Here is a 144,179-nt window from a genome sequence, read left to right as displayed (position 1 = left end):
TAAAAAATATTGAGACCCTCAGGTCCAGGTCCAGATTCAATGCATCAGACTTGCACAGAATTTCCTTTGTTTGTTGTTTTTTGTTTTGTTTTTCTGTTTTGTATGACAAAGGTACTTTTGGTCACCATTCCTGGGTGATTCAGAGATGCAACCAGGGTTGAGAATCACTGATGGAAAAGCTGATAGCCTAGACATGAACACAGTCAAGGTCCCTGTGTGCTACATAACGGGCCCCAACCTGCCTCATCTGCCCGAGGCCCTCAGTTTGGGCCAGTCAGGCAGCTCTACTGGGTGAAGACCTCTTTTCTTTCTCTCTTTGTCTACCGGATACCTCTTCTAACTTGTTCCAAGCTTGAGGGAGGTGGAACTGGGTACAAAGAACCCAGTTCTGTGGCACCATTATAGTAAGAGAGCTTTTGGAAAGTCAGCAGAGCACTGGAAGGAGAGGGAGTGGTTTGTTGTTTTTTTCTTGACATTTAAAATAAAACCCAGAGGAGGGATAGGGCAAAGACAAAGAGAGGGAAGAAGCAGAAGTGAAACAGCAGATAGTCATGAACGAAAATGAAAGAATCCAGGAGATTCTTTCATTACCACCCCCACCCTTCACACCCACCACCCCTCACACCTGTTCTTTGAGACTCTGAGAGGGTGGGGCTTTTGACTCTAACAATTAAAATCGCAAGTGGCCTTCCTTGGAAATCTGTCCTAAAATTCTGAATAGCTATAGCTCTAGCAGCTGCTTTGGGACAGTTATTTCAGTGTCCCAGAGGGAAGATATTTTGGGGTTTAGTCCTTGCCAGAAATAAGAAGCTAAGGGAAAAGGAGAAACATTACAGAATTTCCAAAAATATTTTGATAGCAATGCAAAACTTAGTAGGAGGCTTCAAGAAAAGTTAGAGTACACTCTTATTTCAAGAACGCCTACTGGCTTTGCATGTTGGTTAGTAGATTAGTTAGGTTACCCTGTGCTGTCGTCTGTAGAAGGACAAGCTCACAGATACATGTGTGGGAGTGCATGTGTGTACATGTGTTGTGCGTATGCCTGTGTACACTTATTTATACATTTTTACTCTTATGATTTGTGTATATGAAATATAAAAGTTCTGTTTTTTAAAATAATATAGAGCTTCTCCTATTTGAAAAAAATAAAAGAGATGATATCAGGTTCTAAGTCTGGCAGTGAAACAAGGAAGTCTTCAGTTAGTGATGTAAACTTGGACTACACATCTCAAGAAACCAAATGTGATCCTACCCACCTGTGGTTGTCAGGGCAGTACTGGCCCTCTGCCGTACACAGGGACCTCTGGCGGGCCTGCTGAGAAGTCATGTGCTCCCGATAGAACTTGACGTCTTCCTCCTCCAACCCTCTTCCCTTGACCAACTCTGGCTTCTCCTGCATTGCCTAAGCAAAGTCTCTTCTTTCTAGTGCATCCCAGTCTCACTGGTTAAAGGACTCAGCTCCTCCCCAGTGGCCCAGGAATAAGGCTATTTTGTGGGTTCTTATTTTTAATGGGTTTAAGCAATTAGTTGTTGTTTTGTAATATTTTATTATAATGTGCTTATTTTCTCTACAAGTACCCAAGGGCTGTGTTGCACAGGGTGCAATTTTAAAAATAAAATAATGCTAATTATGCCCTGGAGGTCAGCAGATGTGGGCTTAAGAATTATTGCATTATAAGGGCATCCCTCAGTTATGTGCATACTCATAAGTACCTGCACATCAGTCAGCTTGTCTGGGCGGAGCTGTAGAATCAGTCTGGGATCAGAAGTATTCAAATGGCAAAGCTTTGCTTATCTCAGCAAAGAAGTTCTTCATGCAGTTTGGGACCAAGTTACAGACGTTTCTAGGATGTAAAATGAAAGTAGAGGATGTGACAACACAAGATTTTCCCAGTAGTCAAGAGTGTGAGCCCTTTGGAAGGCTAGGCAGCTACAGCAATTGAGTAAATAATATCTTATCTGCTCCATAAAATGTATATTAAAAAAAAAATCACTCCAGTGGCTCTTTTTTAAAAAATGTATTTCTAAAATTATTTATTTCTGGCTGTGCTGGGTCTTCGTTGCTGCCAGGGTTTTTCTCTGGTTGTGGTGAGTAGGGGCTGCTCTCTAGTTGCAGTGTGCTGGCTTCTCATTGCAGTGGCTTCTCTTGTCTTGGAGCACAGGCTCGAGGGTGCACGAGCGTCAGTAGTTGCGGCATATGGGCTCAGTAGTTGCGAATCCCAGGCTCTAGAGCACAGGCTCAGTAGTTGTGGCACGTGGGCTTAGTTGCTCTGCGGCATGTGGGATCTTTCCGGACCAGGGATGGAAGCCATGTCTCCTGCAGCGGCAGGAGGATTCTTTACCACTGAGCCACCAGGGAAGCCTCCAGTGGCTCTTTTTTTTTTTTTAAAGAAAAAAAATTTTTTTTCCTTGACAAGGGAAAGAAATTGTATTTTTTATTTAAAAAAGAAAGGAAAGTTATTTTTATTCATATGATTATACCTGTAGGAATTTGTTTCTTTGTATTTGAAAATAATGTTGATAATATGCAACCATCACCCCCCGCCCCCCGCAAGCAGTTTCAAGTTCATATTGTTGCTAAAGTTAAGATTGAGTTTAATCAGGAAAGTTTTCAAGTTGAATGTTCATTGATAGTAAAATCTTATAGTTCTTTACAGTTTATAAAGCATATTCACATGCTTGCTTACTTAATTTTCACAATGTAGAGAGGAAGGAAGATGTTGTTTTCTGTTGTTGTTTAGTCACTAAATTATGTCCCACTTTTTGCGACCCCTGGACTATCACCCACCAGGCTCCTCTGTCCATGGGATTTTCCAGGCAAGCATACTGGAGTGGGTTGCCATTTCCTTCTCCAGGGGATCTTCCCGACACTGGGATTGAACCTGTGTCTCCCGCACTGGCAAGTGGATTCTTCACCACTGAGCCACCAGGTCGGTTTTCCTCTCTCTAGTTTATGAGCAGAGAGGCCAAGGCTTAGGAAAGCTAAGGATTTTTGTCCCAACTCATAAAACTGGCACATGCAGAATGTAAGACTTCTTATCCCAACCCCATGTTCTTCCTTAACCGCTAACTGATGAGTTTGGTAATGATTGCTAAAAGCTAATGAATTATGTATATGTGTCTTGCATCATATGGTTTCTTATTAAAGTTTTAAATTCTGTGAGAGTTCTTTAAAAGAAAGTCTCGGTGAGTTAGGGAGCTCGAGCTTCCTATGGCTTCAGCTCATTCTTTCCCGTATTTGTCAGATTTGCTGGCTCAAGCAACTATTTCTCCTTACCCTAATATTGAATGAGATCTAGAAAAATTCTCTCTCCTCTTAGCGGAGTCCAGCCCAGCTGTGACAACATTGGACCCTTTCAAAATTGGCTCATCCAAGCAAACTGATAAAGCAGTTGTGAAAACACATACATGGATTAGTTTCTACAACACAGATTTTAAAATTCTAACTTAACAATAGTCTGGCTGATAGATTCATTAGCTTTCAGGACAGATTCCCAGCTCCAGTTCCTAGGCCTTGTTTTCATCCTGTTTGGGGTGGTGTTTGATTCCAAGGATTGTGTTATTTATCATATGATAGAAAAGCACTAGGCAGGGAGGAAGGAGCCAGGGGATAAGACCAGGTCCCCATGGGTGATGCTGGCAAGTCACTTTGCCTTTCTCCGTCTCAGCTTCCTCATCTGAGAAGTACATGGGTTCTAATATCCATACCTGCCGTATTTTCCCCAGCTTTTGTCCTGGAAGTCTCTCTCAGTAGTCACAGATTTCCAATGGCCAGGCTGAGGTGGTGAGGAAAATGTCGTATTTAAACATGCATACAAGAGAAGGTCGACTTGTACCTGGGACCCAGAAATGTAGAGACCCTGCTTTTCTTAGGGAGCTGAATACAAACTCATCTGGGGCCCAGAGATGCAAATAATGGAGACAAGCAAGATGAGGACCCCTGAGAGTCAGACCTAGAGAAGATTGAAACCTAGCACAAGAATTGAGATGATGCCCGGATGGCACTCTTTGCTGCTGGAGCATGAACTTCACCAGGGCAGCAGGGATTTTTTTCTGTTTAGTGATGAATCTCGCACCTAGGCAATCAATACATAATGTTGAATGACGAGTGAATACTTCAAAGTTGTGATAAGTTAAATAAACAATGTGAGAATATCTAATTCACCTAACGGCATTCACCCCCAAAATGCCCCCTGTGCCCTAAGGCTGGTCTCTGGATAATTATGACTCACTAGCTAAGCTGCCTCGGAGAAGGCAATGGCAAGCCACTCCAGTACTCTTGCCTGGAAAATCCCATGGACGGAGGAGCCTGGTAGGCAGCAGTCTGTGGGGTCGCTGAGGGTCGGACACGACTGGGCGGCTTCACTTTCACTTTTCACTTTCACACATTGGAGAAGGAAATGGCAACCCACTCCAGTGTTCTTGCCTGGAGAATCCCAGGGACGGGGGAGCCTGGTGGGCTTCCGTCTGTGGGGTCACACAGAGTCGGACACGACTGAAGTGACTTAGCAGCAGCAGCAGCAGCTAAGCTGCTGTCCACATAGACACTAAGTGGCTTGGCCTTTTCTCCTTCTACTTGCACTTTCTTTGGTGTGACCCTTGTCTGTACAATGGTTGGTCTGACATTTTTGGCTCTGCCCATCATCAATGAATAAACTTCCCCAGAGTAATCATACTGTACCATTCAATCATTAAACTGAAATGGTCAACAAGACCACACAACCCTCCAGACTTGACTGTGGAGAACTAAGGGTGTGGTAACATGTGGGTGGATATGTTTGTAAGTAAATATTAAACTGAGGTGGAAGAGGAGAAAAAGGAGAGAGCTGCTTTGTCTTTGCCCGTGCCTTGCTCTGATAATCAGGGATGGGCTCAGAGAAGTTGAGAAATTCTCTGCTTGGCTCCACTCTGCAAACAGTCTTAACTTTGTAAAACGATCTCACTAACATCATTGCACATATAATAGCATATAAAAAAGTCAGGGTTTTTTGAACACAAGAAAAGCCTGACATGAATAGGGAATAATCCAAATAGGGTAACAGGGCTAGGAAAAACCTGGCAGCTCTTGAAAAACCTGCCTGGAGCCAGGGCCAAAATGCTCAACTGCGGTCCAGCCACGCTTTCTCTGAGGCCAGGCTTTTTCTGGTTCACACTCCTCTTCCTTATGCAGGTTCAGGCTGTTCTCTTTGGTTTATCTCCTCTTTAGAATTCAGTTCCACAACTTGATGATTTAGCTCTTCTTCTTAGTTTCTGTTAATAGTTGCTTTTTTTCTTTTCTGTCAACCTCTGTTCCCTCTGAGTCTGTGTCTTCTGATGAAAGATTTCCTCTTGGGTGTGCTGGCCAGGGCACTGAACTCATTGATTAGCCCCATGCAGTCTTCCTAAGAGGCATGTGGGTTTATCTAGTTTGAGTTACACATGATCCTTACCCTTTAGGCGATTTACTACCAAGTAAACAGATAAAGCAGGTAAATATTGGATCAGGTGTAAACAAGCAAATCAATTAGCTATGACAATACATTGAATGCTTGAATACATTCAAAATGCATAATTTACAAGAAAATAGGGTTTGTTGCTTTTAGTAGAGAGAGAAAAAAAGTCTGGCATGTAGGACAGACTTGTGATCTGTTCATTCCCTCCTCCGGTAATAACTAAGTAAATACGCTATGCTGGACACAGTTACAGAAAGAAGATGGGTATGACACGATTCCTACTCTGGAAGCTTGGAGCTTGTAGAGGAGACGTGATGTGCACACATGCCCGTCTAAAATACAAGGGGGAAAGCGTTCCGTGTTTCGAGAGGTACACTAACTAGGCTTAGGCAAGGAAGCAATACTTTTTGGCTAAAGAGGAGGTGGAAACATTTGAGGTAGGCTGGAAGCACAGGTGGGATTTCATATTTTCAAGGTTTCACCAGGTCACTTATGCCTCAAGGTGAAAATAAGTCATCGCAACTGGCAACTGAAAAAACAGTATTTTTCTGGCTTTGGTCCACATCTATTATCAGTTCAGTTCAGTCGCTCAGTCGTGACCGACTCTTTGCGACCCCATGAATCACAGCATGCCAGGCCTCCCTGTCCATCACCAACTCCCTGAGTTCACTCAAACTCATGTCCATCGAGTCGGCGATGCCATCCAGCGATCTCATTCTCTGTCGTCCCCTTCTCCTCCCGCCCCCAATCCTTCCCAGCATCAGAGTCTTTTCCAGTGAGTCAGCTGGTCGCATGAGGTGGCCAAAGTATTGGAGTTTCAGCTTTAGCATCAGCCAAATGAACACCCAGGATCGATCTATATTATAGTGGCTTTCTAAACCTTACCCAATCTTCTTGCCCCGATATTTTTTTGGGGCCTTGCCAGTTCTGATCTATTTGAGAATCATATCCTCTTTTCAGCATCTGAGGAAGTTATGGTATCTATTTCCAGAGAAATAAACATATATACCCAGTTAGTTGCACACAGTTTCCAAGAGTTCGTGGACCCTTGCAGCCTTCTTGGACTCCCAGGAATCTGTGGTCTCCAGTGTAAGGATTCCTGATGTAGAGAGTCCCTGAAGTGTGGAAGCCATCAGAGTTCGAAGCTACAGAGCAGGGTCTGACTGTCAGCACGCTGGGAGCAGCTCTCATGTACAGAAGCCATAGTGTGCAGTCTTGGGGGCCAATCTTGACACCAAAGCAGTGCTCCTCGCTAATGTACACCAATGTGTTTACACACACATGCGTGCACACACACAATCAGAGTGGGGAATGCATTTGTGCAGGGTGCACATATTTTTTTAACACTTCCCTGGTGACTCTGATACCCCTGATGTGTCCCTCCACAGCCACTGCCTTAGGGTGTTATTATGTATGAGCCTCCTGTGTCCCCGGTGCTGAGACTCCTGCCTGGAAAAACCATCAGACATGCCCAGACGAATCTGAACCCTGGCTGTGAGCCCAGCTTAGGCTCGAGCTGGGACATCCCTCCACTCACCTTGCATGCTGAGTTAATATTGAAGCTGGACGGCAAAGTAAGGTCACCAACACGGAAACTCTAGAAAGCAGGCAGTTTGCAAGTGTTAAAATAATTCCCTATCACAACTTCCTTGAGCAGGAGCTGGGCTGGAGCCTTTTAGAATCAGGGATGTGACCTAGGGTGTCGAGTTGTTCTGATCTGCAGCTCTGGGATTAGACTGGGCTTCTGGGAGTCATGAGTAGGTTGGGGTGAAAACCGCCTCCCTTTTCCTATTTTGAAGCCATTGAACGTCGGTGTGGTATCTCCCTCAGGACCAAGTCTAGATTACCGGATGTGCAGAGTAAGCATGTGGTTCTTACTCTGGGAGGAGGCAATGCCCTCTCCCAGTTGCTACTCCCACTTTAATCAGAGCTGTATGGGCTCTTACCCCATCAGATCCCCTTCTCAACTGGAAATGGCAAATCAGGGAGAACTGTACCCTGGGGGAATAGTGGTACTCCTTTATATTCTAAAGGGCAATCTGTATTTCTGAAGATAAACACCTTGTTCGTATACTGCAATGCTGCTGCTGCTAAGTTACTTCAGTCGTGTCCAACTCTTTGTGACCCCATGGACTGCAGCCCGCCAGACTCCTTTGTCCATGTGATTCTCCAAGCAAGAATACTGGAGTGGGCTGCCATTTCCTTCTCCATCATATACTCCAGTACTTCCCAAGAATTTCTAAAAGTTACTCATAAACACCCACTCTAACTGGGTATCAGTAGGGAAATGTTCTGGGAAATGTGTGAGGAGGAGGCCTTGACCAGCTTCCTTGATTCACAACACAAAAGCGACAACATCTACTGTCTGTGAACCAAGAATTCTTGCCTTATGTTTTTCTTTTCTTTAAAAAAAATGTATTTATTTTAGTTGGAGGATCGTTACTTAACAATATTGTGATGGTTTTTGCTGTACATCAGTATGAATTGGCCATAGGTATACATGTGTCCCCTCCTTCCTGTACCCCACTCCCATCTTCCTCCCCTGTTTTTCTTTTCTATTATATTTTCATGGCTTAAATTTATGTAAAACTTGCTGTGTTAAATGTCTACATTTTTTTTTAAAAAGGGGAGGAGCAGAAGAAGTCTTTTAAATCTTTCTGGTTCTTTCTAATAACTTTCAGTCCTGACATCTGCCTTGAAATTGTCATGACTTTGGCAAGGGGAAGGGGAAACAGGAAGAGAACTCCTGGCCTCCCTGCACCTGACTTCAGAGCCCAAGCTCTCCTCTCTCTGTAGGAGCCAGGAGCCCCAGGGAAGGGCTTGAGGCAGGGGTGCTCACAAACAGTGGGCTGGGAAGCCCTACTCCACACAGCCTGAAAGCTACTGAAACAGATCAATTTGAGGCTTGGGAGCTGAATTGTCTTAAGAGGCAGGCTTTTTCTTTTTTGTTTTTTCTGAGCCTTATTACTATCCTTGGAATGTATTTCCTTGAAAGGTGGTGGCAGCCTGAATTTGGCAGTTTTCAGGGCAGTGTGCTTTTGAATTTGCTTTCATTTCTTTCTTTTTTTTTCTCTCCTAAAACTTGGGGTTCTGAGGACTCAGGGCATTGCCTTATTAGGAAGGAGAACATGTCAACCTGTGCTGAAACTGCTGTGTGACAGGATGCCTAGACTCACCTGGGGTGCCCTTAGTAGGGACAAGCAGGATTCAGGACTGAGCTCAATATAAAAACAAACCAAAACCATCTATCAAAGGCAGGAAACAAATGAGAACATTTCACACCTCTGAATATAAAAATTAAAGGACAAATTAAAAACTGGGAAAAGTATGTTTGAAACACATATAAGAGAAGTTTAAGGTCATTTGAAAGTACCCCTTCAGGAATTCAGTGGTGGTCCAGTGGTTAGGACTCCCTGGTTTCACTGTAGGGAACACAGGTTCTGTTCCTGGTCAGGGAACCAAGATTCTGCAAGCTGTGCATCAAGGTGTTTCCCCCTCCTCTGAAAAATGCACTTTCAAATCAAGAAGAAAATGGTGAATATCTTGATCAAAGGTATAATAGCATAATAATGCACAGTATAAGAAATACAAATGGTACTAACTATATAAAAATGCTCACCCTACCTAGTAATCAAAGAAATACAACTTAAACAAAAAGGCCATATTTTTGATTATCAGATTGGCAAGGATTAAAAATAAAAACTGGGTTGGTGAAGCAACTGGGTTGGTTGTGGAGAAATGGGTACTTTTATGAGTAGCTAGTGAGTATATAAATTGGAGGGCAATGTGGCAGTGTGTATCAGAAACTCAAAATTGTGTATACTCTTTAGTACAGTAGATCCACTTAAAGGCATTTAACTTTAGGGAATTCCCTGATAGTCCAGTGATTAGGATTCTGTACTTCCAAGGACATGAGTTCTATCCCTGGTCAGGGAACTAAAATTCCACAGGCCACATGGTACAGCCAAAAATGAAAAAGGAATTAATCTTTGGGAAATTATCAGAGATCTGTGTAACTATTTAGCTACAAGGATGTTAAATAATATACCCATACTATGAAATACGCATGTATTAAAAATGATGTCATAGGTATTTAATTGTATAAAAGGATATTCATAATATATCAAATTTTAAGTTAACTAAAATTAGCACATAACTGTAATCCAGTTTTACAAAAGAAAATCTGATGAATAGAAAGAAAGACTAAAAGAATATAAAAGAAGGTTAACAGTTATAACCAGTTGTTTTTCTAAGATCGTGGAATTGTAATTGATTTTTCTTTCTTGTCATCATCTCTGTTTTATAAATTTTCTACAGAGAATATATTTTCTTTCCATAAATAGAATAATTAACCTTCATGGCATTATTTATTTAGTCAAATGGTGATATATTTTTACCCCCTGAGGATGGTGCCAGTGGAAGAAGTCTTATGGCTTCAAAGGTAACTTGAGCAATGAGCTCTGTCATTTTCAAATTTTAAATAAGAATTTTTGGAATTTGAAGCAATTTGATTTTTCTCTTTGTGAAATTGTAATGTGAGAACTCTCTCTAGAACTAAAACAAGTGATTTAATCCCTTTTTAAAAATTAAAATGATGTTCTGAGGAAATTAAAGTCCACAGTGACTAATGCAACCATGAACATGAGCACTGACATTTGCAGAGTTTAAAAATAAAGTAGGGCCCCAAAGCCCATTACACCAGCCTACACAGGAGAAAAACATCAGACAGACCCAAATGGAGGGCAGCCTTCTGTGGAATACAGTTACTCCTGAAAAGAGTCAAGATTGTGAGCAGCAAAGGAAGACTGAGAAACTGTCATGGGCAGAGGACGTGAAGACAGGACGCCACACGCTCTGTGGCACCTGGAGTTGTATCCTGGAGCAGAAGAACGTGAGTGGACATACAGGTGAAATCCAAATACAGTCTGCAGTTTAGCTGGAAATGACTCACCAGTGTTGGCTTCTTAGTTTTGACGGATATACCATGGTCATATAAGATGTTAACCTTGTAGGGCAACTAACCACCCTGGTTTATCTTGGAGAGGGACTTTCCATGTAGGAGATATACACTGCTTGTCTTTTTATTATCTTGCTGTTTATGTTTTCAGAGATATTTGTTTGCAGGGTATTCTGTGTGGTTATTTATTTGGCCTTTTTGTGCATTCACTTTTAGAGTACATTAAATAAGCTTTAAAAAGTTTGTACTTCTTTCCATTCCATTGCTTTATCCCTGGATTTTACGTACTTTCAAAATATTCATTTCTAAGCCTTTGTTCACATACTCTCATCTCCTGCTCAAAAAACTTTCCATGATTGCTTAAACCCCTCTATGCATGGGTCCCTATGCTGTTCTTATAGAATCTAACACTCTCATTCTACTAGATTTTTTTTTTTTCTACTAGATTTTTTAAAGTGAAGATTCTTACTTTTTTCCCTCTCATTTAAAAATCAAGGTAGGGACCTCCCTGGTGGTCCAGTGATTAAAGACTCTGTGTTCCCAGTGCAGGGGCCTGGGTTCCATCCCTGGTCAGGGAATTAGGTCTTGCACTTGGCAATGAAGATCCGTGTGCCACAATTAAGACCCAGTGCAGCAAAACACACACACACAGAATCAGATTTTTATTTTTTTTTATTGATTGTTTTGAAGTCCATTTTTTAATATTTTTATTACAAGAAATTCCAATAATTCAGAATCGGTATTTTTTTTTTTAATCAAATTATAACTGGCTTGGTGGTAAAAGAATCCACCTGCCAATGTGGGAGACCTGGGTTCAGTCTCTGAGTCGGGAAGATCCCCCGGAGAAGGAAATGGCAGCCCACTCCAGTATACTTGCCTGGAAAATTCCATGAACCGAGAAGCCTAGAAGCCTGCAGTTCACGGGGCTGCAAAGAGTCAGACACCTGACTGACCGAGCACACAGGGAGACATCCTTCTAAAGCACAAGTCTATGAATTTTTGACTAGTAGGTTTTTTACAATTGTAATTCAGATATTATCTTCTTGATTCTTCACAGATGTTTGAATTCATCAGTAAAGATAAAGGTGACTTGAAATACTGATAGACTATGTCTATACCAGTTATAATAAATAAAATCTCCATTAGAGTTTTGTTCATTTCTTAAATACCCCTTTCCTCTTGAGTACAAAGTTTAGAATGATTAAATTTCATGGAGGACAAGACATAAGTAAATTCTGTAGGTCAAATGATTGAAAGTATCAGAAAGTTATGATTTAACTTAAAAAGTCAGCATGAATTCACATCTTATCTGCCACAGTTATGTGAAATAATCTCTGGGTCTAATGACAAATATCAGCTCAGGGAAGCCATGAACCAATTATTTGGGATCATGCAAAGAATACTATACAAACAACTAATCTAGAAGTTAAAGTAAGGTATGGGGATGAACTACTTAAGTAGATTACACATTGACTTTGATATCAAAGTGTGGAATAGTTTGGAATGGATGGATTACAAAGCTCTAGGGATCAATATTAAGACCAATTTTACTCATTTTATTTGTCAGTGACTTAGAAGGAACATGCGGTAAGCTTGTTATACAAAACCAGAGGGAGGGACAGTCGATACAAAACAGGAATGAAACGACTTGAGCAGACTAGGAACATAAGCAGATAAGTGGCTTATTCAGTTCAGGGTGGAGGAAATATGAAGTAGAAAGATTATCTCACAGTAATATGAAATCATAATGTTCAAGTAGAGTAAAAGAGTGAAAACTCATTAGGTGAGTAAATAAACATGCTATAAATAAAATAATTCAAATGCTATGAGTAAGAAAGGAATATTGACTATTGAATTTAAATATTAATATTTTAAGTAAAAACATTGTTTCTTTAGTATAGTAGACTAAGAAAATAACTCACTGAAATATGTATAATTAGAGGAAAAATAATGATGCTTTGGGAATTCCCTGGCAGTCAAGTGGTTAGGACTCTGAGCTCTCACTGCCAAGGGCCTGGGTTCAATCCCTGGCCCAGGAACTAAGGTTCCACAAGATGTGAGGTGGGGCCAAAAAAAAATATAATAATAATACTTGCTGTCAAGGATGATAGATCACTTGCATTATGGGTAGTGCATCAATACCAGAAATATATTAAATTAGGTTGTAGAGCCACTTAATTTATTATGCTTTATAACTTATATATACATTGAACATATTTTATATATATCAAGTGGTATATAATAAAAATATTTAAAGATTTTCTTACAAATTTTTGATGATTTGTTCAGCTGATCAATACTAGTTTTGTGACCTCTTTACAATCAGCAAGTCGTATTATTAGCAGTTTCTCCATCAAAATAAGATGTCTGAAACTTTCACCTTAACAGAATCCAAATTTGTGGTGTATTGAAATCAATGAGCCATTCAATAGATGTTTGTGGATTATCTTCTCTTTGCACAACAAATATAATTGTTTCTTGTACTTAAATATGTCTCTTTTGATAAAGTGTAAAAATCTAACCTTTTCTAAGAGATTGGATACATGTACATGGATGGCTGAGTTGCTCTGCTGTTCATCTGAAACTATCACATTGTTAATCAGCTTACTCCAATACAAAATAAAAAGTTAAAAAAAATCTAACATTTTCTCTCTTGTTCTTTTTTGGTTACACCTTTATTTATTTGTTTGTTTTTGTCTGTGCTGGGTCTTCCTTGCTGCGTGAGCTTTTCTCTAGCTGCACAACTCTCTGGTTGAGATGTGTGGGCTTGTCATTGCAGTGGCCTTTCCTGTTGCAGAGCACAGTGAAGTCACTCAGTCATGTCCAACTCTTTTGCGACCCCCATGGACCATAGCCTACCATGCTCCTTCGTCCATGGGATTTTCCAGGCAAGAGTACTGGAGTGGGTTGCCATTCCCTTCTCCAGAGTACCTTCTGCACCCAGGGATTGGATCCATATTTCCTGCATTGCAGACAGACGCTTTACCATCTGAGCAGGCTCTAGAGCATATTGATTGGCTCAGTAGTTGTGGGTTCCTGGGCTCTAGAGCACAGGCTCAATAGTTGTGGAGCACTGGCTTAGTCGCTCTAAGGCATGTGGAATCTTCCCCCACCAGGGATAAAACTCATCTCCTGCATTAGCAGGCAGATTCTTTACCATTGGGTCACCAGGGAAGCCCTAGCATTTTAATATCTGAAATTTAAATAAGTTAATGTCATACCTTAAAAAAACAAAAGTTCCAGTGGGACAAATGAAGAGCTGTTTTCTTTTCAAACCATACTCCTATCCTTCCTTGAGAATCATTGCTTACAAGTCACAGAAAGGTGAGATATCATGCCTGGGCACAAAATGTGTAGGATTTAAACAGTGATGACAACATGTTTGTGAATTAAGCATGATATTAAGGGCACACAGACAGTTAAAAGTGAGGGAATTACTAATTGCTGGAAGCAGTGGCTTTATAGAAACAAGGTTAAGGCTTGAACTGAGGGTTAAAGGCTTTTTAGAATTTTCAAGAACACAGGGGAGAGGAGGGCATGACAAGCCTGGTGATAAAGGTTCAGGCTTCCCTGGTGGTTCAGATGGTAAAGAATCTGCCTGCAACGCAGGAGACCCGGGTTTGATTCCTGCATCAGAAAGATCCCCTGGAGAATGGAATAGCTAACCACTCCAGTATTCTTGCCTGGAGAATTCCATGGACAGAGAAGCCTGGTGGGCTACAGTCCATGGGGTCACACAGAGTTGGACATGACAGAGTGACTAACATAGGAAAGGAAGCAGGTTAGTATTCTCCATATTCTCTCTCTTGGTGTCTTCTGTCTCAGACTTGGCTTGAAGTGCTACAATGCAACAAATATCCCATGCAAACTACTCCATACAATATTTTTGGGCTTCCCAGGTGGTGCTAGTGGTAAGGAACCTACCTGCCAATGCAGAAGACATACGAAATGTGGGTTCAGTCCCTGCATTGGGAAGATCTCCTAGAGGAGGGCATGGCAATCACTCCAGTTTCTGGCCTGGAGAATCCCAAGGACAGAGAAGCCTGGTGGGCTACAGTTCACGGGGTCACACAGACTTGGACACGACTGAGCAACTTAACACACAGCACAGAGTGATTACATATAGGGCAGTGAAGGGTTTTGAGAGAGACCCTTGTATATGTTAGATAATGGGAATCAGTAACATTTTTGAGGCAATGGAAGGTTAATTTGGGGGCAGGAGCAGGAAAATCTGGAATACTATCTAGAGCTGCAGAAGTCCAGCTCTGATTTCTTTCAGAAGGAGCCAACTAACCCTCAATGATTTCTGAATTTGGACGATACTCCCCTATCAATGCATGTGGCCAACTTTAGACTTTGTTATTTCTCTTCTATTTTATCTGTATGTGTGTATGTTTATCTTTCTTCTCATAAATGGATTATCTGCGGCTTGGAGGTAGGGCTATACACTATCTTATGGAATTTGTTGTTGTTCAGTTGGTATGTCGTGTCTGACTCTTTGCGACCCCATGGACTGCAGCACGCCAGGCCTCCCTCGTCATCTCCGGGAGTTCGACCAAGTTCGTGTCCATTGAATCAGTTGGATTGATGCTATCCAATCATCTCATCCTCTGCCACCCTCTTCTCCTTTTGCCTTCAATCTTTCCCAGCATCAGGGTCTTTTCCAATGAGTTGGCTCCTTGCATCAGGTGGCCAAAGTATTGGAGCTTCAGCTTCAGCATCAGTCCTTCCAGTAAACAGTCAGGATTGATTTCCCATAGGATTGATTGGTTTGATCTCCTTGCAGTCCAAGGGACTCTCAAGAGTCTTCTCCAGCACCACAGTTCGAAAGCATCAATTCTTCGGCACTCAGCCTTCTTTATGGAATAGAGCTCAATAAATTGTGTGGTTTCAGTGGGTAGCTGAAGGAGATTCTGCACGAAAACTTGTTAGCACCTTGGAACTGGCTACCAGTGAGAAAGAAAAGAGAGAAATGTGTCCAAGGCAATTTCATGTATGGGCATCTGAGAAAAGGATGAGGAAATTGCTGTCAGAGACAGGAATGCCACAGGGAGAAGGGATCTGGTTCTACAGAAAGTTATGGGTTTAGCTCTGAACGTTCTGAGTTTGAGGTTAAAGGGAGACATTCCAGAGGAACTGACAGTGCTTGATGTAATGGAACTGGAACTCAGGGGACAGGAGACGATTCAGAGATTTGGGATTGAATTTAGAGATGACTGTAGTTGCAGGAATGGTGGTGCTTCCTGGGGATGAGTTTGTAAAGCAAAGCTCAGGGAATCCAGACTCAAGTCTGGAGTAACGTTCATCACTTAGGGGCTGGAAGGAGGAAAAGAAACCCTAAATGTACACTGACCAGTATGGTAGTTAGCAGTCACATGTGGCCATCTAGATTATGTGTGCTCCTGCTCAGTTGTGTCTGACTCTTTGGAGCCTCATGGACTGCAGACCTCCAGATGCCTCTGTCCAGGGAATTTTCCAGGGAAGAATGCTGGAATGGATTGCCGTTTCCTACTCCAGGGGATCTTCCCAATCCAGGGATCGAACCCTCACCTCTTTCGTCTCTTGCATTGGCAGGTGGGTGCTTTACCACTAATGCCACCTGGGAAGCCCATAAATTTTAATTAAAAGCAATAAAAAAACTAATTTCTTGCATCACAATAGCCACATTTCAAGTGCTTGCTAGTCACCTGTGATTAGTGGTTACTGTAATGGATGGTGTCAACAAAATACTATCTTAAAGATTCCAATGACTTCCTTATTGCCAAATCCATGGATTGCCCCTACCTTGATTCTCATTCTTCTTCAGCATTTGACACTGTTAACATTTCCTCCTTAAATTTTCTCCTCCCTTGAAAAGTCACCTGCCCTCTGACTTTCTCTCAAATGAGTATTTCTCTATATCTTTGTAATGCTGTCCAATAAAACAGTCTATGATGCTCAGCCCCATCCAGGAGCCCCACTTAAAGTCCGCTCATTAGAACAAAAGATACTCCTATCATCCAGGAAATTCCAAGGGATTTAGGAGCTCTGTGTCAAGATCCAGGGTAAAAGACCAAATATTTGAACAAAAGATGCTCCTAGTGCTCTTGTCACTCAGAAAATCACAACATGTTAGGAGCTCTGTGCCATGAAGGAGAGGTGGATGGGGGGACAGAGAGCAATATATCTGTTTTCTGTTATTTTATAGGCTCCCAAATCCCTGACCTGAATTTTCTTCTCTTTTTAGCTATGGGTTCAAGCCTATAATAGGCTGTTGGATATCTCATGGATATTCTGCTAGCACCTCCAACTCAACACAACTAAAATCAAACTCGTGATTGTTCATCCCATACTCATTCACTTTTTTATGTTCTTCATTCCAGCTCATCTTTCCAGTTACTAAAGCTGGAAAACGTAGTCATATGTGAATCATTCTCTCCCTCTCCTCTACCCCTTCAGTCAATCAGCTGCCTGGCCGTGCTGATTTACTACCTCTGCCATACACTTGTGTATTATTTTTTTGTTTAAAATAATGATTATGAAATATTTAGGCAAACAGGGTAGTACTAAACAACACTATCATAAAATAGTATACTCAGCTTAGCTTAAGCAAAACTTGCAAATGAAAACAAAGCCCTTGGCAAAGCCATTCAGATCCCATCCTCCTCTCCATGCCAAGGGGATCACCATTTAAAATTTAGTATTCATCATCCCCATGCAAGATTTATAGTTCTTCTCCACATGTATCCGCATATGGCATAGAATATAAGTTGTGTTTTTAAACTTTGGGTAATTGTGGTATTCTGTTTATCATAACTTTTTTCACTTATTATTATATTTGAGATTTATTTTTGATGAATCTTTTTATTAAATTTGTTATTTAATGAATATACCATAATTTATTAACTACTATGAATTATAATGTATATATATGCATATATATATACACACACATTTGTATATATAATAAATAAATGTGTGTGTGTAGTTGCTTTCATTTTCTTACTTTACCTCTAGAGTTGAAATGGAGAAATGACATGGTGCAGCATTTCAGCCATTTTTGGTTAATTGGAAAAATTCTATTCCTTGTGGCAGGTATTACAAAATTAAAACTTTTCAATATTTTCTAAATATTTTCTAAAATTCTATCCAACTTGCTCTCTGCCATTTCATTCTTTATTTTTTCCCCTTTCTTTTATCTCCTCTCACTAGGCCTTAGGCATGTTTGCCTATTTTGAGAATAGTTGGTAGACAAGTCTGGTTTATAGGATTAAAGGATAGAAAAAGGGAATTCCTTGGCAGTCTAGTGGTTAGGACTCAGTGCTTTCACTGTCATGGTCCAGAAGATTCCACAAGCCATAAGCTGTGGGCAAAAAAAAAAAAAAAAAAATCCATTATAGGATAGAGATTTAATTATGAAATAAATATATTACACTTCATGTTGAAAGTGACTGTTCATCATTGAGGGACAAATCACCTTAATGGCATCAGGTTTATTTAGTTTTAAGTAAGGCATCTGGTCCCATCACCTCATGAGAAATAGATGGGAAAACAGTGGAAACAGTGTCAGACTTTATTTTTTTGGGTTCCAAAATCACTGCGGATGCTGATTGCAGCCATGAAATTAAAAGATGCTTACTCCTTGGAAGGAAAGTTATGACCAACCTAGATAGTGTATTAAAAAGCAGAGACATTACTTTGCCAAGAAATGTCCGTCTAGTCAAGGCTATGGTTTTCCCAGTGGTCATGTATGGATGTGAGAGTTGGACTGTGAAGAAAGCTGATCGCTAAGAATCGATACTTTTGAACTGTGGTGCTGGAGAAGACTCTTGAGAGTCCCTTGGACTGCAAGGAGATCCAACCAGTCCATTCTAAAGGAGATCAATCCTGGGTATTCATTGGAAGGACTGATGCTAAAGCTGAAACTGCAATACTCTGGCCACCTCATGCGACGAGTTGACTCACTGGAAAGGACTCTGATGCTGGGAAGGATTGGGGGAGGGAAGAGACGGGGACGACAGAGAATGAGATGGCTGGATGGCATCACCGACTTGATGGACATGAGTTTGAGTGAATTCCGGGAGTTGGTGATGGATAGGGAGGCCTGGCGTGCTGTGATTCATGGGGTCGTAAAGAGTCGGACACGACTGAGCGACTGAACTGCAGGTATTATTAAAGTATATTTTTAAGTAAACTACCCCATAAGTTTCCTAAGTACAACCAAGAGAATTTCTAGCATTTTATATTACTCTCAGAAAGATAACTGACAAGATACTTCCCTGTACTTTATATTCTTCTAACACAGATTATTAAAAATGTTGAAATACATAATCCATCTTTTCTTAGAAAACTGCAACAACTTAGAAATATGTCAGTGGACTAAGCTTCCTGGACTGACATGAAGATGACTTTAGAAGTGTTGCAAATAATTTAGAAAATTTAGAATACCCAGGGATGTCAATAGCCTGGATAAAGAGAATGGGATTTCATGAATTATAAAAATATCTGTCCTTTTGCACCATGGTGATATCATTGGTATAGAGCTTGAATGAAAATGAGGGTCTAACTCAGTTGGAACAGGTAATCTTGAAAGAGGTGAGCTATCATTAAGGTCAAAGAAATTTTATCATATAGTATTTATTGGATAATTGTAATTTTTTTATTCATCATTCATTTTTCCACAAGATAATAGTCTTGACAGTTTTTTGGTTTAGTATTAATTAAACATCCACAGCGTGTTCAGTATTGGTTAGAGCATTCAAAATATATGACCCCTACTGTGGAAAATTCTGAAAGAGATGAGAATACCAGACCACCTGACCTGCCTCTTGAGAAATCTGTATGCAGGTCAGGAAGCAACAGTTAGAACTGGACATGGAACAGTCCTTTTCCATGGAGTACACCAAGGTTGTATATTGTCACCCTGCTTATTTAACTTCTATGCAGAGTACATCATGAGGAAAGCTGGGCTGGAAGCAGCACAGGCTGGAATCAAGATTGCTGGGAGAAATATCAATAACCTCAGATATGCAGATGACACCACCCTAATGGCAGAAAGTGAAGAGGAACTAAAAAGCCTCTTGATGAAAGTGAAAGAGGAGAGTGAAAAGTTTGGCTTGAAGCTCAACATTCAGAAAACAAAGATCATGGCATCCAGTCCCATCACTTCAACGCAAATAGATGGGGAAACAGTGGAAACAGTGTCAGACTTTATTTATTTTTGGGCTCCAAAATCACTGCAGATGCTGACTGCAGCCATGAAATTAAAAGACGCTTACTCCTTGGAAGGAAAGTTATGACCAACCTAGATAGTATATTAAAAAGCAGAGACATTACTTTGCCAACAAAGGTCCGTCTAGTCAATGCTCAAAATTCTCCAAGCCAGGCTTCAGCACTATGTAAACCGTGAACTCCCAGATGTTCAAGCAGGTTTTAGAAAAGGCAGAGGCACCAGAGAGCAAATTGCCAACATCCGCTGGATCATGGAGAAAGCAAGAGAGTTTCAGAAAAACATCTATTTCTGCTTCATTGACTATGCCAAAGCCTTTGACTGTGTCGATCACAATAAACTGTGGAACATTCTGAAAGAGATGGGAATCCCAGACCACCTGACCTGCCTCTTGAGAAACCTGTATGCAGGTCAGGAAGCAACAGTTAGAACTGGACATGGAACAACAGACTGGTTCCAAATAGGAAAAGGTGTACGTCAAGGTTGTATATTGTCACCTTGCTTATTTAACTTATATGCAGAGTACATCATGAGGAACGCTGGGCTGGAAGAAGCACAAGCTGGAATCAAGATTGCTGGGAGAAATATCAATAACCTCAGATATGCAGATGACACTACCCTTATGGCAGAAAGTGAAGAGGAACTCAAAAACCTCTTGATGAAAGTGAAAGAGGAGAGTGAAAAGTTTGGCTTGAAGCTCAACATTCAGAAAACAAAGATCATGGCAACTGGTCCCATCACTTCATGGGAAATAGATGGAAAAACAGTGGAAACAGTGTCAGACTTTATTTTTTGGGGCTCCAAAATCACTGCAGATGCTGATTGCAGCCATAAAATTAAAAGACGCTTGCTCCTTGGAAGGAAAGTTATGACTAACCTTGATAGTATATTAAAAAGCAGAGACATTACTTTGCCAACCAAGGTCCGTCTAGTCAAGGCAATGGTTTTTCCCGTGGTCATGTATGGATGTGAGAGTTGGACTGTGAAGAAGGCTGATCGCCGAAGAATCGATGCTTTTGAACTGTGGTGTTGGAGAAGACTCTTGAGAGTCCCTTATACTGCAAGGAGATCCAACCAGTCCATTCTAAGGGAGATCAATCCTGGGTGTTCATTGGAAGGACTGATGCTAAAGCTGAAACTCCAATACTTTGGCCACCTCATGCGACGAGTTGACTCACTGGAAAAGACTCTGATGCTGGGAAAGGTTGGGGGCAGGAGGAGAAGGGGACGACAGAGAATGAGATGGCTGGATGGCATCACCAACTCTGTGGACATGAGTTTGAGTGAACTCCGGGAGTTGGTGATGGATAGGGAGGCCTGGCGTGCTGTGATTCATGGGGTCGCGGAGAGTCGGACACGACTGAGTGACTGAACTGAACTGAGTCAAGGCTATGGTTTTTCCTGTGGTCATGGATGGATGTGAGAGTTGGACTGTGAAGAAAGCTGATTGCCGAAGAATTGATGCTTTTGAACTGTGGTGTTGAAGAAGACTCTTGAGAGTCCCCTGGACTGCAAGGAGATCCAACCAGTCCATTCTAAAGAAGATCAATCCTGGGTATTCATTGGAAGGACTGATGCTAAAGCTGAAACTGCAATACTTTGGCCACCTCATGCGACGAGTTGACTCACTGGAAAAGACTCTGATGCTAGGAAGGATTGGGGGTGGGAGAAGGGGACGACAGAGAATGAGATGGCTGGATGGCATCACCAATTCAATGGACATGAGTTGAGTGAACTCCTGGAGTTGGTGATGGACAGGGAGGCCTGGCGTGCTGTGATTCATGGGGTTGCAAAGAGTCAGACACAACTGGGCGACTGAACTGAACTGAACTGAACACAAGTATTTCACAATCTAAGATTTGCTTTAAAAACGATCTCCATTATGAATATGTATTGTTTTTATCTACTTTATTGATTTTTTCTCATCTCTTTATTTTTTACATAATGGATAACTCTCTTAAGCTGATCATTTAAGACTTCATATGCTGATTTGTGAGACTGAAATGTGGACTTAAAGCCTGACTCTGCTATTTATTTGAAAATGACAGAATAAGTCTCAAAACCTTGTTAGCCTCAGTTTCCTCATCTATAAAATGATGAACCCTTGATACTTATGATACTCATGATTCTTACGGTTGTGATGGTTAAAGATGCAAAGAGTTGGCACATAGCAAAAGCTCAAAAGTGTTAGTTCCAAGGGATATGGCTTTTGAGGCATAGTTTTGAGCAAGCAGGGAAGATGTGAAATATGAAAGAGGTTAAGTACACCTAGTCAATCTCAACTAGAATATTCCTGATATATGTTAACAATTACCTAAGGCGAACAAGTTGAAGATTCTTGAAATCCAGTGTGCACAGGTTAAAGAGATTCAGAGGTAGGTGGATCAGGATCATAGGAACAAAGGTTATATTAAGTAGACATTGATTTAGGTGCAACTATACAAAACTGCCACCTTTTTAGACAACAATGGTTGAATACTGGTAATTTTATATTGTTCACTTAATAGATGTTCAGAAGGGAAGAAAGGTAGTAGGGACTGTGAAGGATAGGGGAGTCCTTTAGGTGTGGTGCAGACAACCAGGGCTGTCGCTGTTTTTAATACAGAATGGCTAGGCTTGCAGATGTGAATCAAGTATTATTTAGTGGCTTCTCTTCGGAAAAAAAAAAGGGTACTGAAAATGGGTGAAAGGGTTCATGCCAGTGGGTCTATAGAAGTCTTTGAGGCCCTCTGACATTCACCACAGTTTCCACAAGATTTAACTTATAAAAACACACGTAAGATTTAAAAGTTAATGAGGAAATTGAGAAAAAGGGAAAATAAAGTGATATTCAGATCTCCTGCTGTGATGTAAACAGTAGCCAGCAAGGGGTTCCTCAAATCATCTTTGGAAAGAAGACAGTATAAATAATACCTAGCACAGTGATCCCTTCCTGATAAACAAGTGCAATTTCTTTTTTTTTATTTTTTTTAAGTAATTTATTTTTTATTGGAGGCAAATTATTTTACTATATTGGTTGGTTTTGCCATACATTGACATGAATTTGCCCCGGGTTTACATAAGTTCCCCCTCCTGAACCCCCCTCCCACCTCCCTCCTCCCTTTATCCTCCCTCTGGGTCATCCCCGCATGCCAGCCCCGAGCATCCTATAACATGCATCGACCCTGAACTAGTGATTCGTTTCACATATGACAACATACGTGTTTCAATGCCATTCTCCCAAATCATCCCACCCTCACCCTCTCCCACAGAGCCCCAAAGACTGTTCTATACATCTGTGTCTCTTTTGCTGTCTCGTATACAGGGTTATCATTTGCATCCTATGTAACATAACAGTGGGTGCCATCGAGAGGCTATCTTCCACAGAGAAAATACCTTTTAATTAACACAAACTGCATTTCAAGATTTGGCTACAGTACTGAAATAGCTAAGAGAACATGTTCTTTTCAGAGACTCCCTTCATTTCCAGCTTTCCTAAGATATAACATGACAGTGACTCTTTTCAGTGTGGTCTGAGCAGGTCCTCTGAATCTGATTACGCAGTAGTGATGCTTCTGGTAGTTCTGTCTCTTTAAAGCATTGCAGTTATAAACATAGAATAGTTAGCTCTGGTAGGTTATTACTGTTTTTTCAAATAGATTACATGAAGTGTTTCTGCATCTTGTCAGAATGATCTATGGACCAAAAATGTTTGAAAATTATTTTTTCATTTCCATTTGTCAAATGGTATCACTGAGGAAACGAACTGAGTTTCTGTGGCCAAGTACTTTGCTTCCTACGGGTGGCTAGACTAAGGCTTTGTGAAAGGGGCATAAAAGTCGTATGCTTAGACTCATAAACCACATCCCCATTCCTAGAAAAGCACCTGAAAATGTCTGAAATATCTCTACTAGGCAAAGAACTATTCTCTATCCAATACATCCATGTAAGTAGAAAAAGTGACAACGCTGTGACTTTTATACAATTTGCTTTAAAAAGTGATTCTTCTACTTATATACGAGACCCAAAATTGTTAGATCAACTTCATTCGTGGATTCAGAACTTTTTTTGTTTTTGCTCGTTTGTGGTTTTTAAGTCATTTCCTTGGGAATTCTATCTTTTGCACAATTAAGTGCTCATTAATCATACAATGTTTCTGATTCAGTGAGCAGAAGATGGAAATAGAAGAAATGAGATGCAAACTCTTTCATATAAGGATTCTTAAATTCTTATCAGTGCACACAAAACCTTGTTGAAGTCTTTGGACTTCAAAGTCTTTGGACTCCAGCCCCCAGTACAACGTTATTTACCAAACAATCACAACTGGAACACTAATTTTTGGACCCAGAGTTCTAATAAAAAGTGTATTGTGGGCAGCATATCCACCTCTTTGACTTTAACCTCTTTCTTGGCAATTAGACCCAGTGTGTAATAGGCAGAGATGTCTCTTGGCAAAACATGCACAGATAAAATTGAGGATTTCTCCTACCCAGGATGACATCAAGATATCACGGATGGCAAAGAGCAAAGGTGTATTAACCTAGTCAGTAAGTGAAACGAGATTTTAAATGAATGGTCCAAGAAAAAAAAACACGTCATTGAGATTCACTATTTTAAAAATGTTGGCAATTATTTCTGGGCTTTTTCAGATATTTCACTTGCTACCAAGACGATTAAATAATGTTTGTGCAACAAAATGATTATGTGACTGCATTTTAAGGATTCTGCCCTTTTGAATATATACACTATATGCTAAGTGAAATATACTTGTCTGTTTCAGTGCCACTGGCCAGAATGAAAGCTCTATCTGTGAGGTGAATTAAGATTCCTGTTTAAAATGCCTGCTTCCAGGGTACGTAAAAGTGGAAGAGTCTGGAAACCAGGGGCAAAGGGCGATGAGAACGAGGTGGCTCATACTGAATCTAAGAGCTGAACGTGTGTGAGAGAAAATCCTCCTCCAGCCTCGGAGGGGGTGTCTCCCCCAATACCAGCTCCCTCCCCCCGGGCTCGCGGGGCGGGCCCGGTTTGCTCAGTAGCAGCAGCGGCCGCAGCAGCAGCCCCGGGGCTGAGCGGCAGCGGCCTCCCGGCAGCGAAGGGAAGCGGCGGCTCGGAGAGCGAGAGGCCCTGGGGAGATCCGGCTACTGCCAGGATGGAGGAAGCGCCGAGTGGAGCCCGAGGCTTCGGGGACGGGATCTCCTCCCCAGCTCAGCTCCCCCACGGCTTGCCGGGGCGTGCTCCGAGCGCCGACAAGGTGGAAGAGGCCTGCGTTTCGCCCTGGCAGCGGCAGCCGACGAACGAGGCGGGCACAGCGGGGTAACAGGCTAGCTTTGGCCGCTCTCGGGAACCTACGCCGCCGCGGCCGCTCATTGTCTCTCCCCTTCCACCCGGGGGGCAAACAGGAAGCGTGCCGCCAGGCCGAGTGACGGACGGGCGTCTGGGCCAATGAGAGCTGGCGACGAAGAGCGTGATGGCAAATGAGCGCGGAGAAGAGGGGCGGAACTTCCGGGCGGGCTGTCACCCTCTTCCCCCCTTTTGGGCTGGAGGCTCCACCTTTTGTGTTTCCCGCACAGTCAATCAAAATAGGAAAAAAAAATCCCCGGACCGCTCCGGCCGTGTCCGCCGCCGCTTCCCGCATCCTCTCCCGCCGCCGCCGCCTTCGCTCCTCACCATGTGTAAGGCGGCGGGGAGCCCCGCCTGAGGTGCCCTAAACACACTATGACCGGTACGTAAAACCGAGAGAGCAACCCCTGCTGCTGCTGCTGCCGCTGCCGCCGCCTCCAACAGCCAGCCGGGGGCTGCCGCCGCCGGCCCCCGGCCCCCTCTGTGCGACCGAGTGTCTGTGAGAGGCAGAAAGCCGCAATCCCCTCCGCCGCCCTCCCCTCCCCGCCAGCTACCGTCCACCCTTCAAGCCCCCAGCAACGCAGTGTCCGCGCCGGGCCCGGGGCGGGCGGCCCGGTCCGCCGGGAGCGCATCCCCCTGTGTGCGGGCGCGGGCGGCGGGCGGGCGGCCGTGTGAGTGACTGACGGTGCGAGAGGAGCGAGCGCGAGTGAGAGCGAGCGGCGCGAAGGGAAAGGGGAGGAGAGGAGAGGAGAGGGGGCAGGGGCAGCGCGGGGAGGAGGAGGAGGAGGGAAAGAGGAGGAGGAGGAGGGTTGCAGGCAGCGGCGGGCGGGGGCAGCAGCAGGAGGGGAGGAGGGAGCCGCCGCCGCCGCCGCCGCCGCCGGGGGGCGGGTGGGGGAGGGGGAGGGGACTCGGCCCGGGCTTCGGGAGTAATTTCGCCTCGGCCCGCGGGCCCCCTCCCTCTCCTCCACCCGCCTTCCTCCCCACCCCCACCCCCCCGCGCTGTGCCTGCAGCTCCCGAAAAGCCCGTGAAACAAGAGGAAATGGCTGCCTTGGACGTGGACAGCGGCGGCGGCGGCGGCCACGGCGAGTATCTGCAGCAGCAGCAGCAGCAGCACGGAAACGGCGCGGTGGCGGCGGCGGCGGCCCAGGTGAGGAGCGGCGTAGCCCCGGCCCGGCTCCCCCCTCGCGCCGCTTTCTCCTCCCCTCGCCTCTCCCCTCCCTCCGCGCCTCTCTCCTCCCCTCCCCCCGCCCCGGGAGCTGCCCGCCCGAGGCGCCAACGCTCCGACCCCGCCCGCGCGCCCCCGCCCGCCGCCTTTTTGTGTGAGAGTGAGTGTGTGTCTGTGTGTGCGCGCGCGCGCGCTTGTGAGCGGGTGTGCGCCCTCCCGGGGGTGGGTTCCGGGCGGAAGGTGCAGGCCCGGCGCGCGGGCCGCCGCCCGCCTTCCCGCGGACGGTGGGGCCGGGGTGCGTGCGAGCGGGAGGGCGCGAGCCGGAGCCGAGCCGGAGGAGGAGGAGGAGAGCGCAGGCTGGCGCTCGCGCGGGCGCTGCCTGCGAGGCCGGAGTCGCACTTCCTGTGCGAGCGGCGGCCCGGCCCTAACCGCCACCCCCTCCCCCTGTCTCCCTCTCTGAACCCGCCCATCGGGGGTAGGACGCTCAGCCGTCACCGCTCGCTCTGCTGGCCGCTACCTGCAGCAAGATAGGGCCGCCATCGCCGGGCGACGACGAGGAGGAGGCGGCCGCCGCAGCCGGGGCCCCCGCCGCCGCCGCCGCCGCCGCAGGAGCGGTAAGTCTCGCGCGTGCGGCCCGCCCCCGCCGAGGCCCGGGGCCCGCCATCCGGGGCCCGCGGCGCGCCCGCCCGCCCTCCAGGCCTCCCCGGCGCCCGCGCCTGCCGCGAGACGCGCGGCCGGGGCACCCTTTCCTGCTCTTTGGCGTGCTTGGTTTGGATCAGAAGCCAGCCCAGGTTTTCTCTAAATTGTCACTGCAGCACCTCCATCCACATTCACTACAAAATGAAGTCTGAGAGGGTGGGGGTAGAGGCCTCCAAAATGGATGTTTGAGCAATTCATATCAGTGCTGAAAACTCCTTCGCCGAACGCTACAAAAATTTCAAGCACAGCCTATCGGCCATAGATAGTATCAACTAGAGAGCCAGTGTCTTTAGCTTCTAGTGTTTTTTGGACTCGGAGCTTTTTCTGCTGGGAGTTACTCGATCTTACTGACTTAAATGTTAATTTTTTTTTCCTTAAAGGAATGAAGGTTTGCTCTTTAAGCTACTCTTTTGTATACAGGAATGAACACCTTTTGAGTGCTTAATGGCCATTCCAAATGATCGAATTTTAGTTTTTGCAGGCTACTTAAATTTGCAGTAATTGCTCTTAAATGGAGTTTAAGTGATCGTTGGAATCGGTGAAGTTATTTAGATAATATTTTGGCTTTTGAAGTTGAATAAGAAGAAACAGAAGTACGTATAAGGAATTATATTTACATGAATGCTAATGAATACCACGCTTACGGTTGAATTTGGTTGGCAAAGCTATATTTTCATTTATTGTGGTTGCTAGTCTGATGGAATGTGGTGGGATTCTTTTTGGGTTTTTAGTTTGTCTGGGGCAGGGGGAGGAGCTGGTCAGAGTTGGAGGAGGGCTTAATACAAATGAGCTAGAAACAGTTTTTTAAGATTATTGTGAAGTTTACATTCATGTTGTTGCATTAGTTTAACATGTAGATGTGTTCACTTATTAAAATAATTGAAACCGCTTACATTATTGTGTGTGTTTTTTTTTAATGTGGATTATAGGAATTGGTCTGTGTTGTAATATTTTGAATTGTCACTTTAGACGAAAAAGTTTGTTGTAGTCTGCAGGAAATTCTTAGTATTCCAAGACATTAAACGTGAAGCCGTTGTTCAGATGAATAATTATTGTTAAATATTGTATTTGTAATTTTAATGCTTGAAATTATACTGTAGAGGGATGTGAATAGATATACTGACCTAAAAGTATGATTTTAGGTATTGTTCTTTTGTAACCAGGTTGAAATGTAAAGGCATAAAATTGTGTATATGAGATGCATTGTTATTTTAAACAAATTTATGAGTTGGTAAACCTCTTTTATGAACTATGTCCCTTTAGGCCCACAGTGCCAAAAAAAAAGTTAAAAACACTGCATGAGTAAAATTGCAAGGCAGATTGTTTCTACTTACCTAAGTATTTCAAATAAGAACAAAAAACTTTTTGTAACTGCAGCTTAACCAAATTTAGATACCAGCTCAGTGATTGGGGGAGGAGAGAAGTGAAGGAGGAAGTTAAGAGGAGAATATATGTGTATATATATGTATGTAAGTATAACGGGAGGAATAGGATACTGTCTCCAGCCTTAGCCTATTGTGGCCATAGACTTGTAGGGAAGTTGTTTCCCTGCCTCTTCAGCTCCTCCTCTGAACTACCAAATCTCTACTGACATCACATTTCCCGCCAGATGAACATGAACCACAATCAGTCTAAGCACTTTTTCTTTGTATGTTTGGTATCTGTGCATAGAATTTTTCACTGAGTAAAAATTAGTATGACTGTCTTGAGTGTGTTTGCCTTAGCAAATGGGAAAATTATTTTCCTAGTTCAAAAATGAATTTTAGATATGGACATCTCAGTAGATAAGAAAAAATATTTTGTAAGTGATTTCATAGGAGTTTTCCCCACTTTAAAAATGTGCTTGGATATTGTGACTTTTCTCAAATTACTAGGAATTATGAGAGGTTTACAGAGAGCTTTTGTAGGTGTGCTCTCTAAAAACTTTATTTTGGGTTTGTTTAGTATTTATAGAAAAGTTGCAAAGATAGAACTGAAAGTTACCTTTTATCCTTCACCCAGTTTCCTCTAATATTGATATAACTAACCAGGGTTCATTTGTCAAAACTAGAAAATTAACATTGCTAGTGTTATTAACTATAGACTTTTTTCTGATATCACTTCATTTTCTGTTTTAGGATCCAGTTCAGGATACCACATTGCATATAATATTATTGTATTTAAGGTCAAGTGGCAATACACAACTTTCTACTTAAAACTTTTTTAAATGCAACTTTATACTAATTTGATATTTTAGGATTGAAGGGGCATTGAAAAACCAATAGCTGAACTACAGACTTGCTTTACATATTTTCAGTTTAGAATTTGTTATGATTTGTGTTCATCCTGGATCCTGGCCAAGAATTTTTGGCACCCTCAGTATAGTGCTGAATAGGACTAGTCACAAAGCGGTCTCACCTGTTAAGGTCCCACAGCATAGACTCTCAAAATTGATTTGATGGCAAGATTTTTATGTTTTTTTATTTAAAGTTGTATAGTTTTAGTAGTAAATCAAGAAATAGAAAAGGAAGAACTTTATTAGTTTTAGTAGTAAATCAAGAAATAGAAAAGGAAGAACTTTATGAGGTATTAACTCATCCAGTTTACATTTGTGTGAACCTGTGAATTACTCATTTGCACTTTAGTATTAATAAGCTGTGTAAGTAAGCGTTATGAAAGACATTGCCTAAATTTTAGTTTAACTTGTAATGTTTCATTTATTACATAAATGTTTGTGAACTACAAAGTGAATAATAACTTATTATATAAAAAAGGTTATTTTGACTGTTACTTCAGATAAGGCTTACACTATCATTGTAAGGAGTTCATTGGGTAGTCAATTTTATATTTGTAGTCTATGTTCTTTACTGTTCTCTTTGAAGATTTTAAGAAACTTCAGTACTTGCCCTAGAATGGTTCTTGTTTGTTTCCCACCTTAGCTTCACACTTGTTTCCAGTTACTCTTTTCTTCCCTGTTTCTGGCTTTTGTAAAGCCATTTGTGGGAACTGAGGAGTTATTAATCCTTTCCAGATGAGATGTAGTAAGTTAGTATGAGTTTTTCCTTTTTTCCTTTACACAGGTATTACCTGAACAGATAACTTCTTGGATTTCCCCCTCTCCACCGTGTGTCGTCCCCCCCGCCCCGCCTTATGCCTGGTGGTGGAGAATGCCCTTGAAATGAATTTTGTAATAATGGCCTGGGGCTGCTGTTGGTTGTGGTCTTGTTTTTAACCGTGTGATTATGTGTTTGTATACAGAGGGAGACTTGGACTACCTTCAGTTACAACGTTTTAAATAATGCCAGTGTCCATGTTAATTGGTGTTTTGTCAGTAAGAATGTTAGAATTACTGAGAGAAACACGATTTTTCTCTTAGTATGTAAGCTTAATGTTGAGGGTAATCTTGACCCCAAACCAAATACTAATTCTTGCCTGGGTTATGTGTTTTTTATGTTTCTCTGTTTATACTGTTTCTAGTAGTCTAACATCAAACATTCTTACAACTTGTTAATTTTTTTTTTGGTCTCAGCTGCTCTAGTTTATTTATTTTGCTGGTATGCTACTGATGAAATTTCTGTTAAAAATGAATCATCTTTGTAGTCTTTGTGGTTTTGAAACATTTGAGGCATAGTCTTTGTGGAGTTGATTTAAAACTGGTATACAATTTTTCATTGAAGACACTAATATCTCAAGATCAGTTTTATTGATCCATTTTTCCCTATCATTTTCTTTGCAATTATTTTAAAGTAAAATATTTTTATTTACTTAAAAAATATTTATTGATCTTTCTGCTAGGCACAGTTAGACGTTCTTCAAATCTGTCCCATAATCGTAGTCATCGTAAGGATACTTTGGGATTATATAGTGCTTTACAGTTTACAAAGCTTAACACTTTCTTTAGGCTTTTATGACCCTGCAAGGTAATATTTTTCCCATAAGGAAATTGAGTCCTGATCTAAATCACCTGTAATTCTAGGTGATTATAGAATAGCTAGGGCTGGAACCCAGTTTTGAATTTTTTTCTTTCCTTGTGCAATATACTCCTTTCCTCTAAGCATTTGATGTCTTAGCTTAAATCATGAACATCCAGTATTTTTCTGTTGCAGTGTTCATAAATATTTTTTATATATGTTTTACCTTAGATTTACTCAAAAGTTCAAATACATCATTTTAGCCTAGGTTTGGGGACTTTCCTTTAATTATTGGCCTGCGTTGTTGGAAAAAGTACTATAGTTTCCTTAGTTTCTGGAGAAGGGGGTGATTGCGTAGTATGTCATCTGAATAGTTGTATTTAATTTCAAGGAATTTCTTGAACTAGAAAGCTGTTCACTGATGGTTTAATACCTGTTCTTATAAAGATTTTGTTAAAAGAAATACTCAGATGGCATCAATTTTAAGGATGAAAAGGGACAACATGCCAGTACAGTTGTTCCTCTTCTTTGTGGGTTCTGAATCCTTGGAGGTCTGCTTGTTGTATCTCACTTTATGTAAGGGAATTGAGCATGGGGGATTTTGGTATCCTCAGAGTCCTGGAACCAATCCCCTGTGGATACCTAGGGTTAGCAGTATTGTAAAATTAACTTGTATGTGAGGTATCTTCTTTGATGTAAGCTGAAAAATGATATATATAATGTTGGTCAGAAAAAATTCAAGTTCGATTCCCCAAAGAATAACCTTAAGAAAATAAGAGTTGGATTTGAAATACTATACTTTAGATTTCAGTGTGAATGTCTTTAGTTTAAAATGCTAAGAGACTGAAATGAAATGTAAATTGTTACTCTAATCCTGGGAAAGATGACTTAAGCTTGTAGTTTCTATACCAGGTTGAATTTGAAGAATGATACATGACTTTATGTCCACTGCTTCATTTTAACTATGTGACTTTAATGTCTACTGTTTCATTTCAACAGTTTAAGTTTGATAAGTTTAAATGTTTGTGTTTAAAAGATAGATCATTATTCTAGTTCAAGCCTGGACATTTGTACTTGGTCCCACAGTTTCTGTGACTTTTTTGTCTTCAGCCTTTCAGTCTCCTTCACTAGGTCTTAGTTTGCCTTTATAAAACACAGATCTGATTGCACCACTCACTCTCCTCAAAACCTTTTATAGCTTTCATTCACTATCTGCAGGATAAAGTCCAAACTCCTTAGTATGATCTATGGAGCCATTTACTACAGGACCTGATAAAAACGTCTAGTCCTGTTCCCCATTATTTTGTTCTATGAATAGGAGTCTTTTCTGGATTCTCTCTTCAACTCCAAACTATACATTTTTTTTTGAAGTTTCTTTTTGTCTGTGAGTTAATTATTTCTATATCTTAATTCCTATATCTCTGCTTCCTAACTGCCTGCAGTGAAATCTTAAATTTTATTCACGATTACCTAAAAAATCTCTTCTGTGAAGTCTTGTCTTTTTTCATTTTTCTATTTCCCCAAAGTGTTTTGATCCTGTGCATAGTGTACACCACTATTCACATAGTAGTATCATGTATGTATATGTCTGGTTGGAAAGATAGTGAATCACTTGAAGATAAAGATTGTTATCTCATGGGCTTATTTATGGTTATTTCGTCTTGGCAGATATGGTCAAATATTTTGAATTGAGTCATTAAACTGTGGTTCCTCCATTGAAATATGCATTTCAGCTGTGTGTGCACATGAAAATTAGGTAGTGAGTCTCTATAAAAAATCGAAAGTTTTTCTGGTTCTATAATATTTGTATTAAATTTTGTGGAGTGGTTTATTTTGAGAGACTACTATTTGTCTTCACTATTGTCTTTAATGGTCACAGACCGCCCCCCCCCTCCCCGCCAACTGCTTTGAGAAGATGATGAAAATTGAGATACTCTCTCTCCACTCCCAGCCCCGTCCTTCCAATTGAACTATCTATCTCAAAAAGTTGATATGCTGTTTTAGAGGATTCAGAGATGCTTTGAATCCCAGGCATGGATCCCAGGCATGGATTGTACATTGAGAATTCTGGTTTAGATATGTTCATGTTCTCATCGTCTAGTGATGTGTGGAGTTACAGGAAATCACATACAGATCTAGAAGGAAATGGGGTAGGGGTGGCATTATTTTGATGGTGATTAATTCATATAGGTCTCATTCCCTGTGTGTTTACCCTTGGTCTTAGAGATAGTATGGTATAGAATTTAAAGGCATGGATTCTGGAGTTAGACTGACTTAGTTTTAAATCCTGTTTTGGACATTTGATAGCTGTCTGATTTTGTCTCTCAATTTTGTCATCTGTGATATGGGGATAATCATACTACCTCATAGAATAGTTGTAAGCAATAGATAAATCTTACAAATCCCTATCATGGTACTTGGCATATAAAAGAATGGCTCAAATGTTAGATGTTACTGTTGTTATTCCCTTAAAAAATTTACCCTTTGACATTGATATGTTGGGTTTTATTACTTTGTACTTTCCTACTTTGATATTTTTCTAGTCTTGTCTAATTCATAATGGAGATGATACCTGAAATTCTAGCAGATAACAGAACTGCAAAATATAATGGCTAGTATCCTACGGCAAACTTAAAGAGAAATAGTAGGTAAAGTAGCAATCCTCTAGCTTTTAGATTCTAGAAAAACCTTTTAGATGGACTGACTTTGCAGTGTGGTCACAGGGCAATAACCTTTCCTCATTAAAAATTTTTAAGGTCTCATGTTTTTTTAGTAGTTGATGCAAAAGTAAAGAATTTGATGCCTCAGTAAAGGAATCACCCACATCCTGTATTTACTCTGGAGTACCTTACTACATGCCATGAAAGAATAGCTTTAATTGTTTGGTTTAAAGTTGATAGTAATAATACACAAATCTTATTTCTGATTCTAGGAACTGATGACACTGCTCTAATAATGTTTCTTTTTAGTACACAAATATGATGCACCTGATTTAGTGATACGTTTTTAGTGGGTTTTATACTTCTTGAACTCTCTTCCGTGTTTGAGGTATATTTGGTTTGAGCCATTCATAATCTTTTCTACCTATTTCTACTTCTATTTTTAACTGTATAGCATCAGAGAGATCGTAGATGAGGGATTGGAAAAGTCAATTTGTAGTCATAAAATAAAGAGTATTCTAATTGAACATTTTTCCTGCTCAAATAGCCTGGGTTATCTTAGCAATAACTAGCAAAATTGAAAATGATAATTATCATAGTTTATATAATACTTCTGTATTTGAGCTCTGTTGTGTTACTAAGAGAACTTTTCAGGTGATAAGATTTTTTATCAGTTTTTAAAGTCTTTTGAGAATTGGATTAAATATACCACAAATACATATCACATAACATTTTCTGTTTTCTTCATTCAGACAGGTGATTTGGCTTCTGCACAGTTAGGAGGAGCACCAAACCGATGGGAGGTTTTGTCAGCCACACCTACAACTATAAAAGATGAAGCTGGCAATCTAGTACAGATTCCAAGTGCTGCTACTTCCAGTGGGCAGTATGTCCTTCCCCTTCAGAATTTGCAGAATCAGCAAATATTTTCAGTTGCACCAGGATCAGATTCATCAAATGGTACAGTGTCCAATGTTCAATATCAAGTAATACCACAGATTCAGCCATCAGATGGTCAGCAGGTTCAGATTGGTTTCACAGGCTCTTCAGATAATGGGGGTATAAATCAAGAAAGTGGTCAAATTCAGATCATTCCTGGCTCTAATCAAACCTTGCTTGCCTCTGGAACACCTCCTGCTAATATCCAGAATCTCATACCACAGACTGGTCAAGTCCAGGTTCAGGGAGTTGCAATTGGTGGTTCATCTTTTCCTGGCCAAACCCAAGTAGTTGCTAATGTGCCTCTTGGTCTTCCAGGAAATATTACCTTTGTACCAATCAATAGTGTCGATCTAGATTCTTTGGGACTCTCGGGCAGTTCTCAGACAATGACTGCAGGCATTAATGCTGATGGACATTTGATAAACACAGGACAAGCTATGGATAGTTCAGACAATTCAGAAAGGACTGGTGAGCGGGTTTCTCCTGATATTAATGAGACTAATACTGATACAGATTTATTTGTGCCAACATCCTCTTCATCACAGTTGCCTGTTACTATAGATAGTACAGGTATATTACAACAAAATACAAATAGCTTGACTACTACTAGTGGGCAAGTCCATTCTTCAGATCTTCAGGGAAATTATATCCAGTCGCCTGTTTCTGAAGAGACACAGGCTCAGAATATTCAGGTTTCTACAGCACAGCCTGTTGTACAACATCTGCAACTTCAAGAGTCTCAGCAGCCAACCAGTCAAGCCCAGATTGTGCAAGGTATTACACCACAGACAATCCATGGTGTGCAAGCCAGTGGTCAAAATATAACACAACAGGCTTTGCAAAATCTTCAGTTGCAGCTGAATCCTGGAACCTTTTTAATTCAGGCACAGACAGTGACCCCTTCTGGACAGATAACTTGGCAAACATTTCAAGTGCAAGGGGTTCAGAACTTGCAGAATTTGCAAATACAGAATACTGCTGCCCAACAAATAACTTTGACGCCTGTTCAGACACTCACGCTTGGTCAAGTTGCAGCAGGTGGAGCCTTGTCTTCAACTCCAGTTAGTCTGAGCACTGGTCAGTTGCCAAATCTACAGACAGTTACAGTAAACTCTATAGATTCTACTGGTATACAGCTACACCCAGGAGAGAATGCTGACAGTCCTGCAGGTGAGTCTTCTAAGTCATGTCATGCCATAGATAAGTTCACCGATATGTTAATATGTAGGGAAATTTTTTCCTCTAAGTGTTTATCAGAATCTGGCTATCTTTAAAGATGATACATTTCCCTGTGTCTGTATAAAAAATCAACATCAAAATGTGTTCTGAATTGTTCTTCATTGAAAGATGATAGTTTTTGTAAGTCAAGGATTTATTTCTCTGTTACACCAGTTACATTTGTTGTTTCTTATCACTCCTTTTTATGTATTTTCTTAACATCTGATTGGTACTCTCAAGCATCACAGAATTTTTATTTGGCAGGTAAGGTGTCTTGGCTGTCTTTGGTATGATGTAAATTATATGTTTTATGCATTTTTATTTGGTTGGGCAATCAGACTGGCATAGTGAAAATGTACTGGGAGTAGGTAGTGTTCACGCTGTCTCACTCCAGCTAGCTGTGTGGTTGTGGCTAGGTTACTTTTGCTCTTACAAACTCAGTTTTCTCATCATGTAAAATGTGCTTGTTGGACTATGTAACTATGTCTAGGGTACCTTGTATACCTAAAATTCTTCAGTTCTGTGATAATTTATTCTTACAAGTGTGAAGTAGGTCCTAAACATAGGTGTGCTAGATACGTTATCATTGATAGTAGGGGTAGAAATTTCACAAGTGTCCTCTGTTTTGTAAGAATGAAATAATACAGTTTGAAAAGAGATAGTATAATCATTACTTTAGTAATGTTATTTACTTAGTATTTTATTGAATGTTTTGTTATACTCTAGATTCTTTCACTCTTATTTTGTTGTTTTGACCCTTTCAAATTCAAGCTGGAAACTTTAATTTACTGAATTAATGGTATTACCCTCTTTCTTTAGAGAAATTTGTAATATGTACACAGAAAATTGGGTTTCCCAGGTGACTCAGTGGTAAAGAATCCACCTGCCAATGCAGGAAACCCGGGTTTGATCCCTGGGTTGGGAAGATCCCCTGGAGGAGGAAATGGCAACCCACTCCAGTATTCTTACCTGGAGAATCCCATGGACAGAGGATCCTGACAGGCATAGGGTTGCAAAGAGTTGGATACAGCTGAGCAACTGAGCACACACATGCACACAGAAAATTGGCATTGTCCTGAAGTCTCCATGTGTTCTTAGGAAGCCTTTAATTGCATTTAAGCCTTCTGAAGCTGTGGTTTAAAGCTGCATTCTAAAGTGTGGTCTGTGGACCACTGAGGATTCCTGAGACCCTCTCAGAGGTCCTTGATGTCAAACTACTTTTCATAATAATAGTAAAATTATTTGCCTTTTTTGTTGTGTTGACATTTTCACTGATAGTTGCTAAAACTGTTGTATCTTAGCACAAATCAAAGCTATGATGATAAACTGTACTAGTAGCAGTATTCTTTATGACCATCCACTTGGAGTTAACGAAAAATGCTGGTTTCACTGAACAATAACGTTGATGAACACATCAAAAGAGTTATTTTCACTAAATCTTGACCCTTGAATGTTGCATGTCCTTTTTAAAATAATAGCTTTATTGAAATATAATTCACATATTATAAAAGTCACTGTTTAAAGTATGCAATTTAGTGGTTTCTAATACAGGGACAGACTTGTCCAACCATCACCAGTGTATAATTTTAGAGCATTTTCACCACCACCCCCAAACCCCATACCCATTAATAGTCACTCCATATTCCCCCATTCCCTTATCCCCCAGCAACCACTAATCTACTTTCTGTCTCTTTGGATTTGCCTATTATATCTTAGCAGTAGAGTCATACAATACATGGCTTTCTGTTTCTGACTTTTTGCATATTTTCAGGCTTCATCTGTGTTGTAGTCTTTACCAATACTTTGTTCCTTTTTGTGGTTGAATAATATTCCGTTGTAGGATATACCACATTTTGTTCACTTATCCATTGATTGACAGCATTTCCATTTTTTAGCTATCGAGAGAATGCTGCTATGAACATTTGTGTACAGTTTTTTGATGTGGACGTATGTTTGTTTCTTTTGGGTATATACTTAGGAGTGGAATTGCTAGATTGTATGTTTAACATTTTGAAGAACTGCCAAAATATTTTTCCAAAGTGACTGTATCATTTTACATTCTCACCAACAAAAGGGTTCCAGTTTTTCTACATCCCCACCAACACATCATTGTCCTTTTTGATTTTAGACAATGGGTGTGAAGTGGTATCTCATCGTGTTTCTGGTTTGTAGTTCCTGCTGCATGTTTTTGTAATATTCTTTGTGATAAAAGGGGAGCTGTACCTTAATAAAGCGCATACCAAAATAAGATGATTATATTTTAAAAACATAAATATATATTGTTTTCACCTGAGCAGTCATGTGAGTTGCAAGCTGAACTAGATGCTATTTTCAGAAAACACAATACTTGAAAGACTGTCAAACTGATTATTGAGTGACTCATGTATTTAAGTGACAGATATTTTCTAAAAAAATAAGTGAGCCTGTCCTTCAAAGGAAAAAAACCTATTTGCATCCAATGATAAAATTTGGACTTTCCAGTGAAAATAAGAATTTAGGAAAACTTGAATCTACTACTATGAACTTGATAATGTATTAATAATTACATTCTTTTCTGATGAGATGGACAGTGTTATATTAATAAATAGGATTGTTTGAATATTCTATTATAATGGAATATGCCAACATTTGCAAGATCTTTATGATAGTTCAGTGAACCAGTGGTTTTCAGTTGACCAACTTATGTTACAAATCATGCATGGGTGAAAGATAGACTAACAATAAGCATATGGAAAGCTTATCAATATGTTTTCAGATTCTATACTGCAACTGACATTTAAGAAACTGTCACTAGTCAGATTTGGTATAGCATCAAAGAAGAATATGCACATTTGGCTGAAAGACTATCAGATTACTTCTTCCTTTTCCAGCCATGTATCTTTGTGAGACTAGATATTCTTTATGTGCTTCAGCCCAAACCACGTGCTGCTGCAGACTGCAGAAGAAAATATGAAACTCCAGTTGTCTTCTTTTAGCCTAGATATTAAGGAGATTTGCAAAAATATAAAACATGGCCTTTCATTAACTTCTATATATATTTTGGGAAAATAGTTGTTTTTTACATAATAGTAATTTGTGTTAACATGTAATGGATTTATTGTTTTCAAATGAATTGAAACGTTAAAATTTTCTCTTTTAATTTCTGCCACAGTAAATATCAAAAAATGTATCATATATGAACAAAAGCTTTTTAGGGACCTCAGTAATATTTAAGAGTTTAAAAGGAGTCCTGAGACCAAAAAGTTTGAAAATACTGGTAGAATGACAGACTCCTGAAGACATAGATAGTTTTTAAAACCAGTTTTTAAAGCTTCCACAAAGTTAAAATTATGGAGATCTGTACATGTTAGAAAAACACCTCTGGATAATTTATCTGTGATTTTTGTGAATTTATATTGGTCATGAAATTAGATTGATATAAAGCAGTAAGTGCTGAGTAGTTTATTTCCAAAATAGTGTCAAAATAGTAGCACTGTTTGAATTAAGTGCAAAATTTTTAAGATGATAATTTAGTTTATTGAATGTTGGGCAAGAAAGAGTAAAATAAGCACTCCAGGAGGCCATTAAATTAGACTTTTCTCCCAATTTTAAAGGAATGAGAAAACAAAGAGAATGATAATGAAAATACTGCATAATACATTGTAGCATATTTAAAAATAAAAACCAAAAAATTGGAATTTGGGGATAATCTAGTAATAAAACTATTCCTTGGTATACTGTCTTTAATTGACAGAAAACTTGTAAGACGTGTTTTCTTATATGAATAATCGGTTAAAAAAAAAACTGTTAAAACATAGTATGGCCAGATGAACTGCTTAAATCTTTGATAGCATTGGTTTGCATTTTATTTTTGTTTAGTATGGAAACCATGAAACACATTTCCCAAATAAAGGGAACCACGCAGTTTCTTTTTTTAAAAAACCAGGGTTCTGGAATTTAATCATCTTTTTTTTTTTAAAATCTCCCCTTTAACAGAAATGACCTCCATTCTGACCTGTTTTAAGATGTGAATCTGATTCAGGGCCCCTCCTCATGAGGGGTATGTTTAGTGCTCTTTACCCCTTAGAAACCAAACCCATTTTCCTTGCAACATAGAACTCCCTGGGCCTGAAGCTGCAACCCCAGTGCCTCATTTTATTTTTGTTCCTGGCCCACTGAGAAACGCATGCTGTGTTTGAAATTTAATTTTTACTCTGTCTACCATTTGCTGTGTATATGAAACTGAATGAGAAGAGACAAAGTATAAATTTACTTTTGGAAATTACCTTTCCAACATCTTTCCTAGTCAGAAAATGTCTCCCAAATTAAGCCAAGGCTTAATCCAGTTTCTCAGATTTGAGTCCTGTCAGATTTTAACTTACCCTTTAAGACTGAGTATTATGTACATTTTAAAATATTGTCATAACTACACTGCTAGTAGTTTTTTTATCTTTAATTTTTTTATAATAGTTAATTTATTTTTGGTAGAGTGAACATGTCCATTAAGTATTTATGTCAGGAATTATATCCTATTTAATAATTTTTTGTTGTTTAGTTGCTCAGTTGTGTCTGACTCTTTGCGACCTCATGGACTGCAGCACACCAGACTTCCCTGTCCTTTACCATCTCCCAGAATTTGCTCAAACTCATGTCCATTGAGTTGGTGATACCATCCAACCATTTTGTCCTCTGCTGCCCCCTTCTCCTCTTACTCTTGATCTTTCCCAGCATTAGGGTCTTTTCTAATGAGTTGGCTCTTCACGTCTGGTGGCCAAAGTATTGGTGCTTCAGCATTAGTCCTTCCAGTGAATCCTCAGAGTTGATTTCCTTTAGAATTAACTGGTTTGGTCTCCTTGCTGTTCATGGAACTCTCAAGAGTCTTCACCAGCACCACAGTTCAAAGGCATCGATTTTTGGGTGCTCAGCCTTCATTATGGTCCACGACTCATATCTGTACATGACTACTAAGAAAACCATGAATTGACTATCTGGACATTTTTGGGGAAAGTGGTATTTCTGCTTGCTAATATGTCGTCTAGGTTTGTCATAGCTTTTATTCCAAGGATCAAGTGTCATTGAATTTCATGGCTGCAGTCACCATCTACAGTGATTTAGGAACCCAAGAAAATCTGTCACTGTTTCTCCTTTTTCCCGTCAGTTTGCCATGAAGTGATGGACTGGATGCCATGATCTTAGTTTTTTGAATGTTGAGTTTCAAGCCAGTTTTTTCACTCTCCTCTTTCACCCTCATCAAGAGACTCTTCAGTTCCTCTTCACTTTCTGCCTTTAGAGTGATATTTGCATATCTAAGGTGGTTCATATTTTCCCTAGCAATCTTGATTCTAGCTTTTGATTCATCCAGCTGGACATTTCACATGATGTATTTTGCATATAAGTTAAATAAACAGGGTGTCAGTATATAGCCTTGATGTACTCTTTTGCAAATTTTGAACCAGTCCATTGTTGTATGTCTGGTTCTAACTTCTTGGCCTGCATACAAATTTCTCAGGAGACAGGTAAGGTGGTCTGATACTCCTCTCTCTCAGAATTTTTCACGGTTTGTTGTGATCCACACCCTCAAAGGCTTTGGCAAAGTCAGTGAAGCAGATGTAGATGTTTTCTGGAATTCTCTTGCTTTCTCTATGGTCCAATGAATGTTGTCAATTTGATCTCTGCTTCCTCTTCCTTTTCTAAACCCACTTGTGCATCTGGAAGTTTTTGATTCACATACTGCTGAAGCCTAACTTGAAGGATTTTGAGCATAACTTTACTAGCATATGAAATGAGTGCAATTGTATGGTAGTTTGATCATTCTTTGACGTTGACCTTCTTTGGAATTGGAATGAAAACTGACCTTTTCCAGTCCTGTGCCTGCTACTGAGTTTTCCAAATTGGCTGACATATTGCGTGCAGCACTTTCACAGCATCATCTTTTAGGATTTTAAATAGCTCAGCTGGAATTCCATCACCTCCACCAGCTCTGTTTGTAGTAATGCTTCCTAAGGCACTTGCCACTCCAGGATGTCTGACTCTAGGTGAGTGACCACACCGTCGTAGTTATATCGGTCATTTCTTGTACAATTTTTCTGTGTATTTTTGCCACCTCTTTTTAATCTCTTCTTTTAGGTCCTTGCTGTTTCTGGCCTTTATCATGCCCATCCTTGTGTGAAATTTTCCCTTCATATCCCCAATTTTCTTGAGATCTCTAGTCTTTCCCATTCTGTTGTTTTCCTCTATTTCTTTGCATTGATCACTGAGGAAGGCTTTCTTCTTGCTATTCTCTGGAATTCTGTATTCAGTTGAGTATATTTTCCCCTTTCTCCTTTGTGTTTCACTTCTTTTCTTTTGTGAGGCCACCTCAGAAAATCATTTTGCTTTCTTTCATTTCTTTTTCTTTGGAATGGTTTTGATCACCGTGTCCTGTACACTGTTACCATCCTCCATCCATAGTTCTTCAGGCACTCTTATCTACCAGATCTAATTCCTTGAATCTATTCATCACCTCCACTGTATAATCATAAGGGATTTAGTTTAGGTCATACCTGAATGGCCTAGTGATTTTCCCAACTTTCTTCAGTTTAAGCCTGAATTTTGCAATAGAGCTCATGATATGAACCACAGCTCTTGGTCTTGTTTTTACTAACTGTATAGAGCGTCTCCATCTTTGGCTGCAGAGAATGGAATCAGTCTGATTTCGGTATTGACCATCTGGTGATGTCCTTGTGTAGAGTTTTTTCTTGTGTTGTTACAGGAGGGATATTTGCCATAACCAGTGTGTTCTCTTGACAAAACTGTTAGCCTTTGCCCTGCTTCATTTTGTACTCCAAGGACAGACTTGCCTGTTATTCCAGGTATCTCTTGACTTCTACTTTTGCATTACAGTCACTTATGATGAAAAGGACATCTTTTTTCAGTGTTAGTTTTAGAAGGTCTTCTAGGTCATTACAGAAATGTTCAGTTTCAGCTTTCTTCGTCATTAGTGGTTGGGGCATAGACTTGGATTACTGTGATGTTGACTTGGAGAGGAAATAAGATCATTCTGTTGTTTTTGAGATTGCACCCAGCTATGGATTTTGGACTCTCTTCACTTTGAGGGCTACTCTGTTTCTTCTATGGAATTCTTGCCCACAGTAATTGATAAAACGGTCATCTGAATTAAATTCACCTGTTGCCATCCATTTCAGTTCACTGATGCCTAAAATTTTGCTGTTCACTCTTGCCATTTCCTACTTGACCATGTCCAGTTTGCTTTGATTCATGGATGTCATATTGCAGGTTCCTATGCAATATTGTTCTTTACAGCTTTAGACTTTACTTTCACCACTAGACACACATCCACAACTAAGTGTCATTTCCATTTTGGCTCAGCGTCTTCATTCCTTCTGGAGCCGTTTCTCCACTCTTGCCCAGTAGCATATTGGATACCTGCCAACCTGGGGGGCTCATCTTCTGGTGTCATATATCATTTTGCCGCCTTTTCATACTATTTAGTACAGTTAAAAAGACCCCACATGAGAAAAAGCTGAGAGTCAAATTCATTGCTTAAAACCAGTGGCTGGAGTAGGCTTCCTTTTTGTAGCGGTGAGCTAAAAACAAAGTTGCAGGTTGTTATTCTAAAAGTCACAGTGACTTAGTTGTGTCCGACCCTGTGGACTGTAGCCTGCCAGGCTTCTCCGTCCATGGGATTTTCCAGGCAAGAATACTGGAGTTGGTTGCCATGCCCTCCTCCAGGGATCTTCCCACCTCAGGGGTTGAACCTGCATCCCTCATGTCTCCTGGATTGTGGGTGGGTTCTTTACCCATTGAGTCATCAGGGAAGGTCTGTTAGTCTAAGTTCAGTTCAGTTCAGTCACTCAGTTGTGACCGACTCTTTGCGATCCCATGAATCACAGCACGCCAGGCCTCCCTGTCCATCACCAACTCCCGGAGTTCACTCAGACTTAATGTCCATCGAGTCGGTGATGCCATCCAGCCATCTCATTCTCTGTCGTCCCCGTCTCCTCCTGCCCCTAATCCTTCCCAGCATCAGAGTCTTTTCCAGTGAGTCAACTCGTCGCATGAGGTGGCCAAAGTATTGCAGTTTCAGCTTTAGCATCAGTCCTTCCAATGAACACCCAGGATCGATCTCCTTTAGAATGGACTGGTTGGATCTCCTTGCAGTCCAAGGGACTCTCAAGAGTCTTCTCCAGCACCACAGTTCGAAAGCATCAATTCTTCGGCGATCAGCTTTCTTCACAGTCCAACTCTCACATCCATACATGACCACTGGAAAAACCATAGCCTTGACTAGACGGACCTTTGTTGGCAAAGTAATGTCTCTGCTTTTTAATATACTATCTAGGTTGGTCATGACTTTCCTTCCAAGCACAGTTGCACCCATCTCACACGCTAGTAAAGTCATGCTCTAAATTCTCCAAGCCAGGCTTTAGCAATATGTGAACCGTGAACTTCCAGATGTTCAAGCAGGTTTTAGAAAAGGCAGAGGAACCAGAGATCAAATTGCCAACATCTGCTGGATCATGGAGAAAGCAAGAGAGTTCCAGAAAAACATCTATTTCTGCTTCATTGACTATGCCAAAGCCTTTGACTGTGTGGATCACAATAAACTGTGGAAAATTCTGAAGGAGATGGGAATACCAGACCACCTGACCTGCCTCTTGAGAAACCTGTATGCAGGTCAGGAAGCTACAGTTAGAATTGGACATGGAACAACAGACTGGTTCCAAATAGGGAAAGGAGTCCGTCAAGGTTGTATATTGTCACCCTGCTTATTTAACTTACATGCAGTTAGTCTAAGGTTCAGTGTAAATGAGGCTGTACAAATCAGAGATGAGCAGAGGACATGGGAAATAGGACCCTAGCACAGTCTGTGGTCAGTTTCTGAACCAATCTGAGCCATTCAGCTATTCACTGGGTGTCTAGCTTTATGATATCCAGTACTATCTCTGAAGCCAATAAAAGAACTAAGTCTGCACTAGAGCTGGAAGGACTTGATGGAGACACTTGGAAGAATGGAGTTGTAATGCATAGAGAAAAATTTTACTCAATATATAAGTCTGAAACCAAAATTCCAAAGTAAGTGATGAAGGCAGAATCTATGACAGCCTGTAAAATCAACAATTAAGAGATGAATTCATGTACAACTGAAGAAAGATAATTTAAAAATCTGAAAAGCTGTCAGTGAGAAAAGGAAGCTGTAGCATCTTAGGAAAAAAGTTGTGAAACAGAGAAAGTAGATATGTAAAGGAAAAAGCCAGTAATCCTAGAAAGGAGAAACATATTTCATTGATTCTAAGACACATGATGTTTACCATGTTAACATTTCTGAGATCTTGAGTTTATCTTACAGACCATGACACGTCAGTGTTTTAATTTATAGTACTTTTTATTTTTTACTGGTAGTAGAATGTGTTCTTTGTTGTTCAGTTGCTCAGGTGTGTCTGACTCTTTGCAACCCCGTGGACTGCAGCACACTGGGCTTCCCTTTCCTTCACCATCTCCCAGAGCTTCCTCAAATTCATGTCCATTGAGTAGGTGATGCCATACAACCATCTTGTCCTTTGTCATCCCCTTCTCCTGCCTTCAATCTTTCCCAGTATCAGGGTCTTTTCTAATGAATCGACTCTTCACATTAGGTGGCCAAAGTATTGGAGCTTCAGCATCAGTCCTTCCAGTGAATCTTCAGGTTTGATTTCCTTTAGGATTGACTGGTTTGATTTCTTTTCAGTCCAAGGGACTCTCAAAGAGTCTTCTCCAACAACAGTTCAAAGCATCAATTCTTCGGCACTCAGCCTTCTTTTTATGGTCCAGCTCTCACTTCCATACATGATTATTGGAAAAACTGTAGCTTTGACTAGATGGACCTTTGTTTGCAAAGTAACGTCTCTGCTATTTAATAAGCTGTCTATGTTGGTCGTAAGTTTTCTTCAAAGGAGCAAGCGTCTTTTAATTTCATGGCTATAGTCACTATCTGCAGTGATTTTGGAGCCCAAAAAATAAAGTCTGTCACTGTTTCCCCTATCTATTTGCCATGAAGTGATGGGACTGCATGCCATGATCTTAATTTTCTGAATGTTGAGTTTTAAGCCAGCTTTTTCACTCTCCTCTTTCACTTTCATCAAGAGGCTCTTTAGTTTTTCGCTTTCTGTCATAAGGGTGGTGTCATCTGCATATCTGAGGTTATTGATATTTCTCCTGGAAATCTTGATTCCAGCTTGTGCTCCATCCGGAACACCATTTTTCATGATGTACTCTGCACATAAATAAGCAGGGTGACAATATACAGCCTTGATGTACTCCTTTCCCAATTTGGAACCAGTCTGTTGTTCCATGTCCAGTTCTAATTGTTGCTTCCTGACCTGCATACAGGTTTCTCAAAAGGCAGGTCAGGTGGTCTGTTATTCCCATCTCCTTCAGAATTTTCCACAGTTTATTGTGATCCACACAGTCAAAGGCTTTTGTAAAATCAATGAAGCAGAAATAGATGTTTTTCTGGAACTCTCTTGCTCTTTCGATAATCCAGTGGATGTTGGCAATTTGCTCTCTGGTTCCTCTGCCTTTTCTAAAACCAGCTTGAACGGTTCACGTATTGCTGAAGCCTGGCTTGGAGAATTTAGAGCATGACTTTACTAGCGTGTGAGATGAGTGCAATTATGTGGTAGTTTGAGCAGTCTTTGGCATTGCCTTTCTTTGGGATTGGAATGAAAGCTGACCTTTTCCAGTCCTGTGGCCACTGCTGAGTCTTCCAAATTTGCTGGCATATTGAGTGCAGCACTTTCACAGTGTGATCTTTCAGGATTTGAAGTAGCTCAACTGGAATTCCATCACCTTCACTAGCTTTGTTCGTAATGATGCTTCCTAAGGCCCACTTGACTTCACATTCCAAGATGTCTGGCTCTAGGTGAGTGATCACACCATCGTGATTATCTTGAAGATCTTTTTTGTACAGTTCTTCTGTGTATTCTTGCCACCTCTTAATATCTTCTGCTTCTGTTCTGTTACTTATTAACATTAACACTTATTGGCATTGTCTAAATGAAATAGAAAAATTTGGGGAGACAAACAGGAGAACCTTGAGGCTGGACATAGGAAAAAATGAGTGAATAGTAGTGTACTAAGACATTTACCCAGAATATAGCTTAGAGATAATGAATAGGTAGTTAAGAGAATTGAAAGATCGAGAGTCATCAGCATAAGAGTTTCAGAAAAATAGAACAGAGTGAATGACAAGAGAAGCCATATTTGATAAGACAGTAGTGAGAATCTTCTTGTGTTGAAGATAGTTTACAGATGAAAAATTTTCAAATATTAAAGAAGGGAAAAATAAGTCCACCCATGTCTTGAAATTATGGGGAGAGATAATCTTAAATTTTAACAGAAGTCAGATTGCTATCAAAGAAGTTACAGACGTACAGTCTTCTCAGCCACACACACACGAGAAGATTGTGTAGTAATACGGTATGAGAAAAAGGAACTGGCAGCCAAGTATTCTACATGCAGTTAGAATCCTGCTTGAAAGTTAGAATATAATAATGTTTAAAATCATCAAGGACTGAGAATTTATTATTCAAAGACCCTCATAAAACTTAACTACTGAAGGATTAAGTAGAAAAATGGATCCAGAGAAAATGAGGACATAATAGTGATTAAAGTGGGTAAAAAATTAATAATGACTGTAAAATACTAGTAACATTAAAAATTACAAAAAACTTCAAAGATACATAAAAGCAGAGAAATGTATTATGAATCTTAATTTAACTACCTCCCAGCTTCAACAGTTATCAACATTCTGCCATTCTTTCCTCTGTTCCCACTATGTAAACTTTTACTCTTGCTCCAGTATTTTAAAGTAAACTCCAGGCAGTGTATAACTTTACCCAAAAGTACTAATAAAATGATTCGCAGTGTGTGGTCTCGGAATCCCGAAGACCCTTTTCATAGATATCTGTGAGGTCAAAGTTATTTTCTTAATAATAGCAAGATACTATTTGCTTATTTCACTTTCATATCACAAGTGATACACAGTGGAGTATTTCAAAGGCTGTACGATATGTGATAACACAGCAGATTCAGCACAGAAGCAGATATAAAGATCTAGCTGTTTGCTTTTTTTAATTGAAGTATAGTTGATTTACAATGTTAGTTTCAGGTGTACAGCAAAGCAGTTCAGTTACGTATATATATCAGTGCATACACACACATGAATATATCTTTTTTCAGATTCTTTTCCATTATAGGTTATTACAGGATATTAAATATAGTTTTCTGTGCTATGTAGTAGGTCCTTGTTTATTTTGTATATAGTAGTGTGTACCTATTAATCCCAAACACCTAATTTATCCCTTCCCTCTCATTTCCCATTAAGTAGTAACCATAAATTTGTTTTCTATGTGAGTCTATTTCTGTTTTGTAAATACATTAATTTGTATCAGTGATATCATATATTTGTCTTTCTCTGACTTATTTTACTTAGTATTATCTAGCTGTTTTCTAAAAGCTAGATATTAAAGATATTTGCAGAAAGGCAAACTAGCCTAATTTTAAAAATTATTTATTTATTTTTGGCTGTTCTGGGTCTTCATTGCTGCCCGGGTGGTGAGTGAGGGCTACTCTTCGTTGCAGTGCGTGTGGGCTTCTCATTGCGGTGGCTTGTCTTGTTGCAGAGCACGGGTTCTAGGGTGTACAGGCTTCAGTGGTTGTGGCTCCCAGGCTCTACAGCAGAGGCTCAGAAGTTGTAGCACACACATTTAGTTGCTCTGGGCATTTAGGATCTTCCTGTACCGGGGATCGAACCTGTGTCTCTTGCATTGGCAGGCGGATTCTTTTCCACTGAGCCACCAGGGAAACCCTATTCTGATTTTTTAAAAATATATTTCTCATGAGAAGATGTTACTTACGCTAATACCAATGAGTTTGTTAACTTTAAAATTAATAAACTTTTAAAATGTTCCCAGTTCTGGTTTCTAATATGGTAAATATTGATATATAAACAAAAACCTTTTGAAATCTTCAAATTTAAAAAAAATGAATCTTTCCCATTTTTATAAAGATATAATTTACATACAGTAAAATTCACTGTGAAATTTTGGTGCACAGTTATGCAGTTTCATAGTGCATAGTTGCGCAGTTTCAGTAACTGTACACGGTTGTATAAAACCTCCATAATTAAGGAATAGTATCATTTTGTCTCTCCTCCCCGTTCCAATATGCCACTTCATAGTAAGTCATTCTCTTTCACCCTCTGGCAAATAGGTGTAACTTACATAAATAAAAACTCCTTAAAGTTTTCAGTAATTTTTAAGACTTAAAGTTTGGAAACTGCTGTGCTAATAAATAAGAATTTTAAGAAACATAACCATAGTACCATTATATCAGTTCAGTTCAGTCGCTCAGTCGTGTCCGACTCTCTGCAACCCCATGAATCACAGCACGCCAGGCCTCTCTGTCCATCACCAACTCCCGGAATTCACCCAAACTCATGTCCACAGAGTCGGTGATGCCATCCAGCCATCTCATTCTCTGTCGTCCCCTTCTCCTCCCACCCCCAACCTTTCCCAGCATCAGAGTCTTTTCCAGTGAGTCAACTCGTCGCATGAGGTGGCCAAAGTATTGCAGTTTCAGCTTCAGCATCAGTCCCTCCAATGAACACCCAGGATCGATCTCCTCTAGAATGGACTGGTTGGATCTCCTTGCAGTACATTTTATATACAGTACCCTAAATTGATAGTAACCCTTTAAATATTTGAGTAAATAAATAATATTTTGGCAGTATCCTTGCAATGTTTAGTTTTCCCCAAATGATTAAAAATATCTTTCTAGAATTGATCAAATTAGGATTCAGATAAGGACTATGTCTTTGGTTTATGTGCCTCCAAGTCTCAGCTTTTCCTCATGGTCATTTGGATTCATTATTTCATTAAGATTTGCAAAACAGTGATTTTTCTTAATTTTCTCAGTACATTTGTGTTAAGCTGTGATTCTTTTTTCTGAACACAGTCTTCTCTTGTTTGTTGTTTGCTACTGCTACTGCTAAGTCACTTCAGTCGTGTCCGACTCTGTGTGACCCCATAGACGGAAGCCCACCAGGCTCCCCCGTCCCTGGGATTCTCCAGGCAAGAACACTGGAGTGGGTTGCCATTTCCTTCTCCAATGTGTGAAAGTGAAAAGTGAAAGTGAAGTCGCTCAGTCGTGTCCGACCTGTAGCGACCCCACGGACTGCAGCCCACCAGGCTCCTCCATCCATGGGATTTTTTAGGCAAGAGTACTGGAGTGGCTTGCCATTCCCCAAAGCACAGTTTGTACAAGAAAGGCAGGATAAGCTGTTAAATCCATTCCTTTTGTCTGTCTCTTTTCAGAATGAGTTGGTGTCTGCCATCGGAGGTTCTCTTTATTTATTTTAGTATATCATTATGAACTCATTTTTTTAATCAGTTGTATTTTAATACATTTATTCTTGGTAATTAATGCTTATTTATATTGTTACGAAATGGAATGCTAATCCTAAAAATAGGGGTGTGGGACTGTTAGGGGTTGGTTTCTGGTTAAAGATTCTTGTCATTTTTAGAAGGATCATCTTTATAGAGAATAATTTTAGTCTTTTTACATCTATTTATAATTTGGATTTAAGTATCAAGAGAACAGAAATGCAATTATATATGTATATTTCTAAATTAAGACTTTAAGAGTAGTTTTAGATTTATAGCAACACTGAAGAGAAGGTACAGAGATTTTCCATATACCTTCTGTTCCTACACATGCATAGCCTCCTCCATCATTGACATCTTTCACCGTAGCGGTATGTTTGTTAAAACTGATGATCCTACATTGATTCATCATAATCACATAAAGGCGACAGTTTACATAGTGGTTCACTCTTGTTGTTGTACAGACTTGGAGTTGTTGGACAAATGTATAATAATATCCATGATTATGATATTGTTAGAGTATTTTTTACTGCCTTGAAAATCCTCTGCTCTGTCTGTTCCAAGATGCAATTTTTAACTTCTGTACTGGGGCAGGAGTTAGTAAATTATCAATCCAACCGAAAATAGAAAAGGAGAAGTGTAGCAAAGACAGAAAGTAATAGCAGATACAGAAATTCAGGACGGTTCTGAAAGGAAAACAGGAAAAAAAATTAATCCTACAGCTCGTAAAGTTGGTAAATTACCTGGTAGTATTCTGCCATATGATCTTCGAATCTTTTCTCTGTGTATATCGTGTACTTTAAACGTCTTTATAAAATTGGGGTCATGTGCACAACAACTTTATACTTTTTTTTTTTTCAAATAATACATTGTATACATGTCCCCATATCATTAGTTTTCTACATGATTAGTTGATTTCATTACAAAGTATTTTTGTGCAAATGTTTCATGATTTAAGGGATCCTCTTATTAGGTGTTTAGGTTATTTTTCATTTTTTTCCTGTTACATAGAAATAATTTGCTCACACTTTTGATTATCTCCTTATGCAGAAGTATTAAAAGCTTTTATATATACTGCAGAAATGCTTTTTCACCAGCATTGTATGCAAGTATAGGGTTTTTTTTTTTTTTTATGTACTGGGATATTATTTTATCAAATGGCAGAGGTGGAGTTTTGGGGTGGTATAAATAGAATCTAATACATTCATTTATTTTTGGGAATTCTGATCAGTTTTGAATGTTTATTGGCTATTTGTGTTTGGTCAGTTCCCTTTCTTTCATGGTTTTTTGCTTCTCTTCCCCCACTACTGATTTGTAAGGCACTTTTAAAAAGACATCTTTATCTTTTAAAGACTTTAGTCTTGTCACATACCAGAGATATTTTCTCCCATTTTTGCTCCATTGTTTGGTCAGTGATGAGTTTTAGTACATGTAAGTTTTTCTTTTCTTTTTTTAAAAATTTACTTTTTAAATGTAAGTTCTTAACTACACCTTTTTTTTTTAGTAAAATAATTGAGAAACTCTGATCATAATTTTTGAGTTTAGTTTGTATTGTTTACAAGTCATCTGATGCAATTCAGCAATTTGTGCAAAAAACTGGAAATTTCAAATTATAATTCCTATGCCAAGAAAAATATCTAGACTATACTATGTGACTTTTAAAGTAAGTCATTTTAATGTAAGTTTTTGGTCACCCTTATCATTTTCTTAGTATTCTATGAAAAATTAGTGTTTACAGATCAATGAGTAATCCCTTGACAGTAATACTTAAAAAAAGTCTCATACCTATTTAACATTGGTAAGCATAATAGCAGTATCATTATTATATGGTATATATAACAGTATTATGTATCTGTATGATATAAACCACGACATCTTAGATCAGCTAGTTTAACTCATTAGATGCATCTTCAACAAATGGCTGCTTATTTAAATACTTTTTACTTTCTGAAATAGTATATTTAGTTTATGATTAACCAAATTTACCACATCATACAATGATAATGTAATAGAGTTCTTAATGGACACAACAGAATGGAAATCACTAATTAATGTATGATTTTCATTGTATAGTTTCTTTGATGCATTGTTCTGTAGTTCAGTATTATTTTTAATTAAGAGAATAACTTTATTAAAGCTAGTCTTTAAACTCCTTGGTCATTTTAGTGGTTTTGGGGGATAAAATTTATATCTAACTTTATTTTATATGAGAGTACATAATGTGTAACACTTAATAAATTCATAAATTCTCCTTTGATGAGAATGAGATGGCTGGATGGCATCACCGACTCTGTGGACATGAGTTTGAGTGAACTCTGGGAGTTGGTGATGGACAGGGAGGCCTGGCCTGCTGTGATTCATGGGGTCGCGGAGAGTCGGACACTACTGAGCGACTGAACTGAACTGAACCATCATCTTGCCAGCAACTTGAGAAGTCAGTACTTTGTAACAGTATGAGAGACAAAGTCCCTACTCTCATAAATTTTGTGTTTTAGTGGACAAAGACAAATAAGCATGCATAGTAATTTTACATAATTCGTGTTTGAAGAAAATAAAGGTAGGGTTATAGAATATGGAAACACCATGTTGAATGGTTGTTATTTTAGCTAGGATGATTAGGAAGTATCTCCATATGTATAGGTGAAATAGAAGTTCAGTTTTTGTTTTTTTTTTTAAATAGAAGTCCAGGTTTGAACGTTGAAAAACCTGTCTTAATGACATCTGGAAGAAAAGCAACGAGTAAATATGCTGGAGTTTAGTGAATGAGAGGAGTCAAAAGATGAGATTGGAAGTAGGCAGGGGCAAGATAGTAAAGACCATGGTAAGGACCTTAGATTCTTTTTTAAAATATGAAAACATTGGATGGTTTTATATTTTGAAACGATCACTGGCAGATCCTGTGGCCAGTGGGGATGGTGATTTGAGGTTGGAATGGTTGCAGTAAGGACAAGACTAGTGCAGTAATATAGGCAAAAGGAGATAAAAGATTTGGCTAGGCTAGTAATAAAAGTCTGGAGAAGGGTGGGGTGAAGGGAGAATTAAGAGTTCTGTTGTGGCTTTGTTAAATATGAAATACCTATTAGATTTCCAAGTGATTGGTTCAAGTAAGCATTTGTTTATCAGAATCTGGAGCTCAGATTGGACTGGAGATAAGTTTGGGGAATCATTAATGTAGATAGAAGTGACTGGATGAAAAAATTTGGATCATAGATTTTTAACATTTGGCTGCATAGTAGACTCTCAGTGGTAATTAAAAATGCAATCAACTTGTGTTCACCCTCCTCCCAATTCTAATTTAATTACTCTGTGTTAGGTTTAGGAAAGATGTATTAAAAGCCCCCAAGAGATTTTGAAGTGGGACTAGGGAAAGAATACAGGTAAAGAAGAGATTGGAAAATGGTGTCATTTTGATCCTCAGATTATTTTCTTGATTTTTTAAATGCAGTGTCTAGCACAGAATGATATGCCATGAGTGAGAATCAGCAGAAACATCACACAACAGAAATGAGACTTCCTGGACCTTCAGATAACAAACATAGACTAAAACAGTTGTGTTTACTATGGTCTAGAAGGTAAAAGCCAAGCTTAAAAAATTTTAGCACAGAGCTGGAGATTATAATGAAAATGACATGGCAGATTTGTAAAAGAACCAAACATAAATTTAGGAACTGAAACTTGAAATAATCAAAGTTGAGGGAAGTCCTTGGCTGAATCTGAGGACATTTTCAACATTTAGAGGATTAGAAGTAGAGGAGGAGCCAGTGAAGCAAACAGAAGGCACTTCTAGCAGAGTGCAGTATCCTGGAAACCAAGTGAATGAACCACTTAAAGGAGCAGTTCTTAACTCTCCAGATATTGTGGAGATAAGATAAAAGATAAGATAAAAGAATAATTGGAGTCTGGTGGTTGGTAACAGGTGGTTTCAGTGGAGTGTTGGGAAGAAAGGCCTGGATAGAGTGATTTAATTAAAAGGAAGTGAAGGGAAGAGGGAGTAGCAACAGTAATTACAAGCAAATATTTTAAAGGTTCTTTTTTCCTGTTAAGATAAATGTTGAAATAGGACACAGTAGTTGGAGGTAGGCTTGAGGTCAGGGTGGGTTTTCCTGGGAATGTCTCAGTAAAGAGTAAGAAATTGATGATGCAGGAAGAAGGTATAATAGAGGAAAGTTATTTAAGAAGGCAAGCAAGATGGAATACAGGACACAGGTGTAGAGATTGGCCCCATGTAAGATTGGGAATAATCATATGGGACAATTGTTTGGAAGATAAGATAATTCTTGTTGGATTGCCTCTAATTTCCTTTTGTAATAAGATTAGCTGGATGAGGACAGGCGTTAGAAATTTAAGAAGGAGAAAGGAAATGGTCATCTGAGAGAACTGGGAAGCAAGGGGTTCCTGGGTGCTCTCTTGAGTATTAGTACCATTGTTTCCTTTCTCCTGTTAGCTTTAGCTGCTTGCATGCAGGTGCAGGGTTAACTCTTATCTGTTTCCTGGTAGAAAGTTCCAAGTCCTTTTGGTTTTATCTCTGCCATGTTTTACAAAAGGCAGAGGAACCAGAGATCAAATTGCCAACATCATTATCGAAAAAGCAAGAGAGTTCCAGAAAAGCATCTATTTCTGCTTTATTGACTATGCCAAAGCCTTTGACTGTGGAAAATTCTGAAAGAGATGGGAATACCAGACCACCTGACCTGTCTCTTGAGAAACCTATATGCAGGTCAGGAAGCAACAGTTAGAACTGGACATGGAACAACAGACTGGTTCCAAATAGGAAAAGGAGTACGTCAAGGCTGTATATTGTCACCCTGCTTATTTAACCTCTATGCAGAGTACATCATGAGAAACGCTGGGCTGGAGGAAGCACAAGCTGGAATCAAGATTGCTGGGAGAAATATCAATAACCTCAGATATGCAGATGACACCACTCTTATGGCAGAAAGTGAAGAAGAACTAAAGAGCCTCTTGATGCAAGTGAAAGAGGAGAGTGAAAAGGTTGGCTTGAAGCTCAACATTCAGAAAACTAAGATCATGGCATCCGGTCCCATCACTTCATGGGAAATAATTGGGGAAAGAGTGGAAACTGTGTCAAACTTTATTTTTCTGGGCTCCAAAATCACTGCAGATGGTGATTACAGCCATGAAATTAAAAGACGCTTACTCCTTGGAAGGAAAGTTATGACCAACCTAGATAGCATATTAAAAAGCAGAGATATTACTTTGCCAACCAAGGTCCGTCTAGTCAAGGCTGTGGTTTTACCTGTGGTCATGTATGGATGTGAGAGTTGGACTGTGAAGAAAGCTGATCGCCGAAGAATTGATGCTTTTGAACTGTGGTGTTGGAGAAGACTCTTGAGAGTCCCTTGTACTGCAAGGAGATCCAACCAGTCCATTCTAAAGGATATCAGTCCTGGGTGTTCATTGGAAGGACTGATGCTAAAGCTGAAACTCCAATACTTTGGCCACCTCATGCGAAGAGTTGACTCACTGGAAAAGACTCTGATGCTGGGAAAGGTTGGGGGCGGGAGAAGAAGGGGACGACAGAGAATGAGATGGCTGGATGACATCACGGACTCGATACACGTGAGTTTGGGTGAACTCTGGGAGTTGGTGATGGACAGGGAGGCCTGGTGTGCTGCGATTCATGGGGTCGCAAAGAGTCGGACGCAACTGAACTGAACTGCCATGTTTTTGTGATTTTTTTTTTTTTTTTCTTCCTGTCCATTTTCATTTTGCTAGTCTGGCTTTACTGTTCTCCTGGGCTGTTAAAATATAGTTAATTTGTTTTTCATTCCTCAAATCTTTCCTCTCTCTAGTACATTCAAAATTCTTTTTGGAAAATTTATTTCTTGGATAATAAGTAATACCAAGGCAATGGCAAGCCACTCCAGTACTATTGCCTAGAAAATCCCATGGATGGAGGAGCCTGGTAGGCTGCAGTCCGTGGGGTCGCTAAGGGTAGGACACGACTGAGCGACTTCACTTTCACTTTTCACTTTCACACATTGGAGAAGGAAATGGCAGCCCACTCCAGTGTTCTTGCCTGGAGAATCCCAGGGACGGGGGAGCCGGTGGGCCTCCGTCTATGGGGTCACACATAGACTCCGTCTATGGGGTCACACGACTGAAGTGACTTAGCAGCAGCAGCGGCAGCAGCACAAGACATACATTCAGAAAATATATTAAAGGATGATTTGAAGATCTTTCCCTCCTTAACCCTCCGGTTCTTCTCCCTAGAGATAGCCATTGTTACCAGGTTTGTTTGTTTGTTTAACTGTATGAAATATCTCTGGTGGAAGGATACATTTACAAACACTATCGTACCTATGGACTTCCCTGGTGGCTCAGACGGTAAAGCGTCTGCCTGCAATGTAGGAGACCTGGGTTTGATCCCTGGGTTGGGAAGATCCCCTGGAGAAGGAAATGGCAACCCACTCCAGTACTCTTGCCTGGAAAATCCCATGGATGGAGTAGCCTGATAGGCTACAGTCCATGGGGTCGCAAAGAGTTGGACATGACTGAGTGACTTCACTTTCCTTTGACTTCACTTTAACCATACCTATATATGCTCTGCCATTCCCTAAAGTTGTACTCATTTTTCTGCATTAAAAATTTTTATGTTGCCTCGCTTAATTTTACAAGAATAGCGCTATCTCATTCTTGGCAATTGCAGTAACAGTATTCTGTTGAATAGGTATCTTGTCATTTAATAATATCCTTACTGATGTGTATTCATTTTCTATCTTACTTCCAATTATACTGCAGTGATTATCCTTATACACATATTTTTCCCCATTAGGGAAAGTATGTGTATCTGCAGAATAGATACATATCTGGTGATTATATGCATTTTTAATTTTGGAAAATACTGGAAATCATTTCAGCACATCCTTTACATCAGTTATCTTCCCTAAACATAGGTCATGTTGTTGCCTTCTCTAAAATCTTCACTGACTCTTCTTTTGCCTTTGTTTATTTTTTATTTCATCTGTATTTAGGTACAATTGACATGTAAATTGTATTCCATTGCCTTTAAAATGAGGCGTTTTGAGCCTGTGAGTGAGTGAAAGTTGCTCAGTTGTGTTTGACTCTGCAACACCATGGACTGTATACAGTCCATGGAATTCTCCAGGCCAGAAATATTGGAGTGGGTAGCGTTTCCCTTCTCCAGGGGTCAAACCCGGGTTGAACCTCGGTCTCTGGCATTGTAGGTGGATTCTTTACCAGCTGAGCCACCAGGGAAGCCCAAGAATACTGGAGTGGGTAGCCTGTTCCTTCTCCAGGGGATCTTCCTGACCCAGGAATCGAACCAGGGTCCCCTGCATTGCAGGTCGATTCTTTACCCACTGAGCTATCAGGGAAGCCCTTATCGAGTCTACCACCATGTATGGACTTCCTGCTCTGCCCAGTGGTGGGCATACAAGGATGAATAAGGTACTTCTTATACCACAGTTGTTCAGACTCTAGCCTGGGCATTCTCAAGTCTCCGCAGTGTTGATGTTTTAGGCCTGATGGCTCTTCATTGTGGGGCTATCCTCTCCATCGTGGTGTCCGTTGTCCTCTCCATTTGCCAGTATCTCTCTCTCCACACCAGTTGCACCCCTGACCCTTTGTTTGTGACAATAAAAAGGACTTCAGACATTGCCGGGTATCTTCCAAAGGACAGAATTTCCTCTTTTCTTTGAGAACCATCGGGTTAGGCAGTCAGGTAGAGGATTCTAATGTAATGTGGTAAATGGTATACTAACGTTGAACCACATTTAGGAATAGAGAATAGAGGAGTAACCTTTGAGTTGATATCTTCTGAGGCTTAGCTCAAATACTACCTCATCCCATAGCCTTTCCTGACTCCTTTAAATTACTACTTTTTTAACAGCATGTATTTCTTTTGTTGTGTTTTATAGTTAATGTTTGTCTTCTTTTGGACTTCAGCAATTATTTCTTATTCATCTTTCAATCTCTGTGCTTTTTTTGGAGAAAAAATGAAATACGAGTAATCGGTTCAGAATAAACATAGGTTTGTGTGGTAACATGATGTGAATTTTACCTGTTTCTGAAATAATTAACTTTGTTCAGTTGTGTGAAATATTTGGTACTTGTTTATTGTATACTACTTCCAGTTGTGTAATTGTGTTAAATGTGTAGCTTTTTAAAGACTCGTGACATAGAGAATTATGTTTCAGAAATGAATCTATAAATCTATGGGGGAAAAAAGAAGCAAAAGGAATTTTGATTTAGTCTTGTCTGCATATGAGGAAATTTAGAAGAATTAAGGTTCAGAGGAGTCTAATATCAAAGAGGGTTTTGACAGGGAAGATTTTATGGGAAAGGGAGAACTTCAGTAGATGAACATAGATTTGTATAGGTAGAAAAATGAGGGGAAAATGTGTTTTACAAGGCAAAAAGTCATGTAAGTGAGAACAGAGGCAGCTTATCCAGAAGACAATTTAATAACCCAGCATTCCCCCCCCGCCCCCCTCCTGAAATGACTTGTAAAGATATTAATGGGGACTTCCCTTGACTGAACGGTAAAGAATCTGCCTGCCAATGCAGGAGATGTGGGTTCAATCCCTGGGTCGGAAAGATCCCCTGGAGAAGAAAACGGCAACCCACTCCTGTATTCTTGCCTGGAAAATAGCACGGACAGAGTAGCCTGGCAGGGGTTCAGTCCATGGGGTCACAAAAGAGTCAGATATGAACTTGGTGACTAAACAACAAAAGATACCAAATGGGTATTATTAAATAGGTTATGGAAATTCTCATTAGCATATTGGAAGATAAACCTGTCTAAGGAAAGGAAGCAGCATCCTTTTTCGATTATATACATCTGGAGTTGAGTATTTCCTTGGGTGGATCGTGAGAAACACTTTGGGCAACGCTGTAACAGCGTAGATAGAAGGCTTCGATGGTGTTGGGGACTGGAAACTGATAGGGCTCATTCGGGTAAGAGTAGAAGCTCTGAGTACTGTTGGTGAGGATTTTAATGTTTTTAACTTAAGCCCTTGAAGGTTTTAAAACAAATAACATGAATAAATGCAACCCTTGGAAAATATACTTCAGGAATAGATTGGAATGGGAAGAAACTGGCTCTGAAGATGATAGGAATAGTAGGAAGCTATTTCAGTTATATGAGAATAAAGTAATGAGGTAAAAAATGCTAGACATTTCAAAAGACGAATCTACAGGACTTAGTGATAAGCTAGTGGGAATAAAAGCTGAGTCCTTTATTTTAAAAATATCATGTCATTGGTAGAGTTGGGAAGGTAAACTGATCTGGGGGAGGAAAAGGACACCAATTTTAATGGATTGAATTTGTGGTGCTAGGTTGAGAAAACTGTTGGTAGTAGAGAGAGGACTGAGCTCAGGACAGAGGACTGGAATTCTGTAGAACAGAGCTGAAGACATGAAGTCATGAGTAGGTGGACAAATGAGAAAGATTTATGGGAGACTTTTGTGGATGGGGACTACAAATTAATAAATACCCTGTTAGCATCAATAAAAAGTGCAGAAAAATGTGTATAATTTGTCCCATTCTAAGATACTCTTTTAGGGTAATAGTTATAGTGCAGAAGGAGAGTTCTTTGAGGAGCATGAAAACAGATACTTCTGTCTTCTGATGGCTGGCATCAGAAAGTTTAATTTGGAATCAGTGTAGTTTTGGGTTGGTTTGGTTGGTTGCGTCTTGGCCTTGTCTTATTATTGTCTCTCAGAAAGTCATCTACATTGATTATCAGTTTGAGATATTATCACTTGTGCTTTATTCAAATGCTTATTTTATCCTGAAACACAATAAGAACACCCAACTTCAAAGATTTTGTAGGGAGCTATTAATGGTTATATGAAACCAATCCACATATATACCAGCACACATTTATTCCCTGTCCAAAATTTCCTGTGTTATTTACACTAGTCCCTCCTTGTGATGTTCTATTGCTTACCATTTTTATCTCATTGGTATACCCTTTAATTCCTAAAACTTCATGTAATCCAGCCAGTATATTGGGTCCTCTAATAGGCTAAAATTCTTTCTTTGGATGCTTAAGTGAAGGTAAAATAGAGTGTAAGCATTTATTTTTAGAAGAAAGGAGTTTTAACCTTAGACCTGTGAAAGTAAAGCTATAAGCTTTGAAATAGTACCTTTGTTTTGGATGAATAAATAGGCAATTGATTGTTCTGTTATAGTGTTAAATAACAGAAGGTTAACTTCTAAAGGTGATAAGAAAATCTTTTTGAAAAAAGTAGTAAAGTTAGTCTTGATTAACGTTATATTTCTCTCTTTTATCCACTTTAGAGGAATAAATGTGGCGTTTTCTCTTTCATTTTTCTTCAGCCTTGTTTCAGTGGCAAATAATTGATAAGAGAAGTTAAAGAGGATTTGAAGTACTTTTTTACCAAAATGAAGTAAAAGAAATAGTATTTGAGCTCTAGTCATATCTTTTTGATTGATTTAACCGAATCTCCAGAAACTCTATTGAGAAAGTTATGTTCAATGGCAAAGAAACTGCAATTGTCCTAGAGTTCTATTTTAACTAGCTAGCTAGTAGTAGTAGTTTACTACTTTATATTTGCTTTTTGAAGTAGGTGTCTATTGGGAAAAAAGGAAAATTTAAAAGATATAATTCTTTGATGATATAATTTGAAAGTATTCAATTGTGATTAAAAATTGGATATGATAGTCATTAGAACAACTATATCTACCTAATATTTCTGGTTTTCTTTCTGGGCACAAGCAAGTTGGGTGCAACTATGTAGCTTGCTTTGGTCAATGAAATACGCCATACTGACTATTCTACCAGTCTTGATCCGTAATTGAGGAAATCTTGCAGTATACTCTTGGCTAAATTATGGTGGACATGAATAAAAAATAAGCCTCTGTTTTAAGCCACTGAGATTGCAGGGGCTGCTTGCTACTGCAGTTTTATTTTGCCCTGCATGGTCTAATATGGTAGCCACCAGCTCCATGATACTGGTAAGCACTTGAAATGTGGCTAGACTGGTTTGAGATGTGGTTAAATGTAAAAATACAACTGGATTTTAAAGATTTGGTATGAAAAGGATGTAAAATATCTCAATAATTTCTATGTTGTTTGCAGGTTACAATGTAATTATTTTGTGTATATTGTGTTAAATGAAATACATAAAAATTAATTTCTGTTTCATTTTGCCTTTTAAATGTGGCTACTGAAAACTTTAAAATTGTATATGTGACTTGAAATCTATTTCTATTGAACAAAATTCATGTACCCTATCTTGACTTAAAAGCAAAGTTGATTTAAGCAGTAGGGTGCTCTGACAAAGCCCCTCAAATGTGGCCTTGGTTGAGGATCAGGGCAGCAAGGACACTGGTACTAGAGACTGGGAAGACGCAGCGTAGGGAAGCATTTGGTAAAACTTGCCTGCAGTAACTTGGAAGGCTGGTAATGAACCCAATGCATTTATAGCTTTAGGAGATGAGGTTGGAAAACAAACTGTATTTTTGCGGCTGTTAGCTCCATCTGAAAAGATATAAGAAAGAAATGAGCTGTAACATACGATTAGCTATTTTGTAAGTAGGAAAGAAGAGCAATAAAGAGACTCCAGAAATTTGGGGAGTTGATGCTTTTGAACTGTGGTGTTAAGACTCTTGAGAGTCCCTTGTACCGCAAGGAGATCTAACCAGTCCATTCTAAGGGAGATCGATCCTGGGTGTTCATTGGAGGGACTGATGCTGAAGGTGAAACTGCAGTACTTTGGCCACCTCATGCGAAAAGTTGACTCACTGGAAAAGAACTCTGATGCTGGGAAAGGTTGGGGGAGGGAGGAGAAGGGGACGACCGAGAATGAGATGGCTGGATGGCATCACCGACTCTGTGGACATGAGTTTGAGTGAGCCCCGGAAGTTGGTGATGGACAGGGAGGCCTGGCGTGCTGTGATTCATGGGGTCGCGGAGAGTCGGACACGACTGAGCGACTGAACTGAACTGAGGTTAGGAAAAGCACTTGTTTCTCACTGTCAGAGATGAAACTGAGACATCTTTTGAGCAGATAATTAAAACTTTTATGGCAATCAAGGTTATGACCATTACTTACTGTTAAAAAGTCTGAATGGATTAAGGTGTTTCAGAGTAGAGGTCTATCTGCTTAAGGGAGTGATGCCTTTCAGTTAGGTTAGGGAAAAGAGACTTTTTCAAAAAGTATGTTTTTTCCCTACTAAAGCCAAGGAGTTCCAAGGTACCCACAATTAAGTAGAAATAGACCCCATACAATCTTATGGGACACGAAAGCAAAGAAATGTAGAATATCTAAAAGACATGTCTAGAGAAAAAGTTGTGGTTCTAGACATCAACACTTGAAAATGACTAGAATCAAACAGGTGAGGGAACCTCTAAGTTTTTTTGGAGAGTTGTACAGCCCAAGAAACAAGAGTGGAAAGTATGAAAGAAAGTGTAATTGCACAAGCTGATTGCCATCCACTAATCTTCTGCCAGCAGGCTGAGAGTTAGCTAAAGATGCACACTCCCTTTGTCCACTTCACTTGTGGAGGAGGATAGCAGGCAAGGAAAAAAATCTCCTGGAAGGTAGAGCTGAAAGACTCGGAGAACACTGGACAGAGAAACTCCTCCCAGTGATCAGAAAATCCTCTGCCCCAGAGCAGAGAACACTTACACTACCTGTTCAGCAGGGTTTATGAATTGCTCTGAACTATTGACTATTTTATCTCCTCTTCCTCCTCTTTTGGGCAAGAATATATATATATATTTTATGGTTATGCTTGCCTTTCTCTGTCATTGTGTATTGTGTCTGTCTGTGAAAGCAGGTAGATAACTTGTTTTAGAAAATAGGGGAAAAAAAAGCTAAAAAAAAAAAAAGAAAATAGGGAGCTTTGAGTTTGATACTGTTAACTACATGGGCTTTAACTAAAGGGACAAATGTATCCAAATGTGGGAGGAAAAGTAAATTGAATATTTGACCAGCATGGGGACTTGGGAGTCATGATTCTTCGGTACATATATCACTTCTAAGCACATGATAGGATTGCTGTTGCATGTCATTTTTAAAATCAGCATAGCCGTCTGACTTACTGTGGCCGTAAAATGTGAATGGAAGTTTTAAGAGCAGGATGATTTACCACATTGCCTTCTACCTTCTTGGCAAGACGGTCTTGGAAGCATGTGTCAAGTAGAGTCCTGAGGGACTGTGATAAGCAGCTTTTTCCCCTGCCAGCCAGAGTTGGACATGTAAAATTAATGGGAAACAAACTTCTGTTGTGTCAAGCCACTGAGATTTTTGGATTGTTAACTGTAGCACCACCTCACTAATTCTTATTGATGTGTTATGTTATAATTTTAGTCATAGTAGGTGCTCAGTAAATGGTGAATACAGTAAACTTTGAGGGCAGAAGAAAATGTCCAGATTCTAAAACTGCCAAGGTACAGCTTTTTGACTTGTATTTCTTATAAAGCCAAGCCCACCCATGGACTCTCTTATATGTAACATGGCAAAGAGATTCTATTGTGTATTGTAGAAGACACAGGAAAAATTTAAGAGAACAGTGAAACTTGTAACATTTTAACTAGAAATAATTGTTAAATAGTTGTTAAAACTAGAAATAATTGTTGAATTAATTCAATAATTGAATTGTTGAATATGGTTTACTGGGTCTACAGTCCCCAACCTTTTTGGCACCAGGGACCAGTTTCATGGAAGACAATTTTTCCATGGACTTGGAGTGAGGTGGTGGTTTCAAGATTACTCAAACGCATTACGTTTATTGTGCATTTTATTTCTATTATTATTACATTGTGATAATTTGATAATGCTAGCAATGGGGAGTGGCTATAAATGCAAATGAAGCTTTGCTCCTGCTATGCGGCCCAGTTGCTAGCAGGCCACAGACTAGTTGCTGGTTCATGACCCAAGGGCTGGGGACCCCCGATTTAAAGCATTGTTTCCTGTTTCTGGTGGTAGCAACTAAAATTAAGATTGTTGAATCTGTAGGAAGTATAGTGAATAAACCTTAGAAAGAAAGTAATATGCATTTTAAACACAGGATTGAGGAAATCAATTGAGGGAATCTTCCTTCTGTTTAAAGGCAATATGTTTTTAAAATGAGGTGGTAGGGAAAAAACCCCAAACGACTGTTTTTTCTAACGCTAATGTCAGTGGCAGCAATGTCAGTTTTAGTTCAGTGCTAGAGTAGAACCTTTCCTCATGAAGCCTTAGGTAAAACTCCAATGTTTTATGGGGTTGCTCTGATTTATATAAGGGCCTGAGGCTTATACATGGTCATCTTTCTGCTGACATTTACAGTATCCTTTCAGTTCAGTTCAGTTGCTCAGTCGTGTCCGACTCTTTGCGAACCCATGAATCACAGCACACCAGGCCTCCCTGTCCATCATCAACTCCCGGAGTTCACTCAGACTCATGTCCATCGAGTCAGTGATGCCATCCAGCCATCTCATTCTCTGTCGTCCCCGTCTCCTCCCGCCCCCAATCCCTCCCAGCATCAGTCTTTTCCAGTGAGTCAACTCTTCTCATGAGGTGGCCAAAGTATTGCAGTTTCAGCTTTAGCATCAGTCCTTCCAATGAACACCCAGGATTGATCTCCTTTAGAATGGACTGGTTGGATCTCCATGCAGTCCAAGGAACTCTCAAGAGTCTTCTCCAGCACCACAGTTCGAAAGCATCAATTCTTCCGCGATCAGCTTTCTTCACAGTCCAACTCTCACATCCATCCATACATGACCACGGGGAAAACCATAGCCTTGACTAGACGGACCTTTGTTGGCAAAGTAATGTCTCTGCTTTTTAATATGCTATCTAGGTTGGTCATAACTTTTCTTCCTTAAGGAACTATAATTGGAAAATCCCTATTTCTGGAGCATGTATCACTGCTGTGGGCATCTTCATTTTGGGGGGTTTGGGTTTCTTAGGAAAAGCCTTAAGTTCTTTCTTTAGGCATAATATATTTTATATACAGTTTTAACAGTTCTGACAAATTTCCCATTTTAAAACTGGCTTGGAAGATACACATTAGAATGGGCAGTGAATGTGTGGTCTGGGAGATAGAGGATTGGAAGAGTTGGGAAGAAGGCAAAAAACCAAAACAAAACCCACAAGTAGAAGAAATAATAATAGTAAAAACATAATTCTGTATGTCTTTAATACAATGTTAATACCATAAATTATTTTTAATAATGAATTTGAGTCATTAACTTCCTGCTAAAGAAAGTAGGTAAATGTATAATTAAGTCTGGAGAGATTTCCATTCAAAATATGGTAACCTGTAGTTTATTTGGTAAATTACCATCCTAAACAACTCATGCCCTGCAGATTTTGAATTTTAGAAGTTTTCTGTGTTTTTTTAGTGATACGTAATTAAAACATTGAAGTAGATCACACTCTTCCAATGTTTACTTTAAGGACTTTTTGAGAATTAAAACTTATGAGAGACCCCCCTCCCCCCGCAGACCCCCCCTCCGGTTGTTTAAATTTGAGAAAATGAGCATGTAGTAATGTGTTATATGCCATTGCCTTTGTTATTTCAACAAATTATGATACAAATATATCATATCTATCTTGTCAGTTATATTTTAAAAGAATATTTTTTGCAATATTGCAAACAGTTGCAAACAATTTTTTTTTTTTGGTGAGGTGGCCATGTTGCATGTCTTGCAGGATCTCAGTTCCCTAGTCAGGGAGTGAACCCAGCACCACTCCCACTCCTGCATTGAGAGGGCCAAGTCCTAACCACTGGACCACCAAGGAATTCCTGAGTGCAAACCAATTTGGAAGAGAATTTACTTGCTGTGTGAAATTAGAATGGATTAATGGTAGAATTAATGTAGTGCTATCTTTTACACCCTTGGTGAGTAACATAAAAAGTATATTTGTGATCATGGGAGAAGATATATTTAATATCTACTGGAAGGGTGATATGAAAACTGAAGTCTTAAAGAGTGTGAGAGGTGAGGTAACAAAAAATCATATGTAACTTACTGCTGTCTTTGTATATTTTCCTTGTTAGTCTTATTAAAGAAGACTTAAAAAAAAAACAACAGCCCAGTGTATTTAGTCCTGAATTGCTTAGACTAAGAAGGTGTTTTGCTTATTCCAGTGACTGTTAGGTGATTGGGAGGTAAACTGCTATAGGGATCCAGTTTATATTATCATGGTTTGTTTTGAATGAAGAACAAAAATTATATCTTACAGTTTAAGTACTAATATTACTCATAACGTGACTTCTGATCATCATCTTGTCTCTAAAAATTGAATCTACTTTTAGGATGAATGTTTGGTACTATTAGGATTTGAATAGTGACAGTTGTGAGACCTCTTGTAACAAATTACTTACCGTTTTTTAGACGGCAATCAGGGCTTTATTGGGAACTCTCTTTTGGGTATTATTTTAACCTAAGGGAGTGGTGGAGGAAAACATCTTTTTCTTTTTTAAGAAACTTGGGAATAGCTTTAGTCTTTTTCAGTCTGAAATTAAAGAGGAAAACTAGTCTCTTCAGCTTAATGGAGGAAGGGATGAGCCTTAGCAAAGAATACTGCCTGCAATAACATTAATGTGTATCCTTCACACACATAGTTAATTTGAACTCTTTATCTGTGACATTGAAGATTTTATCTGTAAGATTCCTAAAATAGGTCATCTGTGGGAGTGGGAAGCAACAAGGGAAATTTCCCCAGATTTTAAAAATTGTCAGTAAAAACCACATAACGTTAAATGTATTATTTTCACTGTTTTAGGTGTATAGTTCAGTAGTGTTAAGTATATTCACACTAGTGTACAACAGGCTGTAGAACTTTTCACCTTGTGAAACTGAAACAGTACCCACTCGCCGTCTTTCTCTCGCCTTTGCTGTTTAGTCGCTCAGTCGTATCTGACTCTTGCGACCACATGGACTGTAACCTGCCATGGGCTGTAATTCTAGCCTTGGCAACCCCCGTTCTGTATTCTGTTTCTGAGATGTTGTATATTTCTGATACTTCATATTAGTAAACTCACACAGCATTTAATCCTTTGGTGACTGGCTTGTTTCACTTACTGTAATGTTCTCAAGATTCATCCATGTTGTAGCACATGACAAGATTTCCTTTTTCAAGGCTGCACAATATTTCTTTGTATGTATATACAGCATTTTCTTTATCAGTAGATTTTTTTTAAGTTACTAATTTAATTTGAACAAGCTAAATTAAAACTACATATTCATATGTAAAGAGGCTAGATTGCTATTCCTGGACATTAGCCCTGGAGGGAACTGGTTTTTAGCAATACTTGTAGTATGTTTTTCTTAAGTTTATTTTTGGCTGTGCTGCATCCTCATTGCTGTGTGCAGGTTTTCTCTAGTTGTGGCGAGTGGGGTTTCCTCTAGTGGTGCACAGCCTTTTCATTTCAGTGACTTTTCTTGTATATCACCGGCTTCAGTAGTTGTGCAAGGGTTTAGTTGCCCCTCCATGAGTGGAATCTTCCTGGACCAGGGATCGAACTCGTGTCCCCTGCATTAGCGGGTGGATTCTTAAACACAACCACTAGGGAAGTCCCTGCAATGTGGTTTTGCATAATTCTTTGTCTTTTATCCCGGCTCCACCAATTTTCAGGTGTGTGACTTAAGGGAAACTAGTTAACATCTTTGTGTTCTCATAGATAGGAGGGAAAATGTACTGCTAAAACCTTAGGGTAGTTGGGAGTATGAAGTAAGTTAATGTATATTAAGTACTTGTAATAGTGTTCAACAAATAGTAAACCTTACATTTTATCACCTGGTAGAGTAGAACGCTGTTTCTTTAACAGTAACATATATTTAGTACTGCAGATTAAATAAAGTAAATATTTCACTGTTTACAGTGTATTAATTGCAGGTCATAGGTTTTCTTCTCATATATTTGTGGTATGTCTATAACATGAAGTCTTCTATAACGCGTATTAGAAAATCAGTCATTTCCAGTTATATATATGTGTGTGTATCTTACAAAAGCTTTTGTTTAGATTTACTAAGAAGAATAATTTTATTAATGTATATTCTTTAGTTGGGTAGAAAAGCTTTGAAAATAATTTGGGAAAAGACTATAAAATATAGAAGAGGGTTGGATTTGAAAAAGATTAATAGAGATGAAATCAAAGATTAAATTTGAGGGGAAGGGAGCAGTCAGAGTAATGATCCAAAGCTAAGAATATAGAGTTTATGGGAAAGAGACTGTTTCCTGTCAAAGCAGAGATTTCATACAAATAAGCGAGAGGGTTTATATTTGGTAAAGAAAATTTGGTTTTAAAACTTTCCACTAAAGTGTTAATTCTTTTGATCAGATTAGAGAAGTTATATTTTCTGGAATCCATGTCTATAGTTTAGAACTATCCCCTTGAAAGAAAAACTAGAAAAAGACATGGTAGCCCTGAAATGTTCATAGGAATTTAAATAATTATGAATGTGAAAATGTAATTAATATATGAGATATTATAGGATTATCCTGTAATTCTGTTTAGGTGATTTTTATAGCAGGTGAAACTGATTAAAGAGAAAACATAAATAAATTTTTAGAATCAAATGAAGTAATTTCATCAGTACTTTAAAAATTGAAGGCAGAGAACATGAAAGCCTTTGATAAGAACAACAAAGTCCTAATGATATCCTATTGATAAAGGAGAATGTCTCATTTTATCAACAGTACTGTAATTCATATTTATCTAGTGTTATTTAAATTAAATATGCATGTTTCAGACTTGATAAACCAGCAAAGAACTTATTGTAAATATTCTGTTAGCTCTATTGACAAATAATTAGCAAATAGTCTTCAGAAGAAGCATTTAGTATTTCTTCTGGTAATATTTTTAATAGAAATCTAGACATGCCCTGAGTTATTAATGTTTAACTAATATTGACTATACAGTCTCTATTTTTTCTTTATTTAAAAGTGTACTAATGACATGTTAAAATATATCTTTCTATAATTTTGTGTTTGTCCATTGACTATACAAGAAAATTGGTCTGTCTTTGTAACCATACTGTGTGTGTTTGTGTGTGTGTATATTTTTTTTGTTTTTCATCATTTGATGTCCCTGTTTCTTTTTCTTTTCCTTCAGCTCTTACTGAGGTGTGCAAGAAATAAGAAAAAAAATTTTGTCAATTTTTTTTAAATTTCTGGCTGTAGTTGGTCTTCATTGCTGCTCGTGGACTTTCTCTAGTTCTATGTAGAGAATGGGGGCTGCTCTATTTTCAGTGTTGTTCTTCGCTGTAGCTCTTCTTGCAGAGCATGGGCCCTAGAGTGTGTGGGCTTCAGTAGTTGCGGCTTGTGGGCTCCAGAGCGCAGGCTCAGTAGTTGGTGGCACAAGGGGTTACTTGTCTCTTGTGTGGGATCTTCCTAGACTAGAGATGGAACCAGTGTCCCTTGCATTGCAAGATGGATTCGTAACCACTGGACTACTGCGGAGACCCTGGAAATTTTTTTTTTCATTTATGTATTTCTTGTCCAAATTTGTTTTATTTGGGTAGACTTTGAAAACAGCTATATCTACGGGACAGAGCTATAGTTGAAACTATAAACTGACAGTAATCTGTCATATATCAGGCCGGATGAAGAGAAATTTAAGCATTTTGAGGTAGAAAATACTAATAGGCACAATAAAAAACCAGTGCTGTTAAGTTTATAAAATTCTTAAATGTATACACAAATGTCCTTGAGAACTTACGATTATGTTGTTCTTGAAAAGATTTCTTCACATGGCTTTTGGACTCCAGTTTCCTCCTGTCTCACTGTTCTTTTTGTTTTTAATCTCCTCTGTTCACTTTAGTGCCCCAGGGTTTCTTAACTGTATACACTCCATTCCAGATGACTCTAAGTTATCAGTTATTTATGTTGATGATGCCCAAATTTTTATCTGTGGACCATAGTTGTGTTTGAATTCCAGATCTGTTAGCTGTCCAATCAACATGATCATTTGAATATTTCATAGGTACCTCAAAACTTTCATATCCAAAAATGGACCCCTGAGTGGTACCTCTTTCCCACAGTTTCTCTACCTCTGCTGCTGCTGTTTAGTTGCTTCAGTCGTGTCTGACTCTTTGGGACCCTGTGGACTGTAGCCTGCCAGACTCCTCTGTTCATGGGGATCCTTTAGACAAGAATACTGGAGTGAGTGGGTTTCCATGCCCTCCTCCAGGGGATCTTCCCAACCCAGGGATCAAACCCACATCTTGTGTGTCTCCTGCATTTTCAGGCAGGTTCTTTACCACTAGTGCCACCTGGGAAGCCCTTTTTCTACCTCTACTCTTTTATTTCAGGTAATGACAACTCCATTTTGCTAGTCGCACAGGGCTAAAACCTTGGAGTTGTATTTAACTCCTTGTTCTCACACTTCACATAAAATTATTATCAAATCTGTTCACAAATATCTTTGATTCTACCTACAAAGTATTTCCTGACTCTGACTATTCCTTACTACTTCCTCATTAACTATTTTTAGGCCAGTATATCACCACTCTTACCCTCAGTGGCTTTACTCACTGAATAAAATGTAAGCTTTTAGTGACCTACAAGGTAACATACAATGTATAACATCATATATAATCGTATCCCACATTTATCTCAGCTGTCTTATCACTTACTACTCTTCCTTCATATTCATTTCATTTCTAGCCACACATGCCTCCTTGTATTTTTCTGAACACAGCAAGCATACATCCACCTTGTTCTTCTTTTACCTGGAATTCTTGCCCCCACCTTCTTGCTCTTTGTCTTCCTTCAGGGTCAGATGTTACTGTATTAGCAAAGCCTTTTCTGGCCACTCTATTTGAAACAAGTACTTCATTCCTTTGGCTTTCTGTCTGTCCTTACATCACTTCATGGGAAATAGATAGGGAAACAGTGGAAACAGTGTCAGACTTCTTTGGGGCTCCAAAATCACTGCAGATGGTGATTGCAGCCATGAAATTAAAAGTTGGAAGGAAAGTTATGACCAACCTAGATAGCATATTAGAAAGCAGAGACATTACTTTGCCAACAAAGGTCCGTCTGGTCAAGGCTATGGTTTTTCCCGTGGTCATGTATACATGTGAGAGTAGGACTGTGAAGAAAGCTGATCTCCGAAGAATTGATGCTTTTGAACTGTTGTGTTGGAGAAGACTCTTGAGAGTCCCTTGGACTGCAAGGAGATCCAACCAGTCCATCCTTAAGAGATCAGTCCTGGGTGTTCATTGGAAGGACTTATGCTAAAGCTGAAACTCCAATACTTTGGCCACCTCATGAGAAGAGATGACTCACTGGAAAAGACTCTGATGCTGGGAGGGATTGGGGACGGGAGGAGAAGGGGACGACAGAGAATGAGATGGCTGGATGGCATCACCGACTCTGTGGACATGAGTTTGAGTGAACTCCGGGAGTTGGTGATGGACAGGGAGGCCTGGCGTGCTGTGATTCATGGGGTTGCAAAGAGTTGGACACGACTGAGCAACTGAACTGACTCTACTTTTTTACCATAACAATTCACCACCACACAGAGTACTATGTATAGTTGATCCTTGAACTGCTCAAATCCATTTAAACACAGTTTTTTTCAGTAGTAAATACAGCAATACTACACGATCTGCAGTTTGTTGAATCCTCAGATGTGTATAGAGGGACAGTAAGTTATACCCCTGCATTGTTCAAGAGTCAGCCATATTAACTTGTTTATTTGTCCTCTTGTCTCTCACTAAAAAGTAAACTTGATGGAGGTATGAGCTTAACTCTTGTTAACTTTAATCCTTGAAACCTAGAACAGTGACTGGCATATTGTAATCACTCACGTATTTGTAGAGTGAATAACATATTCTAAACTTCAAATTAAGGACTTAATTTTTGGAGCACAGTCATCTTAAGGTTTTTTCGTTTATAAATTCCAGTGGTGGGAGAAGGGGTCATTGGTTATATAGGAACTAGAGTTGAAACCACAACAAAGACTCTTTAAGACTCACTAAGTAACCTCCTGTAGGTTACTTTAAATTTTTGTATTTAGAATCTTTCAAAGAATATTATACATTCAGAAAAATGTATAAACCATATGTGTGTAACTTGATGAATTTTTATAAAACGAATACATAGGAGAAATTACCACTTGGATCAGGAAATAAGATATTGCCAGCAATTCAGCAGTCTCCCTACACCCAGTCAGTGTTCGTTGTAAAGGCAGGCAGTCACTGTTGCTTTGAGCTTTGTGAGCTTTATTTAAATGGCGTATCTGTCTATAGATACAGGCACTATATGTAAAAGAGTGTGTGTGTTTGTCTTCTTCTATTTAAAATTACATGTTGGTGATGTTCCTGTTGCATATAAGTTCATTTTCATTGTTTTAACATATTCACTGTATGAATGAATATATCATGATTTTTTCCCCCCTATTCCAACACTGACATGTATGAGTAACTTCCAGTTAAGGGTGAGTTTCTGTACTTTTAGTGTCATGTGTATATACATTTCTGTTGGAGTGAAATTACATGGGTTATAGGGTGTACGTAGGTTCAGCTTTAAGAGATATGGTCAAAAGATTTCCAAAGTCGTCTTATGGATTTACACACCCACCTGCAGTGTGGGAGTTTCTGTTGCTGTACTACTTTGCTTACAGTTGGCCTGGTCTGTTTTCAAAAGTTTTAGCCATCTTGATGGATGGGTGTTTCACTGTGATTTAAATTTTTCTGGTGTCTAATAATATTGAATACTTTTTCATACTTCTGTGGCCCATTTTGATGGGTATTACTTTCCCTTCTCCTGAGCTGTATAAACAGTAGATTCTAAGAGTAACTGGATGCCATGTGGGACTCTAATAACAGCATGGTAAAAAATATTTTCCTATTATCTATACTAAGATACTGAGAAAGATACAGACTTGACTGCCTAGTACTAAAGATTTAGTTTGAAGGTTTGTCTGTCTTAAATTGATAATGCAGGTTGGCAAAGGGGTTATTTAGAATTAGGTGAATTTATGATTAACATTCTAAAATATCCCAGTGTGTGTATGATCAAGTAAAATGAAAAAATCAAGTATAGCACCTGTTGGGCAGTTTAATTTATTGTCTTTAGTGAGCACTAAGTGGTCCTGTCCATATGAACTGACTTTTCTTTTTTTCACTAAGTGATGCTAGAAAATTAAGTATCCATTTGGGATAAAATGAAAATTTTAAAATCTTATCTGTACGTGTTATTTATAGATAGAAGGAGCATAGTGAAGCCAGGGACAGTCTTTCCAGGTAGATTATTAGCTATACTGGAAATTCCTCCTTAAGGAAGGGTTTGTTTATTTAGTCAGTTGTATTTTCTGAGCACTTTTGAGTGAAGCTTTATCTAAAGGGATGTGTGAACCAGTAAATAGAGTTAATTCTAACTTAAGCATGTATAAAGAAGATGGCATTTGAACTAATGTTGAAGGATAAGTAAAGTTTAGTGTTCGTTGCTCAGTCGTGTTATTTTATAGGTCCCATTAAGAGAATCAGCAATAGGAGTACACCCTTCTAATATCCGTACCCTCAGCCAGGTTGTATTTCATTCTTGCCCTATCTCACTGGTTGCTTTCTTTGTTCTGTGTGTTTTCTTGAAATCTTTCTTCTGTCTCGCTAGACTCCTTTATCTATATTTAACATTCTGTCCTCCTTTTTCCTTGCTATCCTGTCACAAATAATGTAAAATGAGTAGCGTTAAAACCATCTGAGAGAGAAAAGCAAATCCTGTATTAACACACATATGAACTCTAGAAAGATGGTACTGATGGACCTCTTTGCAGGGCAGCAGTGGAGGCACAGACGTGGAGAACAGGCTTGTGGAGACAGTAGGGGAGGAGGGGGTGGGATGAATGAGAGAGAAGCGTGGGGACATCCACACTACCATATGGGTGGGACAGAGGGAGCATGTGTGCCTTTAGCTGACTCATGTTGGTGTATGGCAGAGAGTATTATAAAGCAGTTATCACCCAATTAAAAATATTAAAAATTCCTCAGTTTATGGACTTAAAATGTATCCACCATGGGATATGTGCTATTTGTATGCTGAGACTTTTAATTAACTTGTAAAAAAGCTAATACTATGAAGTGTTTGTGCAAGTATTTAAATGTTTGTCATAATGATGCAGGTGGACATCTGATTATAGAGTGATCGATACTCATTTATGTTGTATGTTCGGGTGAATTTTATATGTATTTAATTCTTCACCTTTTCACTGGGGAAATAGAAACCAGTTTCCCCTTAACTTCCAACCATCAAATTCTCTCTGCTTCTGAGGTCTAACACAGTTCGTGGCACAAATTAGCTAATTATTTATTGAATGAAAGAATGTGCTTATATCTTTTCTTCTTTCATGTAATAGAAAAAGAGGTGGCTGTACTCCCTCAGTTAAACCTGTAAGTGCTATGGATCATCATCCCCTCCTGACTTCTTAGAGACCTCATTTCTGTGTTTTCAGTCTCTCCCTCTGTAATGGAACTTTCTCATAAGCATTTACACATGTTTAAGTCTTTCCTGTCTTCACAAACTGAACAAAACACTCCCTCCCCAGACTCTCTTCTTTGGTCCCCTTCAGCCTATACTGTCATGTTTCTGTCTTCCTCTCAAGCCAGATGTTTTGGAAAACTTACCTATACTTGTTACTAGATACTTTTTCGCTTCTTGCCCATGTTCTTAGTTTCTATCTTGATGTCTTGATTTTTCTACAGTATCTGATGTTGACCACTTTCTCTCTTTCCTTTCTTTTAATGTAGCACATTTTCCTGGGTACTTCTTTCTTTCACAGGTTCCTCCTCTTCTGTCTGTTTAAATACCTGCATTCTTCACAGGCTAATTCTGTTCTCATTCTACTCGTAGCCTTTGAGTTTTCTAACCTACTTCTTTGGATGGACTCCATCTGTGCAGGTCCAACTTTTTTTTTTACTGGTTTGTCTGACAACAGTTCAGACTCCATGACCAGCAACACTGAACTCATTAACTGTCCTTTACCTCTGCCTGAACCTTTTCTCGTATTTACTATTGCAGTGAACGGCACCACCACCCACCCTGTTGCCCAGGCCAGAATGGTCTCTCTTCCCATTTCCCTCCTTGATTTTTAGTTGTAGTTATTCTGATAAATTTAAACTATTTGAGGCATTTTTCTTGGTTGTACATTCTAGTTTTCATTAGTATAAATTCAGGAGATATTAGATAAAGCATATTTTATTCTTCATGCTACTTTTGGCTCCAATTATTAATGACTAATACAGATCTAAAATAATTTTCTATTGAGATTTTTAGTTTACATAAATCACAATAAAAATGGGCAGAAATTTGTTTTACCAAAGATGATTCTATTCAGTATTCTAAATCATGTATTGTTTTTTAAAATAATTTGTTTTTTCTGAATTGAAAAAACCTCTTAGCTCACTTAGAAAATGATGTCATATCATTATTGATGTAAAGAAAGATGTTTGACTATGCTAAGAAAATGATGTAGCTTCCTGCCATATCCACTCTTCTTCACCATTGCATGCTCATTTTGTTTCTCAGTCTGGTTTATAATAAAATTCCTTGAGAATAAAAATTCTCTCATACATAGATACCTCCTTCCACAGTGATACTGTGGTTGTGGCCATTATGGATATTTTTGCAAGGATTGACTTTAAAGGTTAGGTTTATGAGTAATAATTTCGTAGTACCTACAGGTAGGCATAACTGCATTCCCATAATGCCTACATTTTGCATTCCCATAGTTGTGTAAATGGGTATAATTGATACAGACTGTACAAGAGAGGTTTAAGGCATCAGAATTTGTTCCAATCTGAGTTGACCATTAGATACATTGACTATTTGAACAGTTATAATTAAGTTTCAGATTGTTTTATGACTTAGCTTGCTCAAAAAAATAATTGGCATTCTTACTGAATTTTTAAAAAGCAAGCTGTCATGCTCTCTTTTTGGCTTAATCTCTGATATTTAGAATAAAACAGATTGTTTTAAAAGAATAATCCACAACAGGGAGCAGTGATTATGCTCCACCAACAGATGCTTGTTTTACGTATACATAGTATTTACTCATTTAATCTTAGAGAGGCTCAGATCTCTTGCTATCTTTTTGGGCCAGTGGGCTGCTTCTCATCTGTATTTGTTTTTTTCTTTAGATATTAGGATCAAGGAGGAAGAACCTGATCCTGAAGAGTGGCAGCTCAGTGGTGATTCCACATTGAATACCAATGACCTGACGCACTTAAGAGTGCAGGTAGTCGATGAAGAAGGGGACCAGCAGCACCAGGAAGGAAAGCGCCTGCGAAGGGTAGCATGCACCTGCCCCAACTGCAAAGAAGGCGGCGGGAGGTACGCGCACAGGCAGCAGACTTTGTTTAGGCTGCCGATACCATCATCCTAATGTTTGACAATGCTGCATGCCCTGTCACCTACTTAAGGGAAATTATTCACTACATGATCATCTTGTGTGTTTGTCCGTATGAGTGTGGCATAAAAAGGTAGTGAACAGAATATGTGAAATCACATTTTTAGTTCTGAATGCCTTTTTTTTAAAAAAAAAACTAAAATTGGTTTAAAAAGAAGTATAGTAGGATGCCATTTAACAGGCCCATATCAGATAATTTGCAAACCAGCAATGAGATTTGCCTAAATACTGATTAAAAAGTTGCTTCTTAACTTGAGAATAACTGTTATATAATATAAAAATAAGTTCAGAAATTGGTGATAAAGTGTATTTTCCATTTTCAACAGAAATGAATAATAAGCATTAATGGTGGAATTTTTTAAAAAGTGAAACTGTAACATTTCTGTTCAGTGTTTTTAAAAATAAACATTAAGAAAAAAAATGACAAACTCAAAACCTATCAGTAACTGTATTAAATGTGGATGGATTAAGCTTAATAATTAAGAGATTGAGTCTCCGATCATCCTTGAAAAACAGACTGCAGCCTTATATTGATTATAAAGAACATCTTAAATTGGCACAGAAATATTGAAAATAAAGAAATGAAAGAGATTTATTTGGCAAATGTTAACAAAAAGGAAATATGCATAGCAGACATGGTTTCATTTGATATCTATTTGATATTTTCACCTAATGGATAGATAGGGATATATTTCTTAATAACATGAAGTTTTCATCAAGAAGATTTACTAGCCATGATACCTTTCCCCCGCAACTTGGAAGTATATAGAGAAAAAACGGATAGCACTCTAAAGACATACTAATCAAATCCTCCAGTCATAGTGAAATATCTTAATATACCTCTCTCAGAAATGAGCTATTTAAATAGACCGGAGGTGGGGGGATCTATTAATAAATAGAGTTAATGAACTTGATCTAATAAAGCCTACCTGCCTTTGAAAAGTTGATTTGTACACTGGCCAGCCCATTCACATTAATAATAATGACTAATTGTTAATACTGAGAACTTACTGTGTTCTAGATAGTCTTATGTGTGAGGCATGGAGAGGATGAATGGTTTTTAAGAGCATGTAAAACTGGAACTTGGACCCAGTTTCTTACTCTAGGACCTGTTTTAACCACTATACTGCCTCCTGAATAAATTTGCTTCTGCATCTGATCCTTAGGCATTTGTATTTACTAATGGTAATTATTCACTTGTTTTATTTATTCTTTGAAATGTTTTGGTCAATTTAAATAAATTAGTGTGGAATTTGGTTAGACAACAACTTTTCTGAAGTTTACTCTCATTTTTAGAGGAACTTTCAAGATAAACTGTTCATGAGAGTCAAATCTGAGGGTCATGGCTTTGCCTCTGTTTTGCTTATTCTTTTTCTTTAAATTGAAAGTTTCAAATTTATGTTTATTAAACTAAAACATGCTCAAAAAATTCAGAAGTATAAAAGAGTATTAAAATAATACCAAATTTCTACCCTGCTTCAAGATGACTATTGTTACATTTTTGTATCTATCTTTCCAGACTTTAAATATATTTTAAAGTAGAATCACCTTCTCTGTTTTACATGTCTGTTCTTCTTATTTTGAAAATTTTTGTGATCGTACTTCCAAGTCTACAAAAAGCTTGCATCAATTTTTTATGACTATAGTATTCTAGTGTGTGGATGTATAAGAATTTAAAAACTTTTGGGGAGTTTATGGTCAATTAATTCTTGCACATATGTCTTTGCACATTTGTCTGATTATTTCATCAGTATAAGTTAACAGTGGTAGAATTGTGGGATCAAAGGGAAATGTCTAATAGAAAGTTGCATCAATTTATATTCCATCCGTGGTATATGAGAGTGTCTGTTTGCCCACACCCTTGCCAACAATGAATTGTACCATTTTTTAAAACCTTTAAAGTCTGAGATGAAAAGTAATGCCTCACTATTGTTTTACTTAGTCGTATATTTTTGTTACTTTATGAGATTGAACATTTTTTGTTGTTATTTTACCATTTAAAAATTTTGTAAATTATTTCTGTCTTCTGTGAATCTGTTAATTTGTCTGTGTCATATGTGCAGATATTTTTTTCCAGTTTTACGTTGCCTTTCAATTTTTTCAGTGGTTTGCAAAATGCGATTGTTTATACAAGTAAGGAGAATTCTCACAGTTTGCAAACTTTTAAGCACAAAATTTTTACTTGAGATGCATTGTTATCATGCTATTAAGTCTTCCTCAAACTGAGGATTATAAAAATACTCATTTTTCTAGAACTTCTGTGAGTTCATTTTAAAATAATTTATTCTGAGCAGTTAATATTGAAGTTCTTAAGAAAAAAAACTATATTGTTTCTTAGAGCTCATTTGCACAAAATTCAGCTAATATATTCATGATAGGCACAATCGTATCATTGGGAGTTGCTCCATCTAGTTAATAGAAGCATAACATAATAAATCCCATTCCGCAAAGGTGAGATAGATGGCATTTTAAGCATTTTAGAATATTGGACTTTTTCTTTCAGCAATATTCTTTAAAAGAATATAATAGTGTGTGTAAAGTGGCATCTTTAAAGAACTAAATTTTGTTTTATCTTTTTGAACAAGGTGTAAAATATAATTAAATATTTAAAAATTATATTCTTTTGGGCATTTAGCCAATATTTATTAAGCAGAAGCAGCCTTCAGAAACTTTATACTCTGGTAGAAGAGACGATAGTAAAATAAATTCTAAGGACATTATTGTTATATAGGTTTTGTGTGAATTAGACCTCAACCCATTTTTTGAAAAATCAGTTATTTTGTAAAATCTATTATTTTCCCTGTCAGCATTTCAGTTTGTGTTTTGTTTCTCCTGTCCCACGCAAAAGACTCAATTTATTTTTCTTAATCCTTCCACTCAGAATTTAGCTTGCTTCATTGTATTGTTCTGTCTTTGCATTATTAAAATTTTGGGAGCAATTTTAAGAAGTCAAGAATCTGAACTTAAAATTGTTAGATTTTTTTTTAAGGTCATGTAATAGGTATAGGGCTGTAAATATATAAATCAAGAAGAAAACTTACAGTAATCTTTTATTACTTAAAGGTTGTTAAGAAATTTACTTAAGTTCTCTTTCTTCATATCACATTCCATAAGTGCATATCTATATCTTGAGTAAAATTTTTCTTTAAATAGAAACTTGAACGTGGGCTTTTCCTTTATATTGTATATTTTTGTGTGCCCTGTCTTCATTTTTTCTTTCTTACGTGCCTGTCTCATTTTCAGGCAATAAATATGTCTTGTTTCCTTATAATTCAGTTGATGAACAAGTATCTTTCCTTGGAATTTTGGTTCTTTGAAAACTCATTTGTTGCAATAATTTATTTTAGTCTTGTGCTTTGTTCCTGCTCTCAGGTTAACTTTTGCAAAGTCAGTACAATAGCACTTTTGAATTTATAAAAGACATTGATTCACCTGAGTGGTAGGCTTAGAAGAGAGGCAGGAAGTTATGAGTGTAGAATCAACTGAATTGGGTTCTTTGTGAAATTGCTGTGGTGAACACAATATGTAAAATCGGTTTGTACACCAATAGCCACAGACATTGCTCTTTTTCTTTGGGCTATTCAAAAACAAATTTAAAAGAGCTAAACTAAATGGAAATACTGTTGGCTTTGGTTAAGACTTTGGCATTGCAGGTGAGCCAGCAAAACCTATTTCACTCAACTCAGCTCTTCGAAGAGAGTTGTAGAAATTGGGGGTGGACTGGAGCTGAAACTAGAATTGTGTTAGATTATGACATCCTTGCCCTTGAGACAACAGCATGACTCCTCCTTGTCTTTACTTATGCTATTCCTCTGCCTGGAATGCCTTCCCTCCTTTCTATCTAAATCCTACCCACCTTCTCCACGAAGCCTTCTCTAACTACTGGAGCCCACATTGATGTCTCCCTGTTCAGAACACCTATGGCATCTAACAGCCAGCACTGCACCGTTTAGCACTGTTTGTCCTATGGCAATTTCACATGCTACTGAGTGTGAGTACATTAAAATATAAATGTGGGGAAATATGCATTTTTCCAGTAAAATTTGAGAAACAATAGGTATATACAGGAGGATTTGCAGGCTTATGGACGGTTTACAGGCTATATACCTAGACTGAGATTGTGGGAGGAGGGGAAGTTGGGTGGGGGTCTTAAATGTGTCTTTTTTAATCTCAGAGAAACTGCGAAGTTTATATAATAAAATTTCGACAATTGATGAGTCTAAAATGTCATTTTTTTAATATAAACTCATTTATTTGTCTTTATTCAGTAACTAGCCTTTTTTGTTGTTGTCGAGGTTGAGTAATAACATTTTCTGTAGTGTTTAATACAATTTGAATATCATTTCTGGAATCAAAAAAGTTTCCTTCTTGCTTAGGCTAGGATATCTGTGTTCACCCATCTAAGCACATATCTTCTAAGCCTTGTTCTTGCCATCAAGTAATGAAATGTAACAGATGTAAAACTTTGCAGTGTGGAGAAACTGCATTTTATTTATGTCTCTGATTTATAATTTGGGGTATCTGCATGGTTATTAGTAAGGGAATTTTAACTGTAAGATAATTTTTATTTCATATAATTCTAGGGATCTAAGATGACAGCTTTGTATAGATTTGTTTCCTCTGGTTTTCTGTAAGTCAGTGTATATTCAGGGTGTGGCCATACAAATATGTGAATAAATAATACATATATCATATCAGTTTAAAGCCTGATTAAGGCACCTAATTAATTGTACCTGTGATGAGTTAATGCATCTGTTGTTGATTTACTTTTTAAATTAGCTGACATCGTGACTTTGAATAGACCATTTAGTTTTCCTGTTCAACTAATTTAATTGAATTGGGTCTATGCATAGAATTTGTGAATGGTTCTGACAAGATAATAAATAGCTTTATTATATACTCTATGTATGAAATGTCCTTTTAAATTATGTATTTCTTGAACATATTTATACTTGGACAGCATTCACATTAGTTGTGGACTAAAAGAACATGTGAAACTTCCAAATTCTTATTTAAATTGATTTTAAATGGTTTTGGTTTCTGATTGACCGCATGGTGATAATGTCTTCTATTTGAAATTCAGCATGTTGAATATGATGAGTGGTATTTCCGTTTGAATATTTTCATATAAGTATATATTATTCTGTGTGTGTTTTTTAGAGGTACCAATCTTGGGAAAAAGAAGCAACACATTTGTCATATACCAGGATGTGGTAAAGTCTATGGGAAGACCTCACATCTGAGAGCTCATCTTCGTTGGCATTCTGGGGAGCGCCCATTTATTTGTAACTGGATGTTCTGTGGTAAAAGATTTACTCGAAGTGATGAATTACAGAGGCACAGAAGAACACATACAGGTTACTAATCTTTACTTTTAACAGACAAAAATTAATTATAGGGATGCATACTACCTTGAACTTTTTTTTAAGCATAGCTTACTGAACTGAATCTTTTAAAATATGATTGTTTACATCACATTTCTATCTTCAGCAGCATCAATTTAAAAACATTTAATTCTAAACAAGCCATATGGCTTATCATATAAAATAATGTTTTATCTTATGCAGACTTTGGTTAGTGTTGTTTTCTTTTTCAGTCAGTTTTTTGTTTTTTTGTTTTCATTTTATTCAGTGTCTTAAGTCATATTTATCTTATTGTTAATTACGTCAGTGTTCTAAATTAGTTGTATGCTTTTACTCGTGATCATTATCTTCTTCCTCCTTAACACTGTAATAATAATTCCTTTTCCTCTGATAATCTCATGTTTTAATATATGTGAAATAAGCCAAAAACTATTTTCTTTGAGGGGTAATAACCATGGCATTTCTGATGTCAGGATTTTCATTTAATTGTGTTTACATAGTGTTTGTATGGTCGTTACATGGAATGGACGTAGGAATGACCCAAATTGAATTCAACTTAATATAACATACACAGATAGTTTTCTCTTACCACTATATAATGATCAAGATGATCATCAGTCTATGCTCAACATTTGAAGAATTGATAAATATATAATGTATAATATAGAGAGCTTTGAAGGAAGAATTATGGTGAAACTTTGAAATCTCTTAGATATAAATATATAAAGTAACCCATGAAATCTGTAGCAGTGTATTATATGCTCTGAAGTGAGTGGTCAAGTGAGAGTCGCTCAGTCGTGTCCAACTCTCTGACCCCAAGGACTGTACATCCCATGGTATTCTCCAGGCCAGAATACTGGAGTGGGTAGCCTTTCCCTTCTTCAGGGATTGAACCTAGGTCTCCCACATTGCAGATGGATTCTTTGCCAACTGAGCTATGAGGGAAGCCCCATTATATGCTCTACTTCTTTTAATTTCTGTATTATCAGGTAGGTAGACAGGTGAACTTAACCTGTTTGAACCTGCAACTGACAGTATAAGAAAATAGATGAAGTATGCCTGGAGGCAGAGATCATTATCACTGGGCTAGTAAGGCACTGTTGGGCATTAAGACCTTAAGGTGGGCCTATACTAGAATTTTCCTCAGTGCAATTTGATCAGCCGGATATGAAAAGATACAGTGTAGAAGGGAAGAAAGGTGTATGAACAAAGTGTAGGAAACACTGTGTTAAAGAGGTTCACTGTACCAAGTACCTTCAAGGAGCACCTTTAGTAGTATGTTAGTGAGCACTATACATCTTCAGGTAGGGGAGGTTGTGGCCGCCTCTCATTGTGCCATTTTTTCATTGAGCATCTCCCAGAACTAATGTTTCAAGGGAAACTTTGGGAAATAACCTTCCCGGAAGAATAGAATAGTATGTGAATAGAAGAAGTGAGAGCTCCATTTGTCCTGAGTGAAGATGAGATTCTGTTAATACATTTCCTTTATGTAGGGTTGTTAGAGGGTCCTTGGAAGTTAAGTAATGGAGACTTTAAAGTATTTAGTTATCTACAAATTACTTTTACATCTCCATACCACTTATTACAATGGTAAAATTTGTATTCTAATAAAATTTGGTATTTAAGGAAGATTTTTCTGGCATTGATTTGTTGGATTGGAGAGGGAAAGCCTAGCATGTCACTGTAATAGTTTAGGCATGAGGTCTGATGAGGACCTGCTGAGAGGAAAGTTGCTGAAATGAGATAGGTAAGACATTTTGAAGAAAATAAGAAAGTATTGGATTTGTTTATTGTGTAAGTTCTCTGTGTATTCCTTTCAGTTTGGCCTTTTGCCTTATCTTCTAGTAATCCTCCCACATAGTGGGTCTTCAGCATATTAAAAGTTTTGTCTGTCTTTTGTGTTTAAAAAATGTAGTTTTAAAATACTTTAAAAATATTTTTTATTCATGTTGAAAAATAAATTTAGGCATCAGAGTCTTATTAACTTTAACATCATGATGTATTAAGCTTGCTTTTGATTATTCCAACTGAAATCAGATCAGATAACCATCTCTAATTCTTGGGACTCTCCAGTCTTTATTAGGTTTCAAGCTTGTGTCTTGGCTTTAATCTTGAAGTACATTGTGCAGTTACTTGAATTTACATTTATGAGTTGGAAGGTTAAATATCAGGATCTGACATGTTAATAATATCTGAAGTATAGCTTAGAACTGTAGTTTTCTTTAAAGAAGTATGTTACAGGTCATCATTTTAAATCTGGTATCTTGTAACAGATGTTTCAAAACAAACTATATAGTTGAGTTATTAGATTCTTACCTGATATCAGTGTATAGTTTAATAAATTTGAAGATTGCTTTTCATCCAAAAATAAAGCTAAATTTATTTTGAAGAAAAAATATTTCAGGGACAGTTCATGAATCGAATACAATTCTAATTGAATTCTGCTCCCTGTCCCTAAAACTGTCAGTCTTGGCTTATTTTCTTTCTCAGAGAATGAGTCTATTAATGTTGAATTTAAAAAACTAAGTAACTCAATTTCTTTAACAGGTGAGAAGAAATTTGTTTGTCCAGAATGTTCAAAACGCTTTATGAGAAGTGATCACCTTGCCAAACATATTAAAACACACCAGAATAAAAAAGGTATCCACTCTAGCAGTACAGTGCTGGCATCTGTGGAAGCTGCACGAGATGATACTTTGATTACTGCAGGAGGAACAACACTTATCCTTGCAAATATTCAACAAGGTTCTGTTTCAGGGATAGGAACTGTTAATACTTCCACCACCAGCAATCAAGATATCCTTACCAACACTGAAATACCTTTACAGCTTGTCACAGTTTCTGGAAATGAGACAATGGAGTAAATATTACACAAATACTTATTCATTGTGGTTATTTTTATACAGTAGTGAGAAGAATATTGTTCCTAAGTTCTTAGATATCTTTTTATTGATGTGCAAAAATTTTTGGATTGACAGTAACTTGGTTATACATGACACTGAAATGCCTTACTTTGTATGATATTCCATAGTATATTAAAAATGGTAAAATTGCATGGGTTTTGTAGGTACTTTTGGAATCTAGAAGAAATGAAATTTTACCAAGTTATATAAAGAGAAAATTGAATTTAACAATGCGAATGGTAGTCTAACCAAATGCACCAATCCTGTGTGGTTTAGTGTAAAAATGAGAACATGTTGGTATTTATCTATTGTAAGATAAAAAAGTTGGTGGGTGAAAGAAATCATGTTATGATAAAAAAAATTTTTGTAATTTTCTTGATGACTGGAATTTTTATTATGCATAACTGACAAATCAAGTTTCCAAGCAAATGTTACATAGTGTAGGCTTTACTTAGCTTATCAATTTGTCATTTTGAAGCTAATTATTTTAATTAGGTTAACTATGTACAATATTTTAAGCATTACTCTTGTAAGATTTTGAAAAATACATTTTAACATGGAACTCTAGGGATAGTCACCTTTTAAATCCTGTTGAAAAGCCATGTTTAAGATTTAATTTGCCAAAATAATGTCTTGTTAATATCCTTTCAATAACTAAGTTGGGCAATATAACCAATGTTTAAAAAGGTTTAAAATGTATAGGTTGAGGCATTTGGGTGGTAAGAAAATGTTTTAGTGAATTATCCCTTTTCTTGAATATTGGAGGACCAAAAAAATAAGGTTTATTGCGTCTTAGCAGTGATTTTTTTTTTTTTTTTTAATCCAATCTTGTTTCCAAAAACCACATGTCTGCCAGGGCCTTAAAAGCCATCATGTAAATTACCAGTAAAGTATAACATATGCAAACATAACAAAATCACTTCCATAGTGACGATACTCCAACCATATGGATATTAGTCATAGAGAACTAGAGGTTTTATGATATTTTTTTAAGTCTTTTTTTTTTTTGGTCTAGGTAGTCAGTCTGCACTTAAATATAAACCATTTTCCTTTTTTTGCTTTTTCCCTTAAAATTTATATGTATCCAGTACATTTAATTGAGAAATGTATGTTTTTTTATTATGCTGTATTTTCTTTTTATTTTTTAATTATTGTTTATATTTTCAATTATTAAAAATGTACAAAATAAAGTTTCATTGCTGGTCTTGTAAGAGCTATACAATTTTCTTAAATGTATACCTATAACTGCAGCAGTTCACCTATTTCAAAAATTTGGAATTCTGTTCATTTGTTATTCTTAAGACCACCTCAGATTTAAAGGCTACCTTATTGTACGTTTAAAGTGTATTATAACAGTGTGGTAGTTAATAAAACACTATTTTTTTTCTTTTGAGTTTGTTGTATTCATGTGCATTTAAAATAATTGCAGTGGTATGGGATGAGAAAATTGGTGTGGTTTATTTTTCTTAGCATTTTATTTGCAGATTCTTGATTTCAGACACTGAAATTATTGTAAACATAAATATATTTACTTATAAATGGAAGAGTAGAGGCTCCTGGAGATTACTTTTGTTTTTTCATCTAAGAATGAGCTTATTAAATAGAACTTCTGAAAAAAATCTTTTAACTTTTAGCCCACATTGATTCATAGAAATTTTATCAATCCATTTTGCAAACCTTTTTTTTGTTTCCCCTGTTAAAGCAATGCAGAATATTTTGCTTATCAAAAATCTGAATTTACTTGAAGATTCTTAAAAATGATAACATAAAACAGCTTTGTTAACCATGACAAGATTTTTTTGAAAAGATTGTTTTTTAATTTATATATATTTAATCATAAAGACAGGATAAGAGGGAAGGAAAAATAAACAGGATATTAATGTGAATATTTTAGATACTTTAAAATACCCAGTTACTTTCTACATATGTAGAGTAGGGTTAAAGATTTCCATTGTCTGTTTTCCAGGCCCAATCTGATACTGTCAGTAATACTAATATTTTTGAGAGCTTAGGACAACACTAGATACACATAAAAACAAAGTTTTTCTAAATGTGAGACTTAAGCTTGTGATGCAGAATAAGAAGTATTACTTGGAATCGTGGAAATTAATGAATGTACGTTTATTTGAAGTTACATGGTTAGAATTTGAATCTTTAAACTCCTTTAAATAATATTTAGAATTTAAAAAATTATGTTGAGTGTGTGAAGAGGACTATATGAGAAGGTTGCCCACTTGAGAAAAACACCCATTAAATCAGGAGATTAAAAAACCTTTTTAGAGTGATGGTAGAGCTGCTGCTGCTGTTGTTAATTGGAGGGTAATTTACAATTTTGTGTTAGTTTCTTGGGCTGTTTTTAACACTGAAAATTTACAGTAAGTTTATAGAGTTTTCAATCTGAGTTTCCAAGCAAATTTTATCACTTCTTAAAGCATGAATGCAATGAAGAAAGTAAGTAGTCTTAAAAATTATTTAAATATATTTTTAGATTTTTTTTGAGAGCCTGCCTGGAATATACTAGTAAATTTTGGGTGTTTGCCTAACAAAGAAATGAAAGTTAGTATTCAACCTCAGCCAAGGTGACTTTAAATATTTGTTTTTTTTTTATGGGAAAAATGTTTAATGCATTCTGGAAACTTAATATTTGAAGAATTACCCTAAAGTAATTTTTTTCTAGTTAAATAAAATCTGTTAGTATTATGTATGGGTGTAATGTTTTAGTGTAAGTTTGCTCTTCAATAGGTGTTTTCAGCAATTGCTTTGTTTTTATCAAGGCTAGAGTTAGTACATACTCAGTATATTTACATACAAATAATTCCTGTTTATCAGAACATACTCATTTAGTGGACTAGGTGTCTATACACTGTACCTCAATTTAAAGAAAATACCACTTGAGAAAATTTTATTTTCTGTAGATTGATACTTAATGACTTTGAGAAGTAACTCACTTAACTTAAAAAAGAACATAAAGCTTTAGAAAAGTACCTCAATTACAAAAAGTCAGGTGCCCTGTAAGTAACTTTGGGCAAAATATTGAAGATGCTTAAATTATTTCAGAATAGTGAAAACACATTCTAAGTAGTAAAAATACATTTAAGGTGAAGGCATGTCAAACATATTTCAAATAGTTCTTAGTAGTCATCAGAAAATGCTGGGAGTATTTAACAATCCACAGGCCTAACTTCATCCCTGACTTAAATCTACATATCTGGAGATGGAGAATATATACACATGACCATTGAACGGTGGTGGGTTTGAACTGCAGGGGTCTGCTTATACCTGGCTATTTTTCAGTTGTAAATATTACAGTACAGTCTGGTTGGTCGAGTCCACATGTAACAAATCAGTCGGAGAGGGCCAGTTATAAGTAATATATAGATTAACCCCCGTGTTCAAGGGTCAGCTGTATTTTTAACACTCCTCAGGTAGCTCTAATAAACACTCCTGAATTAGAATCTTAAGTAGAACAAGTGTCCCCTTGTATCTTAATTGTAATTAGGATCCTATTACTTGAAAATTTCTGTCTTATTAAAAATTTCAGTATTGTTTGAAATGTGAGATTATTACTAACATTTTGTTTTAAAATGTATGTGTTGGTCATGCTACCCTACTAGTAGGCAATTTGGTTTTCAGTTTTAATTATGTTAAGTAGATAAGAATTGTTTTCAATGTAAGAACAATTTGTTCCACTACATAGTATTTTTTAAACTTTTTGCCATGAGTGAGGAAGAAGTCTTTTATCTTCCGATAATCAGCACAAAACGAAATTGGTTGATACCTTGGAAACAAAATTTGATATTTAGTGAAGTCGCTCAGTCGTGTCTGACTCTTTGCGACCCCATGGACACCAGGCTCCTCCGTTCATGGGATTTTCTAGGCAAGATTACTGGAGTGGGTTGCCATTTCCTTCTCCAGGGAGACTTCCTGACCCAGGGATCGAACCCAGGTCTCCCGCATTGTAGACAGACGCTTTACCGTCTGAGCCACCAGGGAAGATATTCAGTAAAATCATCTTTTTTACGTAGTGTTGGGAGACAGATAATACTTGGTCTCTTGTCTTGTTTAGGCAGATTTGTATATAATCATATATATTGTGAATATGTGCTAGTGGCAGATACAAGGTGCTCTTAAAAACTAGAGGGAGAATTCTGCATGGAGAAGTCTGAAAAATTCAGGCAGAGGAAATGGCTCAATTCGATTTGCTTTGGATGACAGGGAATTGTGAGAGATAGTGTGGGGATCTATTGGAGGAGGGGCTGTCACACTGAGAACGAGTTCAGAGTTTAATCTTTACCAGTCTTCCTAATGTTTATGGGATCATAGGCCTTCTTAGGAAATCTGCATTTAATTCATTGTAGTCTAATGTTAAAACAATATAAACTTTACATTGCCTATCTATTTGAACTGGGCCCTGAACCTTGGAAAATGGCCACACTTAGGGAATTGGTGGAGGAAGAGGAGTTGTCAAGGAGGCTGACATAGAAACTGAGTCTCAAGATGGTGACAACAGAGGCAGTCCAGAGGTTCAGTCAGATGAGAAGATTTTGACCCAGCGATGAGTTGTCAACTGATCTTTGTGAGTAGTTTAGTTTGGGTCAAAGGTGACACAGGGAAAGAGGCTATGGCCACAGCTAGTGTAGGCTATTCATAAGTTTAGTGGTGAAGAGGAGAAAGATGGGCAGATGTTCGGCTCAATCAGGATTAACAAAATAGTTGAAAAAGTTCCTGATTATATAAAGTGACATACTGATAAATATTAAGAAAATAGAGTATAAAGGAATTTAGCCTCTGAGCTACTCAGAGATAACTTACTTCCTTTGAAAAATATCAAAATTGGAGTTGAAATTTAGAAAAAACTGCATGATTTGCTCATATGTAACATACCATTTTATTATAAATTTAAGATAGATGATATGCTGAAAAAGAGGTCTTCATTTCTTCTGGCTTTCCTCTTCCCCACCCACCCAGCTGTTTAACAACTTTGCCTCTCCTAGGTCCGTATTAAACTGCATATTAGATGTGATGTTGGGTAGGTTTCTTTCAAAACCTAATTTTCATCACCCATAAAAAGGGGATAACAATAGTATCCTTCATAGGATTGTTGGGAGGGTTAAAATGTAAGCCGAGAATAAATGGTGTCTCCTCCCTGCATCCCCACACATCTGTTCTTTAACTCTGAAGATTTCACTTTTCTGTAATGAAGGGGTGTCCATCGTTTAAACATGGCTCATGCAGTGATTCTCATCTTGAGAATGAGGGGAAGTTTTCAGTGCCAAAATCTGAGGAGAGCTATAGAATCTAAATTGATAGTGAACAATGTGTCTGAAGTGACTGCCTCATCAGAAAGAAAGGAATAAGAATGAAGCACAAATTATTTCTCCAAAAATAGGGTATAGCTTTTAGGATATCTGCCCAACTTAGGTTCCATTTTCTGAATACTACTTTTTGCCACCTTCAGGGGCGAGCTGTTTAAATGATTGGACAAGGAGTGGGTGTCTGGTCAAATTTGAGCCAACTAGATGTTTTCTCCCAAGAGTTTGAAATGGAAAACGGATGTCTTGGGAAGTTGCATTTGGAACCTACATGTGAAGCAGAAGGAATAAAAGATGAGAGGTTGTACAATCCCAGAAGAAAAAGATGAAGAGAACAGCTGCCTTGATTCCTGATACTTTGTGCTTTTATTCCAATTTTTTATGCCTGTTCATTTCCTGCTCCTGGGTTCTCATGAGATAATCTCAAAACCTCCCAGAGACCCTACTTTTACCTTAGGTATTTCTTAAATTTGAGAGGCTGTTACTGGTTTCCAAATAGTGCCAACTAAAACATCTTGAGATACAATTTCTACTTAAATACACTGCTTGAAATAGTTGATAACTTGGTGCTGTAGAAAATACCAACAAAAAGTCATGGTTAGTGCCAGACCAGTCAGATTTAGACAAGGAGCTCTGTAGAGCCTGAATAAGTCAGAAAGGGTGGGCCTTGAAGAGCTAATAAATGTGCCCAGGAGAACGGATGAAATGGCCTAGAAGTCCATCTGCAATCTGAGGACTCTTAACAAAGGGTTGTATCTTTATTTGTGTCTGTTTTTGGTCTTAAAATCACTGACTTTTTGCCAGCATTAGCTTTCTGGTTAGCATCTCTCACCACATGGTCTTTATATTTTCATTATGTCTTTGAACTCAGGTGCAGTTTGATTTGCTTTTAATTGTGTTTACTCAGTTACTTAGCAGCTTCCTCACATGTAGATCCTTTAAAAATTCTTAGTTATTTGCATCTTTCCCTTTTTTACTGTTGATAACTTTGTGTAGCTTTTTCATCTTGAATCATTTAGTAAAGGTGAAAACTTGCATAGTATAACAGAGTGCACAGATTTTGGACTTGGGCACACGTAGGTTTGTGTCCTGGCTCTGCTGCTTACTAGCTATGTGACCAGGGACTCTACCTTTCCACCCTTGGCCTCAGTTTTTTAGAATGTAAAGTGGGGGTAATAGTAGTATCATCTTCATAAGGATAATGGAGGACATTAAATGAGTTAATGCACGAAAACCACTTCCCACAATTCCTGGCACATAGTTAAGTATTAGTAAATGTTAGCCTTGCTGCTGCTGCTGCTAAGTCACTTCAGTCGTGTCCGACTGTGTGACCCCATAGACAGAAACCCACCAGGCTCCCCCGTCCCTGGGATTCTCCAGGCAAGAACACTGGAGTGGGTTGCCATTTCCTTCTCCAATGTGTGAAAGTGAAAAGTGAAAGTGAAGTCGCTCAGTCGTGTCCGACCCTTAGCGACCCCACGGACTGCAGCCTACCAGGCTCCTCCATCCATGGGATTTTCTAGGCAACAGTACTGGAGTGGCTTGCCATTGCCTTCTCCGAAATGTTAGCCTTAGAGAAATCAATAGTCTTCCTACACTTGGAAATAATTATCCCCATCTTGTTCATTCACTTAGATCCACTTAGTTGTCAGCAAACATTAAGAAAATTGCTAGTATTGTGCCTTTTTGGTGAAATATTTCAAATAGGAAAAATATAGAAAACCATATAACAAATAACCTGTGTATCCAGTCCAGCTTTTACAATCTTAATCATTTTACACATGGTTGCTTATTTCTTTTAAAGAAACTATTATAGCTATAATTGAAATCTATATAGTCCTATATCATTCTGTCTGTCTCTCTTCACCCACAGGGGTAACTGCTGCTCTGAATTTGATGTTCACCAGAATGATGCCATGAATGATTTTAAATGCTTACTGTATGTGTGCATATATAGTGTGGTTTTTATGTTTTTGAAACTTTGTATGAAATGGTATCTTATTGAACGTAATCTGCGGGGACTTGTTTTTTTTCCACTCATGTTTTTGAGATGTATTTGTGTTACATGTTTCTCTAAATTACTCATTTTTAATGCTATATAGTTCATTGAGTATATCACAATTTATCCATTTTCTTGTTGATGCACATTTCAGTTATTTCCAGTATTTGTCTATTATAAACAGTGCTGCAATGAAATACTTGATATGTTTCCTTGTGCATGTGTGTGAGTGTTTCTCTTAGATATGTATCTACAAGTTAAGTCACTGGCCAGTAAGATATTCTTATCTTCAAATTTGCCAGATACCGCCAAATTGATCTACACTGTATGTGCCAAATTCCATTCCTAAGCAGCAGTGGTTAGGAGTTCACATTTCCCCACACTCTTCCCAAATCCTTGGCCTCAGCAGATATTTCTTTCCAATTGAAAAGAGCAACACAATTTTATTTTGCAGCCTGACAGAGTGCTTTAAAATCGACCTGGGAGTAAAACAAGCAGGTGTAAGAAGTTAAAAAGGAATCAGAAAAACAGTCATGTATTTATAAAGATACCGGTACTGATAGGCATTACCAAACATAATTTAACTATAGGAGAAACAATGCATGTTTTTCTTACTGGTTCCAGCTTTTAACTCTCATTCAACCCCTGCCTTGGTATGGTATTCCTCACGGCCTCTCACTGTAGGCATCTCTTCGCACAGTATACAACCCTCTTGGATTGAATATTGGAAAGAAGGCTCAGGCCCAGCTGGGTGTTTGCTTCACCCAGAGGGAGGCTGGGAGTAAAGTCGGCTGAACTGAGGCATCTTTGTCCTGTTTTCTCCAGTTCTTTCTCCTCCTTTTCCACTCCTATTTAAACTCAAGTAGTCAGATCAGCTTACCAGCTACAGAAGCCCTCTTCAAACTGGGGTAATCCTTTCTTGCAGAGACCCTACTGTTGCCACTTAAATGTATTATATATGTATATGTATATCTCCATCTCTATATGAATGACCAATAAATCATGACTTTGATTCTGATTTCTCTGTATTCTGGTGAGGTTGAGCAAGCATATTTTTATTATTAACCCATGTTTCCTCTGAAGGAAATAATCTATTTGACTTTTTCCCTATTTCCTTTTTTGGTGATTTTTATTTTGCATTGATTTTTAAGCATTCTTAACAATAGTAATATTCCAGATACATATTATTTTAGACATACATGGGGAAATAATACCCTTTCCCAGTCTGCATCTTATCTTTTAACTTTGTTTATGGGGTCTTTTATGTGTGGTAGTGTTGTACTAAAGTTTTATTGAATCTCTAGTTGTAGTTTTTCTGTCTTTCCCAATAAATTCTCTGTCTTGTGTCATAAAAATACTTTTCTCTAAAAATTTTATAATTTTTGCCTTTCGGTTTGGCTCATTAGTCCACTTTGAAATTATTTTTGTTTCTGGTGTGCAATTCCTCATATTGTCCATGTGGATGACGAGTTGTCTTAGCACAGTTTATTGAATGACCCAGCATTTCCCCACTAATCGTAATGGTGTGCTGGGCTTGCTTTGCCCAGCACAATAGTAATGTTGCCTCTCATTTGTCAAGTTTTCATTTGTGTATGGGTCTATTCCTTGATTTCTTTCTGCCTGTCCTGTGCTGAGACCATACCATCAATACCGTGGCCTACACATCTTGATGTCTTATAGGATTTGTCTCTGCCTACTCCTTAGGTGTCCTTCAAAGTTGTTCTGACTGTTCCTATCCATGGACATTCCTTTATCTCCAGTTATTCAAGTCTACTTTAATGTCCTTTTTATAAATGACTGTTTTCTCTTTGAAAGATCTTAACATGTATTTTCTTAAATTTATTCCTATGTAATTTTTTAAACTGAACTGAATTTTAAAAAAATTTTTTCCCCTGGGGAATAGGCTTTTCCAAAGTTATTGTTTAAATTGATCAGTGTTGATCTATACAAATGCTGCTGATCTTTATAAATTGATTGTCTGACTATTCCACATAATTCCTTTGTTAGTTCTAATAGTTTACCTATAGATGCCGTAAGATGTTTTTAATAGAGACAGTCACATTGACCTCAAATAATAAAAGATTTGTTTCTTCAATTTCAATACCTCTTTTTTTTTCTTAAGTAACTTACTGCATTAGCAGCTCAATACTAGCTAGAATTGGTGGTAAGAGAGATTTCTGTTCTAATACTTGTCTTTCCCACACGTAACCCTATTGATTCTTCTGTTATCTGCTTGGTACTTGGGATAAAAAATGATTAATTCATAGTTCCTGTCCTGAAGGATATAGTTAGGCTGATGACATTCTGACTACAATTACCTTTCTGACTTAAAAAAAATTCTATCTGGTTTTTCTATTTTCATGTACTTTTTCCAGTATAGCAATGTAGTCCCTTTATTTCAAAGTTAGGGGAAGATTGGCTTTTTTTTTTTTAAACACATGATTCTCTAAGAGCTACAGCATAACCCTGCTAACTGTCCACAGATGTGACATCTGGAACATCACACACCAAGCATGCCAGAGCCTGATGTGGGCCCTCTGTCTGTTTGGCACAGGATTATATACATGAGGGCACCTAGGAAAGCTTTTATGACATTCAAAGAAAGAGCATAGCAGCTAACTTACTGAGGCTCTGTTAAGCTCAAGGCTTACTTGATAGGCCAAATTCAGGGTAGGGAAAAAGCAAAGTAAGAGTTGCTTATGGGGGTCTTTCTGGCCAGAGTCTTTTCAAATTTATTCTACTACTGGAGACAGTGAGTCACCCCTGAAGTGGAAATTAGAGACTACAAGACAGCAGTAAATGCACACAACCAACTTTCTCTTCACAGTGAGTGGATGAAGAAGGAAAAATTAATAATCCTGCTCAGTAAAATCATTATTCGGGTGACACAAGGTGAAAGGGGCAGTAGGTGTCAACGCCACCCAAAGCCAGGGGGCTTGTAATGTCTGGCTCCTCTCGGCTGGTCTGCTTTCTTCTTCAACTGCCAAAAGATAAAGGGACAGCTTTGAGATATTGTTCGTGTCCTGGAATTTAAGATTGGGACGAAGGAGAGCCTTGGAGAAAGGAAGTGAGCAGTTAAGAGTTCCTGTGGTGGAGGATGTGCCAGAGAATCATAGGATGGGACTGGCCTTCAGCTTTGGTGCTGGGCATGCTCTGAACCATCTATACAGAAAGAAACTGAATTTTCACAGGAGTCAACTTCCTGATGCTGGTATAAAGTTTTACCAGTACTTGAAGGTGGCTTTTGGGACTCTCCCCTGGAGTCTTTGTTCTTCTTCTTTTTTTTTTTTTTAATTTTTATGTGTTTATTTATTTTTGGCTGTGCTGGATCTTCATTGCTGTGCAGGCTTTTCTCTAGTTGTGGCGAAAGAGGGCCACTCTCTAGTTGCAATGAGCAGGCTTCTCACTGTGATGACTTCTTTCATTGTGAAGCATAGGCCCTAGGGCACAGGGGCTCCTGGGCTCTACAGCACAGGCTCAGTATTGTGGCCCAGGGGCTTAATTGCTCTGTGGCATGTGGGATCCTCCTGGATCAGGGATTGATCAGTGTCTCTTGCATTGACAGGTGGACTCTCCACCACTGAGCCACGGGGGAAGACCAAGGCTTTGTTCTTGAGGCTTTCCCCCACAACTTGAGAGAGCTGATGGGGAACAAGCTGCAAACTTTTATTCCTCTTTGGTTTGGCTTTGTGAGGACAGAGAAAACTGACCCTTTGCAAACAGTCATAAAACTAGTAGGATCCCTGGGTCTCAAGCTCCTAGACACTCGGGCCTCTAACTGCAGAAGGGCTTTGGACATGCTTATCATGGATCTGTAAGAATTAGCTGCACCAGATTGCTAGCTCCTTTGTTTTTGGCCATGTTTCCTCTGCCTTAATTTCTCTCTTGCTGGTTGGGCAGGCAGTGAGCGTGAGAAGTCAGCTTCTTGAGAGAGTGGTCCACACTCTGCCTCGCCTCCTTTCACTCTTCTCAGTTTCCTTGCAGCTGGTTTCTGCCCCATCACTCCACTGAAAATGCTCTTGAAGAGGTCACTAATGACCTCCATGTCACCGGATCCTGAGACCAAACATGCGCATGCTACGTGATCCCAAGAGTGTTCATGTCTGGTCACTGTTCACTTCTTGACACAGTCGCTTTCCTTGACATCTGTGGTCCTCCTGGGTTTCCTTCAGCTTCTCTCCACGTCCCCTCTTCTTTGCTGGCTTTTCTTCTTTTTCTACCTGACACTTAAATGTTGGGGTTTCTCAACATCTTGATCCTGAGCCAATCTCTCTTTTCACTTTATGCTCTTCTACTGGATGACCTCATTTATTATGGGGATTTCTTCTTCCTCCAGACACGGACAGCTCCCGAGTGTCTGTCTCTACTCCTCCTCACTTGAGCTAAGATATTGAACTACCTGTTAGGTTCCTCTGTTGGAAATCTCACAGGAATCAAAATTTGTGTGTTAAAAACTCAATTTCTGAATGGCTGCCCCTCAACCTGGACCTTTAGGATTTATCTGAATGAGCAGCACATCATATGTATCTAGATGCTTATGCCAGCCAGAAAAGTGCAAGTCAACCTGGACAGCACCCTCCTCATCCCCTGCATCTGTTATGTTGAAAGTCCAGGTGTCGCAAAGGCATGGATCTCTCTGCATCTCCTCTGCCAGCATCCTGGCAAGCAGCCATCATTCTTGCCTGGATTATGGCAATATCCTCTAATTTGGGCACCCTGTAACTACTCTTCTTGAACCCTTACCAATCTACTCTCCACATAGCAGCCCAGAATGATTTTAAAAATATATCTCTCTCCTTAAAACTCTTTATTGGCACTTCAGGTAGCAACCTGAGTCTTTGCTTTGGCCTGGTTGGGCCTCCTCAGAAGTGTCTGTCCCTCTCTTGCTGGGTGTTTTAGCCACAACCGTTCTGACTTCCTCAGACACCTTACGTTCCTTCCAGCTTGCCTCTGGGCTCATGCCTTCTGTCAGGGATGCATTATGACATTTGCGGGCTCTAGGCACTTTTGCCTTTATGGTTTCCTTCATAAATAGTAAAAAACCAAAAAACATGTATTTGATGACAATATTGGTACCAAGATGAATATAATCCAGGTTGGATTTTTTTCTTTTTCTGCTTTCTATTGAGATGAAAATCACATAACACAACCATTTAAAAATGTCCGATTCAGTGGCATTTAATATAGTCACAGTGCCGTGCAGCCACTCCCTCTGTCTAGTTCCAAACCATTGCCACAAAGTGAAACCCTGCACCCATTAAGCGGTTACTTTCCTCCTAGTCTCTGAGAACCACTCTTCAGCTTTCTGTCTCCACGGGTGTACCTATTCTGGATATTACATGTAAGTGGAATCATACATATGTGGTCTTTTGTGTCTGGTTTCTTTTCCATGGATATTGTCTGGGAGGTTCAACTATATTGTAGCATATATCAGTAATTGATTCTTTTTCACAGCTGAATAATATTCCATTGTATGGATTTTTATTGTCGTTGTTCAGTTGCTAAATTGTGTCTGACTCTTTTGCAACCCCATGGACTGTAGCTTGCAAGACTCCTCTGTCCATGAGATTTCCCAGGCAAGAATACTGGAATGGGTTGTGATTTCCTTCTCCAGGGGATCTTCCCAACCCCGGGATGGAGCCCTGGGTCTCTTATGTCTCCTGCTTTAGCATGTGGATCCTACACCACAATTTGCCAGATTTTATTTATCCTTTCATCCACTGATGGGCATTTGAGTTGTTAACCTTTCTACTACTGTGAATAGTGCTGCTATGAACATTAGTGTGCAAGTATTTATTTGAATGCCCATTTCAACTTAGGGGGTGGGTTTATGCTGTAATTGCCAGATTTGTTATTCTCCTGATTTTAAAAGAAATTGAAAACATTTTCATGGACCCCTAAACATAATGTGAGCCTAGGCACTGCCTGACCTTAAATGGACGCTGAATTCTATTCCTTCTCTCTGAGGTGCTTCTATTGCATCTTCATTGCACCAGGAGAGGAGCTGCCCCAGCTTGTGAAACGTCATTGAGAAGATCTATGCCTTGTAGAGCAGATGGAGCCTGCTGAGTAGGACAGAGTGGATTTGTTCTCAGCTTCCATCCCAGGGAGGAATATGAATTGATGGCAGTGGTCAGTCTGAGCTCAAAGCGAAGAGCTCTCTGCATATCTGTGTCATCAGCTCACCGTCCGGCTCCCTCAGCTGGCGCCTGTCCCCTGTTCCCCCAGCTGCTGGCGCTAGGCTCCTCTTGGGTCTCATGCTCTCACCCTATTTCACTATCACACCTTGAGGAACCTGATCTCAACAAGAGAAACATGGCTAGTCTCTCTAGTCCTGAGGATGGCACTGGTGGTGTTGGGCAGTAAAATACAACCACGATATGCTGCCCTAAATATTTTTTCAAGACCTTGTGCTTTTTGGAAAATTTTGAGTAAAATTGGAACTTTATGAAGAAAGAAATTCCAAGTAGAATAGCTTTCCCTAGCACTGTATCATGTGTCTTCTGGCAGTTTTGCAGCAACCTGGTAACAGCGGAGGAGGGAAGGGATAGCCATGTTTTATCGAAACACGTCTCTTCTTTTTATGTTAACCTCAAGTTTCGTTGTTTTCCTTCTGACTTCTTTCTTCTCTTACATGTTAGTTCAGTTAAAAGAGTGAAAGGCGGCTGGTGCGGGGTTTTTATTAAGGGGATGAAATATCTGAATTTACCAGCCTTACCATTTAGAGTTATGTCTGTCTTTTCCACTGTTGGTCTGCATACCAGGTGATGAAGAGGGAGCGTTTGCACAGGTCCACCGTCGTTTCATCTTCTCTGCATCCATGCTTGCTTATGCTGACATTTGCACCAAGAGAAGATTATAGTCAGGAAAAGTCCCTACCCACTTTTAAAAAGTCAAGCCCACAATATTTTCCATTCCCCCTTTTAATTACATTTGCTCTGTGGTTTGGAAAAGCAGACCACATTGCTTGCACCTAAATTATTTTCTAACTACCAAATTGCTCCGTCCCTGAACAGATGCCCAAATCGTCTCCTCCATGTTTTCAGGCAAGCTGTCTTGCAGGACATTGAATTGTATCTTTTATTATGATATTTAATTATAGTATCGGTGTCTGTACACCTTTTGTACAAATATATGCTAATGATCTTTCTGTTTCAAAAATCTTAAAGCAGTTCTTAAGCATTATAAGATATTGTCAACAGAGAAATATTGAACAGAAGATTGTTGGAGGGGTGAATCCAGAGAAATCAAAGTTTCTGTAGATTAACCTAATAACCTTATTCTTGCCATAATACCTCTTAATATATTCTGACAGTTATTAATTAGTGCATTTCCCTTCCTCCCTTTAATTATTTTGTAAAATAAAATGGGTCACCATGAATAATAAGATTATTGTGATGTGACTAAGATTACTCCATAGTCTTATTTTGTAATAGTCAAAATTGGCTCCTTTTGGATATGTGCAAATATGTTTGTCAGAACTTAGCAAATGTTTCACCATGATGGAAAAGTGCCTTTACTTTTATCAAGAGCTCAAGATGATAATAAACACCATGGTCATACAGAATGGCTAATGGGTCTGGGAAATCTGAGAATGCAGGCCAAGATTGTTATGGATTTAAAAGAAAAATGCAAAAGAGGAGAAAGAGTTAAAAAGGCTTCCTGAGTCTAGAACTCTGTGGATTTCCCCAAGACTACATAGTTTATGAGAGAAACTAGACATAAAAGAACTTTTCTTACCTTGTTTGATAATTTTTCTCCCTTCTACTTTAGTTTCATATCTTTCACTATGATTTATAGGTTTGGTTTTTAATTTCAATATTTAAACATGGGGTCTGGGTCCTTAACAGTCTTAATTCTCCATAACAGGATCCATTTACTGAAAGCATTCTACCTGGTGACCCAGAAATGTGAGGAACACATAAAAAGGTACATTGTGAAACTCACAAATGAAACCTGGGCTGCAAGTCTGGTGGCAGAAGAGCTCTAGTCCTTTTGCCCATCAGTATTGGAACCTGGGGGCTTCCCAGGTGATGCTAGTGGTAAAAAACCCACCTGCCAATGCAGGAGACATTAAGAGATGAGGGTTCAATCCCTGGTCGGGAAGATCCCCTGGAGAAGGGCGTGGCAACTCACTCCAGTATTCTTGCCTGGAGAATCCCATGAACAGAGGAGCCTGGCGGGCTATAGGCCTAGGGTTGGAAAGAGTCGAACACGACTGAGTCATCTTAGCACACACACTGGAACCCTGGTTGGAGGCAGTGTCGATGGTGCAGTGTTCAGACGCATCTAATTAAGACAATAAAGCCGAGCTTTGCATGGCTTTGCCGGAGTTAATTAGCACTTCCCATTGTCTGGTGTTTCATTACCTCCTAAAGCTTCTTACAGAAAGCCTTACAAGAGGTGTTTTATGAACACACTATAACTATTTTTATGGGTTTTAGTGATGTAAATCAGATTCATGACCCACAACCACTTTTGCCTTTTTGAGCAATGTAGATTTTATTTTTTCCATCTTTTGTGCAATGAATATCAATTTTCCCCTCCCTTGAGTAGCACTTAAAAATGATGCTTCTAGAGTGGTTTTATCTGGTCCTTTACAACTGAAGTGAAAATGAAAGGAGATTTTGAGATGTACGATCACCTTTGCCCCTATTTGAAATCCTTGGAACTGAGAGTTCCCTTTTAGTCCGGCTGCCATAGGCAGATATGCAGACTGATATGGGAGAATAGCAGAGGCTCATTTAAACCAGAGCTGGGCTCACAGAAGGCTTCCTGGAGCAGTAACAAAAACTGAAGATAAAGCTGGATAGACGAGACTGGCAGGTTAGGTGGCAACTCCATGGTCCACGTGGTTAGCACCGTCTCCCCAGGGCTTAGCACACGACCCGATCTGGCAGAACAGGTCATCAGTAAATACCTGCTGCATGATTGTGACAAGGGTCTGTTAATGTACTGTCCCTTCAAAGCGGCAAACTTGCATTTAACAGAACCATTGAGACAGACGACCCCTTAACCCTGTGCAAACATTTTGGGCAGTGCAGACAGTTGTGGGGAAGAACTTAAGGGCAGTCTGTGCCTCTGATTAAAATCTCCTAGGTGGCTGCTTCCTCTATCGTTGGTGTCTGCATTATGTCATTAATTGGAATATTGAAAGAAAAACCAAGGAAGTAAATGCGATGGTGATCGCCTAAGCTTCTTTCATGACTGGAATCTGGTCTCCCGTCTGGGCTCACCAAGGATGCCCACAGCTCTCCGGAGGTGACAGCAATCCTGGGGGACCCCAGACGACCAGAGGTCCAAAGTGAGCCTCAGCTACAGAAAAGTGTGTGGGCAAAACACCAATGAGCATTTCCTGGTTATCTTCATCAGGTAAGATACTCTAAGGCCAGGAGGATTTTCTCCTGAGCCTCTTAGTGCTCCTCTGAAGAAATAATGAGCTAATAATGGCAACCCACTCCAGTGTTCTTGCCTGGAGAATCCCAGGGACGGGGGAGCCTGGTGGGCTTCCGTCTATGGGGTCACACAGAGTCGGACACGACTGAAGTGACTTAGCAGCAGCAGCAGCAGGCTACTTCTTCCTTATCAAAAATATGATAGAAACAACCCTGCAAATTAATGTCCTGAAAGCATTGGGAGAAATTGCTTTCAGGGCATAGGGATCTCCCTAACATTGATCCTGGATTTGGAGGGCAGGGTGGGGTGGGTGGGTTGTAGTAAATAATATAGCAGAAAAGAGAGCAGATAAAAATGTTTCACTTTCACTTTTCACTGAGTAGGAGTCTAGTAGAATGGAAGCTTCTTCCACTGTCCTCCGACTACCCTGACAATAGATCAGTGTCCATGATGTTTCCAGTACATACTTGGCTCCAGTAACTCTGTCATTGACAGTCATTGATAACTGCTGTGGTGTTCTTTTCTGGGCCACAGCCTCCCGTCCGCTGCCTTCTGCCACCTCCCACATAAACCTGAGTGTCAGGAGAGCAACTGGGGGATGGTGGTCTGGGCGCACTCTTGCCATGGAAGACCATGAGGTCCCTTGTCATGCTCCCCAGGTGGGAGAAGATTGTGCTGCCAGAAGTGTCAACATGCTTTCATCCCTCCATGGGTGAAAAGCTTGAAACTTATTGATGATGATGTGATATTGATAGTGATGCAGGTCTGGCCCTGCAAAGCCTTTGCACCAACTGGAGAAGGTTGTGACTCCTGGGAGATGCCATCCCTATTGGGCTCAGGGCTTGGCCAGGGGACTTGTCTGGATTTCAGTCCCTGCTTGCACCCTTGTGCAGGTCTTGTCCCGCACAGCTGTGTGTGGAGGCCTGAATCAGTGTGCTTCTTGAACAAGGCTGATGTGACTAACGCCAATGGTGGCTGCAGGCAGGAATCTTGTTCTCGGCGCTGTGGCATTCTTTTTTCTCTATTGCTTTTTCTCTCTGCTCCTTGCCCCTCTCTCCACCTGGGACTTGTTAACTGGACCCCCAAAGTCAGCACACAATTCGGTTTTCTCCCCTTAGACTTAAAATCCTGCCTTACTCCTAGCCATATTTACCTTCTGTCCCATTTCCCCAAGACCCCTCCCAGGACAGATATTAATCTGGTTAATAAACTGGTGCTAAGTTGCTAATAATATATATATTATTTTATTATATAATATATAATAATATATATAATATATTAATAATATAATAATAATATATATAATAATATATATCTGGTTAATAATATATCACTCTTCTAGATAGAACTTGGATGAACATTTATAGATTGGGCCATAGAATTTACATTTTATTAGAGACCTACCAGGCCTCACACCAAAAGGAGAAACTCTATGGAGTGGCCTCTGCTGCTGCTGCTGCTAGGTCACTTCAGTCATGTCCGATTCTTAGCGACCCCATGGACTGCAGCCCACCAGGCTCCTCCGTTCATGGGATTTTCCAGGCAAGAATACTGGAGTGGGGTGCCATTGCCTTCTAGACTCTGTTTATTTCAACAAGTCACCCAAGATTTGGATAGCTGCCACTTGTGGCCAGGACTGCCCCATGGGGTTGGAGAGGCCACTAGGCCTTCTTGAGTTGCTGCCCTCTGATTTCGAGATCATTTTTTTATGTTACTAATCAAATCTCTATAGCTTTAAACTTCTATACAATTAAAAAATTTTAAATTCAGTCTGTTTTGTAAGACTGGAAAGCCACAGAAACTAAGTTCGATGTAGAGTTTTGGAGTCTCTTTTAAAAGATGTAGAGTTAACCATTGCTGTTTAGTCTTGGAGGGCTTCCCTTGTGGCTCAGCTGGTAAAGAATCCGCCTGCAATGTGGGAGACCTGGGTTCGATCCCTGGGTTGGGAAGATCCCCTGGAGAAGGGAAAGGCTATCTACTCCAGTATTCTGGCCTGGAGAATTCCTTGGACTGTATAGTCCATGGGGTCACAAAGGCTGTGAATTTATTCTAAATCTTTCCTTCAGGCCAGACTTCTTTGAGGTTTTACTTGCTCCAGTTTTCAGTCCTGAAAATAAACCAGCCCCTGTCCTCAGTTTGAGAGAGAGACTTCTGGGGACAGATGTGGCTCTCTGTTCAGTTCAGTCACTCAGTCGTGTCCGACTCTCTGCGACCCCATGAACCGCAGCACGCCAGGCCTCCCTGTCCATCACCAACTCCTGGAGTTCACTCAAACTCATGTCCATCGAGTCGGTGATGCCATCCAGCCATCTCATTCTCTGTCGTCCCTGTCTCCTCCTGCCCCCAATCCCTCCCAGCATCAGAGTCTTTTCCATTGAGTCAACTCTTCGCATGAGGTGGCCAAAATATTGGAGTTTCAGCTTTAGCATCAGTCCTTCCAATGAACACCCAGGACTGATCTCCTTTACGATGGACTGGTTGGATCTCCTTGCAGTCCAAGGGACTCTCAAGAGTCTTCTCCAGCACCACAGTTCAAAAGCATCAATTCTTCAGCGATCAGCTCTCTGTTAGCCTCCTTCTATCCAGGCAGGGGTAATGTTTTTCCTAGATACTTGATAATCTTGCTGCTAACTATAAACTGTTTTAAAAGTTATTAGTATCTTTAAAAGAGCTTGTCCCCTTTTCTGAGTTGTTAGAGTGTATCTACCACAGAATACAAGTTTTTCTGCAGCTACTCAGTGTTTTAATCACAATGCAAAAACAGCGTTGCTAATCTGAACAATCTACATGGATGACAACTTGCTGAAATAACTATCAATTAACAACATAATTGTCACTTATATGTTGCCAACATTAAAGTAGGCAATTGTTACTTCTATGAGGCTTTTGTGCTTTCTTTTTTCTTCTCCTCTCAGGATCTGCATATAGGGCAGGGGCCTGGGTTGAAAAGTTTAAACTGATGACCGAGTTAATTGTTGTTTTAATCACTGGATCATCGCTGTTATAGGTTATTGCGAAGTGAAAACAGTGGTACTAGTCATAAAATTTCATTCCAGGCTTGGTGGGTGAAACTTGCTTTGGTTCTAAAAGCTCTACAGCTATCAAATGCATTGCCAGGTCTATAGTCTCTTTAATCAGGGGGCTATTGTAGACAGAGTATGACATGTGCTATTTTGTCCGATCAAGATCATGGTGAAGAAAACCCATCCTCTGTGTGAAAGCACAGTCCACCTTCCCGAAAGCAGCTGGAAAGAATTTAGCCAGTGTAGTCAAGGACTGTAAAGAAAGCTGATCGTCGAAGAATTGATGCTTTTGAACTGTGGTGTTGGAGAAGACTCTTGAGAGTCCCTTGGACTGCAAGGAGATCCAACCAGTCCATTCTAAAGGAGATCAATCCTGGATGTTCATTGGAGGGACTGATGCTAAAGCTGAAACTGCAATACTTTGGCCACCTCATGCGACGAGTTGACTCACTGGAAAAGACTCTGATGCTGGGAAAGGTTGGGGGCAGGAGGAGAAGGGGACGACGGAGAATGAGATGGCTGGATGGCATCACCGACTCTGTGGACATGAGTTTGAGTGAACTCCGGGAGTTGGTGATGGACAGGGAGGCCTGGCGTGCTGTGATTCATGGGGTCGCGGAGAGTCGGACACGACTGAGCGACTGAACTGAACTGAACTGAGTCAAGGTAATGGCCTTGGTGTCTTCCTCACTATCCAATGTCCACAAGAGCACCCGGCCACCCCAGCCTCTGTGACAGAGTGGACACCAAAAACAGAAGGAAAAAATCAGAAAGAAGGGCTCCGAAGAGATGGTGAAGTGCCAGGCCCTCCTTGGGTGCTGCATCGCTCTCATTTGGCCAGAGATGGTCATCAGGGTGGAACCAGATTCCCAGTGCTACAGGAAAACCTTCAGGAAGAGCTGCTTCAAGGTAAGACCTCAACCTGTGCTTGGGTGCAAATCACTTTGTGGTGCAAAATCATGTCCCACTAGCCAAGACCTAGAGCTAGCCAAAATAGGAATTAGGACATAAACAAGCTGGCTGTTTTGCATTGGGTCAATTCATCTGCACACCAACAGGTGGTACTTCTCTGTGAACACAAAAGTTGGACTCAGAACTTGCAAGAAGTCCCCACTCCCTCCTTGGTGGCATGGCAGTGGTGTGGAGAGAGAGCAGCCTTCCATCTGGACCACGGGGTCTGGAATAGCAGTGCTTTGGGTTCCTGTCGGTGTGGCCAGGCTCCTTTCTTGGCTCTTTAATTTAATACCTCTGAAATGATGAGAATCATTTCACTTTCTAGGATTGTTTAGAGGATTAAGTAAGTTGACACATGTAAAGCGTCAAAGGTTATGTATTGTTGGTGCTTACAAGTGGCTTGTGTTAATCTCTCAGTTGTGTCTGACTCTTTTGCAACCCTGTGGACTGTAGCCTGCTAGGCTCCTCTGTCTGTGGAATTCTCCAGGCAAGAATACTGGAGTGAGTAGCCATTTCCTTCTCCGGTGGCTTGGTCACAAATAATTTAAAGAAATAGCAACAAAGGCATTTTTACTGACCTGAAAGTATTTCAGTTAATGAAGTAACTTTGCTTCTTTGCTTTTAATGAAGGGGATTTAAATTCTTTAAAAGTTTTTTTTTTATTCATTAATTGGTGTTTACATTTTTAATTCACTTTTAAAATCCAGTGAGCTATTGCTGTTATTACTATGCATGATACCTTCACTGATCATCAACTTCTGAATCAAGCTTTTCTGTGCAGCTGAGTAGGTGCTATTTGTAAGTGATCCAGTTTTGCAAATAGACTGTGACAGGTACAGGTGGCATTTAATAATAGTATAACACGTATTCTTTGTTTTCCCCTCATGTAGCATCATTCAAATGCTTGTAGTATAGTCAGCGTTCCAAAGAGAGAACTATTATCCAACTTTACTGTCATTTCCTACTTGGAGAAGATGTGATTCTGCTTTTTATGCCCATTGGCTTAGGGGTGAAGGGAGGCATATTTTAGGTGCCCCCAAACCAAGGTTTCCGATTACTTAATATTTTGCATATTTTCCCTCTGTAAACGCTTTCCTTAAGCCAGCCCATCTTTCTTGTCACTGAGTACTTTGGTGATTCCAGACGTGGGTAGGCTTCTCCAAGTGTGTAGAGATGCACTTCACCTTGGGGCTCCGCCCTTTGAAGGTTATGTCTGTTGCACAGCAGAATGGTTGCCTCTCCCGATAGGGAACATCTCATTGCACCCCTTTTCCACACCATCTGGCTGACCTGGACCCATTCCAGACACTACAGCTTTGTTGGCAGAATGGTCTTCCTGCTACAGAAGTTTTGTAATCTGCTAATTGACAGGGTAAGGAAAATTTATATTTGGGTTACAGCTGAAAAGTTGGATGTTTCTTTGATGGGGCTTTAAATACTGACATATGCTGCACTGGTTTTTGATTTTAGGCATCCTCATTTGTGCCTGAGCACGCACTCTCCCCCGTGTTCTCTGGCTCATTGAGAATATGGCATCCTTTGGAGAAGGGCACAGTATGGATCTAGTAGGGAATTATCCTCCACTTAGTTTACTCGTTAAGCAATGGTTTTATTATTATTATCTCTTTGTAGTATCAGACAGATGGCAAGGAAGGACTTTGCTTTACTGCACAAGATGTAGTGTTGGGCATGGCAGATCTCCCTGAATGGTTAATATCTGCAGTAGTCATTCTAATAAGCATCTCAGCTTTTGCACAGGGCCTGGCTCTATCCTCAGCTCTTCATTTACATGCAAAGTTTTTCTCAGTCCTTTTGCCCTACACAAGGCAGAGGGCAGAAGAATCCTAGAGATGGAAGTATCAGTAAAATTGTGTTGTTTAAGTTGACATTTGTGGTCGTCCTACCCTGAAATTGTGCATTAGAACTCAATGTGAGCAAGGCCCACATCGGTGACCATGGTTGCGCTTATGGAGCCAGATCCATGTCCCAAAAGCACAGAAGCACATGCATGTGTTGGGGGCACTGTGTGAGTGTAGGGTGACATTGCGTCTCTGGACCCTGGGGCCCTTCTCTCTGGCAGCCCCTGCAACCTGCTCTGAATAGCACCCAGCACAAAGAAAGATGAGGATGAAAGAGGATTTCTTCCCTACCTTTGAAAACTTCAAAGAAATCGTTCCCAATCTGGTTCTGATGATCCAGGTCCCAGGCAGAGCATGCACAAAGGTTGGAAATCTGCACACTGATCGGAAATAGTTTTTGGAAAGGAGGATTTAATCCCATGAGCCAAATGATCACTACCAACAGTGATCAGGGAAAAACCAAAGTCCACAGCAAATTTTAATTTGGCAAGTGCATAAAATGTTCAAAAGAGCAGGGGTCTCATTTACATTCCTCCCTCTTATATGGGATTTTCTTCTATATTAGTAATTAAAGGGTGCAGCCTATAGAGCGCAACTATATCCCATAATAGCCATCGGGGACACACTAACAACTTCCTTGAAGTAACGCACACTAGGGTGTTTATGGTTCAGTGTCACATAGTCTCTCTTTGATCTAAATTAGGATTCATTGGCAAACTCGCAATAGGCTCCACATGTACCCCTCTCAACCTCTTTCTTTTAATCATGGAAATTAGAGATGGAAAATACCCATTAAGTCACTTAGTCCACTTCCCCGCCAGGGTGGAATTGTTGCCTGTGATACAGGGGTAGTGCTTGGTCCAGCTGAAATTTAAATGTCTCGGGGGATAGGCAGCCTTCTGATTTTACAATTTTTTCTCTTTCCCTTAAAATTCAGAGGGGAAAAAATGCAAAGCAGAGAAGGAGATTTCCGCCCCCTCCGCTGTCCCCCACAGGTAGGAGTTAACGTTAGCGGGTGGGTGTGTGTGCACAGTGGCAGGTTTTTGGAAGCCATACCTCCTGTGATAGCCTTTTCATTACTGGTGAGAGACCACTTATGGGCTGGTCTGATAGCTTCCCTGATAGTTCAGTTGGTAAAGACTCTGCCTGCAATGCAGGAGACCCTGATTCGATCCCTGGGTTGGGAAGATCCCCTGGAGGAGGGATAGGCTACCCACTCCAGTATTTTGGCCCGGAGAATTCCATGCACTGTACAGTCCATGGAGTCACAAAAAGTTGAACACAACTGAGCGACTTTCACTTTAAGAAGGGACCAGTTAAATTCAACCCTGTCCCAGCGTGTTTTATTTAGTCTTCAGTTCTGTGGAACTCTCCAGACTCCTGGACTTTCCCTGTGAAGTCGAGGGGGCAAGCACTCCAGGTTTGGAGTTCTCCAGGTGAAACTTTGTTTTTGGCTCGGCAGCTGATTAGTTATAAGCTGCACAGGCCCTCCTGGTTAGAGTGTGATGTCACCATGAGCCGTGAGCTCACGAAGGCAACACCGCCTGCCTTCCATTCAGTGGCCCGTCAACGTATTTCTCTGCTTGGAACATGTGGCATCTGAGAGGTGAGAGATGTGTGAGGTTCGTGAGGACTCCTCTCCCCACTCATGTTCAGCAAAAGAAGCAAGACCACCACTCAGCATCTGCCCACTTCTCCTGAGCCGACAGGTCAACAGGGAAGTAGCGAAACCCACCGAGCATCTCCCCAGTGGGGCGTCTACCGGAGAACACCCAGCAAAGTGGCTGAGATGAGACTTAAAAAGGGAAACGGGGACCCCTGATGAGATTCACATTTGAGGTTCGTTTCAAAGGCTTCTTTTTAGTTTGCTGACAGGATCATGAGATGGCATTAATTTTGGAAAATCTGATAAGTGACCATTTCAAATTCTGATACAGATGTGTTAGAGTGTGATTATTCACGTTATAAGATGGATGTCTCTCCCACCCCCAGATCCCTGCCTCAGATTGCCTGTGGATGCCACAAAGTAGCTAACATTCCTAATGCATCTGAAGGAGGGTCAGGTTTGGAAAACTTGCTGCAAAACAGTATCTTAGGAAGGTGCTCATCATGGTTTCTATTAGACAGAAAAAGTTGGTCCTTTGATATGTTTGTATCAACCGTGCATTCACAGAGGCATATTTCAGGGCTTCTACAGTGTACAATGTTTTCCTGGGATATGTCTTTTTTTTAAAAAAAATATTTATTGGAGTGTAGTTGCTTTAGGATGCTGTGTTAGTGTCTGTACAGTGAGATGACTCAGCTATATGTACATATATCCCCTCTCCGTTACCACAGAGTGTTGAATAGAGATCCCTGTGCAATATAGTTAGTTCTCATTGGTTATCTGTTTGTGTTTAGCAGTGTATGCGTGTCAATCCCAGTCTCTTGGTTCATCCTACCTGCTTTTTTCCCCTTGGTGTCCATGTGTTTTTTCTCCACATCTGTGTCTCTGTTTCTGCTTTGTAAATAAGTTCATCTGTATCATTTTTCCAGACTCCACGTATATACATCAATATATAGTATTTGTTTTTCACTTTCTGACTTGCTTCACTGTCCTAGGATGATTCTTGTTCTGAATTACCCTGATGGCAATGGATAATGGGTCTTCAAATAGGAAAAAAAAATGAAGATTGCAATCAGTTATAAGTTGATGGCCTAGAATTAGAATTCTGCTGCATGCAATTCTAGTATGGGATCCTGTGCTTTGCTAATGAAAAGCTTAAGTTCTCAAGCAGATGTGGCCGAGACTGCCATTCTCCCAAATCCGTTCTCCGTGATTTTAGCGCCTCCGTTTCCCACCCACCTGCCATCTCACTGTGTTGTGCCTGAGAAGACGTGAGGGACATGGCCGTGGAGCCCCTGAGGTGTAATCTCAGGGAGACACACCCTTCCCCTCCGCCTCGTGCTGTCAGCCTGGAAAGTGGACCAGATGGCTGGAGCTCCAGCTACTGTCTTAGATCTCAGGGGTGGAGACCACACTGTGCGGATGATGGAAAGTGGCTAGGCCCCACATGATTCTGTGGAGTTGCCAGACTAACCCTAGAGAACCCTCTTCTGGACTTCTTTGATGTGAAAGAATAAAACCTAGTGGGTTAAAGTCACTGTTTTCTCAGGATTTCTGTCACCAAACCTAAAGCTGAGTAGGTAGATACTATCTTGTTAAAGTTAGAACATTTCCGGTTCAGTTGATAATCAATGCCAGCTCACATGTATTCCTCTGAGCTTGGCCTTGACATGTTTGGAGACATGGGTGTATGGAATAACCCCAAACTTACAGATCCCCAAATGTATGATCAGCTAAAATAGCAATAAGGACATTGAGGGAAAGTGTTCTCATGCAGTTTCTCGTATCTGTTCTCTTCATAGCATGTCGGAAGATACACACACTCTCCTTCCATAAAGGATTTAATGAGAGCCCAGGCCACAGTAGTGAGTAGTGCAAATAATAACAGAGGGAAGGTGAGGAAAAGCATGAGTAGGGGGTCAGGACCACGGAAATGTAAAAGCAGACAGGTCCAGGTTGGTTCCAGAGAGATGTTCTTACATGAGAACAATTGTGATTTGGGAAGAAAACATAGTAGAATGTTTAGTTAGAGACATTTTTTTAATCCAGAATGAGAGGCGTGAAGATTTAGTGCCATTTAACACGTGTTTGTCAGGTGCTTCCCTCACGGGCCCCTGACACTTCTGAAAAGTGTCTGAGGAGCAGTGGGCTGACACCCCACAGCCAGGGAGCCCCCAAGTCTCCCAGTTTGCTTGGCCGCTTGCTGCAGGCTGGGGCATCTTGCAGGACACGTGTGTCCAGTTAAGTGGCTTTCTGGTTTGTATTACCTATGTTTAAGTAGATCCTCACAAAAGGAGGAGAGTAGCTTAAAAATATTTCTGCAGAAAAGCTGCCGGTTTTGTCCTGCTAGTATTATCTCCAGGCAAAGAAGGTGCTTGTGCTGCTTTGGCAAGCTCTTTGTCAGCCTCATTAGAAGTAAATATAATCTAGTCGGGGCTGAGAGAAGAGGCTAAAACAATTCTTAAATTATTAAAAGTCCCTTTGAAATATGGATTTATATCTTCTTTCATTAACAACGAATTTCAGCCTCTGTGTATATTACGATTTAAAGTATCAGGAAATAATATATAATCAGATGAAAGTCGCTAAGTCCTGTCCGACTCTTTGTGACCCCATGGACTGTAGCCTGCTAAGCTCCTCTGTCCACGGAATTCTCCAGGCAAGAATACTGGAGTCTGTTACCATTTCCTTCTCCAGAGGATCGTTCCAACTCAGGGACAGAACTTGGATCTCCTGAACTGCAGGTGGACTCTTGACCATCTGAGCCACCAGGGAAGGTCAGGTACGTGCATATAATTTATAAGTAAAGGAATAAACATACACCTTCTAGGTAGTGGATTCGGGATGATTCAAGCGCATTACATTTACTGTGCACTTTATTATTGTTACCTCAGCTCCATCTCAGATCGTCAAGCATTAAATCCCGGGGGCTGGGGTCCCCTGGTCTAGACTACGGTCAGGACAGGTGCTTGCACGAGGTAAGCTCTCCATGACTGCTCTTTGTTATGATTCTAAGTGCTGTGTCGATAATTGGGATCTTTGAAGCACTGACATTCAACTTTTAGGTGAATTTTACATTCAGAATGTTCAATGTTCACCGTCACCCTGTAACCATTGACAGATGGTTTAACACCTGGCTTAAAATTCAAACCAGGGTCACTGGAATTGGATGCTCCCTTTTCTAGGGTCTTATATTCTTAAATCTGTGTAAAATGACTGCCAGAGCATTACAGAAATAATACATTCCAGTCCACATTTTTCTTTAGGAACCTCTGTGCCATAATTTGGCTCACAACTTTGAAGCAGCAAACTCGTGATCTGTTTTCACTGTAATCCCCAGATCCTCTATCCTCCCTATGAGTCTCATCCCCACCCCTCCCTTCTAGCTGGAGGACAGAAGTTGCCAAAGCTGTGATACCTTGCCTAGCAGATAGGAAACTTGCAACATTGAAGCAATGAGCTTCTCCTGTTGGTTATGTTTTAGGTGTGTTTCTCCAGCTCAAATGTGAAAGCTGAGATCAGTTTGGGTCACGAATCTCTCCCCTTCTCTCCCTAACACTGGACGCACCAAGTCATCATGGGTGATGACTTTGCCACAGGCTCCGATCAGAGCCCCCAGGACAGCTTTCATGTGGAGGGATGGGAGCTGTGTCCTCTTGGATGCAATCAGATGTGCTTGTGGCCCAACTGAGACATCTGGGGCCTCATTAAAGATGGGTTAAGGAGGATGCCCAAGGGCTTTTACAAAATTTAAATCTCTTAAACCACAAAAAATCCTTATGCTCTGTGTCAGCACCGGGTTAAATCAGGACTCATCCTTTGCTAGTCCACACTCATGTGTGTATTGGTTGCTCGCATGTGGAAATCTGTGCCCATTGGTAGATGCCCCTGTCCCAAGCCCTTGTGCCATGCCCCCTCCCTCACCCTGGCTGCTCTGGACACCATCGGAAGCCTCCCTTCACTTCCCCATGATCCAGAATGTGACATCCAGACTAAGCCGGATGGTGAGGTTAATTCATAAAGTGTCACATGTCACAGATCTGACCCCAGCTAGCCTCAACCATCCTTTGCCCTTTCTGAGTCTCTTTCCTGTCCTTTGGTTTCCTTGATCCTTCAGCCACCTCTGCCACTTGACTGGTGAGTATTTCTGCCAGACACAGCTGTGACCAGGGACAAGTGCCTACCCTGCCCTGGCTTCACATCATCCTCTGCAAAAGGGAGCTCAGAAGATGACTGGGGCCCAGGGCTTGACACATGGGAACCTCTCAAGAACATTAGCGTTCCTCCTCCTCCTGCCTTTTCCCTTCCGTCCCCCTCTGCTTCTTCCTCATCATCACCGTCATTCTGTACCCAGGGCCCCATTGCTCAGTAGCTATTTACCAAGTCCAGCTAGGGAGTCAGATTTTTTTTTAATTAATTTATTTTTTAACTGAAGGACAATTGCTTTATAGAATTTTGTTGTTTTCTATCAAACATCAACATGAATCAGTTATAGGTATATATGCTCATGGTACTTAAGTGTGTTCACGAAAGGGTCAAAGGGGAGGGGTGGGAAGCTTCATCCTTCTTGTTCTGATCTACCCATTCCTTGCTGACTCTGGAAGAACATTCGAGACGGTGAGAGTGTGTTCCCAATCCTCCAGTAACTCCTGGGAAGCATCTTCTAGTCATTGTATTCCATAAAGGATAGTCTCCCTGCTGGGATAAAATAAAAGCCCTATTTTGTCCAGCCTCTTGTCTGCATTTTATGTTTTCTGGGAAGTCTGATCCCAGGGGCTTTGTTCAGGGCTTCTCCAGTGGTTCTTAAACTTCTCTGCGCACTAGCATCATCCGAGTACCGGAAACCCATCCTGGTGCTTGGCTCCCTCCCCAGTGTTCTGATTTGATCAAAATGGGGAGCCACATGGGCAGCAGGAGATCGTAACATACCGCAAAGTCTAGGAACTGTTGTCACAGCAACCTCATGCCCCATTGGACATAGGGATACTTGGTGAATTGTTGTTAGGTTCTTGGGTGCAGGTGGGGTATGGATCCATGAGTGACATTTAGTTGTGATAAACTTTCATCATTCCCTGTTTGTCCCTTCCTGAAGGCAGTTGTTCTCAAACTTTAATGTGCATCAGAATCATCTGGAGGGCTTGGTCAAATCCACATCCCTGGGTGCCACGCCCACAGCTTCTGAATCAGCAGGTTCGGGGGTGGGGTGGGGGGTGTCTGGTGGGTGGGAGTGGTGGAGAATTTGCATCTGTCACAAGTTCCTAAGTGACAATGATGCTGCCGGTCCAGTGACCACACTTTGAGAACCACTGCCATAAAGCAGCGTGCCCCCTCCTCCCCCGGGCACCTGTTAAGGAACAGAGATTCTTGGGTCCGCAGCAAGCTGATGAGCCTGACTGTCCAGGGAGGGGCCTGGGCTTTGTTTTGTTAACATGTATCTAATGGTTCTTATCTTTGGGGAGATATGGAAATGTGACCTTAAAACAATAGGAAGTGAAGAAGGAGATCTACAATCCTATGTTAGAAAAATAAATATTTGAGTTTGGCATTTTGGAGTTGCTGGTGGTCTTCTGATAACCTTTTTTTTTTTTTTGGTTGTGCTGTATAGCATGCAGGATCCTAGTTCTCTGACCAGGGGTCAAATTCATGTGCCTTGCAGTGGAATTGCACATCATGAGGAACGCTGGGCTGGAAGAAGCACAAGCTGGAATCAAGATTGCTGGGAGAAATATCAATAACCTCAGATATGCAGATGACACTACCCTTATGGCAGAAAGTGAAGAGGAACTCAAAAGCCTCTTGATGAAAGTGAAAGAGGAGAGTGAAAAGGTTGGCTTGAAGCTCAACATTCAGAAAACAAAGATCATGGCATCTGGTCCCATCACTTCATGGGAAATAGATGGAAAAACAGTGGAAACAGTGTCAGGCTTTATTTTTTTGGGCTCCAAAATCACTGCAGATGCTGATTGCAGCCATGAAATTAAAAGATGCTTGCTCCTTGGAAGGAAAGTTATGACCAACCTTGATAGTATATTAAAAAGCAGAGACATTACTTTGCCAACCAAGGTCCGTCTAGTCAAGGCAATGGTTTTTCCCGTGGTCATATATGGATGTGAGAGTTGGACTGTGAAGAAAGCTGATCGCCGAAGAATCGATGCTTTTGAACTGTGGTGTTGGAGAAGACTCTTGAGAGTCCCTTGGACTGCAAGGAGATCCAACCAGTCCATTCTAGAGGAGATCAATCCTGGGTGTTCATTGGAGGGACTGATGCTAAAGCTGAAACTGCAATACTTTGACCACCTCATGCGACGAGTTGACTCACTGGAAAAGACTCTGATGCTGGGAAAGGTTGGGGGCGGGAGGAGAAGGGGACGACAGAGAATGAGATGGCTGGATGGCATCACCGACTCTGTGGACATGAGTTTGAGTGTACTCCGGGAGTTGGTGATGGACAGGGAGGCCTGGCGTGCTGTGATTCATGGGGTCGCGGAGAGTCGGACACGACTGAGCGACTGAACTGAACCGCTGGACCATCAGGGAAGTCCTGATATATATATATATATATATATATATATTTAGTGTTGAAATAGATATATTTATAAAGAAATGCTAAAAGTGTTTTAGGACTTCCTCCCCTTTTCATCCCAATCTCAGCCTTGGGCCTTAGTACTGGACCTCCTGATGGGTGGTGTGCAATGACTGAGCTAAAGCAGCAGTTCTGTAGTGGAACATGGGTCAGCATCATGGGGTTTTCCTTTATAGAACACAATTTACCTCTTCTTATTTCTGAACCCCATCCCACAGATGATTTAGGGGCTGGGAAAAGTTTTTAAACTGAAAACAAAATCGGTACCTCTATTTTCTGGTTTAAAAACAGTTAACTCAAGCTCTTACTGGTAAATGCTCAAAAGTTGGACATTTCTCCCCCTTTTTCCTCCTCTAGCCAATCTGGCTTCTGGTGTAGAGATGCTCAGGCTGTGGTGTGTCGAGGGAGGGAATGATTGGTCCTTAATTCTGCGGATCACCTGTCAGTGGTTTTGATGTCCCGCCCACATTGTCATGATAATTCCGGCAGCCCTCAGGCCTGCACATGATTTTCTCCTGGGGTAACAAAGGTCCGTCTAGTCAAGGCTATGGTTTTTCCAGTAGGCATGTGTGGATGTGAGAGTTGGACTATAAAGAAAGCCGAGCACCAAAGAATTGATGCTTTTGAACTGTGGTGTTGGAGAAGACTCTTGAGAGTTCCTTGGACTGCAAGGAGATTCAAACAGTCCATCCTAAAGGAGATCAGTCCTGAGTGTTATTGGTAGGTCTCATGATGAAGCTGAAACTCCAATACTTTGGCCACCTGATGCGAAGAGCTGACTCATTGGAAAAGACTCAGTTGCTGGGAAAGATTGAGGGCAGGAGGAGAAGGGGACAATAGAGGATGAGATGGTTGGATGGCATCACCGACTCAATGGACATGAGTTTGAGTAAACTCCAGTAGTTGGTGATGGACAGGGAGTCCTGGCGTGCTGCAGTCATGGAGTCACAAAGAGTTGGACACGACTGAGCAACCAAACTGAACTGAACTGAGCAAGTCTTTTGCTGGGTTGACAGTGGGTCCAAGATTAGGCTTTCAAATAGTGCTGGAATTTTTTCCACTAATGGAGAGGGGGATACACATTGGTAGATGTCTATGAATTTTCCTGGGCTTTCCCTAGTAACTCAGTGATAAAGAATCTGCCTGCAATGCAGGAGACATGAGTTTGATCCCTGGGTCGGGAAGATCCCCTGGAGAAAGAATTGGCAATGCTCTCCAGTATTCTTGGCTGGAAAATCCCATGAACAGAGGAGCCTGGTGGGCTACAGTCCACAGGGTCACAAAACAGTCGGATACAACATGGTTACTAAACAACAACAAAAACAATGAATTTTCTTGGGCTTGGGAAGATTCAGTGTCTTGCCCTAGATCACAGAACCTGCTTTTCAGTGATTGACCAGGGGCAGAACACAGGTCACGTGGTTCCTGGACCCGAATTTGGTCTTGCGCACCCCGTATCCCCATCCTCACATCTGTGCCTGGCCACAGCTCATCCCTCATAGCCTGCTGTTTCATCCTATCTCCATATGCTGACCTTAGCTCCTCCAGATCCATGAGACAATTTATTTTAAGAGAAATTGACAGATTGAGTCAAAATCTGCTGTCTTTAGATCTAAATCTGACATACACCCCAATTCCCAAAGGCTTAAATGCCAAGTTGTGTAGAAAAGCATTCCGTTCACTCACTCACTCATGCATGCTTGCATTTATGGAGTCTCTACCATGTATTGGCCTTGTGCTAGGTGCCAGGGAACAAAAACACAGCAAGGACCCAGACACAAGCACATAAAGATGGAAGTGCAATAACCCTGCAGCATTTGAGTAAGATCAAAGTCCTGACGCTATTAGTCAGAGTTTGGAGGAGAAACTGCCTGTTTGCTGGAATAGTAAGGAATGCTTCGCTGAGGGGCTGGGTCTTAGGGCCAGGCTCTGCGCTGAGTCACAGCTCAAGGGGGTGGGATGAACCTGAGAGGTGTTGAGGTTAAACTGTGCAGGACGCCACACACCGTGTGTCCTGGGGCTAGTAAATTCTAGTGAGTTGTCAGACATCGTGGTCATTTACGAACTGGAGGAGGAGATGACATGGGGACTATGGAAGAAAGGGATGAAGAGTCGCGAGAGGGGGCAGAATTTGACCCTGTGCCCCCAGGAAGACATTACATTTCAAATTATTTTATCACGAGCAGATGTTGGTGGGAGTTGTGTGCGTGCTCAGTCATGTCTGACACTTTGTGACCCCGGACCCACCAGGCTCTTCTGTCCAGGCGATTTTCCAGGCAAGAATGGTAGAGTGGGTTGCCATTTCTGACTCCAGGGGTTGGTGTGAGTTAAATTGATTCAAATGCAAAACTCACCGATTCTTAGGTGTAATAAACCCTCTAAGCTTTGGGAAAACTGGACGTTTTTACAATCTATTGATTTCAGCGCTCCATTGGTGTAGTAACCTTACCTAAGAAATGTGTAATATGAAGGCTATTTTTCCTCTCATAAAACTAGAGGATGAAATGTATGAGGGAAGACAACACAGGGAATATCTTTGTAGAACTAGTAGTAAATTCAAGTTATCCCACAGCTGGGTCTGTTCTTTGGCCTGACTCCAAAAAGTTATAAAGGGAATGTGAAGAAAGGCAGCTTCTGCTCCTCAGAGTTCATCAAAATCCAAGTCTTTTACAATTCCTTTTATGTTGGCCCTAAAATGTTACTTTACTGAAATAATCTTCCCCTGGATAGCAGAGAATGTCTCATGAACTATAGATTGATCGATCCACTTGACATTCCTGCTTCCCAAAAGCTAATGTCGGCCCCCTTTTTTCTAAAATGCGGATCTGGTGTGTGATTTATGGGTAGGAGTGATTTAAGGCTCAATTATCCTCTTTTTAACAACTTCTGTAGTGCCTCTTACTCTGAATTGCCTAGCATTTCCCATTTGGTTCCCTGTGCTCCAAATAATTCTCCTCTCCGTCTTCACGTACTGATTTCTTCCTCGACTTTAAGACTCACCTTGGAAGAAAATGAACATTTATTGATGCTTCATATATACCAGACCCTGCACCAGCCCTTGACATTGGTTATCTATGTAAAATGTTCAACAGCTCTTTGAAGAAGAGATTATTTTTGACCCCCCACCCCAAACTCATTTTTCATTTTACAGTGAAGAAAGCAAGGCTCAGAGAAACTAAGGAATTCGGTCGCTGCCCCATACGGTGGGGGGAGTTGGGGGGTGGGGGGGAGTGAGTCTGGGTGACTTCGGGGCGCTCCATGGTTTTACCTCCTCTGAGAAAGGTCCTCAATACCTAGGCATGGAGGAGTCATTCCTTGGGGGGTTTTGCAGCTGGAATTGGGGAGAGGGAGCTAATCTCTTCCCCGATGGTTATACTGGGGATGAGGAAGAGCTCATGGTTCCACTCTAAGAACAGCCAGCGTGGGAGAAATAATGCTGACTCATCATGGGAGGGAAGGGAGAGCAATGGGGGCTTGAGGCCCTGGGTCCCACCCCGTCCGACACCCAGTGGCCTCTCTGCCCCTCCCAGCCTCCCAATTCTTGTTCAGTTACTTACTCGTGTCCAAATCTTTGCAGCCCCATGGACTGCAGCACACAGGCTTCCCTGTCCTTTGCTATCTCCCGGAGCTTGCTCAAACTCATGTCCATTGAGTCGGTGATGCCATCCAACCATCTCATCCTCTGTCGTCCCCTTCTCCTCCCGCCTTCAATCTTTCCCAGCATCAGGGTCTTTTCCAATGAGCTGACTCTTCGAATCAGGTGGCCAAAGTATTAGAGCTTCAGCTTCAGCGTAAGTTTGCCTTTTTTGCTCAGCTAGTTTGGGTTTCTATCTTTTTCAATCAAATGTCCTAATTTTCCTGGTGAGCAGCACAGAGATTCCAGAACACATGCCCTTTCCATCGGCTGTAGGACAGGAATGAAGATGGTCCTCCCCAGACCTTCCCTGGCTCAGTCTCACCAGTAAGTAACGTCATCTGTAAGTGACGTCATCTGGTCACACCCACCTCAAGGTCTTCTTTTCACCTTTGGGGAAGCAAGGAAGAAAGGTAGAAGTCTGATGATGGCAACCTGTACTCCATGCTATGACCACAGCAAGTACTGTGCTTGTTCCGTGTGAGCTACCTGAGTGCACAGACTAGGCCTTTATTTGTTTAAATTAAAAAAATTTATTTCGCTATTTTTGGCTGTGCAGTCTTCACTGCTGTGCAGAATACACTCTAGTTATGGTGCATGGGCTTCTCATTGTAGTGACTTCTCTTGTTGAGAAGCACGAGCTCTCGGGCGCAAGGGCTTCAGTAGTTGCAGCACGTGGGCTCAGTGGTTGTGGCTCTTGGGTTCTAGAGCGCAGGCTCAGTAGTTATAGGGGCTTAGTTGCTCCAAGGCAGAGTTCCCAGATCAGGGATTGAACCCGTGTCTCCTGCATTGGCAAGAGGATTCTTTACCACTGAACCACCAGGGAAGCCCTGCTCTTTTTTATGGGAGAGCCATTGCTTCCTAATGTTGTGTTAGTTTCTGCTGTACTGCAAAGTGAATCAGCCTTGTGTATACATATATCCCCACTTCCTTCGATTTCTTTCCCATTCAGGTTACTACAAAGCGTTGAGCTCCCTGTGCTATACATCAGATTCTCATTCAGTTCAGTTCAGTCGCTCAGTCGTGTCCGACTCTCCGCGACCCCATGAATCACAGCACGCCAGGCCTCCCTGTCCATCACCGACTCCTGGAGTTCACTCAAACTCATGTCCACAGAGTCAGTGATGCCATCCAGCCATCTCATTCTCTGTCGTCCCCTTCTCCTCCCGCCCCCAACCTTTCCCAGCATCAGAGTCTTTTCCAGTGAGTCAACTTGTCGCATGAGGTGGCCAAAGGATTGGAGTTTCAGCTTTAGCATCAGTCCTTCCAATGAACACCCAGGACTGATCTCCTTTAGAATGGACTGGTTGTATCTCCTTGCAGTCCAAGGGACTCTCAAGAGTCTTCTCCAGCACCACAGTTCAAAAGCATCAATTCTTTTCGATCAGCTTTCGTCACAGTCCAACTCTCACATCCATACATGACCACGGGAAAAACCATAACCTTGACATTAGTTATCTATTTTATACATGGTAGTGTATATATGTCAATCCCAAGCTCCCTCTCCTTTCCCCCTTGGTATCCATATACCTTTGTTTTCTATGGTTGTGTCTCTATTTCAGACCAGGACTTTTGAATTATCATATCTGATAATGTGTATGTACATACTTCAGTCATGTCAGGCTGTTCGTGACCCTCTGGACTGTAGCCTGTCAGGCTCCTCTGTCCATGGGATTCTCCAGGCAAGAATACTGGAGTGGGTTGCCGTGCCCTCCTCCAGGGGATCTTCCCAACCAAGGGATCAAACCCACATCTCTTAGGTCTCCTGCATTGGCAGGTGGGTTCTTTCCCACTAGCACCACCTGGGAAGCCTATATCCGATAACAGCACATCTTAACTGTAAACACATTTAATAATGTGACTTTGAATCTAAATGAAGTCTTGTAAGAAAATCTGGAATTAAACTACCTTTGAGTTAACAAACAGGCAAGCAAACAAATATCCAGGCTCACGGTGTATGCACGAGGCTACATATACTTGAGAGAGAAAGAAAATACCATCATTGAAAAGAAGGAGAACAGTAAGAAAGGTGCAGGGAGAAGGAGCCAGCCCAGTGCTCTGCCCTGAGCCGTTGCCGGCCTGGGCAGGGTTCTAAAGCCTGAGAAACACAGCATGTGTCAGGGGTTCCTCCCTGGCAGGAGCTCTTGCTCCATGTTGATTTTTAGCAGTGGAGAAACATGCATTCAACAAGCAGGCTCAGCTTTTGGATGGTGAGACTGGAGAGACCTCAGAAGGCTGGGCGTTCTCAGTCACTGCCCTCTACCACTCTTGGCTCTGGGCTCCTCCCTGGTAACGTGAAGACAGTCACAGACGCTCCCTGCTGTGCTGTGCTGTGCTAAGTCGCTTCCGTCCTGTCTGACTCTTTGTGATCCCATGGACTATAACCTGCCAGGCTCCTCTGTCCGTGGGATTCTCCAGGCAAGAATACTGGAGTGGGTTGCCAGCAGCCCTGAGGTGCATCATTTAGCAAGCAGGAAGGGGGAAGAACAGCACAGGCTGTTTCCTAATGAAATCTCAGTAGACATCAGCTTAGATAATGTGTATCTGCTAGAAAAGGCAGAGGAGACTGGGTCAGCATTGCTGCTTTTCTACTCAGTGGTGGCTGATGGAGGAAATGCAGGCATGGGAGCCAGAGAGAGTGTGACTCCTATTATTTTCTGTGACAGATGTTTCTTCGTCATCTGCTTCTAATTAAAAAGAAAAAAAAAAGTTCTCCCAATCCCCACCCCTGGCCCTTTATAAGGAGTAAAAATCAAATCTAAAAATAACAGGAGGGGGCAGGCTTAAACTGGCAGACAAGGAAACCCTGGAAAATCAGAAGTGGTGTGCAGAGGAGTTTGAGCTGGTACCGTGTGCCGGGAATTGCCTGTGTTGGAACAGGTGATACGATAAGTGAGGTCATCCCTGTGACCTCCCTAGTGAAGAGCAGCTGATTCCTTCTTTGGAAGAGGATAGAGGAATGCAGGATTACAGACGCTCGCTTATGAACTGAAGGAGAACTAACCTCTCTCCTCTGTATACCGAGGTACGTCTTCGTCTGCTTTGTAGAGAAGTGGGCTGTGAACTGAATTCCATGAGGAGCGCGGAGGCCAGCTGAGGACAGGATCGTTTCCCCCAGGGAGATGGTGTCTGGGCATGAGCTACCCAGCAGGAGGGTCCTGCAAGGGACTTCTAGTTGCGTAGGGATTCCCAGCAACTGTCTTGCCAGGATGCCCATAAACGTGTTTAATACAAAATGTTTGTGAAGAACAGCAGAGGTGTGCTGAGGGGGACTGGAGGAAGGTGGTGCTTCTTCAGGCAGAAGTGACCTCCTGGAGGTGTCCGTGCAACTAAATTTATGTCTTTCCCTGGGGTGGGAAAATAGAGCTTCCTGGAGAAGGTGCAGAACGTTTATCGGGGCAATACCTGGTGCAGGTGACTGAGAATCAATGCCAGCTAAAGTCACTGGATTCATCAGAATGCTGTAGAAACGAACAACGCCAAAGCTTAGCAGTCTGACACAGCAACCTGTTACGTGGTCCCCTCGGTCAGCAGGAGGCTCTGCGAACACAGCCACTTAGAAACTCATGGGAATGGAGGTGCCGCCATCTTGTATTAATTTAATATATGGCCTCACTATTGGAGTAAGCTGTCCTTGTCACCCTGGAGAAGCTCATGGGGTTTTCTGTGCTTTCTCTCAGAAAGGGTGCTCCCGCCTCCCTTCAGCCCAGTGGTCAGGTGTGATCGCGAGGCCATGCCCAGCTGCGAGGGGTGAGCCGTGGGAGGCCATCTGTGTGCCCCGGTCAAGGAACAGTGAGGCTCCACGCGGAGGAAACACCGACCACGGAGCGTTTCGAATGGTGACCGATTAAAGGGCTGTTTAGCACGATTCTCGACCATACAGAGAGACAAGATGGGAAAGGATAAGAATGTGTGCTTACAAACAGTGTTTCAGAAGTTCACTGACAGACGTCAAACTGGTCACTTGGCAGGTGCGATGAATTCGTTGTGTTTGTGTGGTAAGGGGCAGGAATTTGGGCTGGAATAATTCCTATGGTGCTGTTTTGGTGAACATGCCTGGAAACGCACGTAGTTAATTTGAGGAGATAAGTGTGTTTTTCTTTTTTGACATATATATTAATAGATGTATATTGAAATGTGTTGACTTATAATATAGAGTGCTTCTTCGTGTGTCTGTATGAATGCTTATTCAGAATATGAAGAGTAACAAAGAGTTAGTTTTATGAAGAATGTATTTTAATTATTTTGGGTTAATATTAATTGTATGAGGCTTCCCTGGTGGCCCAGACGGTAAAGAATCTGCCTGCAATGCAGGAGACCCGAGTTCCATCCCTGGGTCGGGAAGATCCCCTGGAGAAGGGAATGGCTGCCCACTCCAGTATTCTTGCCGGAGAATCCCATGGACAGAAGCTACAGTCCATGGCATTGCACAGAGTTGGACACGACTGAGTTGGACACTTCACTACTCACATTGATTGTCTATCCATGTGACATGACATGCTGTGGACTCCTAGTTCCCTCCTTACCCCTCAGAAAGCAAAGGGGACTTTCCTGCTAGTTCAGTGGTTAAGACTCTGCTCTTCCAATGTAGGAGGCACTGGTTCGATCCCTGGCTGGGCAACTAAGATCCCACGTGCTGTGCAGTGCGGCCAAAAAAAAAAAAAAAGCAGCAGCAAAGGACGACCTTAACTATAAGAACAGAGATGAAAGCTTCAACTAAACAACTCTCCAAGGAGATCAAGTATTCTGTGTGCAGTTGAGATCGCGTGGGTGTGCACCGTGGAGCAAAGCATACAAGCTCGTCCCATTTACAGTTGTGTGTGTCTAGCTAGAAGACTTGGCCAGTATTCCAAATATTACAGTAGTTTCAACGCAGCTTACATTATCCTTGGATGAAAAATAAAGTGGTGATTGAGGCATTCTACCATTTGGTTATTTGGGTTTTTTTTGCAGGTTATAAAGAAGATCAGTCCTGGGTATTCATTGGAAGGACTGATGCTAAAGCTGAAACTCCAATCCTTTGGCCACCTCATGAGAAGAGTTGACTCACTGGAAAAGACTCTGATGCTGGGAGGGATTGGGGGCAGGAGGAGATGGGGACGACAGAGAATGAGATGGCTGGATGGCATCACCGACTCGATGGACATGAGTTTGAGTGAACTCCAGGAGTTGGTGATGGACAGGGAGGCCTGGCGTGCTGTGATTCATGGGGTCGCAGAGAGTCGGACACGACTGAGCGACTGAACTGAACTAAGCTGAAGCTAATATTCTATATATCACATCACACCATTCTGATGATAATGCACTGATGACATCTGCTGAATTTAGACTCAATCTTTCCTAAAAAGTTAAACTTTTGGCAAGTATTTGCATTTTATTTTACTGAATGAACCCATTTACTTTTTTTTTTTTTTTTTTACAACTTAGAAAAGTCCTCTGGAACACTCAGTTAAAGCTGATAATGAGCATGATCACTTATTTTATCACATGACTTTATATTTTAACTACAATTTGCTTTCAACACACACTTGTTGAGCAGATCCTTCATGCCAGCCTTATACAGAGCTTATGTCTAAGATTAAAAAAACAGATCCAGAAGACTTTAAAAAATGAACTTAGAATGAAGAAGGAAAGACTTCAAGAAAAATGCAAGTATTTCAGAGCTTCAGAACAACCTTTTCCGCGAGGAAACCAATTACAGTCTAAAGGCGGTTCGGTTGCCACCTTTCTTGCGGCACCCAAGTGTTTCCTGACATGTTTCCATCGCTGTGACCGAGGTCTGAGAGTTACGTCCTCTCTCCTCCCATCATTGGCCATACTGAGCATCTTCCCTTTGCCTTGAGCAGAGGCTGGTCTGAGATGACTCTCAGCCCCGCTTTCTCAGAAGTAAGAAAGACTGTGAAGGAATCGCTGGTCTAGAAAGGAGGGGCCACCAACGCTGGCATCTTTTAAGGTTAGTATTAAAAAATAAAATATAAAAAACCAGAAAAGTTCTCGACCCTTCTTACATCACGGCACTGACAAAACCCACAGTGTTCGAGCCACACGACAGGGGGTGATGCTGTGAAATGTGGCCGCACTGAACAGTGCTCTGGAGGAAGACACTACCCTGAAGTCTCACAGGGCAAAATAATAATTAGGAATTTAGGATGTTTCCAGGGGCATGGGTATAGAAACCCTGTTCAATTATAGTCTCAACTGTATATATAAGAAAACAGGTTCAAAGTTTTCTCTCTAAGAGCTGGTGGACAGGCTTCGAAGGCTCTGCTGTGATGGGGGTCAGGATGGTGGAATCAATCTTTTCCAGCTCTGCCCCTAACTAGCTGTGTAACTCAGGCTATAGACTGTTTTGCATCATCTGTGAAATTATCAAGTTGATGATTTTACAGAGTCCTAGTTCTGAAACTGTACAGTATTAGCTAAATGTTCTCCATAGGGCTGTGTATAAATGTGAATTTTTAAAGGAGGACAACAGATTTGACATGTCAAGTGGCCTTGGCATGTTCCTTGTTGATTTTCATAAAGGTTCAATCAAGAGGTCTCCAACTGCCAGAATACTCACCAGAGAAGGGACAGTGTCATCAATTTTCCTAATGGTGTTGAAAAAACTGGACAGTTACTTGGAAAAGAATGAAATTGGACCCCAGATGACACCACTCACAAAAATTAACTCCAAAATGGATTAAGGATTTAAATGTAGGGACTGAAATTGTAAAACTCCTAGAAGAAAATGTAAAGGATAAGCTCCCTGACATCAGTCTTGGCAAGGAGGGTTTTGGATATGATCCCCAAAACACAAGCAACAAAAGCACAAATCAACAAATGGGACTACATCAAACCACAAAGCTTCTGCACAGTGAAAGGAACAATCTAATAGCTGAAAAGGCAACCTGTGGAATGGGAGAAAATGCTGATGCTGAAACTGAAGCTCCAATCCTTTGGCCACCTGATGCGAAGAGCTGACTCATTGGAAAAGACCCTGATGCTGGGAAAGACTGAAGGCAGGAGGAGAAGGGGACGACAGAGGATGAGATGGTTGGATGGCATCACCGACTTGATGGACATGAGTTTGAGCAAGCTCAGGCAGTTGGTGAATGACAGGGAAGCCTGGCATGCTGCAGTCCATGGGGTCACAGAGAGTCAGACACAACTGAGCAACTGAATTGAACTGATATATCTGACAAGGGTTTAATATCCAAAATATATAAGAAACTCATACAACCGAATAGCAAAACAAACAGAACCCAACAACACACAAACAATCCGATGGGCAGAGGACTTGAATAGACATTTTTTATATATTTTTCTAAATAAGACATACAAATGGCTAACAGGTACATGAAAATGTGCTCAATATCACTAATCATCAGGGAAATGGAAAATCAAAAACACCACACCTGTCATGCTGGCTATCATCAAAAGTCTACAAATAACGAATGTTGGCAACCATGTGGAGAAGAGAACCCTGAGAGACTGTTGGCTGGAATGTAAATTGGTGCTGCTGCTGCTGCTGCTAAGTTGCATCAGTCATGTCCAACTCTGTGCGACCCCATAGACGGCAGCCCAACAGGCTCCTCTGTCCCTGGGATTCTCCAGGCAAGAACACTGGAGCGGGTTGCCATTTCCTTCTCCAATGCATGAAAGTGAAGTCGCTCAGTCGAGCCCGCTGGAATGTAAATTGGTGCAGCCACTATGAAAACCAGTAGAGAATTTCCTCAAAAAATTAAAAATTGAATTACCCTATGATCCAGCAGTTTTACTTCTGGGTATTTATCTGAAGGAGATGAAATCACTATCTTGAAGAGACATCTGCACTCCTGTGTTCTTTGCAGCACTATCTGCAATACCCAAGACATGAAGACAGCATAAGTTTCCGCTGACTGATGAAAGGATAAACAAAATGGGATATATATGTGTATATACACATATACCACATCAAAAAACTAATTATGGTTCCTGTTTAATTTCTTGTAAAGAATTCAGGAAGCAACTGGGATCTTGAGGAATCTAAGTAACAATCATTAGACTACTATCTAAAAAGAGGCATCATTAATAGAGATTCTATGTTAATGAAAGTGATAAGAGGGTCTGATAACGAGGTTTTCACTGTGGATGGCAGCTAAAACGTTCTGGTTTATAAAGAGATGTTCTCAGTGAGAACAACCTTCACAAATCTACTTGAACCAACTATTGCGGTGGAATGCGTTATGTGCGCACAATTCTTTCTTTCCTTCCTGTTTACCACATGGACCTCCCCCACAGACCATGTCTATCGCTGACTCTGGAGTGGGCCATCTGTTGAGATGTGGACATCCTCTCAGGACTCGAACTCCTTGAAGGCTGACCCTGTGTCTGTCCGATGCACCTTCCTGCATGTCTGTCAATGAGCAAACTCTCAGAATGTACATATACATATAAACTGAAAGTGATAGTCACTCAGCCGTGTCCCACTCTTTGCGACCCCATGGACTGTAGCCTTCCAGGCTCCTCTGTCCATCGGATTTCCCAGGCAAGAATACCGGAGTGGGTTGCCATTTCCTTCTCCAGGGGATCTTCCTGACCCTGGGATTGAACCCGAGACTTCAGTGTCTCCTCCTTTGGTAGGGGTTTCTTTACCACCGCACCGCCTGAGAAGCCCCACGCTAATTCTACACTGTACATTTGAAAGTTGCTGTGAGAGTAGTGGTTTAAGGGTCTCACCATAACAAGAAAAGCAAGATGGTGATCAGATGAGGTGAAGGACGTATTAACTAACCTTCTTGCGGTAAGCACTTCACACTATATACCCCTATCAAATCATCACATTGTATTTAAGATTGAACCCAGGTCTCCCGCATTGCAGGTGGATTCTTTACCAGCTGAGCCACAAGGGAAGCCCAGGAATACTGGAGTGAGTAGCCTATCTCTTCTCCAGTGGCTCTTCCCAACTCAGGAATCGAACCAGGTTCTCCTGCATTGCAGGCAGATTCTTCACCAACTGAGCTATCAGGGAAGCTCACCTTAAACTTACACAATATGATGCATCAATTATATCTCAGTCAAGTGGGGGAAGAAAAGAGGTCTCCAGCTGCCGATCAAGCCTGGCCACATTGTCCCCTGCACAGGTCCTCTCCTGGCCCCACTGGTGGCCCTCGAGGCAGAGAAAGGCTCTTCTCAGCTGTGACTGAAGAAGTCAAACACCAAGCACCATTAACTAAAGGTTCATTCTGGGAGAATGAGGCTGAGCCCCAGGTGGTGCCAGGCAGTATGCCCTGGTTCTGACCTGGTTTCCCGATTCAATCCAGCCCTCCATGTCTATTGCAATGTGCTGGATCTTCACTGTTTGTGCTCAGGGCGATGTATTAGCTCACATCGTTCAGTGCCAGCCAACTGTTGACATTTGGCGAGGACTTGGTAATCTGATAGTTTAGTTCATCCTTTTAAGCGGGGGAATGGGAAACACCTAAATACCTTTTCCAACTAAAACTAAAAACCACTTGCTCCCTGAGCGTCTGAAATGAAAGCATGACATGTTTTCCCTTGAGCGCTCACACCAGGCTCGGCGACTCCAGATTCTTTAGTTTGGCTTGCTCTGCTTGCAATCGTCCCTATTTCAGAGATGCCAGCTCTATCTTCCAGTTACTCAGGCCAAAAGCCCTGGAGTCATCTCACATCCATCTGGCCGGGAAATCCTTCTGGCTCCACATTCACTCAATACCCAGAATCCAGCCTCTCACCACCACCACTGCCACCACCCAGTTCCAAGTCCCCAGCATCTCTCGTCTGCACCCTTTCAGGAATCTCTCAACCATTCTCCCTGCTTCTGCTCCACCTTCACACAGCAGCCAGAGTGATCCTGTTACAGCCCAGGAAAGACCTTATCACGCCCCTGCTCAAGCCCTTTGACCTGCCATCTCACTCCTGGTAAAGCGAAAAGTCTTAACTGTGCTCTAGGAGGTCCAACAGGACTGGCTCTGTGCTGAGTCTCTGGCCAGCGCTCCTACTGCTCTCATTCATCCTCTCCAGCCATGCAAGGCTCCTTGTTCCCTAAGTGAGCCAGCCACACTCCTGCCCCAGGGCCCTGGCACTGGCTGTTTTTGTGTCTGTAATGCTGTTCCCACCATAACCATCTAGCTTGCTCCCTCACCTTCTCTGGGTCTTGACTTAACTGTCATCCTCTCAGGGAGGTGCCTCAGGGAGGTGCTAAGACTGAAGCGACTTAGCAGCAGCAGCAGCAAACTCTATTTTTACTAATTTGCTTTATTTTCTTTTCGCGTGAGAATGTAAGCTTCTTGGAGGCAGACATTTTTGCCTGTTTTGTTTGCTGTGGTTTCCCCAGCAGCTAGGAGAGTGCCTGACACTTGGAGGTGCTCAGTTATGACTGGATGATGCTGGGAACACTGCCCAAAGCCACTGGATAGGAGACAGGAATGATCTGCCCGAGGCTATACCTTCAGACCAGCTTTTCTTCTTTCTCCTTGCAAAGAACATTTATGAAGTCATCCATGTTCTCTTTCATCTGAACATTGACATCTCGACTTTGTATAGCATCACTGATGTAGACTTGAGCACCGCTGGCTCTCTAGAGGTTTGTCCTGAGAAATACGATAATTAGACTGTTGACCCTAAGTGACTTTGAGGCTTGAACAGCTGCTTTGGGGCTGGAGAAGCAGTGCTTCTCACCTGCTAATGCACACATGAATCAAGAAATGGAGATTCTGATTCAGTACATTTGAATGGAGGCCAGAGTCCACCTTTCCAACAAACTTCCAGTGCCGCTGCTGAATTGGGGCAGCATCACAAACAGCTAGTTTTTAAAATGTCCATCCATAGAGGAGTGGATAAAGAACATGTGGTACATATATACAATGGTATATCACTCAGCCATTAGAAAGAGTGAAATAACGTCATTTGCAGCAACATGGATGGACCATGTACCATGGTCCATGGACCATGAAATCGTCACACTGAGTGAAGTAAGTCAGAGACGGAGAAATATCGTGCGTGCTCAGCTGCTTCAGTCATATATGACTCTCTGAGACCCCTGAGCTGGAGCCCACGAGGCTTCTCTGTCCATGGGGATTCTCCAGGCAAGAATACTGGAGTGGACTGCCATGCCCTCCTCCAGGGGATCTTCCCAACCCAGGGACTGAACTTGCGCCTCCTGTACTGCAGGTGAATGCTTTACCACTGAGCCTTGGGGGAAGCCCAGAAGTATCATATGACATCCCTTTATGTGGAATCTAAAAAGAAATGATACAAGTGAACTTCTTACAAAATAGAAAGAAACTCACAGACTTAGAGAATGGATTTATGGGTGCCTGGTAGAAGGATGGGTGGAAAGAATAGTTAGGGAGTTTCGGATGGACATGTACATACTGCTGTATTTAAAATGGATAATCAACAAGGACCTACTGTATAGTGCATGGAACTCTGCTCAATGTTACATGGCAGCCTGGATGGGAGGGGATTTGGGGGAGAGTGGATACCTGTATATGTATGGCTGAGTCCCTTCGCTGTTCACCTGAAACTACCACAACACTGTTAATTGGGCTATAACCCAATACAAAATAAAAAGCTTAACATAAAACAGTGAGGTCTAGACCATTCTCTCCTTGGGCATGGGGGCTTACATCAGAGGGAGGGCCCCCACAAGTATTGTCTGTGTTGGACTTCTGGATCAGCATTTTAAAAGGCCAGCACTCTGGGGCTGGGTCTTCTTTAAGGCCCCCAGGGCTTCCTGATTTTAGAAGCTGCTAACCTGATCTGCATCACTACAAACAAAGCTAGTGGAGGTGATGGAATTCCAGTTGAGCTATTTCAAATCCTGGAAGATGATGCTGTGAAAGTGCTGCACTCAATATGCCAGCAAATTTGGAAAACTCAGCAGTGGCCACAGGACTGGAAAAGGTCAGTCTTCATTCCAATCCCAAAGAGAGGCAATGCCAAAGAATGCTCAAACTATCGCACAATTGCGCTCATCTCACACGCTAGTAAAGTCATGCTCAAAATTCTCCAAGCCAGGTTTCAGCAAAATGTGAACCGTGAACTTCCAGATGTTCAAGCTGGTTTTAGAAAAGGCAGAGGCACCAGAGATCAAATTGCCAACATCCGCTGGATCATGGAGAAAGCAAGAGAGCTCCAGAAAAACTTCTATTTCTGCTTCATTGACTATGCCAAAGCCTTTGACTGTGTGGATCAAAATAAACTGTGGAAAATTCTGAAAGAGATGGGAATACCAGACCACCTGACCTGCCTCTTGAGAAACCTGTATGCAGGTCAGGAAGCAACAGTTAGAACTGGACATGGAACAACAGGCTGGTTCCAACAGGAAAAGGAGTATTTAAAGGTTGTATATTGTCACCCTGCTTATTTAACTTCTATGCAGAGTACATCATGAGGAACGCTGGGATGGAAGAAGCACAAGCTGGAATCAAGATTGCCGGGAGAAATATCAATAACCTCAGATATGCAGATGACACTACCCTATGGCAGAAAGTGAAGAGGAACTCAAAAGCCTCTTGATGAAAGTGAAAGAGGAGAGTGAAAAGGTTGGCTTGAAGCTCAACATTCAGAAAACAAAGATCATGGCATCTGGTCCCATCACTTCATGGGAAATAGATGGGGAAACAGTGGAAACAGTGTCAGACTTTATTTTTTGGGGCTCCAAAATCACTGCAGATGCTGATTGCAGCCATGAAATTAAAAGACGCTTACTCCTTGGAAGGAAAGTTATGACCAACGTAGATAGCATATTAAAAAGTGAGACATTACTTTGCCAACAAAGGTCCGTCTAGTCAAGGTTATGGTTTTTCCCGTGGTCATGTATGGATGTGAGAGTTGGACTGTGAAGAAAGCTGATTGCCGAAGAATTGATGCTTTTGAACTGTGGTGCTGGAGAAGACTCTTGAGAGTCCCTTGGACTGCGAGGAGATCCAACCAGTCCATTCTAGAGGAGATCAATCCTGGGTGTTCATTGGAAGGACTGATGCTGAAGCTGAAACTCCAATACTTTGACCACCTCATGAGAAGAGTTGACTCACTGGAAAAGACTCTGATGCTGGGAGGGATTGGGGGCGGGAGGAGACGGGTATGACAGAGAATGAGATGGCTGGATGGCATCACAGACTCGATGGAGGTGGGTTTGAGTGTACTCAGGGAGTTGGTGATGGACAGGGAGGCCTGGCGTGCTGTGATTCATGGGGTCACAAAGAGTCGGACACGACTGAGCGACTGAACTGAACTGAACTGAACTAACCTGATCTGGGAAAGCCCACTCTTGCTTGGGTTAGAACCCAGAGCCAGCCCTTCTCCCAGCCTTTCAGGGCCCTGGGCCCCTTCCAGGAAATCCTTAGAACATGTTTCCCCACCATCACCCTCTGCCAACTCTTTCACACAAACCAAGCTAGGCTTTTCAGAGAAAATATAGGTGCTTAAGTCTCTACAGCAGCAGCTTTCTTTCTGTCCCCCAAACTCCAAATTATTTAACCATCCCCACTTTCTCTTCCACCTCAAGGAAAGAGGCATCCATTGTCCAAGCTGGGCTTCCATCTCTGCCCCCTGGCCCTCTACCTGGGTCTTGCCCTGGCACAAGGCAGTAGAGCAGACAGGGTGGGGGTCTCTGGTGTCAGACAGCTGGGGCCTCACCCAGGTTACTCAGGAGCTCTAAGCCTCACCTGACTCACCTGTAAAATGAGGATGAGGACAGTGTCTACTTGATGGGGTTGTGGGCATAAAAGTGTTAATACAGGAAACCATCCAGAACAAGGTCTGGCAGATCAGATCTCACTTTGTGCAGCCATCTCTTCCCACGTGCCTCCAGTCTTGGAGGGGAAAAGCGATGAGAATGACTGAATGCTGCCGCTGTTACCTTGAAACTGTTGAGATTCTTTACGAGATGCTCTTGGGTCTTTTCTTGGGAGATGTCCTCAGGGTCACTGGTAGGTGTTGGTCCATGGTAGGTGTTGGTCCATGGTGTCTGATCCAGCCCATCCTGTCTTTTAAACCAAGTTGACCCATCAGGGCCATCCTTATCCTGGGCTCTTCAGCCCTATCCACACAGCAGCTGTTCTGAACCATCTTTTTTCTTTGAAAATCTTGCTCTAGGCTTTTTACTTGGTCCCTGCATCTGCTTGAACTTCTTGCCTTTGTTTTATATTTTGGCCTCCATGCTAGTTCCTTAACCTTGATGATAGAGTTTGGTTTTCCTAGCTTTGACCCAGGGATACCCAAACACTTATTCCCTGGTTTTCTGGCTCTTTGATTCCTAGTCACTCTGGGTTCCCTCGCCCACTGAGTCCCGGTCTACACTGACCTTATACCAGTGTCAAGCAGACTGGTCATCTTCTCTTGCTCTGTCTCCTCAGGGAAGATTGGATAGGAGTTCGTGATAATAGAAATGATGTTGATATATTTGCTGAATGCTTACTATTGTCTTGAGTGGTTTAAGTGGATTGTGCCATTTTAAGTGCAATCTGAAAAGTTTTATCTTCATTTTGGAGGTGAGGCTCAGTGAGTTTAAACTCAAAACCACACATGCAGAGCAACAGAATATGCCACCTCTGAGTATACCAATTTGGCATAAGGATACTCTTGAGCTGAAGGCATTCAGAATCAACAGATACAGGAAGAGTTCCTGCCCTTCTTTTATCTGCCTAAAAGGGGGGCATAGGTTTTCCTTTGTGAAGGTACCTGCCCACCACCGGAGGGAAAGAGCAAGATGGGGAGCTGACACCCAGATAAACTTGCAGAGATACAAGTAAAATAAAATAAAAATAAAATAACTTATCTTCCATTAGTTCCCCTGTATATCCTAGTCACTTCTCCATAATTAATCCTCCCTTGAAGTTCAACCCCCCTTTCCCATGTTAAAATGGTATATAAACCTTTGAGTCTGATTGCTTTTTTTGAGTTTCACTTCTTTTCTGTGGACGCCTATGCATGTCGATATTAACAAAAGTTCTGTGCTCTTTCTCTTGTTAACCTGTCTTGTTTAATTCACAGGCCCCTAGTTCACGAACCTAAGAGAATACGAGAAAAGGTTTTCCTCCTCAACATGATAAATGTAGTTCAGTTCTCGGGCCCTGGGAAAAGCTTTTTCTTCAGTAGCACCTGTCTTCTCTCTCTGCCTCTGTCTTAACCCAGACCCTCACCAGCTCATTCAGCTATTAATGCAGCAGCTTCCCACAGGTCAGCGTCCCTGTGCTCACCCCCACCTCCCTCGATCCACCCTCCACACCGCTACCAGGACGCTTCCTATAAGGCAGGTCCCAGCGTGCCTAACTTCTGTGTGCAGCCCTTCAGCGACTCTTCCTGCCAACAGGAGAAAGTCCTCATGTCTGCCCTACTCTTACCAGACTTCCTTTCTTGGAACATCATGGGCTCCTTTGGCATGTGCTTTCTGCCCTGTCCAGCCAGATTTTTTTTCCCCTCAAACTTGGCCTCCTGCATAGATGGCCTACTGAATTTACCTTTTCAGGCTCATTGTAGACAGCGCCTCCTCTGATTAGCATCTCGCAGGGTGAGTTATTCACTTCTTCCCCTCTGCTCATCTGCTCTTCTCCGGCGCCCCTGCCGCGTGGCCTGTTAATGCTCTGTTTGCACACCTGTCTCCCCTCTGCAGCCCCAGCCTGTGGCTCCCTGAGGACAAACACTGCCATGTTCTCATTCTGTGTCCCTGAGGCCAGCCCGGAGGGCAGCAATGGGCTGTTTATAAGTGAGAGGCTGACAACTAGCTTTCCTGTCAATGATAAGGTAACTGGCTCTTTGCTATGTTCCAATTATGCTATGTTATTTTCCATTAGAATTATATTTTAGAACTGGAAAGCACCTTAAAGTTTATCTACCCCAAAGCTGTCATTCTAAAAGCCAAAGAAGTCACCTGCCTGCAGTAATGACCCCCAGCTCTCTGGTTCAGAGTCCTGCGTGTCGGCGGTTATGGTGTCCCAACACTGTGCAGAAAAGACATCTTTATTATCGGCTCCTAGTATTGCCTCCTTATGTCTGTGTGCTGAAGGACACAGCCATTTCCACTAATAAAAGTGTTTATAGTGTTTTCATTTAGTGTCTTGGGCACTGCTGACATAGCTGAATTAGAACAATTCTAAAGAGCATTTGTTTTAATGTGGAAAGATTATTAATGGTACTCTAAAAATATTAATGTAGCCTAGTGTAAATGATGAGACAATGCCTCAGTGTTTTATTTTATTTCCAGAAAGACCTACTTGAGTAAAAGAGAATGCCAGAAATGGAAGTACAGCTTATGTCATTATAGACTTATTCCTTTAATTGAAGAAATGCTAAAAATGAACTATATCAATTTATTTCTTCAGATTTAAGTATAACTTACAAATAAAAACTATATATTTAAGATATACAACATGATGTTTTTATGCATATATACACATTGTGAAATGATTACCACAATCAAGCTGATGAACATATCCATCACCTCAGATAGTTACCATCTTTGTGTGTGTGATGAAAGTATTTAAGATCTAATCTCTCAGCACATTTCAAGAACAGTATTGTTAGTCATCATGCTGTATGTTATATCTCTAGCACCTATTCATAACTGAAACTTTGTGCGCTTTGACCTCCCCATTTCTCTGCCCTAGAGAACTACTCTTGTTTTCATGTTACATCATTATTAATGATTCACTCAATTATAATTGTATTTTGGGGAAACAAGACCTCTGATATGAAATAGTTTATAATAATTTAATCTCTGGCATTTTAAATGTCAAACCAGGGCAAAATCTTACTTGACAAAGACTGTTGTGTCACGATAGCCACGTAAATGGGGTAAGCATTTGTTATTTTGTTTGCTTAGTACTCCCCTTCCTTCTGAGACTGTATTTCAGGAAGTTAGAGCTGCACTTTATAAATGTGGCCTCAACTCTCTGGCACTGTGCTTGCCACCAGGCAAGAAGTTGGTGCCAATCACAGCACCTTATTCCCTGGCAACAATGATTGGTCCGAGAATGTGCATGCGTCCTCAGCTAGACCAATCAGCGTCTTTCCGAGGCTTTTACAGAAACAGAAGCTCGTAGGAGAAAGTGGTTCTTTCCTCTCTTGCCTAGAGGCTGGGAAGATGAAACTGTGTGAACTGTAAGTGGCGCTGGTCTTAGCCAACAGGTGAAGGTGATCAGCAGGAGTGAAGGCAGGTAGCAGAGAGGTACAGAGAGGAGGAGAAGCGAGTAGAGAGAGATCTTTGGCTGTGGGAGTCTGGTTCTCTTGCTCAGGAGGCACCCCTTTTTCTGTGGTCCTTTATCAGCTAGTGGGATCTATTTCTTTCTTTTAAGTTTGTGTTTTGAAGCTTTGCAGCCAACCAACGCTTTGTTAGAACCAAACAGTTCCAACATGCAGATTTTGTTTTGCTTTGTTAGATAAACAAGTTAAGCAAATATGCCTTCTTTACTCTTGAATGTAGATGACAGTCTGCAGATATGTACAAGCACACTATATTTTTCCCTAAGTTCTCTCCTACTTCGGCATTTCTTCTATATCATTTATGTAATAAGAAAAAAGAAAAATAAAGTTTGAGAAATGTGTCTAGCCACCTGGCTAAGCTCATGCAACTGCCAAGCAGTGGAATCTGCCAGACAGACATTAATCTGGAAATTTTCTTTTAAAACTAATTAGTTTGATTCAAACGTTTTTGTTGAAATGTGTTATAGGTCAAAGAAGAACTGCCTGTCTCAGAAAGCAGCCTGCTCATAACAGTTAACACCTCTAGGGAAAAAAAGTGTTTTTATCTTGAGCACAGGATCAAAAGTAATAAGAGAACACTGAATAGGCGCACTAATGAAATAAAATGTTACCTTTTGCATTTAGTTCTGGAACTTTGGAGGCAGGACAACTGGAATGGATTCTGCACAGCATAGTGTAGTCACAGAGTCCTTGTTAGGGAAGGAGACTTAAAAAAAAGAAAATCCCCCTGGCTTTGGTTTCTTTGAGATTTTTCTGCAGGAGAAAGTAGGGGCCTGGTGAGTGGACAAAAGATGAACGGAAAAAAATTACTGCAAGAGTTCTAATTCTGGCACAGTGTGAATGAACACCTTGGCATGGTAAGGGTAAGGGAGACCACTTTTTCTCAGATACCATCCACCAGTTTTTGAACTTATTCTTGCTGGAAGTGTTCTTTCCACATGCAGAAGGAAAATGTGAAAATTTCTCTCGAGTTCTGCAGAGCTAACAGTCAAACCGTTAGTATTTGCATTCCCCGACTCTCACGTTTAAAACTTTATTCTGAATGCAGAAGTATTTAGAAGGTTTATACAAGTTTGAAAGTAGACAGGAATGGAGACATACACTGAATTTAAACTGCAAAAAACTGTTTGCAGCCCTTCCCTTGCCTGGAATTCAGCAGATGCCTGATGGGCTAGCTGGCAGGAGGCTTGGGTGAAGTTGCCAAGGGAACTGTTTGGCTTGTGGCTCATGATTTGCGTCTGTTTAATTGTTTCGGCTTGGTCAATATGTTGTTCATGGGTGGAAATAGAAGTAATGAGGATATTTAGGTTGATGCTGTTTCTGATTTTCCTGAAGGAGCTGCAGTAGGATTTTTTGATCTTTAACATCCAGAATGGAGATTCAGATCCACCCCCACCCAGGAAAGAAGATGTTGCGTGATGACATCCACTCCTTAACTTTAATGAAAACTGGATTCCTCCAGGGAAAGAAATCCAATCCCCTGGAAAGCAGTCTTGGAGATAAAGCGGCAGAGTTTGTGATAACTGATTCATTTGTGAAAATTAAAAACACTGTTAACTGGACATTGTGAATAGAAGCTTGCACTTTTCTTGATGAGGTTTCCTCTTTTTATGTATATTATATATGTGTGTCTTTTCATGGTGACACCTTACTTACTAATATTCAGTTATCTGAGACTTTGCCATGATCCCAAAAGTGAGATAAAATTGGGTGAACTAGATGCCCCTGAGTCCGTTAACTAAAGCCCTCCACTTTATCTGTAGATGTGCTTGTGATTTTCTTCTAGTGTGTTCTCACTTGAGTAAAACGCTAGTGCACTACTGTCTCTCCACTTGCATGATCCAGACCTCTAATAATTATCCCAAGGCTCTTGCCGTCATCCTAGCACACCCATCCAGGCCATGTTGCACTGACCTTCTAAGTAGCTCTCAAATGGTCTTCTCCCTTTCAACCACAGGAGTTCACTTATTTTGTGCAGCAGAGACCTTTAGCTGCCTGGTGAAGCCCATGGGCCTCTTTTCAGAATAAGACTTAAATTCATGAAATAAAGCACATAGGATTACAAAGGAAGCCAATTATGTTAAAATGCAGGTATCAAAATATTAAAAATGGAATTATAATAAAATATGTGCTTCTTTATTAATGGATTGTATAATAACATGATATAGTGGCAGGCCTGACAGCTCTAGTAATTTTCAAGCAATGTTGACTGTAAATGATATCTTGATGTATCCGCCGCAGCCGTAATGTGACCTGAACACACCTGTGACTCCTCTGGGTTACATGGTCACAGGTGGTGCTGATGAAATACTACTGTGGATTATTATCTATCACACAGTCCTCATGGAAGGAGATTAAATATCAGTCGGAAGCTGGTGAGAATAAAGAAGTGCTCGTTTCCCATCTCAGTTCACAGATTCTGTGAGCGCAGACTGAGGACTCTGGCCTCACTCTAAGCCACTGGATGTTCTTCCACGCTCTATTAGACGTACACATGCATCCAAGCCATCCTGCACTCTGTGGCCAAGGCGGGGTTTCCAAATGCAAAATTTGTTGTCACCTGTCTCTCACACACTTGTACCTCAGCCGCCCCCCATTGCTCTTAGACTGGACTATAAGGCCTGGGTCTCAGCCATGGGGGGCCTGTGTCGTGGGTTCTCTTTGTCCTCTTAGACCATAGGGGTTTTGCTCACGTGTTTCCTGCTGCTGGGAATGTTCTCCTTGCTCTTCTTCACCAGTTAATGCTTCCAGATTTCAGCTCAAACACCACTTGCTCAAAGAAGCCTCCTCTGGTCTCCCTGACTAGTTCTGGGTTCTCTGCTGCACCCGAGTCTCTCATTCCTCAGAAAGTGTGTTGCATTTATTTGTGCGGTTCTCTGGCTAATCTCGGTCTGCACCCATTGGCTCTGGGTTCATTAGGAATGGGATCTACTCTATCTCCAGGATGGTGCCTGGCACATAGGAAAGGCTCATTCAGTACTAGCAGGATGAAGAAAAGAGTGAACGAACAGCTCCCACAAGCATTTAACATCAGAAAGTCCAGTGTAGTTGTAGGGAGTGAGATCGAGGAGGAGAGAAGAGCACAGAGGCAGACCCGTGACAGCAGAGGGAAGAGACGATCATCTCTCGCTCTCTCACTTGAGGAAACAGAAATCCTCAACAGCAAAGAAGTAAATAAAACAGACACCTTTCTCCCCTGAGACTGAAGCCTTTCAGTGTAACCCAGAAAAGAGAAAGTTTTATGTACGTGGACAGGAACCTATAATACAGTACCGCTGTTTTACAGGACAGAATATTAACTCTCATTCTAAGGTCAACTCTAAATATTAAGAAAAGGTTAAGTTCCATTATTATATTCACATATTAAAAAGAAATGTCAGAAAATGATAAGAATCAAGACTTGCTTTTGAAAAGAAATAATTATTTGGAAAATAAACTGATGTTGATAAATGTGGTCAGATGATTATAGCATGTGTGTTTATGCATATACATACATATTTATTTACTTCCTAGAATTGTATTCTTTAATCTCAATATTTAGATGTTTAATTTCCTACTGATATATATACATATATATATATATTCCTTCAACGAATTAACTGAGAAGTAGAATATTCGGTGGGTACCAATGGAGATTATTAATGAGGCCAATTAATGGGTAATTTTCTTACAAACTAAGTGATGGTATTGTATTCTATGACATAAATTTCAATCCCACCTCCAGCTTGACATGGTACAAATGCAGGCCTAGGGGATTTGATATACGTACATGGATGGATGGTGTGTAGCTAACCTCCTTAATTACAAGATGCCTCAGGTTGACTTCTATAACATGATTTTGAGTATAGAGGAAAACAATAGAATGGGAAAGACTAGAGATCTCTTCAAGAAAATTAGAGATACCAAGGGAACATTTCATGCAAAGATGGACACAATAAAGGAAATAAATGGTAGGGACCTAACAGAAACAGAAGATATGAAGAAGAGGTAGCAAGAATACACAGAAGAACTGTATAAAAAAGATCTTCACGGCCCAGATAATCACGATGGTGTGATCACTCACCTAGAGCCAGACATCCTGGAATGTGAAGTCAAGTGGGCCTTAGGAAGCATCACTATGAACAAAGCTAGTGGAGGTGATGGAATTCCAGTTGAGCTATTTCAAATCCTAAAAGATGATGCTGTGAAAGTGCTTCATTCAATATGTTAGCAAATTTGGAAAACTCGGCAATGGCCACAGGACTGGAAAAGGTTTTCATTCCAATTCCAAAGAAAGGCAATGCCAAAGAATGCTCAAACTACCACACAATTGCACTCATCTCACATGCTAGCAAAATAATGCTCAAAATTCTCCAAGCCAGGCTTCAGCAATACGTGAACCGTAAACTTCCAGATGTTCAAGCTGGTTTTAGAAAAGGCAGAGGAACCAGAGATCAAATTGCCAACATCCGCTGGATCATCAAAAAACAAGAGAGTTTCAGAAAAACATCTACCTCTGCTTTATTGACTGTGCCAAAGCCTTTGACTGTGTGGATCACAATAAACTGTGGAAAATTCTGAAGGAGATGGGAATACCAGACCACCTGACCTGCCTCTTGAGAAACCTGCATGCAGGTCAGGAAGCAACAGTTAGAACTGGACATGGAACAACAGACTGGTTCCAAATAGGAAAAGGAGTACGTCAAGGCTGTATGTTGTCACCCTGCTTATTTAACTTATATTCAGAGTACATCACGAGAAACACTGGGCTGGATGAAGCATAAGCTGGAATCAAGATTGCCGGGAGAAATATCAACAACCTCAGATATGCAGATGACACCACCCTTATGGCAGAAAGTGAAGAAGAACTAAAGAGCCTCTTGATAAAAGTGAAAAAGGAAAGTGAAAAAGTTGGTTTAAAGCTCAACATTCAGAAAACTAAGATCATGGCATCCGGTCCCATCACTTCATGGGAAATAGATGGGGAAACAGTGGAAATAGTGGCTGACTTTATTTTTCTGGGCTCCAAAATCACTGCAGATGGTGATTGCAGCCATGAAATGAAAAAACACTTACTCTTTGGAAGGAAAGTTATGACCAACCTAGATAGCATATTAAAAATCAGAGACATTACTTTGTCAACATAAATCTGTCTAGTCAAGGCTATGGTTTTTCCAGTGGTCATGTATGGATGTGAGAGTTGGACTATAAAGAAAGCTGAGTGCCAAAGAATTGATGCTTTTGAACTGTGGTGTTGGAGAAGACTCTTGAGAATCCCTTGGACTGCAAGGAGATCCAACCAGTCCATCCTGAAGGAGATCAGTCCTGGGTGTTCACTGGAAGGACTGATGTTGAAGCTGAAACTCCAATACTTTGGCTACCTCATGTGACGAGTTGACTCATTTGGTAAGACCCTGATGCTGGGAAAGATTGAGGGCAGGAGGAGGAGGGGACGATAGAGGAAGAGATGGTTGGATGGCATCACTGACTCAATGGACATGAGTTTGTGTAAACTCTGGCAGTTGGTGATGGACTGGGAGGCCTGGCGTGCTGCGGTTCATGGGGTCGCAAAGAGTCAGACACGACTGAGCGACTGAACTGAACTGAACTGAACCATGCTCAGGGCTTGATAGCAGGTACTGAGATGTGTGGAAATCCCATTACAGCATTGGGTCTGTTTTCTTCTATGATTGGATGCGTTCTTACTGCGGTTGGACTGCTGTATGGGGTCTCCTTTACAGGAAAAATGTGTGAATAGCAGTCCTTGGCTGGCAAAAGGCAGGACATTGTTAATCTGATGGCCCACATTAGGAGATGAATCATCAGGTATTCACCCTGCACACCCTCTGCATGTGAGGCGCAGCTTGGAGTGGCAACTCTGGAGGGGTTTTTTTCTCCAAGATGTTCCAGGAAGGACAGGAACCACTTTGCATCTCTCAAACACTGCTCAAGATTTGCAAACAAAAAGTTAACTGATAGGCTTATCTGTTGCTTGTCTCTTACTTAAAGTAAAACTACATAGAACCCTCCTTCCTTGAGGAGGAGGCGAGTCCCAGCCGAGAAAGTGATTGACTGTGTGGACTGTAGCCGAGGGCCTGGGCTCCAACCATGAGTGATTGCTTGGGCCAATCTTTATTCCATTTTTTTTGTGCTGAGTTTGGACTCAGCAGCCTGAAACAATGCCAGTGAAGTGTCACAGTCTGTTGTGTCAAAGGGACTCAAGCGTCTCTGGGCTGGGACCACTGAAATGATGGGGTGTTATGGTCTTTCTTCTCAATGCTCGTTTAATGCCTATTCAGGGAGCACTTTATTTACACGTCGTTTACATGCAGTTTTGGGTGAAAATTCAGTATGCTCTTGCGTGGGAGCCATGTTTTTTTTTTAAATAAGATGAGCCACTTATACTCTACGTGCAAGGCCTGCGTGTATATTTCTAAACTATTTGCAGTGAGACTTTATCATAGGATTACAGTTTTTAACAAAAATAATGCTCAGGTTTCAAAGGAAGAAAAATAGGTTGAAACAAGAAAAGAGTCGTATGATAATCCTTAAGAATAATTCAGAAGAATTACAGTCTTATGTAAGTAAGTTTTAGCCTAGAGGTTTATCACCTTATCTATGTCTTAGGTTGATAGATAGTACAAATACAAATGCCAATATAATACAAATCTTGGAGAAGTCAAATCATTATGTTTTATATTTACTGGACAATTTCAGAGATTATTTATATTGTTTCTGATTCTTTGTTCATAGAGTTAAAAAGCATGGAATGAGGTTTTATGCATATACAAGAATAATCCAAATATAAAATTAAATATCATAGAAAAGAATAATAATGGTTCATGGAAATCTCATCATACCCAGATATTGAAACAGAAGAAAATTCTTTTTCAAGTCAGAGTTTTATTATCTTGAAGCAATGACTGGCAAATAAATGAGGTGTCTTAGTAGTTAAACAAATAGAGACCTGTATTTCACTTATTTATGGTGCTTATAAGTGACCAGGGCAAGAATTTTAAAGCCGTTATCACAAGAATAGTATCAATCACTCTGTTTTTTAATGGGTATGTAAAGCAACAGAACATGTAATTCATAGACAGTTCTTTTAATTAAAGTTGGAGATGAAAGAGTTATTTGGGAGCTGTTTCTCTGAACGAAGCTTATTGATATTTTTAATTGAATTCTGAATTGAATTTCCAATAAACTGGAATGCAGGGATTTCTCTCCAAGTACATGGAGTATTTTAGAGATTAATGACCAATCATTTTAAGAGTCAAAAGGACTTGAACCAGCTTTTGATGTGAGAGAAGGAACCACTGTATTTCCATTTTAAGTGTTTATTCAGCTGTGGTTTGAGACACATTAAGAATAAATTGATTTCAATGTTAAAGCTGTTGATATTGTTAATTTATAGTGTAGTTGGCAATTATTTAACCTGTGTAATAGCACTTCTGTCTTATGCCAACTTCATTTCCACACCTATGGTTTAGAGATGCCATTTCCCCTTAGTAATTATGAAGCTGGAAAGGACACTTTGCACCTGGTTCTTGGTTCTTTTTGCCATTCACAGTGTTCCATGCATATAAAACCCCAGGGTTTGGTTGATTTGGGGGATGTTTATTTCTGGTCCACACATCTTGTGAAAGCATGTGTAAATGGGCCTGCATTTTACTGAGGACTGTGAGGGGATTTGTAGTCCCTGCATAAAAGGTATTATAAAGTGGCAGAAGAAAAAAATGGAAAATATAAAAATGCGAAGAAAATTCCCCCAACAGCACAACAAAAAGATTCTCTGTAGCAACAGATAGCCCTTCTGCACCCAAATCCCGCCTGAACGGAGGTGTTTATTCACACGTCTCATGGACCGCCGAGTGCAGAGCTGCTCTGGATGAAACAGTGACTCGGGTATCTGGCTTGTCTTTGGCTTGTTTAACCTCCCAGGTCAGCACTCTCTTCGCCCCTTCCCCCCTAGGAGCCTCACTTCCACTCTTCTTCCATGTCAGGCTCTCAGCCTCCCTTTCTCTGTTTTAATCTTTGTTTAGGTAGCAAAGCCTGCTCGCCAGGACCCCGGGGCACAGAACCCAGAGGAGCTGTTACTCAGCCCAGAGACACAGCAGAATGTAAGA

The 144,179-nt window shown here is 40.5% G+C and overlaps 1 protein-coding gene and 1 long non-coding RNA gene across 2 annotated transcripts; both read left to right on the top strand.

Moving 5' to 3' along the window:
• The first annotated feature begins 25,159 nt into the window (after positions 1-25,159).
• On the top strand, positions 25,160-85,911 carry SP3 (Sp3 transcription factor). Its single transcript, XM_055398941.2, has 7 exons — positions 25,160-25,298; positions 25,928-26,064; positions 26,562-26,696; positions 34,084-35,443; positions 75,984-76,176; positions 81,413-81,609; positions 84,163-85,911. The coding sequence occupies exons 1-7, from the start codon at positions 25,292-25,294 to the stop codon at positions 84,477-84,479; spliced, it is 2,346 nt and encodes a 781-aa protein (XP_055254916.1). The 5' UTR covers positions 25,160-25,291; the 3' UTR covers positions 84,480-85,911.
• Positions 85,912-110,997: 25,086 nt separating this feature from the next.
• LOC148778593 (uncharacterized) lies at positions 110,998-114,725 on the top strand. Its single transcript, XR_016038856.1, has 3 exons — positions 110,998-111,449; positions 111,562-111,645; positions 114,273-114,725. It is a non-coding gene; the product is annotated as an uncharacterized LOC148778593 (long non-coding RNA).
• The last annotated feature ends 29,454 nt before the right edge of the window (positions 114,726-144,179 follow it).

The sequence above is a fragment of the Moschus berezovskii genome, chromosome 2, assembly GCF_049115385.1.
Source record: "Moschus berezovskii isolate FMDL1 chromosome 2, NW_MosBer_1.0, whole genome shotgun sequence".
NCBI lineage: Eukaryota > Metazoa > Chordata > Mammalia > Artiodactyla > Moschidae > Moschus > Moschus berezovskii.
This window is presented reverse-complemented; position numbering and strand designations above follow the sequence as displayed.

Bases quoted from the DNA above. Each gene is read 5' to 3' on its own strand.
- SP3 (XM_055398941.2), top strand. The intron at 26,065-26,561 runs GTGAGGAGCGGC...CATCGGGGGTAG, and splicing joins TGGCGGCGGCGGCGGCCCAG to GACGCTCAGCCGTCACCGCT. The intron at 81,610-84,162 runs GTTACTAATCTT...TTTCTTTAACAG, and splicing joins GCACAGAAGAACACATACAG to GTGAGAAGAAATTTGTTTGT.